The sequence below is a fragment of the Symphalangus syndactylus genome, chromosome 13 (assembly GCF_028878055.3).
Source record: "Symphalangus syndactylus isolate Jambi chromosome 13, NHGRI_mSymSyn1-v2.1_pri, whole genome shotgun sequence".
NCBI lineage: Eukaryota > Metazoa > Chordata > Mammalia > Primates > Hylobatidae > Symphalangus > Symphalangus syndactylus.
The window spans coordinates 27442937-27563168 of NC_072435.2; the positions used below are offsets into that span (position 1 = coordinate 27442937).

A 120232-nucleotide genomic window follows, 5' to 3' on the forward strand; every position below is an offset into this window, starting at 1 on the left:
TCTATAATGCTTTGGAATATCCTGCCAGATTAGAGTGGCTTTGTTCACCTGAAGGTTTGGGCCACACCAGATAGTCTAACGGTGTGATTTGTACTGAAGGTTTTGAGCCACACCATATCAGCTAGATTTCTAGAGGGGCTGGATACTAAAAGTCAACCATGAAGATGGTCAACATATCTGTGTGATGGAGCCCCCCAAAAAATCTCTGGACATCGAGGCTCAGTTGAGTTCCCTGGAGGTAATACACTGTGAATACTGTCACATCTCAGAGATGTTAGTGCTCTCCACAATGTCATTGGGAAAAGAAAACTGGAAGCTTTGCACTTTGAGTTCTCCATGCCTTTGCCTCATTGACCTCTTCCCTTGCCAGATTTTCATCTGTATCCTTTTGCTGTAATAAACCACAACCGTGAGCATCCTAGCAAATGACTGAACCTTAAGGATGATCTTTCGGACTCTCCTGGAATCTCAACTGATGTCACAATGGAGGGTCATCTTGGGAAGCCCTAAACTCTGTACAGGAACTGTTATTATTTCCACTTTAAAGTAGAATAACATGAGTCACAGAGATGTTAGGTCACTAGAAACTGGCAAAGCCAGGATTACCCATTATATAGACAGAAATCCAGGAAATACATGTGGGAACGCATATTAAGGGTGGGTATGGAATAATGGTGAAAGGAATATAAGGTTAGATCAGGCTGAATTTATTAATATGGACCCACTAAACAGAAATATTGGGTTTTAACATTGCAGCTAGGGGAATTAGAAAGGGCTCTAATGATTCATTTGGTTGATTGGTTGAAAACAGTACCATGAAGTGGCCTACTCTATGTGAAGCTGAAATGCCAGAACAGATCACTGGTTAAGAATCCAGCTCTGCAAAGCAGAATGCAGACTGGAGGTGTTCAACTAAAGATAATAGATTCCAGATTCCAAACCCCTCAAGAGCAGACTTTATGATTCAAAGCAGATAGCAAATCCCACGCAGCAGATGAGCATGTCAGATCTGTGCTCTGGAAGCCAGTCCCACACTGCTGCAGCCAGGCCTCAGATTTCAGCTCCAAATTCCAGAATCTAGGCTCCAGAAGCCAAGCTCCAGGTTCTGTACTCCCACACTCTAGAATTCAGGAAAATGTCTAGAATGGTGGTTCTCAAACATTTTCTATCTCAGGACACATTTACGCTCTTAAGAATTATTGGGGTGGGGTCAGGTGCTGTGGCTCACGCCTGTAATACCAGTACTTTGGGAGGCCGAGGCAGGCAGATCACGAGGTCAGGAGATCGAGACCATCCTGGCCAACATGGTGAAATCCTGTTTCTGCTAAAAATACAAAAAAATTAGCTGAGTGTGTGGCACATGCCAGTAATCCCAGCTACTCGGGAGGATGAGGCAGGATAATCACTTGAACCTGGGAGGCGGAGATTGCAGTGAGCTGAGATCATGCCACTGCACTCCTGCCTGGTGATAGAGCAAGACTCCATCTCAAAAAAAGAAAAAAAGAATTAATGGGCCAGGCACGGTGGCTCACACCTGCAATCCCAGCACTTTGGGAGGCCAAAGCAGGTGGATCACCTGAGGTCAGGAGTTTGAGACCAGCCTGGCCAACACGGTGAAGCCCCATCTCTACTAAAAATACAAAATTAGCCAGGCGTGGTGGCAGGCACCTGTAATCCCAGCTACTCAGGAGGCTGAGGTAGGAGAATCACCTTAACCCGGAAGGCAAAGGTTGCAGTGAGCCAACATTGTGCCACTGCACTCCAGCCTGGGTAACAAGAGCAAAACTCAATGGAAAAAAAAAAAAAGAATTACTGAGGGCCTTCCATGGGTTTTTGTTTATATTAACTATATCTATTGATACTCACCACAGTAGATACTAAAACTGAGAAATCTTTAAAATATTCAGTTATTAATTTATTTTTAAATAACAATAATATGTGTTAGCATAACATATTTTAATGAAAAATAGCTATATTTTAAGACAAAAAACTAGTGAGAAAAAATGTTATACACTTTTGCAAGTCTCTTAAATGTCTGGCTTAATAGAAGACAGCTGGACTCTCATATCTGCTTCAGGGTTTAATTTGCTACAATATCACATCATGTAGGCTCTGGAAAATTCCACCTTGTGCTTGTGAGAGAATAAGAGTGAGAAAGGTGCCAGCCATGGTGGTTCACACCTGTAATCCCAGCACTTTATGAGGCCGAGGCGGGTGGATCACCTGAGGTCAGGAGTTTGAGACCAGCCTGGCCAACATGGTGATGGAGATGGAGTCTCGCTCTGCCTCCCAGGTCGCTGGAGTGCACTGGAGAGGTCTTGGCTCACCACAACCTCCTCCTCCCAGGTTCAAGCACTTCTGTGTCTCAGTCTTCCAAGTAGCTGAGATTACAGGCATGCGCCACTGTGCCTGGCTAATTCTTGTACTTTTAGTGGAGACGGGTTTTCACCATGTTGGCCAGGCTGGTCTTGAACTCCCGACCTCAGGTGATCCACCTGCTTCAGCCTCCCAAAGTGCTGGGATTACAGGTGTGAGTGCCCGGCTAATTGTTTTAATTTTTAGCTCCCACAAATAAATGAGAACCTGTGAAGTTTATCTTCTGTGCCTGACTTATTGCACTTAACATCATAACCTCCAGTTCCATCCATGTTGCAAATGACAGGCTCTCATTCTTTTTGATGGCTGAATACTGTTCCACTGTGTATATGTACCACATTTTCTGTATCCATTCATCTGTTGATGGACACTTAGGTTGTTTCCAAATCTTAGCTATTGGGAATAGTGCTGCAATAAACATCATTCTTGGCAATACCACAGCCAGCTTTCCTGCAATGGGAGGTGAGGTGTTCCATGATGACTTTTTACAAACAATCTCAGCCTGGGCAACATATCAAGACCCCATCTCCACAAAAAAAAACCTTAAAAATTAGCCAGGCATGGTGGCACACACTTGTAGTCCCAGCTACTCGGGAGGCTGATACCAGAGGATCGCTTAAACCCAGGAGTTTGAGGTAGCAGTGAGCTGTGATTGCACCATTGCACTCCAGCCTGGGCAACAGAGCAAGACTCCAACTCTAAAAAATAAAAACTAAAAGAAGCTGACAGGATCACAGGGAGAGGGGAGCAGAAACACAGACATGGGGAAAGTGAGCAGGAGTCACGGGAGGGAGAAAACACACGTCTCCCCAGCTCCCTCCTCCCTCAGACCCTCCAGCCCCTCCTCCTTCAGACCCAGGAGTCCAGGACCCCAGCCCCTCCTCCCTCAGACCCAGGAGTCCCAGATCCCAGCCTCTCCTCTCTCAGACCCAGGAGTCCAGGCACCAGCTTCTCCTCCCTCAGACCCAGGAGTCTGGGCCTCCACCTCCCTCCTCCCTCAGACTCCCCAGCCCCTCCTCCTTTAGACCCAGGAGTCCAGACCCCAGCCCCTCCTCCCTTGGACCCAGGAGTCCGAGTCCCCATCCCCTTCCTCCCTCAGACCCCCCAGCTCTTCTTCCTTGAGACCCAGGAGTCCTGGACCCCAGCCACTCCTCCCTCAGTCCCGGGAGTCCCGGACCCCAGCCTCTCCTCTCTCAGACCCAGGAGTCCAGGAACCAGCCTCTCCCTCCTCAGACCCGGGAGTCCAGGCCCCCAGCCCCTCCTCCCTCAGACCCAGGAGCAAACCTCCTATGAACAAACGCACAGTTGATGCCACCTATCGGTAAGGCCCTCCCAGGACAAAAGAAGAGAAGATGTGGGTTTTTCTGCCTCCTCCTCTCCAGCTTCCCCCAGCACAGCCCAGGAAATAAAGTCTCAGATGAGAACTCGTCTGCGTGTGACATTCTCTTTGCTTGACGTCAGACTCTCATACCAGGGTCTCACACATCCATTTCCTCTCCCTGGGCCTCAGTTCCCCCATCTGTAAAACAGGGGTCTTGATAAACGGGTCACAGGGATTCAGAAAAAGATACCACATCTGGGAGATCAAAACAGTGGCTTCTGGCTGGACGTGGTGGCTCATGCCTGTAATCCTAACACTTTGGGAGGCCAAGGTGGGTGAATCACTTGAGGTCAGGAGTTCAAGACCAGCCTGACCAACACTGTGAAACTCCATCTCTACTAAAAATACAAAAATTAGCCGGCTGTGGTGGTGGGTGCCTGTAATTCCAGCTACTCAGGAGGCTGAGGCAGGAGAATTGCTTGAACCCAGGAGGCGGAGGTTGCAGTAAGCCAAGATCATGCCATTGCACTCCAGCCTGGACAAGAAGAGGGAGACTCCGTCTCAAAAAAAAAAAACAAAAAACAAACAAACAAAAAAACAGAAAACAAAACAAAACAAAAAACACAGTGGCTTCTTCCAGTGCCAAATCTGCTGCTGCCCAACTGTGTCATCTGAGAAAGACCCCACATAACCACCCCTCCCCAGCGTTCAGTTCCCAAGGGCAATAGGACAGACTGATAATGGCCCAGCACTCACTCAGTGCCAGGCACAGATTTCAAGCATGAACACCTCAAAACACTCCTACAGAAGAGGGAGGAGCAATTATTACCCCCACTTTATATATGAGGCAGCTGAGGCACAGAGAGGCTAAGTGACTTGCCTGAGGGTGCACAGTATTATGGGACAGAGGCGGAACTCAAACCCGGGCCACCTGGCTCCAGTGGCCACACCCGAATCACGTGCTGTGTTAACCGGTCTTGCAAGCGTTAGCCTGACTTTATGATTTGCACACCTGCTCCATGGGTATGACCTCATCCAACTCCTGCGAGGTCCCTCCCATTTCCACCTCACCCTAACCGAAGACCCCTTCACAGATGAGCACCTGACACCCAGAGAGCTGACGCTTCTCACAAGGGGCACCAGGACCCTGAGAACCATTCTCTTGATTCCACTTCTGCAGCCTGGGTGACCTTCACCAATGGCCCCGCACTCCCGTCTGTTCATGTGTAAAATGAATGAATCGTCATAATTTACTACATGCTCTGAGCTCCTAACACAAACTAAGTCGCTACTCCTCGAAAAACTCTATGAGGGGATCCTCTGATTTTCAGGATAAGAAACAGACACGGAGAAGAAAAGACACTTACCAGGGTCTCCCAAAATAGTAAGTAGTGGAACAGAGATCTGCGCCTATGCTGTCTGGATCCAGACCCAGCGCCCTGAAACAGCAGCTTGTCTGGTTCCAGAAGGAACGGAGGCCGTGGTGAGACTGAGTTAGAAGAGGGCCAGCACCTCATGGGGAGGCCCTTCGGGCACCACGAGTCCAGCCCGCTCCCGAGGTGGGCAGTCTGCAGTCCCCCTGAGAAGGGGGTTTGAGGGGAGGCTTGTTCCAGCGGGGGAATCTCAAAGGGCTTCGAACCGCAGGCTGAGAAGCCGGGACCTTGCCCAGGGGTGACGGGGAGCTGCAAGGGAAGGCTGTGAGCAGGGGAGGAGCGGGGTGAGCTCCAAGTGCAGAGAGACCCTCTGGGGCCACGTGGTGACCGACAGGAGGCTGTGCCCTCGGATGGGAGGGGCGAGGGCCCAGAGAGAGAGGAGGACGTCTGAGCTGGAGCCAGGCCAAGGGGACAGAGAGGAGGGGACGGGACAGAGAGAGGCAGGGGCCGAAGGGACAAGGCTGGGGACCGATGGGCTGTAGGGAATAAGGGGAGAGATGGGGCAAGGTCAGTGCCAAGGGCATCTGGCCGAATAACTGGGTGGTCTGTGACGCTGCCCCTGAGATGGAGAACGTGGAAGAACAGGGAAGGAGGGTTTGGGGAAATAGAGCAATGAGTTGGGACTCGGTAAGTGAAAGGGGCCTAGGGACATTTGTGCAGGGGGCGCCCAGGAGCAGGTGGCTGCCCAAGCCGGAGTTCAGGGTCAGATGGAGGAGATCTGCGTGATTGGTGGATGAACCACGGGAGCTGATGAAAAACTCCCAGGGAATGTTATCAGGAGGAGGAGCGGGGCAAAAGTGGGACTCAGGCCGCGGTGGGCGGGACCCAGGCCGCGGTGGAGGTGAAGGACGTCCGCGGACACGTCCAGGAGGACATCGATCGCGCGGGCCTGAGCCAGCCACAGTGGGCGGGGGCGGGACGCTGACGTCACAGGGTGGGGGCGGGGCTGAGGGAAGCCGCTGGCTGCGCGCCCTCCAGGGAGCAGTGCGAGGACTGGGTGCGCGCCTGGGTTCCGCGCGGCGGGAGCGCCCTCAGTGTCCCCGTCTGTATCAGGGGTACTTCATCAGTACCTGCCTAGGCTGGTTAGGAGGAGGAGCACGTGCGATCGTGACGCAAAGCGCTTAGCACAGACCTGGCACCGAGGAAGTCCCAGGGGCTCGGCTCCTTCCCCTCGTCACCACCGCGCCCCAACAGAGGGAGGCAGCTGCAGGGGTGGCGGCGAACGGGCCCACCGGGCGTTCCGGAGTCGGAACACTGATTCCTCTCCCGCGTGGCCTCTCGCTTCTGCAGGAGCCTTGCTTGTGCTGCCTCCTGTCTGGGCCTCAGTTTCCTCCGTATTCGGCAGGAAGCCGTGAGGTTATTAATATAAACACCTCACAGGGCTGCCCGGAGCCTGAGTGAGATCCTACGAAGAGGGCACTTGGCACGGGGGAGTGGCCTGCAGCCGCATTCCATAAACAGGGCTGCTCAGCTGAAGCGGTGGCCCAGGGTGAGGCCCACAGACTTTGAGCATCAATTTGTGGGGAGGGAGGCAAAGGGACATAGGAGTTCTAGAATAGCTTCCAACCTGGGGATCTATTATGTCTGCCGGTCTGGGCTTGTAGAATGTCTGGAGACCCAACGTTCTAGAATTCATGAGGTTTCTGGGGACTCCAGAGTGCCCAATGTTCTAAGGTTCTAGAGTGTTTGGAGCTCTGCGGTTCTAGGCTATTCTAAAATCTTACATTCCAGAGTGTCCTCCACTGCCAGAATGTCTTAGGGCCTGTGCTTTTAGAATCTGAAAGTCTGAGATTCTAGAAATTCCAGGGGCCTATAGTTCTAGAATGGCTGAATCCCATGCGACTCCTTCCCATAAAGATGATGACTTTCCACACACACGTGGGGAGAGACCACGCTTACAACATGTCCCATCCTTCACTGGGTGACCTGAGTGAGGTCAGTCCCTCCTGTCTCGGGACCTCCTCATTAATTAAGCCAAAATAGACTCTAGACAATTGCTTGGGGCCCTCTGGGGTTCTGAGACATTGGAAGCCAGCCTCAAATACCCAAAGCCTTGGGTCATCTCAGTGACGATCTCCAGCCTCTGGAATGCAGAATCCAGATTTCAAGCTCTAGAATCCAGAAATAAGACTACAGGACCAGAATAGAGACCCTAGGTTCCCAGACTCTAAATTCAGACTCTAGAGTCACGATTCTAGCAATCTCAGAATCGTGAAAGCCAGGTCCCTGTCTCTCAATTCAGCCTTTTAAAAATTTATTTACTTATTTATTTATTTAGATTTTTTGTAGAGATGAGGTATTGCTATGTTGCCTAGGCTGGTCTCAAACCCTTCAGTTCCAGCAATCCTCCTACCTCGGCCTCCCAAAGGCATGAGTCACTGGGCCCAGCCACAGTCCAGCTTTTAAATGCAAAACACAGATTTGAAACTCCAGACTTCATGTTCCAAAGTCTACCCCTGAAAGCTCAGAGCCTAGATCCACCCTGTAGAATCCAGACCCCAAGCCTGGCATGGTGGCTCACGCCTGTAATCCCAGCATTTTGGGAGGCCAAGGAGGGTGTATCACTTGAGATGAGGAGTTCAACACCAGCCTGGCCAACATGGTGAAACCCTGTCTCTACTAAAAATATAAAAATTAGCTGGGCATGGTGGCAGGAGCCTGTAATCCCAGCTACTCAGGAGGCTGAGGCAGGAGAATCAATTGAGCCCAGGAAGTGGAGGTTGCAGTGATCTGAGATCGTGCTATTGCACTCCAGCCTGGGTGACAAGAGCGAAACTTCATCTCAAAAAAAGAAAAAAAAAAAAAGAATCCAGACCCCACAATCCAAATTCCGAAGTCTACCATTTGTAGTCTAGGCCCCAGGCTTCTCATAGCAGGTGCAAAGGTTTCCAGCCTCGAGTGCCAGATTCCAGACACCAGATTCCAGGCTCCTATTCTGGTCTCTAGATTCTAATGCCCCAAGATCCAGAATCCAGGTTCAAGATCTGTCACTCAAAGGCCCGACTCCAGGATCCAGATTCCAGACCCCAGGCCCAAGAATTCAGACTTTGAAATCCATATTCCAGACTGCAGGTCATTAATCTCCAACTCAAGATCCTCAAATCTGGAACCCAAGACCCAGATCCAGAACCAGATCTGGATCCAGAACCCAGGATCCAGAACTCTGCCCCAAGCCCAAGAACAGTGACTTTAGGATCCAGTTTCCACACTCCAGACCCCAAATTCCAGACTCTGTCTTTTGATCTCCTCCTAATTTCTGTTTTTGTCCTCTTGTCCCCTCCCCCTTGAGGAACTGCTCCTGATGGAGAATTCCTCCTTGTGGACTCAGACAACAGCTTCAACCTAATAAATGCTCATTAGGCCAAGTCTCCCACCCCACCAGCCACCAAGGCGTCTCTGCCTGTAAACCTGACTCTCAGCCACCTCCCACCCCACCCTACACCACCACACCCCCAGACCCAGCTGGGACTGGGAGCTTATAAATTCAGGCATCCTGGTGCCTGCTCCCTTCTGGCACCCAAGCTGCCCTAGATGCTGCTGGAGGATCTGGAGGAGGTGAGAGCTTTGAGACAAGACTGGAGGGAGGGGCAAAGGGGAGATTCACTGCGCCCTGGTTTCAAGGGGAAACGTCAACCACGCTTGGAGAACTGAGTGTCAAGGGCATGGGTAGATCCATGTGTCCTTTACCAATGCCCCAAATTGAACCTGAACCAAGAAAATGTCCTGGAATGGCCAGAAGGAGCTGCAGTGGTGGGGAGGGAGGGGGATGGAGTGGATCAGGAGGACGTCCCTGAAGCACTTGTACCAGAGCCAAGAACGTGGTCAGGAGTGATCACGGGTTCAAGTCAGTTCAGCACAACCTCCCAGAGGCCTCCTGTGTACCAGGCCCCAGGCGGGGCAGTGCTGAGGACACAGAAAGAACCTGCCCTGAGCCCCATCTTCAAGGCCCCCAGATGGAGAAAAGAACAGGCCAGACCTCAGCAAGTATGGGGCATCTGCACTGTAATGGAGACAGAATGGGTGCTGTGGGATTCAGGGGAGACACCTGTTAGGTGTTGGGGCCTCCCAGAAAAGGTGGGGGCAGAGTCTCAGAGGACAAAGACGAATTTGGAAGATATGGGGAAGAAGGATTTTTATTCACTCCCAAAGCTTCCTGAGGCCTCCCGTGGGCCGGGCCCTGCAGTACTGGAGACCCAGAGTGGAGTCAGACCAGCTCCTCGGGAAGCTGCCAGTCTAGCAGGGGAGGCAGACACCACTGAGGGTCAGGAGAGGTCAGAGAAGGCCTCAAGGAGGAAGCGGGGCTGGAAGGGAATGGCGTTGGATATGTGGTGGGAGGAACAGCCTGAGCATGAAATGGCAGGAGGGAAAATGGCAGCACTGGCTGCGTCTAGGACAAGGTCACAGGAGACCCAGGGAGAGGGGCTGGAAGGGAAGAAGCCACTTTTGTCCTTGAAAGTGAGGCTGGGGCAACTCATGCCTGTAATCCCAGCACTTTGGGAGGCCAATGTGGGTGTATCACTTGAGGCCAGGAGTTCAAGACCAGCCTAGTCAACATGGTGAAACTCCATCTCTACTAAAATTACAAAAATTAGCTGGGCGTGGTGGCACACACCTGTAATCCCAACTACTTGGGAGGCTGAGGCAGGAGAATCACTTGAACCCAGGAGGCAGAGGTTGCAGTGAGCGGAGATCACACACCACTCCACTTCAACCTAGGCTACAGAGCCAGATTCCATCTCAAAAAAAAAAAAAGAAAAGAAAGAAAGAAAAAAAAAAGAAAGTGAGGCTGAAGAGCTGGACTTTATCCTGGTGGTGCTGAGGACCCATGGAGGGTGGTGAGCAGGCGAGGGGCACAGTCAGCTCCAGATATAGAAAGACCCTTTGGGGTCATAGGTGGAGGGCAGGCTGGTGGAGGGGACTGGACTGGAGGGGGACCCAAAAGGTCAGATAAGAGGTTGAGATAGGCCAGGCATGGTGGCTCATGCCTATAATCCCAGCACTTTGGGAGGCTGAGGCAGGTGGATCACAAGGTCAGGAGATTGAGACCATCCTGGCTAACATGGTGAAACCCTGTCTGTACTAAAAAAAAAAAAAAATACAAAAAATTAGCCGGGCGTGGTGGCGGGCACCTGTAGTCCCAGCTACTCGGGAGGCTGAGGTGGGAGAATGGCGTGAACCCAGGAGGCGGAGCTTGCAGTGAGCCGACATCGTGCCACTGCACTCCAGCCTGGGCGACAGAGTGAGACTCCCTCTCAAAAAAAAAAAAAAAAAAAAAAAAAAAAAAAACGAGGTTGGGAAAGTGGTCCTTGGTAATGGGGAGAGATCCAGGGGCTGGTAGCATGGTGCTGGAGGCTGACAGGTGGAGGAGGGGGGCGGGGTCTGTCCCAGTGCCTAGAGGAAAAGTAAACCTTCCAGAGATGGGGGACCCAGGTGGAAGCGCAGAGTGGGGTTGGGGGAAGGGGATGCCGGTGGTCAGAAGAAATTTATTAACAGTGGGTGGGATAAGTCTGCCTCTGGAGGGATCCTGGTGGAGGCAGAAGGGTCCTGCCTCACCTGGATTCTCTCACTCCCTCCCCAGACTGCAGCCGAACCCTGGTCCCTCCTCCACGATGTGGCTTCTCCTCACTCTCTCCTTCCTGTTGGCATCCACAGGTGAGGTGGCCCCAGGAGGGAGCCAGGTCTGTGGGAGCAGGTGCCCCCTTCCCAAGCATGCCTGGGCCCAGTGATCTGCCAGCCCCTACCTCACCCAGAGACCACTAAAGATCCTTCCATCACCCTCCACCTCCATCTGCGCCAATGTCCCTAAGCCCTTACCATCAGGGCCTGGTGCTGCTGCTCTGGAGTCGCTATGCTGCCTGGGGCCGCTGCTCTGGAGTCGCTATGCTGCCTGGGGCCTCTCGCTTTCCATGACAAGAAACACGGTCCTGGGGTTACGCAAACCTGAGCTGAGTCCTGGGGCAACCGCTTCCTTGCTGTGTGTCCTTGAGGGAACTGCTTCACCTCTCTGGGCTTCGAATGCCTTCTCTATAAGACAGTACCTGCTTGAGACAATAACAGTGAGGTCTCAATAGCATAACAGAGGTAATATACATAGCAAGCATTAGACAAGTGCTGAAAGGCCAAGAGCACAGACAGACTCCAGCTTGAGTCCCACGCCTGCCATTCCCTGTCTCTTACATGGTCTTTGAGGGGATTAAATATGGTTGTGTGTGAGGCAGAAGCATAAGCCTGATGCAGGTAGTGCCCATTCAGGTGTGCAAGCCATGCACGGTGCTTAGAGCTTACATACAATGTCTATGTGTGCTGGGCACCACCGACCTCATTTGACAAGGGAAGGGGCTGTGGCTCAGAGGGACAGCCACAACATCAAGGTCACCCTGGGTGGCAGGCAAACTCCAGACTGAACTCAGCTGCCACACACCAAGAAATTAATTGTAACCTGATGCCTCTCTTCTGGAGAAATTGGTGGGGGTAGACTTTCATTAACGTTCTGCCACAAATGACCCTCACTCCTGGGGGCCCCTCAGACCCCCACGCCTCCAGCCTCCCCTCCGGCTCTCTCTGTGCACTCACCTACCTGCCTCCCGCCTGCTGGCTGCGCCCAGCTGGGGCCTCCACCTTCCTCTGGCTTGGACTGGCCAGGTGCAGCCTCGGTGCCCAGCTGTTCAGCCTGTACCCTCCGCCCTTCGGAGGACGACCTCACCCTTCGTTTGTTAAGCCCCTTGTCCACCACATCCGCATTCCCCTGGTCTCACAGGGACCTTTGGCCCAGTTCCTGTGATGGGCAGAGTGTGGGCATTTGGTCTGGCTGTGCAAATCCTGCCCCTGTGTGTGTGGGGGTGTGCATGGCTTCAACCTTGAGGGGATGCATCCACATTGCCCAGTGGAGAGGGTCCTGGTCCTGTGACCTTGAATGTCTCTAATCATGTTCTTAAGCATAATGCCATTCTCTCTGTGTGTGTGTGTGTGTGTGTGTGTGTGTGTACATGCGCGTGTGCAGTGGGTATACAAGGCTCTGTATGTTCACATCCTCTCCACATGCATGAACCAGATCCCCATATGTGAAACCCAATCAGTGACTCCGCAGATCTGGCTTGGGGGCTGATCTAGAGATGGATAAACACGTCCTGTCCTGGCTGCCTCTGGCTGCAGCTGCATGTCTTTGACCTTGAAGGCCCAGCACCGTGTCTGGGTGCTGCCCCAGACAGCAAGTCCACATCCTAGTGTTGGCCTTCTGGATTAGTGTCTGCAGCTCTAACTCTACAGAATGTCTTGTGGGTGAATCACGGTTTTAACCTTAACCTTTTTTTTTTTTTTTTTTGTGGGGGGGGGATGGAGTCTCGCTCTGTCGCCCAAGCTGGAGTTTAGTGGTGCAATCTCGGCTCACTGCAACCTCCGCCTCCCAGGTTCAAGAGACGGGATCTCAATATGTTGGCCAGGCTGGTCTCAAACTCCTGACCTCAGGTGATCCTCCCACCTCGGCCTTGACCTCCCAAAGTGCTGGGATTGCAGGCGTAACCCACCGCACCTGGCCAACCTTGACTATTTATTATATGTAGGTCTGTGCAGATGTCTGACTTACTTTCGCTATCTTCAGGATGGACCTGAACTTTTACATGTATGTCCCTATGACTAAATCCAGGTGTCATTTGTAAAAAACAACTAACATTTATTAAGTAGCTACAAGGGCTGTGTATCACTCACCATACATACACACATGCACACACACACATACACATTCCTACCTCATCCTTACAACGATCCTCGTTTTACAGATGAGGAAACAGAGGCACAGAGAGGTCAAATAACTTACTCAAAGTTTCACAGCTAGTACATTCAAACCCAGGCTTAAGGACCCTTCTTTGTCCAGACCCTGTATGCAAGTGTCTGTGACACTGGATGCCAAGACTCACACTAGAGATGTTGAATTTAGGTCTAAACAATATCCAATTCTGTGTGTGTGTGTGTATTCATGTCTTAACCATCCATATTCATATATACATATAAACATCTGTGCTGTGATTCTTTTTTTTTTTTTTTTTTTTTTGAGATGGAGTTTCACTCTTGTCACCCAAGCTGGAGTGCAATGGAGCAACCTCGGCTCACTGCAACCTCTGCCTCCCAGGTTCAAGCGATTTTCCTGCCTCAGCCTCCAGAGTAGCTGGGATTACAGGTGCCCACCACCATGCCCAGCTAATTTTTTGCATTTTTGTTAGAGACAGGATTTCACCATATTGGCCAGGCTGGTCTCGAACTCTTGACCTCAGGTGATCCACCCACCTTGGCCTCCTAAAGTGCTGGGATTACAGGCATGAGCCACCGTGCCCGGATTGTGCTGTGATTCTTGAAGCTGCAATCCATGTGCATGCAAGTGAATTTCAGCTTCCAGTCCTGTCCATAGCAGCACCTAAGTTTGGAAGCTGGATGTGCATGTATGCATGTCCATGACATTGTATGGCCACATCTGGGACTCATACTGCACACTGAATTTGGCTGACATGTCCAGACTCTGGGGCCAAGGCTGTGTCACACATACTGAGTGGCCACATCCGTTTGATGTCTGTGACAATTTGGTGACCGTGAATGACCGGTTTGAAGTGACCACCTGTCTGAACCTGCATCCAGTGCCCCTGTCTCCACCCCCAACCACAGAGGACTTCTTGCCCTCTGGTCTGTTCCCCTTCCTCTCTCTCCCAGAGTCTTACAGCAAATGGGGTGGGGGCTAGAGTTCTGGAGAAAACAGGCAGCGGTTGTAAATAAACAACAAGGCAGACAGAGCGTGGTGGCTCACACCTGTAATCCCAGCACTTTGGGAGGCTGAGGCGGGCAGAGCATTGGAGGTCAGAAGTTTGAGACCACCCTGGCTAACATGGTGAGACCTCGTCTCTACTAAAAATACAAAAATGAGCCAGGTGTGGTGGCGGGCACTTCAACTACTTGGGAGGCTGAGGCAGGAGGATCACTTGAACCCAGGAGGCGGAAGTTGCAGTGAGCCGAGATCATGCCACTGCACTCCAGCCTGGGCAAAAGAGGGAGATTCCGTCTCAAAAAAACAAAACAAAACAAAACAAACAACAACAACAACAAAACAAAAAACAGGGCAGGGTGTCTTGAAAAGTGAAGGGAAAGGCATAAGCATATAGTAGATAGGACAGGGTGCAAGGAAGGTGTAGGAGGCAATGCAAACGTCCCGGTCCTCAGGCATCCTCTACCCCTTCTCCTAGCAGCCCAGGATGGTGACAAGTTGCTGGAAGGTGACGAGTGTGCACCCCACTCCCAGCCATGGCAAGTGGCCCTCTACGAGCGTGGACGCTTTAACTGTGGCGCTTCCCTCATCTCCCCACACTGGGTGCTGTCTGCGGCCCACTGCCAAAGCCGGTATGAAGGCAGGGTTCAGGGTCCTGAGGGAGCCTGGTGGGGGGAAGAGCTTCTAGGTTTGGGGGAAGACGGAGGCAGACGCCAGAACTCCTGGGTTCTGAAAGACAAGGAAGCTGGATGTCAAGCCCCTCAGTGAGCGGGGAGTGTGTGTTTCAAAGCCTTCCATCTCTGCAGGAGGAAGGAGACTAGTTCCAGCTTTTGAGCCTCAGTTCTAGGGATGTGAGCATCCTGGATTCGGGCACAGACCAGGAGGGGGCTGGGAGTAGTTGGAGGGGATCGAGTTCTAGGAGCGTGCCTGACTTCAGACTCGTTTGTCCATGACGAGCAGGGGCTGGAACCATTGGCTTCGGGGTCTTGGGAAAAGGTAAAGGGATGTTGAGATTTCTAAAGGGTCGGGGAACCTCAGGCTGCCCACTCTTTGATCCTTCTGTCCTCCACTTGCGGGTAACCACTGGCCCGCACTCCACTGGCGGGAAAACCACTCACCCGCACAGCTTCATGAGAGTGCGCCTGGGAGAGCACAACCTGCGCAAGCGCGATGGCCCAGAGCAACTACGGACCGCGTCTCGGGTCATCCCACACCCGCGCTACGAAGCGCGCAGCCACCGCCACGACATCATGTTGCTGCGTCTAGTCCAGCCCGCACGCCTGACCCCCCAGGTGCGCCCCGCGGTGCTACCCACGCGTTGCCCCCACCAGGGGGAGGCCTGTGTGGTGTCTGGCTGGGGCCTGGTGTCCCACAACGAGCCTGGGACCACCGGGAGCCCCCAGTCACAAGGTGCGTGAAAGGATGGAGCTGGATGCGAGGCCTCAAGGAATCCTATGCTCCGGGGCTCTTGGGCGGAGGGGACAAGGGCCAGAATTTATGGATCTGCTCCAAGTCCACTGTCTTCCCCAGTGAGTCTCCCAGATACGTTGCATTGTGCCAACATCAGCATTATCTCGGACACATCTTGTGACAAGAGCTACCCAGGGCGCCTGACGAACACCATGGTGTGTGCAGGCGCGGAGGGCAGAGGCGCAGAATCCTGTGAGGTCAGAGCCCAGAGGGGCCATCAGGCAGAAGAAGAGGGATGGGGATAGGTGTGGGAGTCCGGATGGGGTTGGATTTTCTTTGCTTTGGGCCAGAGAAGATGCTAGGGTTAGGCTTGGAGATGGAGTAGGAAGAGAAGTTAGAATAGGGGTGAGGTTGGAGTTGGGGTTATAGGTGGGGATTGCGTTGTTTGAGGTGGATAATGTGATAGTTGGTTTGAGATGGCATGGGTTGGAGTTGAGAATGCGTCACCTGTTTAACGCCAAGATAACAAGGCGCTGATCCAAGTTTCTCTGTAGGAATTTCTGGTTTGATTTTGGGTGGGAAATATGTCAGGGTTGAATTGGGATGAGGTAGATTTTGTTTGGAATGCAGAAGACATGAAGATTGAGATTGGATTTTGAAATGGGCATGGGTTTGGTTTGATTTTGAATGGTGAGGATGTGGGCTGAGTTGGATTTAACTTAGTTCAGTTGCACTGGAGTCGCATGGGGGTGAGATTGGACATAGGTTGGGTGAGTTGTATTGAGCTGTGTTGAATTGGGGTTGGGGTTGGTTGGCTCTGTGTGGGACAAACTGGGCTGTATTGAGTTGAGTTGGGTTGGGGTTCCCTGGGATGGGGATGGATTGGGTTTGGGGTGAGATTGCAAATGGTGATTAGGGTAAGGATGAATCCAGGAGGTTTCACTCAACCTGAGACCTCCTCTTTTCCCCACAGGGTGACTCTGGGGGACCCCTGGTCTGTGGGGGCATCCTGCAGGGCATTGTGTCCTGGGGTGACGTCCCTTGTGACAACACCACCAAGCCTGGTGTCTATACCAAAGTCTGCCACTACTTGGAGTGGATCAGGGAAACCATGAAGAGGAACTGACTATTCTGGCCTATCTCCTGTGCCCCTGACTGAGCGGAAGCCCTCATAGCTGGCCAGCAGCCCCACCTGACATGGAACAGAACAGAGCCATCACCCAAGACCCTGTCCAAGGCCCAGATGTTCGCCAAGGACTTTCCCACCTGAGGACAAAGCTGGCGCTCAAGGTCACCTGTTTAACGCCAAGATAACAAAGCACTGATCCAAGATTCTCTGTAGGAATTTCTGTGACTTTTTTCTGGGGTCAAAGGGAAACCCAGAGACACTGTACACTGTTCCTTTTCACCCACCACCCCGATCCCTAGGTGAGGAGAAGCGGCTTGAAGCAGGGCTCCATTCATTCAACACACATGACCACCCGTGTGATCTTGAACAAGAGGCCCAATCTCACTTGGCCTTGGTTTCCTCATCTGTAAAATGAGACCATCTTATTGCTGATTTCAAAGGGCTGTTGTGAGGATTAAATGAGATGATTCGTCTGAACTGATTAAAATAGTCGGTCACTGAGTAAATACCCTCAATCTCTGGATCCCAGTCAAAGGACCTAACAGACACTAGATTACCAAGAATGGCTTTTTCTTTAAGATTTAGTTCTGGGCCAGGCACGGTGGCTCACACCTGTAATCCCAGCACTTTGGGAGGCCAAGGCGGGCGGCTCACTTGAGGTCAGGAGTTCAAGACCAGCCTGGCCAACATGGTGAAACCCCATCTCTACTAAAAATACAAAAAAAAATTTAGCTGGGCATGGTGGCACACGACTGTAATCCTAGCTATTTGGGAGGGTGATGTGGGAGGATCGCTTGAACTTAGGAGGCAGGAGTTGCAGGGAGCTGAGACTGCGCCACTGCACTCCAGCCTGGTGACAGAGCAAGACTCCATCTCAGAAAAAAAAAAAAAGATTTAGTTCTGGGCTTCCTGGTAGCCATGGCAAAAAGGCAAATACTGTCCTTTTCTTAGCCAGGTCCCTGATATACAGCAGAGGCTGGAACTCTGAGCTGCTTTGATTTTACCAAAAAGCCAAGATAATGTGTTGGAAGCCTATGGGTTTACCATTGAGGCTGCAGGAATCTAGTTCCTAATTATCTTCAGAGACCACAAAATGTGATGTTCAAGGTCGCTGAATGTTGAAGTACATGAACCTGGCTCGTGAGACCTAAATATTGTACTGGTGGAATGGGGGGAGGGTCATTGGAATCTGTGGTCAGCCTGATCTTGACCTGGGAGGGAAGGTTGTCCAGATCTCTGGGACTTTGGAGGACAGGACGTTGAGCACCCATAACTGGGAGCAAGAAGTGGGAGGCTCATTGGGACCCCAACATTGTTTGGGAGGGACATTGAATTTTGTAATGCTGAAGAACTTACCCTGGGAGACCCCTGAAACTTCACACTCCTGGATCTGGAGGCATTAGGAATGTGGTGATGTGTACCCCAAAATTTTATTATGAAAGGAACAGTAGCTTTGGGGACCTAGGTCCTGGGTCTGGGAGTGCAAGAACCAGGGCATTCTGAAGGCCAAGGCTTATATTTCAGGGGGAACTGGCAGCTGAGATGCTAGTGTCTTGGCTCCGAGTGGTGCAGGGAATCAGAGCCCTAACTGCTGGTATTTGAGGGCACCAGGTCTTGGGGTGCAGGGCCTTAATTGAGACTTAGGTATATGGGACTTTGTACCGGGGGTCACTTATTCTCCCGCCCTCCTGTTTCTGCTTCCCCTCAGTTCCCCCCTTGCCTCACTGGCTGTTTCCCAGAGCAAAGCCCCAGAGCCACAGGCCCTGCCCCACCTGGCTTCAACCCCAGGAATGCGTCCAGTGTGATCCAGGGCCTGCAGAACAGGTGCTGGCTCTCCCTCCCCATCCACAGCTCTGGGGATCGGAGGGGGGGGCGATTGTCCAGCCCCCAGGCAACAGGGGAAGGGCCTTGGCCAACATCTGGGTGCCAGCAGGGCAGGGGTGGGGCTCTGAGGGGTAAGGGCTTTTAAAAGGCTCCCCAGGGAGGTTCCCCAGCTCCTCCACCTGCTGGCCCCTGGACACCTCTGTCACCATGTGGTTCCTGGTTCTGTGCCTCGCCCTGTCCCTGGGGGGGACTGGTGAGACAGTGGGGGGATGTGGGAGGGGGAACGGGCCCTGATTCGCTTGCTGCCCTCAACCCCCTGATAAGACCTTCCCCTCCAATAACCCACCCTCGTCCCTCCAGCCCACGGTCTATCCTGGTCCGGGATGCCCCAGCTCTTATCTATCTTGCGCGGCCCCACCCTAAACTTCCACCCCAGCTCCTCCATGTTGTCGCAGTCCTCACTCCCACACTAGATTCCTGCTCCTCCCAGGAAGCCTCAGTACTTTCTCCTCTTCCCTAGCCAACGCCCTGTCCCACCGCTTTACCAAAGGGGCAGATTCTGGGCCATCTCTGTCACTCTCTGGAGGACCCCAACCCTCCCATGGGCTTCCCCCACCCCACAGGACTCTGATCATCCCCTCCTGCCCCCTAGTTCCCTGCGGCCACCTATTTGGCTCCTGAGTCTACAAATCCCACCACACTCCAGTGACTTTTTCCATCCAGCTGTCCGCTCTCAACTGTGTCCTCCAGACCCTGACATCTGGTCTCCCCAATCCTTCCAGGGTCCCCCAAATTTCACCAGACAACCCTGCTTCCCAAACTGGCATGTGGGATCCCCCATCTGGTATGGGGGGGTCTGCAAATGTCCCTTCCCACCCAGCACCCCCAGCTCTCCCAGGAAAAACACCCACACCCTCCCACCACATGCTCCTTTCTTTGGGGAAGTTCCATCCCGCCCCAGGCCCCAGCCCTTCTCCACCTGAATTGTTCCTGCACACCTCTGGTTTTCTGGAATCCCACCCCAAGGATTCTGAATGCCTTCTCAGCCAGCCCTTCTGCCCTGGCCTCCCCCAAGTCCACCAGTATGTGATTCTACAACCTCACATCAAGTGGGGTCCTGCATTGCATTCCCACAGCTGCTTGGTGCCTGTTTTCACCACTTCTCCAATCCTCTTCCTGGGATTGCCTCCAAGAGGACCCCACATCCCTCCAGTACCCTCAGACCATGAACCCCATCCCCATGAGAAATGAAGATCCCATCCCTCACCCTGTCCGAGAAGGACTGCCACTCACACCTCCCTTCTCCTGAGCCCCGTCCCAGTCCTGACCCCAACTGTGTTCTCAGGGCCCCAACCTCCCCTCGGATTGCCATTCCTGGTTCATAGGGAGGACCCCAAAACCTCCCAGAAGCCCATCCCTAGCCTTAACCATAGCCCTTTCTTTTACCCTTTAACCAGGAAGCCCTCAAATCTAACTGTCCCAGCCTAGCTGGCCCCTTCCAACCCTAATGTAGGGACCCCAAGTCACCCCCAAACTCTTCAGTCCAGATGCTCTTCTTGACCTCTCAGACCCGGTTCCCTAAAGCTGCATCCTTTCCTGAACCCCCAAAACTCAACCCAGGTCCTGTTTCTCTAGCCTGGGAACCCCTTAGCCCTCCAGATTCTTCCTCAGTGAGCCTCTGATCCTGTCTCACCCTTTGCGCCTTGATCCCTGGTTTCCAGAATCCCTTTCCACTCTCCTAACCCACCACCTCCCATCCCCCAGCCCCAGACCCCAACTGACCTGACGCCCAGATGCAGTGTCTGCTCCAGACTGTCTCATGTCTCCTACCCTGATCCCTGGAGGCTGCTCTACTGTCAGAGCACGAAATCTCCCCACCAGGTCCAGCCACCACTCCAAAACCCAGGAACAGTCCAGAGTCCCAGCCCTTCCCAACACCCCTTGCCCATGTCCCCAACCTCCAGCCCTGGTCCTCTACCCGCAATGTCCCTTCAGACCCACAGCCCAGCTCCCTCTCCTAGCCTTGTCCCTGGCCTCTCCTGCCAACCCTGCCCTTCCTGACTCAGCACCGCCTCCGCAGGTGCTGCGCCCCCGATTCAGACCCGGATTGTGGGAGGCTGGGAGTGTAAGCAGCATTCCCAGCCCTGGCAGGCGGCTCTGTACCATTTCAGCACCTTCCAGTGTGGAGGCATCCTGGTGCACCCCCAGTGGGTGCTCACAGCTGCCCATTGCATCAGCGAGTGAGTCCATGCTGCCACGGGATTGACAGGCCAGTGGCATTCCCCTTGGATAACCTCAGGCAAGACTGGGGGGCTGAGGCAGAGAGGAAGGCTCTGGCGCAGGTCGCATGGCAGAGCAGAGCTGGGCTGGACACCCCTCCCCAAGGCTGCCCGGGTCTCTTGGGATCTGGTTCTGCTTGTGTCTCTGTGTGACTGTGTTTTGGTCTCTATCTTCCTGTCCTCTGTCTCCTTGTCTCTGCATCTCCCCTGTCTCTGTCTCTGAGTCTGTGTCATCTCTGTCACTGTCTCACCCTCCATCTCTCTACCCATCTCTCTCTCTCTGGGTCTCTACCTCACCGCTTCCTCATCCCTACTAAACACACACCCAGATGGGCCTAGGGAGGCCCCAGAGTAAAGGAAGGGCTTTATCCCCAACTTATGTGCCTGGGAGGGGGTGCCTCTCCCTCTGTCCAGCCCCCCCACAGGATATGCCTCCAATCTGGAGAGACACAGGGAAGGGCTGGTTTCAGCGGGAGCTGGGTGGGGCAACTGAGGGAGAAGGAAGGAGGAGGCGGGGCGAGAAACGCGGGGGAGGGTGCTGGGGAGGGAAGGGGGCCTCGACCTTGGACTTCGGGCCAGGCCACCTGCCCCTGGGGAGCCGCACCACAGCCCCAGCTGCTGCAGCTGAGCCGCTCTCAGGCCTCCCCTCCTCCCCACCTGCCCCCACCCTCCCCACCCGCCCTCACCCTCCCCACCTGCCCCCACCCTCCCCCAGGGCCTCCCTCCCTTTTCTCTCCCACACTCCTCCTTCCTCTCTGCCTCTGTTTCTAGTTCTCGCTCTGACTTCCCGCGTCCTTTTTCATTTGTCTGCTTCACACTCCCTTCCGGGTTCTGTTCCCTCTTCCTCCCTCTTCCCTGGGCCTGTTTCTCGCTGTCCCTGTCTTTTATCCTTCTCACCAGCCTCTTTTTTGCTCACCCTGTTTCTCACTGCCCTCACCTCCGCCCTTCTCACCCCTCTGTCCTTTTGAGCTCTTTTTCGTTCTCTGTCTCCTCATTTGCCTTTTGCACTCTCAAACTCTTTCATCATCCCATTCGCTGTCTGTATTTCTCCATAACTGTATGTTTCTTCCTCTGTCTCCGCCCACCCACGTTTTTCTCTTTCCCGTTCCCTCTTTGGGGACCCTCCCCCATGCTCCCCTGCCCCATCCCCCTTTCCCTTTCCCATCTTCTCATCCCTCCATTCCCATCCTTCCCCAGCAATTACCAGCTCTGGCTGGGTCGCCACAACTTGTTTGACGACGAAAATACAGCCCAGTTTGTTCATGTCAGTGAGAGCTTCCCACACCCTGGCTTCAACATGAGCCTCCTGGAGAACCACACCAGCCAAGCAGATGAGGACTACAGCCACGACCTCATGCTGCTCCGCCTGACGGAGCCTGCCGATATCACAGACGCTGTGAAGGTCGCAGTGTTGCCCACCCAGGAACCTGAAGTGGGGAGCACCTGTTTGGCCTCCGGCTGGGGCAGCATCGAACCAGAGAATTGTATGTGGGGGCAGACTGTGCAGCCCAAGGCGGGGATGGGGACTCCTGCGTCCAAGGGAGAAAGGGCCAGGGAAGCAGAAAGGACTGCAGGAAGCAGGTGTAGCCCCATGCTGTGACACCTTGGAGCCCACCATCACACATCAGCGGGCCCCCTGAATCACCCTGGGAGCACAAGGTGGGAAGGGAGAGTGAGAAAGGTCTACATGGGCCGTAATCCTTTTTCTCCCGGGTTCGTAGTCTCATTTCCAGATGATCTCCAGTGTGTGTGCCTCAAAATCCTGCCTCATGATGAGTGCGAAAAAGCCCACTCCCAGAAGGTGACAGAGTTCATGCTGTGTGTCGGACACCTGGAAGGTGGCAAAGACACCTGTGTGGTGAGGCAGCCCTGCCCCCAGGGTCTGGAAGGGCTGGGGAGGGGACTCAGCCTCTGAACGGGCTTCTGAGAGCTAACCAGGCGTCTGCTTCACTGCTTCCCAGCTAGCTGTAGCCACTCGCCCTGTCAGTGCCCCAGCTCCCCCTCCTTCCCCCACCTGTCCAGGGACAACTGCATCTCACCCCCCACACCAGAGTTCACCGTTCCTCGTGGTAATGCGTAGTTACTGTCGAGTCAGAGAGTAGTCCTGGAGAGGTGGCCTCTGCGATGCGCCCGCAGGGGCAGTGTCCTGCAGATGGTCCTGCCCCTCCTCCCCCTGACCTGTCCGCAGGCACTGTCCTCCTGGACCCTGCCCCATGTGCAGGAGCTGGACCCTGAAGTCCCTTCCCCCTTGGCCAGGACTGGAGCCCCTGTCCCCTCTGTGGGAACCCCTGCCCACCTTCCTCTGGCAGTTGGCACTGGAGGCCCTGAGAGCTGGGGCTCCCCAGGCAGAATTTGGGCCCCGTAAACCTTTCTCACTCTCCCCTCCCACCTTGTGCTCCCAGGGTGATTCAGGGGGCCCGCTGATGTGTGATGGTGTGCTCCAAGGTGTCACATCATGGGGCTACGTCCCTTGTGGCACCCCCAATAAGCCTTCTGTCGCCGTCAGAGTGCTGTCTTATGTGAAGTGGATCGAGGACACCATAGCCAAAAACTCCTGAATGCCCAGCCCTGTCCCCTGCCCCCAGTAAAACCAAATGTGCATCCAATGTGTGTCACGTTCTGCCATCACCTATCTTTCCAGATGTGGTGCACCTGGACCCATTCGACTGAGGCTGGGGCCATCCCAGCTGTGTCAATCTCATGCCTGGAAGTCCGAGGTCACCAGCAGGTGGGGAAAGGAAGGGGCTGTGACAGGTGCAGACAAACAGGCAAGGAAAGGCTCAGATCCCAAAGGGCAAGTCAGGGACGCCAGAACAGTTCACTCACGCTAGGACGGACCCTGCCCTGGTGGGGAGGTGGGGGGCAACGGAGGGTCTGAGGCTGAGAGGTTAGCAAGTGCCCGTGTTTTATTGTGGCGGGGAAGCCAGAAAAGGTACAGAGGGATGTTATTGCAAGCCATGCCTTCCCAGGAAGGGGCCCGTTCCGCAGAAGGGTGGAGTTGCACCAAATGCTGGGCGGTGCTGTGTCCACCTGGGGACAAGGGTGGACATCGGAGCTGAGGCTGGAACTCCGGGAAGCAAGTTCCATGCAGACCACCCTGGCTGAGGGGGTGGAGAGTGGCTTCAGGGTGTGGCCTGGGAAGGCTGGGCACCAGGGGCAGGGCCACACAAACTAGCCACACTGCCGAGCTTAGCGGGACGCTGGACAAGTGTCTGCAGAACGGGAGGGGATGCTGGACTTATGGGGTGGGGGTACTGTGAGGACCCAGTGGGCAGGGACAAAGCCACAAAGGGCGGGCCCTAGAGCGAGGGTTGGAGTTTGCCACTGGTCCCCTCGGAGGGCGTGGCCTGATATCAGGGGGTGGGGCCTCAGGGGAGGTCGAATATCCGGGGCGTGGCCACGCTGAAGGGGTTGGCCTGGCATCTGGCCATGGCTACCGGTCAGTGTCCTGAAGAGCTCGGGTGCTATTCCTTGGAGGTGCTTGGGTCTCATCCTCGAGGGTGTATGAAATGGGAAGGCCCAGGGTGTGCTCAGAGTCTGTGTCTGAGTTCCGCTGTTTGGATGTCCGCCTCGCTGTGCCCTGCTACAAGGCCCACATGCGATAGCTCAGCCGCCGCGCATTCAAGCACTGCCCTCTGCTTCACATGCCCACTGGGCTTAGGTAGGACACAGCTCCTAGGAGATGGCTAGGTGGGCCGCTCTACTCCGAGTCCCACCCTAGGCCCCACCCGCTTCCCGAGGCCCCACCCGCTTCCCGAGGCCCCGCCCTCACCGGTGTGCAGCATCAAGTCGCTGGCGTCCCAGCACAGGTAGGAGGTCACCAGGTAGGACACCACCGGACTCGGGTGCACCGCCTTGCAGTTAACTGAAAAGAGCGTCAGGCTGAAGAGAAATCAGGAGCCCTGCAATGGGGTGGGGCCAGAGACAGAAGGCTGGACAGTGAGCCCTGTGACCCCCAGTAAGAAAAGGGGGACTGAGGCATCCTCTCCCACCCTCCGTGACAAGCAGACACACACACACACACACACACACACACACACGCCCTCACAACAGATAGAAAGATACCCGGAGAGAGGGGACAAAAAAAGAAGGGGAAACAGAGCGGGGGAGAGAGAGACATCCCACAGATAGAGTAGAACTGAGTCAGAGCTCCCCAGAGACATGCTAAGACAGAGGCCCCGAGGGGAGCAGCACGGAAGTCTAGATACACCTCCAGAAAGCCAGAGAGCAGGGCTGGGGTTAGGGAGGGCCCCCGCCCCCAAGCCAACACTTACCAATGCCGATGCAGAGGAAACTGAAGACAAAGTCGGCCATGTTCAGGCAGAGGACCACTGGCCGGGAGGAGAGGGCCGTGGGCGGAAGGAGGACTCGGCACAGTAACATGAAGCCCTATGCTCATATGGATGAGAACTGGGGAGAGGGGGACAGGGGCCCCAGAGTCACCCCCAGACACCCCTCTTGGTCGCCCTCCAAAGTCATCTCTGCTGATACCAACAAGCAGCCCAAAAGACACCCCCAAAGTCTGGCACATCCTCAAAATCTCCCCTACTCACCTCCCCAAAGTCACCTCCTAGAAACCCCAAAGTAACTCCACTCTCACTCACAAGGTCACCCCCAGGGACTCCTAAAGTCATCCCCCAGTCACACCGTTAGAGTTGTCCCAAATCACCCCTACTTAACCTCAAACCCAATTCTCAGACACTCTCATAATCCATCCCACAAACCCCCAAGGTCAACCCACAGAGGACCCCCCAAAGGTCACCCCACTCACATCCTCAAGGTTACCCCACAGAATCACCTCAATCATTTCTTTCTTTCTTTCTCTTTTTTTTTTTTTTTTTTTTGAGATGGAGTCTCACTCTGTTGCCCAGGCTGGAGTGCAGTGGTGTGATCTTGGCTCACTCCAACCTCTGCCTTCGGGCTCAAGCAATTCTCCTACCTCAGCCTCCCAATTAGCTGATACCACAGGCACCTGCTGCCATGCCCAGCTAATTTTTGTATTTTTAGTAGAGACATGGTTTCACCATGTTGGCCAGGCTGGTCTCAAACTCCTGACCTCAGGTGATCGGCTTCCCAAAGTGCTAGGATTACAGGCGTGAGCCACTGAGCCCAGCCTCAATCATTTCTAGAATCACCCCCACAGACACCCCTGGTCACCCTACTTGAACGCCTAAAATGTGTCTCATAAGAACTCATGTTAGTATCCTTAGTATCACTCCCAGACACCCTCAACAGCACCTTCAAAGTTATCCAAGACACCTCGGTCACCTCAGTCATCTCCAAAGTCATCCTACTTCTGCTCTAGTCTCTGCTAGTCACCCCCCAAGGTCCCCTAGTGGCCCCATTCACATGCCGAGAACCTCCTCAGACATCCTAATGTCATCTCTTGTTCATACCTGAGAGCCCCCACAAAACACACACAGATTTGCACACAAGAAAAACTTTCAAGTCGAATACTCTAAAACCAATGTGCCCAAAAGCTTAGTTCCAGTTTACAGTGGACATTTATCCAACTTAGACTTCCAGCAGAAGAGAGTTTCACCTGTTTCTGAGATGCTCCATCTCCTCCTTTTAGCCCTTTTTCTACTTTGTCGACTTTTCAACAGTGCAAAATTGTTTTAGCCAAATAGGCCAAGACCTCATCTGCTTTGTTTCTGGCAAACTGCACATCTCTAACACCCAACAAGAAAGAGAAAGGATCATCATATATACAGAACAGCAACAGCACTCTGGGAATTGAGGGAAATATCAGACCCCTTGGTTTTTTGTTTTTGTTTTGTTTTGTTCATAGAGATGGGGTCTCACTGTTACCCAGGCTAGTTTCAGATTACTGAGCTCAAGCAATCCTCCCTCCTTGGCCTCTCAAAGTGCTGGGATTACACGTGTGAGCCACCATGCCCAGCCAGTTCCCTTAGTTCTTTCTGCTCATTGAAGAGTCAAGAAGCAGAGGTCAGGGAGAAGGCACCAAGCCAGAAACCAAGACCTTGAATGGTGAATTTGGTCTGCCCAGAATAGCAGCCTGACATCTCTTGGGGACACTCTTCACCCAACTCACATAACTGTGGTTGAGGGATTCTCCTGACATATGCTGCCCTCTGGGCCACAGAAGTAATCATGTGATTCTGACTGAGCCAATCACAGTACCCCAGCCACAGATCCTGCAATTGGCCCAAAGATGGACACATGACCAAAGCCAACCAATCAAGCTCTGCCCCAAGACTTCATTAGGAAGCTGTCAGGGAAAAGCAGTCTCTCCTCAAGGATTACAAGCCTGAAGCTGCCTAAGCCTTGGACCTAGCCTCATGGGGAGAGTAAAACTAAGAAGGAAAACAGACAAGAGAAAGAGCATTGAGCTGACACTCAAGTACCTGGCTCTCGTCATCCCAGAGAGCAGCCCACTCTGTGATTTGGTCAGAATGAGTGGACATTTGCAGCTTACCTCCCCACCATGCATTTCACCTCCTGCCCATTCCCCATTCTCAGCCCCAGTTATAAGCCAATCAGCCAACTGTACTCCACTGGCCATGTAATTGGCTTGGGGTGCTCATGTGCCCCAGGCCACACAGGACTCTTGCAAGAACTGTTGATAACTTTTTTCCACTGGACTCGGCAGTTATTACCAACTGTGCCAAGTTGCTAACAGCTCTGCCAGTTTTTTGTCTGTCTGCTCTCAGATCCATTCCCTGCCCTGCCCTGTTAGGCACTGCAAGGACCACATTTCCCAGCCTCCTTTGCTAACCATCTTATCACTGTGTTTGGCTAATGGGAGGCACTGGCAGAAGACTGGTTCTGGGAGGAGAGGGCAAGCCAGGGTATTTATCAGCCTCTCTATCTCTGCATGTGGTGGGTCTTCAGTAGTAGTTGTATCTATTCTCTGATTCTAGCCACTTCTGAGCAATCCAACCATCAGCCTATGCCTTCCAGAGGGCTCCAGGTTCTGGACTGTAGTAATACCACCTCCTCCCTTTGTCCTTCTGGCCGAGTAGCAGCATCCTGTAGTTCCTAACCCCTGGTTTGCCTCACTATTTCCTATTGGCTTCTCAGCTCCTCTGTTACTCACGAACCAATTCCCTGTATTTACTTCCAGAATCTGGAATGATTTATTTTCCTAACTGGATTCTGACTTGCCACTACACAGAGCCTTGAGAATGAAGCCAATCCAAGTAGCCAAAAAACAGTAATATCTGATACTATCACTTGGGCCCCTGGATCCAGCCATGCCTGAAGGCATTCCTACCATTACCATTTTTCACTCAGGTGATCCCATAAAGGATCCCCTAGCTAGTTCAAGTTAGTTCACTCAAGCTAATACAACTAGTTTACTCAAGCTAGTTCAAGTTAGAGTTTGTGTCACTTGTGACCGGGCACGATGGCTCACACCTGTAATCCCAGCACTTTGGGAGGCCAAGGCAGGTGGATCGTCTGAGGTCAGGAGTTTGAGACCAGCCTGGCCAACATGGTGAAACCCTGTCTCTACTAAAAATACAAAAGTTAGCCGGGCATGGTGGTGGGCGCCTGTAATCCCTGCTACTCGGGAGGCTGAGGCAGGAGAATCGCTTGAACCCGGGGGGTGAAGGTTGCAGTGAACCGAGATCACGCCACTGCACTCCAGCCTGAGTGAAAGGGTGAAACTCCATCTCAAATTTAAAAAAGTAAAAAATTTAAAAAAAAAAAAGAGTTTGTGTCACTTGTGACCCAAAGACTCCTGACTAATTCAAGTCCCTTCCTTAGGACAGCAGGGAGCACAGAATTCAATGTTCCCTGCATACGAACTCCAAAATGACAATCAAAACCCAAAAATAAGCAATGAGAATTTAAAAAAACAGAACTGAATGTTCATCAAAAATCTGGAGGGAGAACCTCCCGAAGCCAAGAAGCAATTAATAAAGTCACAGAGACAAAGGTGAAGAAATTAAACTACCTAAAAATTCTAAGGCTGGGCACAGTGGCTCATGCCTGTAATCCCAGCTTTTTGGGAGGCTGGGGCGGGCAGATTGCTTGAGCTCACAAGTTCAAGACCAGCCTAGGCAACACGGAAAAACTCCACCTCTACCAAAAAATACAAAAATATAGCTGGGAATAGTAGCGCTCCCCTGTAGTCCCAACTACTTGGGAGGCAGAGGTGACAGGGTGGCTTGAACCTGGGAGACGGAGGTTGCAGTGAGCCGAGATCTCATGCCACTGCACTCCAGCCTGAGTGATAGAGCCAGACTTTGTCTCAGAAAATAAAACAATTCTAGATTTCTGTACCTTAAAAAATAATAATAAGGGCCAGGAGCGATGGCTTATGCCTGTAATCTCAGAACTTTGGGAGGCTGAGGCAGGTGGATCACCTGAGGTTAGGAGTTCAAGACCAGCCTGACCAACATGGTGAAACCCCATCTCTACTAAAAATACAAAAAAATTAGCCAGGCGTGGTGGCGCCAATAACCTACAATTCCCGGGTCAGTATCCAAGACCCTCCACCAGCCAGGAACAGTCACGGGGTCGGTATCCAAGAGCCTCCACCAGCCAGCAGCAATCGCCCAGTCAGTGTCCAAGACCCCTTGCCAATTATTCACAATCGCCAGGTCAGTATCCAAGAACCTACACCAGCTATCAGCAGTCAACAGATCAGTATCCCAGAAACACCAGCCATTACCTACAGCCACAATTTCAGTATGCGAGGTGCTTCACCAATTTTCCAAGCTCACTGCTTCAGTATCCAAGGCTCTCACCTCCTGACTAATCATCAATTATCCCCAGCAACAAAGATCATGGCCAAAACTACCTGTCAACAACCAAGACTGCCCATTTAAGTGTTCCAACCCCCAAGTTCCAAGCCCGGGCCATTGTCAATGTGCCCCCATCACTTACCTACAGCCCCGAGCCCACTATCAAAAGCATTGAATCAGTTACCTGGGAGTCCCAGGAGAGTCTGAAGGCAAGTGTGCTCAGCTCTGAACTCAACCAAAGTCCTCTAGACAAGATGCAAAACCTCTCATTGTGCAGCTCCATTGAGGTCAATTCTGGCAGGTATGAGACAGGGCCCAGGCCAGAGGCCAAGTTCTAAGCTAGACTTCTGGGGGAGGAGAAGCAGTGCTCTGACCTCTCCTGCCTGAATGAGTACAACTAGGATGCTTGGAAGGCCTGCCCTGCCCTCACCACTCATGGGACCCATCTCTCCACTTTATCCCAGGGACCCCTCCACCTGTCACAGAATGGTTTCTTCCTTCCCTGCAATGATCTTCACAGGTACTTTATGATTCTCACCACCACAGGGTGGTCCTCCCAGCCACGGGATGATCCTCACTGACTGAGATGGTCCTCACTGCCCCAGAGTAATCCTCACTGCCCCAGGATGCTCCTCACAGCACTGGGATGGTACTCATTGTCATAGGATAGTCCCCACTGCCCCAGGATAATCCTCACTGCCTGGGATAGTCTTCACAGCTCTAGAATGGTCCTCACTGCTCTGGGATGGTCCTCACTGCCCTGGGATACTCCTCACTGCTCTAGAATGATTCTCACTGCCCTGGGATAGTACTCACTGGTCCAGGATGGTCCTCACTGCCCTGGAATAATCCTCACTGCCCCAGGATTATCCTCACCACCCTGGGGTGGTCCTCATTGCCCAAGATGGCCCTTACTTCCCTGGGGTGATCCTCATTCCCTGGGATGGTCCTCCCTGCCTGGGATGGTCCTCCCTGCCTGAGATGGTCCTCCCTGCCTGAGATGGTCCTCACCGCCTGGGATGGTCGTCACTCTCTGGGATGGTCCTCACTCTCTGGGATGGTCCTCCCTGCCTTGGATGGTCCTCCCTGCCTGGGATGGTCCTTCCTGTCTGAGATGGTCCTCACTGCCTGGGATGGTCCTCACTGCCTGGGATGATCCTCCCTGCCTGGGATGGTCCTCACTGCCTAGGATGGTCCTCACTGCCTGGGATGGTCCTCCCTGCCTGAGATGGTCCTCCCTGCCTGGGATGGTCCTCCCTGCCTGAGATAGTCCTCCCTGCCTGAGATGGTCCTCACCGCCTGGGATGGTCGTCACTCTCTGGGATGGTCCTCCCTGCCTGGGATGGTCCTCCCTGCCCGGGATGGTCCTCCCTGCCCGGGATGGTCCTTCCTGTCTGAGATGGTCCTCACTGCCTGGGATGGTCCTCCCTGCCTGGGATGGTCCTCACTGCCTGACATGGTCCTCCCCGCCTGACATGGTTCTCCCCGCCTGAGATGGTCCTCCCCGCCTGGGATGGTCCTCCCCGCCTGGGATGGCCCTCCCCGCCTGGGATGATCCTCCCTGCCTGGGATGGTCCTCCCTGTCTGGGATGGTCCTCACTCCCTGGGATGGTCCTCACTCCCTGGGATGGTCCTCACTGCCTGGGATGATCCTCACTCCGTGGGATGGTCCTCACTCCCTGGGATGGTCCTCACTGCCTGGGATGTTCCTCACTCTGTGGGATGGTCCTCACTGCCTGGGATGGTCGTCACTCTCTGGGACGGTCCTCACTCTCTCAGATGGTCCTCACTGCCTAGGATGGTCTTCACTGCCTGGGATGGTCGTCACTCTCTGGGATGGTCCTCACTCTCTGGGACGGTCCTCACTCTCTCAGATGGTCCTCACTGCCTAGGATGGTCTTCACTGCCTGGGATGGTCCTCACTGCCTCAGAGGGTTCTCACTGCCCTAGGATTGTCCTCCCAGCCCTAGAGTGGTCCTCACTTCTGGGAATATTCCTCACTGCCCACCCCACTTCTCACTGCCCAAGAAGCTGCCCTCACCAACCTAGAGGTAGATCCTCAGTGCTGGAAGTATCAGTCTCAATGTCTCTTCTCTGGAGCCCAATTTAAATTTTCCTAAAATGAGAATAAGTAATTTGCAAGGGAGGAGCTTTGAGAATACTCCCACACCAACTGGTGACCCTTGTCCCCGTGCTCAGAGCCTGGGCCAATATTAGTGCTCCTGATTATCTTCCTTCCCCAGACTTGCTGGACCTTTCCTAGGCCTTCCTCCTCTTCTCCAGCATCACCAGCTTCTGCCTTTGCAGGGCCCTAATAAGCACCATCCTCTTTACCAGCTCCAACCCATCCATGCTGGATTTCTTCACCTTCATCACCAGCATCCTGACAGGAATGGCACTTCCCTCAGGAACCAAGGCGAGGAGTACCTCCTCCAGTGCCAATCATGAAACCCAATCCCATCCCCACCACACTCCAATCCATCGCCATCCTCACCATCATCCGCAATCCCAACCCCATATCCTTCCAAATCTCTAACCCATTCCAGTGAAAAACGTCACCTACCAGCCCAACCCTATCTCCAGCCCCAGCACCAGCCTCCACTTCAACTCCCATCTCCATCACCAACAAATCTCAAACTCATTCACATCCCTTTCCCTCATGTCTCTACTCCATCCCAATTCTACATTCTTTCCAATCACCAAACCATTCTCATTACCATCCCCAACCTCTTCAAACATCTCAACAACCAACTTAGCATCATGTCCAACCATCCTCAACGTATGTTTCAAATGCAACCCAATTCTATCACCTGTGAACTTCAATGCCAAACTCAATCTAATCCATTCCCAATTCCATCCTCTTACCCATATCCAATCCATTCTTATCCCCAACCATAACCTATCCTCATCCACAACCCACTCCCATCACAACCTACCCCCAACCACCACCCTTCCCCACCACAATTCACTCCAACCACAACCAACCCAAACCACAACCCATCCCATCCACAACCCACCCCCAACCATAATCTGTCCCCACAACAATCCACTTCCAACCATAACCCATCTCCATCCTCATCCCCAACCACACCCATCCCCACCCCAACCCACCCCCAACCAGACCATCCCTGTTCCAACCCATCCCCAACCACAAACCACCCCATTTCAACCCATCCTCACCCCAACCATAACCCACCCCCAACCACAACCCACCCCAACTACGACCCACCTTCAACCACAACCCATCCCAACTACAACCCATTCCCGACACCACTCTCAACCTCGTCCTCTATCACTCAAACTTTAACCTCTACCCAATACACAATCCTATCTCCCATTCTAACCTCATCCCAAATCCTGTCCCACCATCACCAGCAGCTCTGTGATTTTCTTCAAGCTACTTCATCTCTCCAAGCCACAGTTTTCTCACCTGTAGGATCAGGACAAAATTTGCTACCACATGGAAATGTACTGAGGATTGAATTAGAAATGTCAGTACTTGGCCGAGTGCGGTGGCTCACACCAGCACTATGGGAGGCGGAGGAGGCTGAGGTCAGGAGTTCAAGACCAGCTTGGCCAACATGGTGAAACTCCGTCTCTACCAAAAAATGCAAACATTAGCCGGGCGTGGTGGACTGTGCCTGTAGTCCCAGCTACTGAGGTGGCTGAGGTGGGAGAATCCCTTGAACCCAGAAAGCAGAGGTTGCAGTGAGCCAACATTGTGCCACTGAACTCCAGCCTGGGCAACAGAGTGAGACCCTGTCTCAAAAAAAAAAAAGAAAAAGAAAATGTCAGTACTCGATGGTAGCTATTTAACTGTGCACAAGTTCTTATCATGATAACCCTCCCATCCCCAGCCAAATAACTTAAAATTAATACTCAAATTACGATAGCTTAGTTTCCATGCATATGCCCAATCATACTTTAAGCGGGGGGGTTAATTTGGAGATTAGGGATATTGTGTTCCTGTCCCTTGTAGTAATTGATCACAACTTTTAGTTGCTTCAGGAAAACATTCTTGCAGAGTGATAATAAGGTCGAGAATAGAGAACATTCAACTTTCTATTTCCTTGTTAGTAAAAAGCATTTGGCCAGGCGTGGTGGCTCACGCCTGTAATCCCAGCACTTTGGGAGGCCAAGGTGGGTGGGTCACGAGGTCAGGAGTTCGAGACCAACCTGGCCAACATAGTAAAACCCGGTCTCTATTAAAAATACAAAAATTAGCCAGGCGTGGTGGCACACGCTTGTAGTCCCAGCTACTCGGGAGGTTGAGGCAGGAGAATCACTTGAACCTGGGAGGCAGAGGTTGTGGTGAGCCAAGATCACGCCACTGCACTCCAGCCGGGGCAACAGACTGAGACTCTGTCTCAAAAAAAAAAAAAAAAAAAAGCATTCATCCAGTTTATCTAGTAGCTCTTCCTAATTGTTTAAATATAAAGTACAAGATACAGAATATTGTGCAAAAAAACTATGAGTTTTTAAAAAAGTATAGAAAGCACCTTCGTTTTAAACCATCTATAACAGAACATTTTTCTGTAAGAAAACCGTTTCTGTCTATTCCTCTTTTTAATTAAACAGAAAATAACTTCTATATTATTTTTCAATAACATCAGACAAAACTACCCAGTACTCCACTGTCCAGGGGAAAAAGTCTTTTCCTATTCACAAATTATCTTTAATTCATGTCATTCCAATATATCCAGAATGACTAAATTCCTTGTCTATTTCTTCCGAAGCCCTAAATTAAAGACCCAATAGAATGAAAATAATCAATCCCAATCCCTAAGGGCTTGCTGTGTACCAGGAAATGTGCCAACCTCAGTAACTCCTCATGACGGCCCAAGGAGATGGGTCCTATGATTGTGCCCACTCTACAGATGAGGAAACTGAGGCTCAGAGATACGGCATGGCTGCCCTGAGTCCAGAGGTGGAGGCAGGGAAGATCCCTGCTGTTGGCCTCAAAACCCGTGGTTACAGACTTACCATTGCCTGGTTAAAGCCCAAGGCTTGCACTTTCAGTGTCCTCTAGCAGGACATGGTCAGAAGCCCATCTTCCTGCTTAGGAGCAAAGGTACAGGGTCTGGGAGGTTAAAGAAAGTGGGGAAATAATGAGCCAGAGCCAGGCAGCCACATGACTATGGGAAGTAGTCCTCACATACCTGCTTCTCAGCCTCCTAACACCTGTGCTCATGCAGGAACCAGCATCATGCTGGGTATCCTGTTCTACCTGCTGCAGGCCCACAAGCACCTGCAGGAAGGCATGACCTACCAGCTGGCACTCAGCTTCTACCTGACCTGGGCCAGTGTCTTCCTCTTCCTGATTACTGGTATGGGAGAGGATGAGGTTGGGTTTGGGCATGGGTTCAGGGATGCAGACAGGAATCTTGTGGGATAGCATTTGGGACAGGGCTGGGGTTGTGGACAGGGCTAGATAGGAAGTGACTGAAGTGGGAGGCGGGATTGGGGATGCACATGGGGCTGGATAATGGGGATGGGACCGGGTTGGAGTTTGGGTATGGGTTAGGGACAGTGTAGGGGATGAAGGTGAGTTTCGGTTTAGGAATGGGTTTGGGAATAGGTTAGGGGATGGGATGGAATTGGTGATGGGTTTAAGAATAGGTTTGGGGATGGGGTTTGATGCAGAGCAGGGCATGCAATTGGGCCTGCGGACAGGACTGTGACTGTGATTGGGCGGATGAACTCTGTGTCTCATCTCCTGTGCCCTCTTCCTCTCCACAAGGCTTCTTGTCCTATCTGAATTACATGTACTTCTGGTCTATCCTGGCGCTGCAGTCCATCCGGACCTAAGACATGCGAATGATCCCACCGCTGGCCTGCTCCCACAGCTCTCTGCCAAGTGTCTGACTACCCTGCTCTCTGGCCCCTAATCCCATGAAGACTCATCTTTTTTCAGTCCCTTCTGACCCATCTCAATCCAGATTAATAATCTATCTTTTAAAATAATCTGTATTTTCTGCCCAGAATATTCTTTAATTTAGCTCCGAGCCTTGGAAGCATTGGTGGAACTGAAACCCCTCTCTGGGGCCATCTTTGGGCCCTCTGGGGTAGAGGGATAGGGAAGGGAATGGATTCCTAAGTAAGGGACTCAAGGCACAAGGTCAACAAAGAGGCCGAGCCAATGGTCCCTGGCATACAGATAGTGCTTAATCAGTGTTTGCCGAATATCTCATTCTCCCCAAGCCCTTTTAGCTTCATCCTTTATTTTTGCAGTCCTTAATAATTTACCCTTCCAGAAGCAAATTCCCCCTGCACCCACACTTCACCTCCTGACCTTACCAGTAGCTCCTACCACCACCCCGTCTTTCTTTTCCCCAGAGTCCCCCAGCACAAGGCTGTGTAATGGCCCTTTGAAGATGGTTTGGGGCTAACAGAGAGCCATTTCCTGGACAGGGCAGAGTTGAAAGCCAAGTACAAAGTCGTATCATTGTCCTACAGGGCCTTGGCCTGGGGCTGCCACCTATCTCCCTCTCATACAGTGGCTAAGCTGCCTGGTTTTGAGTCTAGGCTCTGTCACTTAGTAGCTCTGTGACCAGAGACAAGGTGTGGAACCCATGTGTAAAATGAGGATAATAATAGTACTTTAATCTAGGTAGGATTTAGCACAATGCCTGGCCCATAGTGTGTGCTCTTTCTGTACTATTGCAATAATCCTCCCCCTTGTCTCCTGCAAAAGGCTCCCAAATTTATTCATTTACTTACTTAATTTTGAGATAGGGTCTCTCTCTGTCACGCAGGCTGGAGTACAGTGCTGCAACAGCTCATTGCAGCCTCAACCTCCTGGGCTCAAGCAATCCTCCCAACTCAGCCTCCTGACTAGCTGGCTCCACAGGCATGTGACACCATGCCTGGCTAATTTTAAAATTTTTTTCTAGAGATGGGGTCTATGTTGCTCAGTCTGGTCTCAAACTTCCGGGCTCAAGTCATTCTCCTGCCTCGGCCTCCCAAAGTGCTGGGATTATAGGATTAAACCACCACTCCTCGCTGCAAATTTCGTCTTTAAACACAGATGGAGCTGCAACTATATGCCAGACACTGGATGCATAGCACTGATCAAACTAGACACGAATCCTTATCCTTATGGAACTGACATTCAGCAAGGCAGCAAAACATGTCCATAAACAAGTAGTAGGGCTGGGCATGGTGGCTCACACCTGTAATCCCAGCACTTTGTGAGGCTGAGGTGGGTAGATGGCTTGAGCCCAGGAGTTCAAGACCAGCCTAGGTAACAAGGCGAAACCCTGTCTCTACAAAAAACACAAAAATTATCTGGGCGTGGTGGTGTCCTCTTGTAGTCTTAGCTACATGAAGGCTGAGGCGGGTGGACTGATTGAGCCTGAGAAGTCGAGGCTGCAGTGAGCCATGATGATGCCACTGCATTCCAGCCTGGGTGACAGAGTGAGACGCTGTCTCAAAAAATAAAATAAAATAAAGCAGACAATAGTTAGAGGTGAATGTTACGACGAAAAATATAGGAGGGTAGGTGAGATGGGATTGGGAACAAGGGAGCCTCACAGTCATATAAAGTGGAGGCAAGGAGGTCAGGAGACTCCATTTCAGGATGACATCTGAGCAGAGACAGGACCAAGGGAGGCAGAAAGCCATGTAGATGGGGGAAAAGAGTTCCAGGCAGAGAGGACAGTACATGCAAAGTCCCTGAAGTAGAAACGTCCTTGGCAGGTTCCAGGAGCACCAGGCAGGCCAAAGGAGAGGAAAGAGATGCAGGCTGAGAGGGGACAGGGGCCAGATCACTAAGGGCTGCGTGGGTCACAGTGAGGACTTTGCCTTTATGCTAAAGTGAGGCAGCAGCCAGTGACATAAATGTCTCTCATTTCCTTAAGAGAGGAATGTAGGTCTCTTCCTTTTACTTCAGACAACAAGGTTCATGAAAGGAGTCTCCTCACTAGAAAGAAGAAAACAACCCAAATGACCAGGGACCTGCTAAACAAAGTGTGTTTAATTCACACAAAGGAGCCCTTTGCCATTGTTTAGTGAATGAGATAATTCCGTATGTACCCATGTGGGGAAAAAACTTACGGGACAAATTAGAGTGGAAAGAAGTATCTTTATCCATTGTGTGTGTGTGTGTGTGTGTGTGTGTGTAGTCCACACCAGGCCAGGCGTGGTGGCTCACACCTGTAATCCCAGAGCTTTGGGAGGTTTGAGGCAGGCGGATCACTTGAGGTCAGGAGTTCGACACCAGCCTGGCCAACATGGTGAAACCTTGTCTCTACTAAACATACAAAAAAATTAGCTGGGCGTGGTGATGGGCACCTGTAATCCCAGCTACTCGGGAGGCTGAGGCACGAGAACTGCTTGAACTCGGGAGGCAGAGGGTGAAGTGAGCTGAGATCACACGACTGCACTCCAGCCTGGGCAACAGAGCAAGACTCCATCTGAAAAAATAAAACATAAATAAAGTCCACACCAAATTGTTGACAGTGAAACTCCTAGAAAGTGAGTTTGGAGTAGAGAAGTTTCATTTTTTTATTTTCAAAATAATCATATAAGTGGAAAGACTGTATAATCGTATCAGCGGAAACACACTCCTCAGATCTCCAACCCTACCAAGAATGCAGGCCCCCAGGCCTTAGACCATCAAAACTGGGTGTGAGCCCCAAAGGCCTCCCTCAGCCCCAGGAGTCCCAGCTCCCAACCCCCTCTTCTCCCAAACACGGGAATTACGACCCCAGCCCCTTCTCCCACAGGCCCCGGAGTCCAGGCCCCCAGCTCCTCCTTCCTCAGACCCAGGAGTCCAGACACCCAGCCCCTCCTCCCTCGGACCCAGGAGTCCAGGCCCCAGCCCCTCCTCCCTCGGACCCAGGAGTCCAGGCCCCCAGCCCCTCCTCCCTCGGACCCAGGAGTCCAGGCCCCCAGCCCCTCCTCCCTCGGACCCAGGAGTCCAGGCCCAGCCCCTCCGCCCTCAGACCCAGGCGTCCAGGCCCCGCCCTCCTCCCTCAGCCCCAGGCGTCCAGGCCCCGCCCTCCTCCCTCAGCCCCAGGAGTCCAGACGCCCAGCCCCTCCTCCCTCAGACCCAGGAGTCCAGACCCCGCCCTCCTCCCTCAGACCCAGGAGTCTTGGCCGCCGTCCCCGGCTTCTCCAGACCCAGGGTCCCTCCTTCCGGCCCTTGCGTCACTGTTCTAGCCCGGCCTCTCACCGTGTAGGCTCCGCCTCTAATTCTGCGCCACGTGGGCGCTTTCCCAGGACGGCTCCCTGTCAGTCTCCGCACTGGCCCCGCCTCCAGCCCCATGGCGGGGACTTAATTTGGCTCCGGCCCTTCGGCTTGGGCCCCGCCTCTGCAGCCTCAGCTGAAGCCCCTGCCGCGCAAATAGTCCCAGCGGATTCTCTCTCGAGTCGGGCCGCCCTCGGGGTCCTTTCTCTTCACGGCGCATCTTTGGTGCTGTCTTCAGAATTGCCGGACGCAGGTGACAAAACAATCGTTTCCATCATATCCTGGCCCCTTTTTGTCCGTCCCAGAGACAGCGCCTTCTCGCTTGTTCAGGAAGATTCTAGCGGAAGCAGGCGGTATTCCTTTCCTTAAGCATGAAATGGGGTTTCCCAAACAGGCGTGTGTATTGGACGCCTCGGGCGGAGCGCGGGCTGGCGCCGAGGACCGGCCTTGCGAGCGGCGCGCGCTATAAAGGGGCGCTTGCTGCAACCCGCTCCCGCTTTGGAGAGAGAAATGCTGGGGTAAGGTTTTAAGTTGTGGTTTTTCCCGGCTGTGTGGCGGGGCTCTGGGGTGAAGGACGCACGTGTCCTGAAGGTCTCGAGGCTGCAATGAGACCGGTCGTGTAGTCGCGTGGAAAGGGTCAGGGCGTTTGCAGGGACCCAGAGAGCGCGCTCCGGGACGAGTCTGGGAGTTTTCTGCGGGGATGGTGGTAGCTGTTTGGGGCGCTTGGGAGGTGGCGACTCCTACAGCTGGCGCGAACAGGGATGCTGGGGCGGACCCCCCTCCGTCTGCCCCTCTGCGGAGCTCGCCCCTTGTGCTGCCCGCACGCCGCGGGCCTCCGCCATCTTGTCCGTTTGGTTAGGGGAGAGAGGTGGGCGGGCTGGGAGGCGACATTGAGTTCCTTCCGAATGTTTCCATCCTCGTGCTACCTACAGACGCTTCTTTAGGAATTCGCTCTTGCTTTTAAAATTCTGGACGGCTGGCATTTTTGTGCAACCTAGAACAAAGACTAGGGGACGGGAGAGGAGAGGGTTTTGGGGGGTTCCATAGGGACACGGATAGGATATCGAGTTACCAAAGAAGTGAGAGTGAGGTTTCTAGGTGAGTTGCCGGGTTTGAGAACCATGTAGGAATGGATATAGAAGGAAGCAAACGAGTCCTTTGCTTATTTGCGGGAGTCATTCTGACCGTTCATGCCACGTGAGAGGGTTTTGTTAACGTTAGTTATTCGCTTAGGTCCGTTAAGGTCTTGAACATCGGTTTCCTGACTTAAGCGGGGCCCATGCTCCTGCCGAGGAGGCTCAGCATGGAAGCAGCTAGCCGATTTCCTATCTCCCACCACGACACAGCAAGGAGCTCTACTTGACTTTCCTCCTTCATGCAACCACCTAGAAAAGCGTTGAGTTTGCCCATGTCACAAGTGAAAGTATTTTTCTCATGCATTCATCATTGGCACGTCCTCTTTTGGCAATGTTAAAATCTACCAACAAATGGGAAAGTTGAACATTTGCACCATCTTGCCACATTCAAAAACCTTGTGCTTAGTGTTTTGAAAGTAAGTTTCATGGCCGGGCGCGGTGGCTCATGCCTGTTATCCCAGCACTTTGGGAGGCCGAGGTGGGTGGGTCGCTTGACCCTAGGAGTTTAAGACCAGCCTGAGCAACATGGCAAAACCCCATCTCTACAAAAAATAGTAAAGTGAGCCAAGCGTGGTGGTGCGGGCCTGTAGTCCCAGCTACTTATGAAGGAAGTGGGAGGATCCCCTAAGCCTAGGAAGTGGAAGATGCCGTTAGCCAAGATCGCGCCACTGCACTCCAGCCTGGGCAACAGAGCAGACTCTTAGGAAAGAAAGGTTCATATTTCACTCAAATATGTGTACCTACAGTAACATCTTTCTACTTAATGTTATTAGCATTGTCACCCTTAATGACATTAATTCCTTTATACTGCAATTTAACAATCTGTTTTCTGCCTGTTTTTCCTCAGTCATCTTCGAAATGTCTTTTACAGCTGCTATGTTCAAACCTGACTCAGTCGAGGGTCTCTGCTCATTATTTATTATTTACAAGTTGGCTTTGTTTCTTCCTAGAATAGCCCCCTTCCTTCTCCTTTCTCTCAATAACTTCTTCCAGGGGATTTGTGTCTTGGCAGCTTTCTCTGTTTATGGGTTATGTGCAGGTGTAGCCAGTGCTAAAGAAACCTGCAAACAGTGGGGGATGAACACCGGGGACATCTTCATGTAGTGCATTTGGGGTCCTACCCATCCCAAGAGGACAGTGCCCCGAGGACCTGTGACATTGGGGAGGTTAGGGCATCTTGGTGTCTCCATGAGCAAAACTGGTCATTCCTACTTTCTAGGTGGGTTTTACGTTTCCTACTCTTTTTTTTTTTTTTTTTTTTTTTTTTTTTTTTTTGAGACAAGTCTTGCTCTGTCGCCCAGGTTGGAGTGGAGTGGCACGACTTGGCTCACTGCAGCCTCTGCCTCCTGGGTTCAAGCAATTCTCCTGCCTCAGCCGCCCGAGTAGCTGAGATTACAGGCATGCGCCACCACGCCTGGCTAATTTTGTATTTTTAGTAGAGACGGGGTTTCACCATATTGGCCAGGCTGGTCTCGAACTCCTGACTTCGTGATCTGCCCACCTCGACTTCCCAAGGTGCTGAGGTTACATTTGTGAGCCACCATGCCAGCCGTGTTTCCTATTCTTTAAGCTCTGTTAGCTTGGCCTCTGTCCCTGAAGGTAACTGGCCTCAGGACCTGGTTGCAGAGGGGCTGGGGCTCCCATGATGTCCAGCACTGGGCTCCGATCACCCCTGAGGACACAGTGCACCCCAGGACCTTTGACACCTGGGGGTCTGAGGGGCCCCAGTTTTAATGGCTCGTGGACTTGCAGACTATTTCCTCCCCCACCCTCATTGTGTCTTTCTGTGTTACAGGAGCAGCTTCCAGCCTAGGACCACCCACCATGCCCATCCAGGTAAGAACCCTTGCTCCTGCTCCTTGACTCACCTGGGTTTAAAATATCTCACTGTCTAGGTTGACTTCATACCGAATCTCTGGGAACTAATTTATGTGCCAATGATTGTGCTCAGTGCTTACATACAAAAACCATCTCAGGCCGGGCGCAGTGGCTTACGCCTGTAATTCCAGCATTTTGGGAGGCCGAGGTAGGTGGATTACCTGAGGTCAGGTGTTCGAGACCAGCCCAGCCAACATGGTGAAACCCTGTCTCTACTAAAAATACAAAAAATTAGCCAGGCGTGGTGGCACATGCCTGTAATCCCAGCTATTCAGGAAGCTGAGGCAGGAGAATCACTTGAACCCGGGAAGCAGAGGTTGCAGTGAGCCAAGATTGTGCCATTGCACTCCAGCCTGGACAACAAGAGTGAAACTCCCTCTCCAAAAAAAAAAAAAAAAACACCCATCTCACAGCTGTGGAAAACTAGGCAGGCAGGACTGGGTCCAAATCCCAGCTCTGCTGTTTACAGGCTTGGAGACATTCACCAGGCCATCACTCTTCTGCGCCTCACTGCTATGTCTGTGGAGCAGGCACCGAGCAGATGGCCCGGGACAGTAGCGTTTCCTGCCTTCCAAAGGTGGGGCTTGAATAAGAAGAGGAATGCGTGGACTGGAGGGAACAAGCATTTGTGTTTCAGGGGAAAGAACTAATCAGACATGTCATAACTCAGCAGTGGAAAAGAGACGGTGACTCCCAGGTGGTCCTGTCACATTACATCATGGGTTTTGTAGGCTGAATGCAATGTGTCTTTAAGCACAGCTTAGCCTGCAGTGAACCATTTATATATAAACTGATACAATTCAAGGAACTCCTATTTTTACAACAAAAATAACAGGCTTTATCAGGAGAATTGTTTCAAAGAGCAAAATCAGACAAGCGTGAGTGTGTGTTATCAGAAAAGAGACAGGTGTTCTCAGCTCTGGAAAGATTTTCATTTGCTCCTTAGATGTCAGGAGCTGGAACTGTGGCTGCAGTGAAATAGAACTGAAAGTGTGTTCTCTGGGTTCTTGGAGGTTTCAGCTGTTTCTGGCAAGGAAACTGGCTTTTGGGCAGGGTTGGCTGGGATTGCAGTTCCCCTGAGTATCTTTCTGAGAGTCCTGTGCTTTTTTTTTTTTTTGAGACAAAGTCTTGCCATGTCGCCTGGTCTGGAGTGCAGTGGTGCGATCTTGGCTCATGGCAAGCTCCATCTCCCGGGTTCACGCCATTCTCCTGCCTCAGCCTCCCGAGTAGCTGGGACTACAGGCGCCCGCCACCATGCCCGGCTAATTTTTTTTTTTTTTTTTTTTTTTTTGTATATTTAGTAGAAATGGGGTTTCACTGTGTTAGCCAGGATGGTCTTGATCTCCTGACCTCGTGATCCACCCGCCTTAGCCTCCCAAAGTGCTGGTATTACAAGCATGAGCCACCGTGCCTGGCCGGGTCCTGTGCTCTTAATCCAAGATCCTCTGTAGGGTAGTGAATGGAGCTGAGTGTTTGTCATGGCTGGCTTAGAGGGGATTCCTGGGGACATAAGGAGTGGGGTCGGTGCCAGTTGGGTAGGGGTGTGTGAGAGGTGAGAAGACAGCTGGTGCGGGATAGGGAAGACAGAAGGGACATGTAGCATCTGTGGATTCTGGGCCAGCGCCTTCCTTAGGACTGTCCAGATAGAAAGTTCCTCGCCTTGTCCAATCTGGCAGCCACTGGCCACGGGTGGCTCTTGGACACCTGGAATGTGGCTAGTTTGTGGCTGGGGGCTGGGTTTTTAATTTTTCTTGATTAGTTTAAATAAGGGCCCCCTCTTCGTACAAAGCATATTTCTATGCAAAATGGAACTTTCGGTGTTTCTGTGGTTGTTAAACAGCAGCTCGCACTGAGCGAGCACCCGCAGTGTTAGTGCTTTTGCGAAGAATAAACTGAACTTATCCTGCCAGGGTCCCAGTGAGAGGCAGCTGCCCCTTCCCTATGTCACAGAAGGTTCTGGTGAAGTCAGAGCAGCTTAGAAGAGCTGGGCTGGGGGCAGCAGAGGCGATTGAGGGGTATCCCGTTAGGGCACGGGAAGCCCAAGCAGAAGGGTTTGGCCCCGTCCTCTCACTGAACCCCACAGATGTGCCTGTCTGCAGGCATCTCTAGTCCCGTTTTCCAGAGAAACACTGCTGCTGGGGGGCGGGGAGGGGTGAGGTCAGTGCGCCTAGATCATACAAGGAGCCACACCCAGGCTGAGCTGGAAGTGGGGGGGGGGGGGCAGCCTGGCACCCCCAGGGACCAAGTGTCATTCAGTTTGTTGCCTGATCTCTCAGCACTCTTCTGTGATGTCCCCCTCAGGACAGCAGGTGGTCCTGGGACCCACATCAGGAGGGGGTGCGGGCACTGGGGCCTCCATGATGTCCAGCACTGGGCTCTGACTGCCACTGAGGACACGGTGCCCCCCGGGACCTTTGACACCCGGGGGTCTGAGGGGCCCTGGCTCTGGGGAGGGCTGGTGGGTATCTTGGCTGCCCTGCACCACACAGACCTTCTCCCCTCCCCTGTGCCCTCCTGCCTCCAGGTGCTGAAGGGCCTGACCATCACTCAGTAAGAACAGAGGAGGCTGCCTGTTACTCGTGGCGATGGTGAGAAGGCGGACGTAGACAGGTACCCAGCAAGTGCTGTGCCAGGCGCTGCCCTAAGCACTGGGCTCATTAACCTTCTTAGCAACTGTCTTGGGGGACGGAGGTGGGATGGGGGCTGGGGCTGGGTTGCAGTGAGATGTCCAGTGTGAGGGTTCTTGAAAGGGCTGCACTTGGCGACCCCGTGATGTCCAGCACTGGGCTCCGACTGCCCCTGAGGACACGGTGCACCCCGGGACCTTTGACACCTGGGGATCTGAGGGGCCCCACTCCAGGAGGTGATGGTGGGGGTGTGGCCGTTTCCCCCATTTAGTGCCTTTTCTGTGTCCTTCCCCTGACAGCATCCCTCCAGACTCTGCTGTTTCCTGCCTAGGTGTGGCTGCAGCCATGGCTAGGAAAGTGCTGGCACCCACCCACCTGGGCCGGAGCTGGTTCTGCTCCTGCTACAGGGACACTGAGCTCCTGGCTATCTCGGCGCTTCGGGCAAGAACTGCAACAGGCTTTTCTGGGTCCTGCAGGTGTACGGCCAGGCCCCTGCCTCGTGCCTCAGCTCTCGAGAGCTGCTGCTGCGGGGTGACCTGATCCAACCTGACAAGGTGCCATCTTCAGCTACCACTGCAAGGCCCTGAGGGCAACAGCAGCACGGCACTGCCCACCCGGCTGCTGATGGCCTGGTGCCAGCTGGGAGTCCTCCTGGCACTTCGAGGCCACTGAGCTGCCTTTCCAGCCCCGGCCCACCATGGACAGGGTATCCAGCTTCCTCCTCAACCTTGTCCTCTGCCCCTGAGCCAGTGACGCCCAAGGACATGCCTGTTACCCAGGTCCTGTACCAGCGCCAGCTGGTCAAGGGCATGACAGTGCTGGAGGCCGTCCTGGAGATCCAGGCCATCACTGACAGCAGGCTGCTCTCCATGGTGCCAAGGCCCACCAGGCTCATGCTGGGACCCAACCCAGGGCACAAGGACTTGGCTGCTGAGCCACACACCCAGGAGAAGGTGGATAAGTGGGCTACCAAGGGCTTCCTGCAGGCTAGGGGAGGAGCCACCCCCGCTTCCCTATTGTGACCAGGCCTGTGGGGAAGAGCTGTCCATATGCCACCGTGAGACCTGGGCCTGGCTCTCAAGGACAGACACCACCTGGCCTGGTGCTCCAGGGGTGAAGCAGGCCAGAATCCTGGGGGAGCTGCTCCTGGTTTGAGCTGCAGTCGGGAAGTGTGGGACATGGTAGGGGAGGCAAAAAGCCTTGGGCACTACCCTCCCCGTGGAGCCGTTCGGCGTTCCTCGAGCTAGCCACACCCTGACACCATGTTCAAGGACCCCGGAAGAGAAGTGTCTGCCCCCAACCTCCCCTGTGGGTGTCACTGGCCAGACATCATGAGGGGAGCAGGCCTCGTGAGTGGATACTTACCATGAGTCCGTGGGGGCCGTGATCCCCCAGGCATCATGTGCCATGTTACATTTCTGCCCGGACAGCAGGGTAGGTGGGTACCATGTGTGCCCACCCCTCCACCACATGGGGCCCCAAAGCACTGCAGGCCAAGCAGGGTGACCCCACGCCCTTGACATAAAAGCATATTGAAGTGTTTACTCCGTTTTTGTAAGGATTGGTTTGTTTTATGTTTTTGAGACTGTTTTGCTTTTGATGCCCAGGCTGGAGTGCAGTGGCACAATCTCAGCTCACTGCAACCTCCCGCTCCTGGGTCCAGGTGATTCTCCTGCCTCAGCCTCCCGAGTAGCTGGGATTACAGGCACCTGCCACCACGCTTGGCTAGTTTTGTATTTTCAGTAGAGATGAGATTTCACCATGTTGGCCATGCTGGTCTCGAACTTATGACCTCAGGTGATCCACCCGCCTCGGCCTCCCAAAGTGCTGGGATTACAGGTGTGAGCCACCATGCCTGGCCTGTCGTGGGTTTCTCTTAAGGTCTCTTGCTGTGCCTTCTCTCTGAAAGCATGCATTGGCTGTGTGCTGTGGGCAGGCAGTCCCTTCTGATGGGTCTGGTTTTGCTGCGTGTGGCTTCTGTATGGTCTGAGTTCTGGGTCTGGGTTTAGGGTGTGTTGGGGTCAGAATCACAGGTGACAGCTCTGAGGACTCACTGAGCCCTGGCAGTTCTGGCTTCACAGCTGAGGTTTTGGGCACAGGGGCCCCTGTTAAACAGTGGACATATCACTCCAAACTGTGGTGCTTAATCGTCTGTGGGCTCAGCTGCTGAGCTGGGTCCAGGGGGATCCACCAAGGCCTCTGCCCACTAGCAGGCTGCCGGGAAAGGGTGGGCTCTTGCCACCAGGTGGGAGTCGGTCACAGCCACAGGTAACCCCACCTGGCACTTGGGGTCTCCATGAGCCTGCAGGGAAGCAGCCAGGCTCCCTACCAGAGCCAGAAAGTGTGAGGGGCGTATATTCCTCAGCCTTCCCAGGGTCATGGCTCCTGGCATCCATCTGGGGTGGCCCGTGACCACCCAGCTCCTCTAGGGAATGCCGGGAAGGGCAGTGAGGCGGGTCTGGGGACTCCCCAGGGATCAGTCTGCATGAGAGGCTGCCCTCAGGACCCTGGGAAGAAATGGGCTAGGGCAGTATGCAGGTGGCCCTTGTGGCTGCTGCATGAGTGTGGGGGAGTAGCTGTCATCAGCATCTGATAAATGATTGTAGTGGTGGATGTGTGGCCCGTGTGATGGTTGGGACCTGAACATTTTATTTAACCTAAACTTAAATAGCCACACATGGTCATGGCTACTGTATTGGCCAGCGTCTCCACATCACTCGCAGCAGTTACAGTGCACAGCCAAGAGTCATCGGTTTTCCCTGCTCTCTGCCTGTCCCCAGGAAGTTAATTTTGGGAGTTGTGGAGTCCACTGGGTTAGAGTCGTGGTTATCAGGGCCTGTCACTTGCCCAGAGGCGCACAGCTTCGGAAACCAGGCTTTGAATCATGCACCTTTCTCAGGTCTGCTGCCAGATCCCCCTGACTCTACCTGAGTTCATGGTTGCATTGAGAGCTAGTGGGGGCGGGGGGGGGGGGGGGGTCACCAAATAACCAGACTTGAGGGTCCAACTCCTGTGAGCCCGGTCTCCACAGGGCACATGGTCCACATTGAGGCTCACTGAGCAAGGTCTTGTCACACAAGCTGCAAGTGGAGGTACATACAGAGTCCACCATGTCCTCAGCCAGCCCACGTGCTTCCAATGCTTATATGAAAAGGTGTATAAACATGCCACCTGGGTGTGGTGGCTCACACCTTTAATCCCAGTGCTTTGGGAGGCCAGGGCAGGAGGATTGCTTGAGGCCAGGAATTTGAGACCAGCCTGGCCAACATACCAAGAAAACAAAATTAACCAGGCATTGCGCACACCTGTAGGAGCTGAAACAGGAGGGTCACTTGAGACAGTTCAAAGCTGCAGTGAGCTATGCTCATGCCACTACTCCAGCCTGGGCCCCAAAGACCTTGTCTCTACCAAAAAAAGGAGCCATGCAGGCATGCCTGCTTGTTCAGACGTGGGCACATTTGTGCTTGAATGTATGTCACAGACATGTTTTTACCAGCATGGACGTACAGACCACCTGTGCACGCGTCTAAGTGCAGAAACTGTTCACACGTGACACGCATGCATGCACACTCATGCCACCATCACACAGACGTGCACATGCACACACCGGTTTCCAGGCCAGACTCCACCCAGCCCTCGTTCCCCATGCACCCAGGCGCACAGTAAGTCACAGAAGCCAGAGCAGCTAGTGAGCACACATGTTGGGGTCCAGTGTCAGCTGGGGGTAGGGAAGCCCTGGTTTCTGGTTCACACGGGGCCCCCCAAGGCCCTCAAGCACCCTGGTCTCCAGGCCAGCAGGCCCAGCCCCAAGCTGAGTGCCACCAGCACAGCTACAGCTCCAGCCAGCAGGGGCACCACTGGAGCTGCAGGGAGAACATGCGGGGTGTGAGTGCCAGGACTTGGCGACCCTCCACTCCCACCCCGACACAGAAGACTGTCACCTGGGGGGGTGGCAGCCTCATAGGGGCCATGGCAGGGGACCCCATGGGCCGGAGGCCGGGCCGGGGCAGTCAGCCGGTAGAAGTGGCCTAGTGGACAGGGGGCCGGGCACCCGGGGAGGCTGAGAGGCAGGGGCAGGTGGGCGGAGTCATTGCGGTAGAAGAGGGAGATGGTGACATTCCTGGAGAGAGAGGACATGGTGGCGCCTCCTCCCTCCCATCATTGATCTTAAAGCCTGGAGAAACGGGCTTCTGACTCCCACCTGTCATCCTCCCAGCACCATCCCATGCAGCTCCCCGCCTGGCCACGCCCTCTGCCTGGCACATCACCCCTTGCTTTGAGAGTTCTGTCCTGCCCATCTCCCTGGGCACCAAACCATTCTCACCCTCCATCTTCGTTGGGATCCCCCAGGTGCCTCCGGAACTCAAAGCCGAGGCAGGCAGCATATGGCGGGGTGTGTCCATCATAGAGGCCCAGGGCCCCCTGGAGGGCCAGCAGGGTGCTGTCATGCTGCAGGTGGACCCGAGGGCTGAGACGGCACTTCTCTCTGGAGGCCTCCTTTCTCCTGAACACTAGACTTGTGCATCCAGATGTCCCCCAGGCTTCTTAGAACCAACCCCCCAAACCTGCTGCTTCCTCTCACCCTGAACGCAGTACCAACGGTTACAGGCGGCCACTTAATAAAGATTGCTCAATAGGTGCAAAATATGATTGGACTAAGCAGCCTGTCTCCTCTGGAAGGACAGACTGCTTAGTCCAATCATATTTTCTTAATGAAAACAAGTAAGGAATTATATTTAATTCATAAATTCTTCCTCCCATAACACCATCACCTACCTCTTTCCAGACTAATGATACAGCCCAAGAGTAGGGTTTGGAGATACAGGTTACCCCAGGCAGTGGGCTGGGGTCCATTGGGACCACAGGCTCATCCTCACCTAAATCGCTGTCACCCTCATCCCTGTGCCTCAGTGCCACGTGGCACTGCTTCCCAAGGACTCACAGCTGAGTACATGACCATCTTGAGGGGCAGCCCCAGGCGCTGGACCCGGGAGAAGTTGGCAAGGATAGCATTCAGCAGGATCCCTGAGGAAGGGGTAAAAAGAGCTTAGAATCTCCCAGAGGAAGGCACCCCAGTCTCCCGGCCCCACACCTCACCCCCTGTCAGCTGGGCCTTCTCTGCTGCCCGGGGTGGGCCCACGTGGGCTCCAATATCCAAAGCCGAGATCTGGGCAAGAGTCCGCAGGACATCTGGGGAGGCCCAGGCTGGTAGTGGAAGACCGTGGGCTTGCTGTGGGGAGACAGGACAGACGGACCATCGTGAGCCCTCGAGTTTGCCTCTGGCCCCGCAGGCCTGTGCTGCCCCCCTGCTCTTCTGAGTCCCCCATGGGCTGGATCTGGATCTGGCTGGGAAATCGTGCTGTGGACAACAGTGATATATATTTTTTTTTTTTTTCAGACGGAGCCTTGCTCCATAACCCAGGCTGGAGTGCAGTAGCGCAGTCTTGGCTCACTGCATCCCTTGCCTCCCGGGTTCGGGTGATTCTCCTGCCTCAGCCTCCCAAGTAGCTGTGATTACAAGTGCGTGCCACGGTGCCCGGCTAATTTTTTTTATTTTTAGTAGAGACGGGGTTTTACCATGTTGGTCAGACTGGCCTCGAACTCCTGACCGCAGGTGATCCGCCCACCTCGGCCTCCCAAAGTGGTGGGATTACAGGTGTGAGCCACCACGCCCAGCCAACAGCGATTATTAGTTAATAATAGACGTCGTCATTACACAGCCCAGAAGGCTTTATCTGAAACCCCTGGGGCCAGAGGTGTTGCACAGCTCAGACATTCTGGACTTTAGAAAGGTCTGATGGTGCTGACACCACACAGCATGGAACACACACAGTAAGGGCTGGGGCAGCCCCCTTAGTCACACACATCGCTGCTCCCACCCTGCGATTTGGAACATTCCCGTGAGCTGGAGTGAGCAAAGACTAGCAAGAGTACTAGCTGGGTATGGTGGCTCGCGCCTGTAATCCCAGTGCTTGGGGAGGCGAAAGGATTGTTTGAGCCCAGGAGTTCCTGGGCAACATAGTGAGACCCCATCTCTGCAAAAAAAAAAAAAAAAAAATTTTTTTTAATTAGCCAGTCATGGTGGTGTGCACCTGCCTGCATCAGCTACTTGGGAGGCTGAAGCAGGAGAATTCCTATAGCCAGGGAGATGGAGGCTGCAGTGAGCTATGATAATGCCACTGCACTCCAGCCTGGGTGACAGAGTGAGACCCTGTATCAAAAAAAAAAAAAAAAAAGGCATCGCATCATTTCAGGTCAGCTCCCGCTGCCCTGGTTTTGGGTTTTCTGATTACAGGACTGTGGGGAGGAATTGCCAAATGTGTAGCCTCAAACCCTGGCGAGGCCCTCACTGTACACCAGGCACTATTGTAAGTGCAGTGCATGGATTAACCCATTTGAATCCTCACAGCGTCCTCGGGAGGTGTTGATACCAGTGTTGCCATCCCCACTGTGCAGATGGGAAAACTGAGTCACAGAGGGTTAACCAAATGCCTGAGCGGACACGGCTAGCGAGTAGCAAGCTGGGATTAGAAATAGGTGTCCTTAAACCCTTGGCTGGGAAGGGGCAGGGCTCACCTGGCACATGAGGGTGTCCAGAACCTTCCATGCCCTGCGCAGTGGCTCTCCAACCAGCGACAGTCCCGTGAAGTTCTCCAGGCGAGTCAGGAAGCCCTGGATGCGCGTGGGGCTGGGTGAGCCCAGGCCCATCCCCTGCGCCCCGCCCCCCACCGCCCCCCTGCTCACCGTCCAGCCCTCCAGGGCCTCCCGGTACTCGGCGGCCTCGGTGGCCTCCCGCAGCAGCTCGTGGTATCGGGGACAGCTGCGCATGGGGAACCTCAGCAGCTGGGGAAAACTGAGGCTCAGAGAGGACAGCCGTGTGCCTTGGGTCTCACAGCGGGTTGGGGGAACCCGGGATCTCGGCCCCTGCATCTGTCGCAGTTTCTCCCAGATCCAGAAGAGCAGTGTGGGCCCCGGGGCTCACCCTGGTCTGGACAGACCGGCTCGAGGACAGCCTTGCTTCTCGGAGCCAGCTGAGGCGGCCAGACCCAGAGCTGTCTCTCTCTCCACCCGCTCCCTCCCTCGCCACACCTGGGTCCAGCCCCCTGACCTTGTCCTCAGCCACAGGCACCGTGTGCACCGGGATCGGCCTCCAGTGGGCCTCGGGGCTCCCGGGAGCAGCCTCGGGAAACAGCCCGGCAAGGTTGGCCTGGGCGCTCTCCAGCGTGCGGTCAAAGTCCGTGCTGCGGATGTACACCTGGAGCGGGGTGGAGAGAGGGCACGCGGGGGGGTCGTGGTTGGGGACAGAGGTCAGCTGTCGTGGCAAATCGGAAGCCTCAGGTTCAGTTTGGAGTAGGGGTCAGACATTGAGAATCATGTGGCCTTCGAAGTTGGAAGTTGGGATCAAGGGTCCAGACGCTAATGTCAGGAGCAGCTGGGCTGGACGTCCCAAGCTGGACAGCCATGTTGGATTTAGGGGGTCGGTTGAGTCAATGAGGGTCAAAAAGGAAGATCAGAATCGGTGGAGGCTGGAGGTTAGAGGTCAAATTTAGGAGGGCAGCTTGAAGGACTTGGAGTCAGAGTTCAATACATGTTCTTCGGAAGTCAGGAGGACTGTGTAACTGGGGGATGTCAGAAGACAGGAAGAGACAGAAAATGTAAGTCAGAATTGATAAAGTGTAGAGGTTAAAGGTTAGAGGTCAGGAGGGCAAGTTACGTCAACAAGGGTCAAAGATCGAAATCAAGTTTGGGGTGAAATGTCAGAGGCCAGAGGTCTGATTGGAGTCAGTGGGACTCAGAAAACAGAGATGGCGGCCAGAAAATAAAGTCAGTTGATGGAGGTCAGAGGTCGAGATGTGACAGGTTGAGATGGGGTCAGAAGTCCGTGTGGGTTAGTCAGTGTATCGGGGGTCAGAGATTAGAGATAGAGGGCAAGTCAGGTTGATGGAGGTCAAAGGCCAGAGTGGAGGCCCAAAGAGAGCATTGTAGTCAGTGGAGGTCAAAGGTGGGAGGTCAGGGGGCCAGGTGGGGTCACTATGGCAGTACCTCCTCCCGCCGGTACTCCGGACTCAAGAAGGCCTCATAGCGGCTCCTCAGGAAGCGGCCCAGCTCCAGCTGCTGACGGACCCCCTCCTGGGGACAGAACAGCCTCAGCCTACCCCTCCCCACCCCTCCCTCCCTTGCCCTCACTGCCTACCCACTTCTCACCCTGGTCAGCTGGCCCAGGCCTCGTGGCCACAGGGTGGAGGCCACCTCCTTGTGTGGGTCCATGGGGTAGGAGGCCAGTGGGGCCCGGTCGCCATGGCGGAATACCTGCGGACAGGACTGGTCAGGGCTAGCCCTGAGGGAGCTGAGGGCAGGCCGGGGTGGGGGCGCCTCACCAGAGCCACGAACACCAGGGGTCCTTCTGGCAGGGCCCGGGGTGGCAGCTCCACCAGCAGCAGCAGCAAGAGAGGTCCAGCAGGGTGGCCCCAAAACTCCAGGCCGGCCATTTCCACCTGGCCCAGACGCTGAGCTCAGCCCACTGTCTGGGCCGCAGCCACGCCTGTCCCAGCCCTGCACTCAGCACCCCCATTATAGCAGGCCCTGGCACGCTCCCCCAGGGGACGCAGATCCCGTTCCCAAGTGCCTCCACCAGCCTTGGATTAACCCGTTTCATCTTCATTTCATCTTCACCGCTGCCCCAGGAGACACTGATGTGCTTATCACCATCCCCATTGTGCTGATGGGGAAACTGAGGCACAGAAGGGTTCCCTAACTTGCCTGAGAAAACACTGAGATTTCTCAGACAAAGCTGCGATTTGAACCCAGGTGCCCAGGTGCCTTTAACCTGGATGCAGACTTGGACAGAGACCCCCAACCCACATTGTTTGTCTCAACAACAGCCTTGACCCCCTGAGTTGCAGAGGCTGACAGTAATAACCATGTGCTTGATTTTCTGTACTCTGATGCTTTGACACCAGGGGCCGCCCCTCCCAGAGTTACCAGTTCCTGGAAATAGGGACTGGCCCAAGCGCATGCCTCTCCTGTACAAACCAGCCAACCCAGAGCCCACACCCCAACCACCCAGGCCACCATCCACCTGCCCTGGTCTCCCGGGGCAGGGTACTGGACACCTCAGGACAGCCCCTGTGCCCCAGAGCCTGCTGAAATGGCTCAACCAGCCACTCTTTACCCCACCTTATCCCACAGAAAACACAAGGAAGCTGCTTGCTCATGGTCTGCCTCGTGGGCACCCCTGGTGCGTCCCCATGTGGCCCATGTGGCATGCCCCCTCCTCTGGGAAAGCTGTGAGTATAATAAGTCATCTTTCTTTCTTTTTTCTTTTCCTTTTTTTTTTTTTTTTTTTGAGATGTAGTCTTACTCTGTTGCCCAGGCTGGAGTGCAGTGACACGATCTCAGCTTGCTGCAACCTCCACCTCCCAGGTTCAAGCGATCCTCCTGCCTCAGCCCCCCTAGTAGCTGGGATTACAGGCACGCGCCACCATGCCCGGCTAATTTTTGTATATATATATAGTGGAGACGGGGGTTTCACCCTGTTGGCCAGGCTGGTCTTGAACTCCTGACCTCAGGTGATCCACTCGCCTTGGAGTGCTGGGATTATAGGCGTCAGCCACCACGCCCAGCCAACAAGTCATCTTTCAATGGCAATCTGCTGCTGCTCAGGCGGCCTCACCATCCCACAATGCTAATAAAATTTACACTTCGAAGTACCACCTGGGGCTGGCTGGCTCTCCTGCCTCACTGTGCACAGTCAGCCTCCAGTCCTGTCCTGGGTGGTGGTTGTTGTTGTTGTTGTTGTTTTGTTGTTGTTGTTTCAGACAGGGTTTTGCTGTGTTTCCCAGACTGGTCTTAAACTCCTGGGCTCAAGCAATCCTCCCACCTTGGCTTCCCAAAGTGCTGGGATTACAGGCGTGAGCCCCTGCACCAGATAGAAAAGTTTTGTGAATCTCGCTCTCTCCTCGTACTTGAAATAGGGTAGAGGCCCCTGGAATAAAGAAGTAGAAGAGCTGGAGGCTTAAGCCAGACCAGGAGCTGGCAGCTCACACCTGTAATCCCAGCACTTTGGGAGGCCAAGGTGGGAGGATTGCTTGAGGCCAGGAGTTCAAGACCAGCCTGGCCAATGTGGTGAGACCCCCGCCACCCCGCCCCACTCCATCTCTATAAAAAATAAACAAAAATTAGCCAGGCATGGTATGGTGGCGTGTGCCTGTAGTCCCAGCTACTCAAGAGACTGAGATGGGAGGATCACATGAGTCCAGGAATTTGAGGCTTCAGTGAGCTATAACCGTGCCTTTGCACTACAGCCTGGACAACAGAGCAAGATCCTGTCTCTAAAAAAAAAAAATAGAAAAGAGAAAAAAACCCTGAAGCAAAATTAAGAAACTAGAAAGCACATTCTAGCCCCTGGAGATGTCAGCACTTTAATATCTACTGATGTATTGGCTGCTGTGACAAGTTACCACTCAGTGGCTTAAAACGACACACATTTATCCCCTTACAGTTCTGGAGGTTGGAAGTCTAAAATCAGTATAACTGGACCAGGCATGGTGGCTGACACCTGTAATCCTGTCACTTCGGGAGGCCAAGGTGGGCAGATCACTTGAATCCAGGAGTTTGAGACCAGCTTGGGCAACATGGTGAAACCCCGTCTCTATTAAAAATACCAAAAAACTAGCCAGGTGTAGTGGCGCATGCCTGTAGTCCCAGCCACTCGTCGGCTGAGCCCGAAGTCGAGGCTGCAGTGAGCCCTGATTCTGTCACTCCACTCCATCCTGGACAACAGAGTGAAACCTCATGTTTAAATGCAGTTTTTCATATATGTACTTCTTACCAAAATGAGATCATATGGAGCCTGCAATTTTGTAACCTGCGTCTTTCAGGTAACCTCCTCTTCTCCGTGACAGTAGTGCTTTCATCTTGTCTGATACCCACTCCCTATTCAAATGTCCCTCCATTTCTCCCCAAAGAGACTTTGTTTTATTTTGTTTTTTGAGACAGGCTCTCACTCTGTCACACAGGCTGGCGTGCAGTGGTACGATCTCGGCTCACTGCAACCTCTGCCTCCTGGGTTCTGATGATTCTCGTGCCTGAGCCTCCTGAGTAGCTGGGACTATAGGTGCACACCACTGCACCGGGCTAATTTTTGTATTTTTAGTAGAGACAGGGTTTCGCCACGCTGCCGAGGCTGGTCTCAAACTTCTGGCTTCAGGCGATCCTCCTGCCTCGGCCTCCCACCCAAAAAGCCTTTATAACTTGTTTTGTCCAAACCAAAACCCGGTCCAGGATCACCCATCAAAGCTGGTCTTGTGTCTCTTAACGGATTTTTTCAAATATAGCAAGGCCACTTGCTTTTGTTTTGCACTGTGGCATGGATTTGTTGGAGAGATGGTACCGCTTGCTCTGCAGAATGTGTTGCCTTCTGGAATGTTCTGGGTAGTGCCGTGAGGTATCGTTTTTACAACCAATTCTTGTTATTCATAGTAGCGATGTTGTATAACTGTGACCACTGAATCAACAAATAAGGACCCATTGCTTCATTAATAAAAGTATATATTTTTCTATTTAGTTATTTATTTTTATTATTATTATCATTATTATTTTGAGATGGAGTCTCGCTCTGTTGCCCAGGCTGGAGTGCAGTGGAACAATCTCAGCTCAATGTAACCGCCTCTGCCCGGGGCTCAGGTGTTGCTTGTGCTTCAGCCTCCCAAGTAGCTGGGACTGCAGGCATGCACCACCACGCCCGGCTAATTTTTCTGTTTTTTTTTTTAGTAGAGATGGGGTTTCGCCATGTTGGCCAGGCTAGTCTCAAACTCCTGACCTCAGGTGATCCTCCCGCCCCAGCCTCCCAAAGTGCTGGGATTACAGGTGTGAGCCACCATGCCTGGCCTATATTTATATATATTTAAAGAGATGGGGTCTTACTATGTTGCCGAGGCTGGTCTTAAATTCCTGGGCGCAAGCGATTCTACTGTCTCACTTTCCCAAAGTGTTGGGATTATAAGCATAAGCCGCCGCACCCAACCCTATATATATGTGTGTGTGTGTGTGTGTGTGTGTATGTGTGTATATACAACTGTGAACACCTATTGGGGAAATATGTGTGTGTGTGTATATATATATACAACTGTGAACACCTATTGGGGAAATGTGTGTGTGTGTGTATATATATACACAACTGTGAACACCTATTGGGGAAATATGTGTGTGTGTGTGTGTGTGTATACAACTGTGAACACCTATTGGGGAAATATGTGTGTGTGTGTATATATATATACAACTGTGAACACCTATTGGGGAAATATGTGTGTGTGTGTATATATATATACAACTGTGAACACCTATTGGGGAAATATGTGTGTGTGTGTATATATATACACAACTGTGAACACCTATTGGGGAAATATGTGTGTGTGTGTGTGTGTGTATACAACTGTGAACACCTATTGGGGAAATGTGTGTGTGTGTGTGTGTGTATATACAACTGTGAACACCTATTGGGGAAATATGTGTGTGTGTGTGTGTATATACAACTGTGAACACCTATTGGGGAAATATGTGTGTGTGTGTATATATATATACAACTGTGAACACCTATTGGGGAAATGTGTGTGTGTGTGTATATATATATACAACTGTGAACACCTATTGGGGAAATGTGTGTGTGTGTGTATATATATATACAACTGTGAACACCTATTGGGGAAATGTGTGTGTGTGTGTATATATATACAACTGTGAACACCTATTGGGGAAATATGTGTGTGTGTGTGTGTGTCCCCAATAAGTGTTCACAGTTGTACAACATAACTACCAAAAATAGCAAGACTATATCCGCCACAAATAATGCAAATAGCTGCCTGAATAGCAGATTGTATAGTCTCCTTTTTTGTGGTAGTGATAGATAGGTAAATAGGTATCTCACACATGTATCACATGTATTTTATTTTAGTTTTTTTAGTTGTAGTTGTGGAGACAGGATCTCACTCTGTCACCCAGGCTGGAGTGCAGTGCCTTGATCTTGGCTCATGGCAACCTCCACCCCCTGGGCTCAAGTGATCCTCCCATCTGGAGGAGGAAATTTTGCCTGGGCCTCCTCAACTGTTCACCTGGCCTGCAGGCTCCTGTTTTGAGATATTTCTATACCCAGAACTGACCTGGCCCCTCCCCTGCTCTCAACCCTCCCATGGCTCCCCAGCACCCTCTGGGGCAAAACCCAAACGCCTCAGTATGGTGTTCGAGGTTGAGACTCACCAATCTCACATGTCCCGATGTCACATTCAGACACCACACGTGGCAGGCCACACCAGGGTCTGTCTCTGCCCTATGCCCCTGCCTGTCCCCTCTATCAGAATGCCCTTTCCCCGTTGCCATGGCCACCATTCTGGTCTCTCCGACAACCCCCTCTCAGGGTTCCAGTGGCTTCTCCCCTCTCTGGCTCAGAGGCCCAGGAAAGAGAGAGAAGACCAAGCAAGGGGTGGCTGGAGTCCCAAGGCCATGAACTTTCAGGAAGTGAGGAGGGGTCTGGCAGGGAAGGGAGGCCTGGGGCGGGGCAGAGGGCAGGGAGGGGAAGGGTCCTGACCTCTGATCTCCTCCCCCCAAGAATGTGACCCTGGCCATGGCCGTGTTCACCATCCTGACCTTCATCTATTTCTTCAACAAGGTGAGCGGGAGGAGGGCAGAGGTGGGGGCTGAGTCTCTGTCTCCCTGGCCCAGTTTTGTCATCTTGGTCTCTTTCTCTCCCATGTCTCTGTATATCTCCCTGTTTTCCTCTCTCAGGCTCAGCAGTGAGAAGACGCAGTAACTCCCCACCCAATGGCCCTGCCTCTCCGGCTACCATCGCTCTGAGGCCAAATAAATGTAACTGAATCCGCACATCCTGCTCCCCCGACCCACTGCCCCTGCGCCTGGCCTCGGGCCTACACCACACCTGGGGGCTCCGTGTTTCAGGAGGGAGTGGGGTGGGGGTCCGGACTCCAGGGTTTGAGGTAGAAGAGTGGTGAGGGCCCACACTCTCAGATTTGAGACTAGGAGCTGAGAATCTGAGCTGGGTTTTGAGGGGTGAGTAGGAGTCTGTGTGGGGCCATTCCAAGAAGAGGAAGAACATTTCAACCTGATGTAAGGGCACAGGGGGAAGAAGAAGCAGGGCAGATTGAGCACCCGGCACCAACACAGGCTGCTGTGTACTTCGGATTTGTTATTTCCCTTGATCCCCTGATTTCTTCTCCATCAGACAAAGGCGAAAATTTGTGTCCAGTGGGCCCCAGAAAACCACAGCCAGGGCAGCCTGAGATCCAAAATGTGAATGCACTTTGTCAGCTGCAGTGCGTCTGTAGTTATCATCGTCATCTTCATCACTGTCATGCTGTATCAATACATCTTCCTCTTTATTTTTATTTTTTATTTTTTTCTTTTTGAGATGAGATCTCACTCTGTTGCCCAGGCTAGAGTGCAGTGGTATGATCATAGCTCACTGCAACCCTGAACTCCTGGGCTCAAGCAATCCTCCTGCCTCGGCCTCCTGAGTAGCTGGGACTGTAGGTGTTCACCACCATGCCCAGCTAACTTTTTAATTTTTTTAGAGACAAGGTCTCACTATGTTGCCCAAGCTGGTCTCTAACTCATGGCCTCAAGCAATCCATCTACCTCACCTTCCCAAAGTGTCGGAATTACAGGTGTGAGCCACTGTGCTCAACCTCTTTTCTCTTCTTAACAAACTCCTATTTAACCTTCAACACCCACCAGCAATGTCCCTTCCTATAAAAGTGTGCAGACCCGCCCCCATAGGCAGTTCACTAGCAGCCCCCTTGCTTAGTGCCCTTCCCCCACCCCCTGCCTCTATCTCCAGCATCCTCAGGTCAATGCCCTAGGGGACACTTCCACCTTCAGTTGCATTTCACCTACCTTCTCATCTAGTCAAAAGCAATTTCATTTCAGCTCAATGTCGGAAAAGGCAGCTCTGGAGTAGGGTTGACTGTACATGCTAGATTTTCTTGAAAAAGCCCAACAAATTTCCTTCCATCCCTCCCCTGCCCCCTCCCCTCCCTTCCCCTTTCCCCTCCCTTCCCCTCCCTTACCCTTTCCCCTCCCCTCCCCTCCCCCCCTCCCCTCCCCTCCTTCCCTTCCATCCTTTCTTTCCTTCCTTCCTTCCCGGAGTTTTGCTCTTGTTGCCCAGGCTGGAGTGCAATGGTGCAATCTCGGCTCACTGCAACCTCTGCCTCCCGGGTTCAAGCAGTTCTCCTGCCTCAGCCTCCCGAGTAGCTGGGATTACAGACATGCGCCACCACACCCAGCTAATTTTGTATTTTTAGTAGAGATGGGGTTTCTCCATGTTGGTCAGGCTGGTCTCGAACTCCCAGCATCAGGTGATCCACCCGTCTTGGCCTCCCAAAGTACTGGCATTACAGGCATGAGCCACTGTGCCCGGCCTCACAGATTTCTATTTTATTTTATTTTATTTTATTTTATTTTATATGGAGTCTCGCTCTGTTAAACTCAGGCTGGAGTGCAATAGTGCTATCTCGGCCCACTGCAACTTCCACCTCCCAGGTTCAAGCAGTTATCGTGCCTCAGCCTCCCAAGTAGCTGGGACTACAGGCACCCGCCACCACGCCTGGCTAAGTTTTGTATTTTTAGTAGAGACAGGATTTCACTATGTTGGCCAGGCTGGTCTTGAACTCCTGACTTAGTGATCTGCCCGCCTCAGTCTCTCAAAGTGCTGGGATTACAGGGGTGAGCCACCGCGCTTGGCCACAAATTTCAGTAATAAACATTCATAGTCACACTGTAATTTTATCTCAGATTAATAGAATTTTTGTGGATCACCAACATTTTAGGCTAATGTTTTAGCGTCAATGGCAATAGCGCCCTCCTGAAGTTCTCAAAAGCTTCCCGATTTGGAGGCTGGCTTTACTTTCGAGTTGTTGGCTGCAAAACTCCAAACAACCACATAGTGGCGGTGTTGCACTATTTTCTCAGCCAGAAATTGGTTGCCTTAAGGGTTGACTGCAAGAAATAAACGTTCGTTTTGGCAAAACCACAATTTGTTTGTTTGTTTGTTTGTTTTTGAGACAGAGTCTCGCTCAAAACCACAATTTTTTGAGACCTGGATGGGGGGTCCTGGCTGCTTCCTCCCTCCTCTCTGCCTGGGCTTCCTCCCCCACTGGACCCTCACCCCAGCCTTCTATCTCTCTCCTCCAGTCCTCAGAGGGGTCCTCCTGGACCCAGAGCTGACCCTGTCCCTTTCTCCTCACAGCCCTCCAGTGGCCCTGCGCCCCCACCCAAGATAAGAATCCCAGGCCCTCCGCTGAGCGTTGGAGGCTGCATGTAACCTGACCCCTCCAGGCTTTATATATATATATATCACCCACCTCCCATGCCCGCCCTGGTGTAATCTTGGCCACAGCAAACTCGAAAATAGTCCCAAATGCAGCACCATGCGTTTGCACTGCTGGGTCCCAGCCTGGAATGCCCTCTTCCATGTCTTTGTTTGTTTGAGACGGAGTTTCGCTCTTTCACCCAGGCTGGAGTGCAGTGGCACGATCTTGGCTCACTGCAACCTCCGCCTCCCAGGTTCCAACGATTCTCCTGCCTCAGCCTCCCGAGTAGCTGGGATTACAGGTGCCCGTCACCACACCCAGCTTGATTTTTGTATTTTTAGTAGAGATGGGGTTTCACCATGTCGGCCAGGCTGGTCTTGAACTCCTGACCTCAGGTGATCTGCCCGCCTTGGCCTCCCAAAGTGCTGGGATGATAGGCAGTAGCCACTGCACCCGGCCTCCCATGTCTGTTTTGTGTCATTTCCCTACCTTGAATGCTAAGCAAAATTGGTCTCTCCTGTCTGCTGCCCCGACTTTGCCTCTCCTCCTTCCTGGCTGTGACAGGGAGCTTCAGGGTGGGGTCTCTCTGAGCAGCATCTGACCCCTGGTGAGCCCCCAGCTGGGGCTTGGCTGTCAATGTTTGGGAAAGACTTTTTTTCATTGTTGTTAGCTACCATTTATTAAGCACCTCTTGTTTGCTAAGCCACCATGCAAGTTACTGTGCAGTGTGTTTTACGAGGTCATCTCTACACCCAGTCCTGTGTTGAGAGCAGGGTGGGGGTGGGGAGTGCCATGGAGGGAACAACAACAACAAAAAAGACACCATTCCCACCCTGAAGGAGTTGACAGTATGTATAAGAACATAACATCAAGCCTTACATTTGTGCAACAGTTCACAGTTTTCTTTTTCTTTTCTTTCTTTTTTTTTTTTTTTTTTTGAGACAGGACCTCACTCTGTAACACAGGCTGGAGTGCAGTGGCACGGATCATGGCTCACAGCAGCCTCTACCTCCTGGGTTCAAGGGATCCTCCCACCTCAGCCTCGCTAGCAGCTGGGACCACAGGTGCACGCCACTATGCTTGGCTAATTTTTTTTATTTTTATTTTTAGTAGAGATGAGGTCTTTCTATGTTGCCCAGGCTGGTCTTGAACTCCTGGTCTCAAACAATCCCCCCAGCATGGTCTCCCAAAGTGTTGGGATTACAGGCATGAGCCACAGCACCCCCATCACCACTAACGAATATTGACAACAAAGCTGGTCTTTGCGGTTTCACCCCAATTTCCATCCGCACCCCCGGGTTTGAACTGCTCAGTGCTGCCTTTCTCAGTCCTCTGGGAGCTATCAAGGTTGTATTTTCTTTTCTAATTTTTTTTTTTAAGATGGAATCTCTCTCTGTCTCCCAGGCTGGAGTGCAGTGGCGCGATCTCAGCTCACTGCAACCTGCACCTCTTGGTTCAAGTGATTCTTCTCTCAGCCTCCTGAGTAGCTGGGATTACAGGTGCCATCACACCTGGGTAATTTTTTTGGTATTTTGGTATTTCTTTTTTTCTTTTCTTTTCTTTTCTTTTCTTTTTCTTTTTTTTTTTTTTTTTGAAATGGAGTCTTGCTTTGTCACCCAGGCTGGAGTGCAGTGACGAGATCTTGGATCACTGCAACCTCCACCTCCCGAGTTAAGCGATTCTCCTGCCTCAGCCTCCCAAGTAGCTGGGATTACAGGTGCACGCCACCACACTCGGTTAATTTTCGTATTTTAGTAGAGACAGGGTTTCGCCATGTTGGCCAGGCTGGTCTCGATCTCCTTAACTCAGATGATCCATCTGCTTTGGCCTCCCAAAGTGCTGGGATTACAGGCTTGAGCCACCATGCTCGCGTTTTTTTTTTTTTTTTTTTTTCTTTTGTATTTCTAGTAGAGACGGGGTTTCACCATGTTGGCCAGGCTGGTCTCAAACTCCTGACCTCAAGTGATCCGCCTGCCTCGGCCTCCCAAAGTGCTGGGATAATAGGCGTGAACAACCATGCCCGGCCCAAGGTTGTATTTTCTTTTTTTCTTTTTATTTTTTATTTTGAGACAGAGTCTCGCTCTGTCGCCCAGGCTAGAGTGCAGTGGCGCAATCTCCGCTCACTGCAACCTCCAGCTTCCAGTTTCACGCCATTCTCCTGCCTCAGCCTCCTGAGTAGCTGGGACCACAGGCGCCTGCCGCCACGCCCGGCTAATTTTTTTTTTAATATTTTTACTAGAGACGGGGTTTCACCGTGTTAGCCAGGATGGTCTCGATCTCCTGACCTCGTGATCCGCCCGCCTCGGCCTCCCAAAGTGCTGGGATTACAGGCGTGAGCCACCACGCCCGGCCCCAAGGTTGTATTTTCACAACCACAGATAGACGGGTCTCAGCCCAGCTGCCCGCAGAAATCCCTGGGGAGGTTTTGAAATTCCCAGAGCCGAGCTCCACCCTGGACCACTTAAACCGCAAGGTCTGGGGATGGGGCCCGGGCATCGATTTTATTTTAAAAGCTCTCCCTAGAGATTCTGCTGTGCAGCCAGGGTCGAGCCCTCATTGTAATGCGTTCCCAGAAGACGGAGAGGTCGATTTTCCTCTTCTTGGAGCTGAGTGCATTTCAGAGGGAGCTCCGTGGATACATCGAAGACTCAAAACATGGGGCCAAATTTACCTTTCAGTTTGGATACATTCAGGAGCTTGAAAATGAAGGAAGGCGAAGCGCATCGTTCCCCAGGGCAGAGGGCCTGGTGCGCATGGTCAGAAGGCACTTGCATATTTCACAACAGACTCCTTCAGGAACCAGAAAAGCCGGTGGCCTGCTCCTGTCCCTCATTCTGTCCCACATGCGAGGACCAGCAAGCTCTGTTTGCACACAACTATTTGGCTTCAGCACTGGCTGTCCCAAATATCAGGAGGGCCACAGCCCAGAAATGTGGCAGGTGGCCGCGGCCTGGGTCAGCAGGCAGCCGCTGGCATCGAAGGTCAGGGAGGCCAGGCTGGGGTCTGGGTGGCAGAAGGCGCCACCCAGGGGCCAGCCAGAGCGCGTCCAGGTGAGGGTCAGCGGCAGGAGGGCGGTGAAGATGGCGTTGGCTGTGGCCTGGTGGCCAAACCAGATGGTGGACAGCGGGGGAGGCGGGAGGGGCCCTGCGGCCCAGATCACCAGGCTGTGGCTGGCCATGTCCAGGAGGTACGAGGTGATAGCAGCCAGGGAGGAGAGGAGGAGGAAGGCAGGCACAGGGCTGCAAGGGGTGCCACCCGCCGTGTCTCCAGAGGGTCCTCCGTGGCTGGACGATGCTATTGGGACCCACAGGCCTCCAGGTTAGCCCGTCCCACTGCCATTCCCACAACCTGGCCAGGTCCCTCGCCTCGGGGATGGCCCCATCAGCCGCCCAGACCCTGACACCATCCTCTCCCCATTCTTTCTCTTCCTACTGACTCTGCCCCGTCGCCTCCCCTCTATCCCTGTTACGATGGCCCAGATTGGGCCTCCTCCTCCTCCTGGCCTCCCTGCCTCCAGTCTCCCTGCTCCAGTCTACCCTCACTTGGCTTCAGAGCTGACCTGCCTCTCCTCGGCTCATAACCTTCCCATGGTTCCCCAGTGCCCCTGGACAAAGTCCCCCTCCACCAAACAGCTAGCCCTTCTCTCCTGCCTCACTCCCTTAAACTCTGCTGCCCTCCTTCATCCTCCAGGAAACCTGCATTCTTCAGCCTCAAAGCCCCACGAGGTGGCTACCCTGCACAGTTGTGCCCCTCAGGTTCAGAGAGAGGGATTCACTTGCTCCACGTCCCACTGCAAAGCAGAGACCAAGCCTGGACTCAAACTCACATCCGTGAGACTTCAGAGGCTCGATGTCAGCTCAGGGGATTCACACCCAGATCCTGCTCTGTCTGTGGGCCTCAGCGTATGCCTCCGCTCCCTCACTCTGTCTGTGGGCCTCAGCCTATGCCTCCGGTCCCTTGTGTCCGGAATTCACTGGCAGATGGGGAGCAGGTGTCTTTAAGGGCTTCTGAGCAGGAGCTGGTGGCCTGGTCTTCCCCAGAAGACCCAAAGAGGGACTGTGTGGGCAGCTCCCCAGTGGAGAGAAGAGGAAGTGGGAGCTGAGTCCTGGCTGGAGATCAGAGAGGCTGCCAAGCAGGGTCTGAACATGGACCTCAGTTTTCTCCTCTGAAAGCGGAAGGACTCATTTATTCCCCCAAGGGCTGTCTTCCCATTGCTCCCAGGATAAGGTCCCAGCCCCTCTGCCTGGCATTTGCAGCCCTGCTGGTTGTGGCCCCGCCCCCTTCACCAGCCTCTTAGCTTACCACTTCCCTTCTTTCTGCTCTGCGGTTCCTAGAACAAGCCACACAGTTTCACACACTTGTGCACACACGCAGCCTTTGTCCTTGCTGTTTCTTTATCCTAGAGTAGCTTGCTTTATCCCATCTCTGCAGACAGCAAACTCCTACTCATCCTTCAAAACCCTACTGGGTGCCATCTTCCCTGGAACCCCTTCTCTAACCACCAATCACCCCATCAGGCTGGGTCCGGTATCACCTTCCTTGTATAAAGGGTCTCTGAGAAAGAGTTAGTTCAGCCTGCACCAAGGGTGGGAACTAAGTATCTACTATGTACAGAGCAGTGTGTTATCTCGTTTACATGCACCATTTTCATTAATTCCAAGAACACTGTGAGGAAGATACTATTGCTGTCCTCACTTTGTCAAGGGGAAAACTGAGGCATAGAACAGGGTCAAGTAACCGGGCCACAACTGAGAAAGAGATCCACGTGGACCGACTCCAGGATCTGAAGTCTTAAGTGTTGCATTATCCTGCCCAGACACATATTGAGTGAATGAATGAATGAATGATCCTTGCACAATCAAACCCCACGAGGCCCCAGGACATGTCTGTAAATGAATGAGTGAATGAATGTATTTCCATTTCCATCTGGCAAACTCCTACTCATACATCAATTCCCAATTCAAATGTCACCTCCTCCAGGAAGCCCTCTTTGACTTTCCAGGTAGAGTCCTCCTACAACCTCTTTCCCTCCCCTGACCCCCTTGATCCCCCTAGGCTGGAAATGAATGTGCCCTATGTGTGTCATGAACAGCCTGGGAGTCCCCCAAGGGCTGATTCATATCTGAGTCCCCAGTATCACCCAGCTCAGGGGGAGGCCTGCAGGGAGCTTCCAGACATATATGCATAGGGAGCTGATGATCTGGAGACAGACCAGGAGGAAGAAGGGCTAAAGCCCAAAGATAAGAGACGCAGAACCTCAGGCTGGTTCTCCAGAGTAGAGACGGCCAGGACTGCTGAGAGAGCACTATACTAGGAGTCCACAGATGGCCCACCCTCTGGCCTTCACCTTACTTCAGCCCCCTGTGCCACCTAATTCCTCACACAGCTTTCTGAGCCCAGTTTTCTCAGGTGGAGGCCAAGGCTCCTTCAGCAATTCGGGAGTGAGTAACACGGCACGGCACGCCGCAGACATCACCATACTGGATCCTCCCAACGGGCTCCCTCAGGCCTCCTCCCTGTTCCTCAGTACACCCAGCACTCTCCCACCTCTCAGCCTTTGCACCTACCTGGAGTACCCTTCCTTATGGAACCCCCTGGCTGCCTCATGTCATTCAGGTCTCTGCTCAAAGGCAGCTTTTTTTTGAGACAGAGTCTCGCTCTGTCACAGGCTGGAGTGCAATGGCGCAATCTCGGCTCACTGCAGCCTCCACCTCCCGGGTTCAAGCGATTCTCCTGTCTCAGCTTCCTGAGTAGCTGGGATTACAGGCGTGCACCACCATGCCCAGCTAATTTTTTTTTTTTTTGTATTTTTAGTAGAGATGGGGTTTCACCATGTTGGCCAGGCTGGTCTTAAACTCCTGGCCTCAGGTGATCCACCCGCCTCGGCCTCCCAAAGTATTGGGATTACGGGCGTGAGCCACTGCACTTGGCCAAAGGTGGCCTTTTCTGAGAAGCCTTCCATGACCACCCTGTGTAAAGTGGCAGCTCCTCAGCACCTGCTCGCCCCTTAACCCTCCTTTTCTCCCCTTCAGAGCACTTCTGATCCTGCATTGTTTGAAATTTCTGTATAGTGTTGTCTGTCTGCATCCCTGCCTCCTCCCGATGCTTTAACATAGCGACTTTGTGAGAGCAGGCCAGGTGCAGGGGCACACGCCTATAATCCCAGCACTTTGGGAGGCAGGTGGATCACCTGGGGTCAGGAGTTTGAGACCAGCCTGGCCAATATGGTGAAACCCCATCTCTATGAAAAATACAAAAATTAGCGAGGCATGGTGGCACACACCTGTAATCCCAGCTACTTGGGGGCCTGAGGCAGGAGAATCACTTGAACCCAGGAGATGGAGGTTGCAGTCAGCCAAGATTATGCCACTGCACTCCAGCCTGGGTGACAGAGAGAGACTCCATCTCAAAAAATAATACTAAAAATAAATAAATAAGTAAATAAATAAATAAATAAATAAAATAGGTGTAATTAGTTTCCTCTTGCTGCTGTAACAAATTACCTTAAATTTAGTAGTGGTCAGAAGTCCTAAATAGGTCTTTCTGGCTCTAAAGGAGAATCTGTTTCTTTTCTTTTCCTAGGTTCTAAAAGACACCCACATTTCCTGGCTCAAGGCCCTGCCCACATTTTCAAGGCTCGAGGTCCCTTCCAGTATCTTCTTTTTTTCTTTTTTGAAATGGAGTCTCACTCTGTTGCCCAGGCTGGAGTGCAGTGGCATGATCTCGGCTCACTGCAACCTCCACTTCCTGGGTTCAAGTGATTCTCCTGCCTCAGCCTCCCAAGTAGGTGGGATTACAGGTGTGCACCACCACGCCCAGCTAATTTTTGTATTTTTAGTGGAGACAGGGTTTCACCATGTTGGCCAAGCTGGTCTCGAACTCCTGACCTCAGGTGATCCGCCCACCTCAGCCTCCCAAAGTGCTGGGATTACAGGCATTAGCCACTGCACCCAGCCCCTTCCTGCATCTTCAAAGCCATCTAGATAGGATCTTCAGATCTTTCCCTCACTCTCACCTGTGTGCCTCCCTCTTCTACTTAAAGCAACTTTGTCCAATCTGTGGCCCACAGGCTGCAGGTGGCCCAGGAAAAATTAGTAAAGCTTCTTAAAACATTATGAGATATTTTTGTAATTTTTTTTAGCTCATCAGCTATTGTGTTAATGTATTTTATGTGTGGCCCAAGACATTTCTTCTTCCAATGTGGCACAGCGAAGTCAAAAGATTGGACACCCCTGACTTAAGCCCTGTGATTATGTTAGGCCTGCTTAGATAACCCAGGCTAATCTCCCTATGTTAAGAAAGCAACCTTAATTCCATTGGTAACTTTAATTTCCCTTTGCCATGTGGTATGACACAGTCACAGGTTCTGGGGATTAGGATGTGGACATTTTGGGGCCATTAATCCACCTACCACAAAGGGCATAGGGACCCTCCCTCACTCCCACCCATCCATTCAGTCAACGATGTTTATTGAGCACTGACTCGCAACCGGAAACTGTTTCAGGTACAAACTGGATGGAAAATCCCTGCTCTTATTTTATGTATTTATTTTTTTGACACAGTGTCTCCATCATCCAGGCAGGAGTGCAGTGGCATGATCATGGCTCCCTGCAACATCTGTCTCCCGGGTTCAAGCAATTCTCCTGCCTCAGCCTCCCGAGTAGCTGGGATTACAGGTGTGTGCCACCACACCTGGCTAATTTTTATATTTTTAGTAGAGATGGGGTTTCACCATGTTGGCCAGGCTGGTCTTGAACTCCTGACCCCAGGTGATCCATCCACCTCGGCCTCCCAAAGTGCTGGGATTACAGGCGTGAGCCACCGCACCTAGCCTCTGAGGCATTTTTGAGATCAGGGTCTGGGCCTGACTCCTCTGGGGGTCCCCAGAACCTACAACCAATGGGAGTCACACAGGGGCCCCCATTTTCAAAGGAGTGAATCACTGACACTTAATAAACCCAGATCAATCAGCGCGAGACTGTATATGTGCAAAGGGGCATCGTTCAGCACTGGGCACATCCCAGGCACGGTGGACACAGCAGCAAAGGGAACAGACAAAAATCCCCCACCATGTTGGGGAGACATTAGGTGCGGCTGTCACTCCCCCGCCTTTTCCTTTTATTCCACGTGAACAAGAACGGAAACCAGGAAACCCACACCACATCTGGTGGTGTGTGGGGAAGGACCTGGGCTCTGGACTCCCACGGTTCTACATTCCAATCTCGGCCCTGACATTCATGTCCTGGCTGGGACCTTGGTCCCCAGGAGCTGCTGTGTCCCAGCAGAGCTGCCGTGAGCATTGGAGATTACGGGATTGCCCGTCAACAGGAGCAGAACCTACAACTCTGCAGCCACGTGGGAGGGTTTCGGGAGCACAGGGCTGGGAAGGTGTCAGGAGGTGAGGATTCCCATGACAGCTATTTTCCGACACTTGATGACAGTCTGTCTGTCTCCTACGGCTGGGAACATCTCAAACCAGGCCACGATGGGGGCGCCGCCTCCCCTCCCGTATTGCCTGAGAGAAACAGAGGTAGTGATTAAGAGCGCGTAATTACCTCTCCTGCCTGGGAGGTGAATGTCTTTCTGTGGAATCATTCCGTTCAGAACTGTCTGCCCCCAGGCTGCGAGCTCTATGAGGGCAGAGACTCCATTCTTTTCAGGCACGTTTAAATCCCCAGGGTGGCAGAGATTTGCACCTACTATGAGCTCAGCCAACACTTGTAGGGACAGGGTATAGGAAGGAGGCAGAGGCTGTAGGCTCTGAGGGATAGACAGCCCTGCCCTGAAATGTCAGTTTCTCCCCTGCAATGTTAGCCTCTCCCGCTGAATGTTAGCACCCTTATTTGAATGTTAGCCCCTCCTCCTAAATGTCAATTTCTCCCCTGCAATGTTAGCTCCTGCCCCTGAAATGTCCATTTCTCTCCTGCGATGTTAGCTCCTCCCTTCTGAAGTGTCAATTTCTTTCCTGTGATGTTAGCTCCTCCCCTCTTAAATGTCAATTTCTTTCCTGTGATGTTAGCTCCTCCCCTCTTAAATGTCAATTTCTTTCCCGCGATGTTAGCTACTCCCCTCTGAAATGTCAATTTCTCTCCTGTGATGTTAGCCCCTCCTCATTGTTAGCTCCTCCCCCTAGAAGGTCCATTTCTCCCTAGAGATTGCCAGTTCCTCCCCTTGGCATGTTACCCCCTCCCTCATAAAGGTTGGCCCCTCCTTTATTGCCTGAGAGAAACAGAGGTAGTGATTAAGAGCATGCAATTACCCTAATATGTTAGAAACAGAGGTAGTGATTAACAGTGTGTAATTGTACTAAAAATATTAGCCCCTCCTCCTGAAATGTTAGCTCCTCCTCCCTGGAATATTAGCTCCTCCCCCTGGGATGTTAGTCCCTCCCCTCTGTCAATTTTTTTCCCTAGAAGGTCAGTTTCTCCCTTTGGAATTTTAGCCCCGTCTCCTAAAGTTATCCACTCCCCCTAAATGCTAGCCCCGCTCCCTTAAATGTTAGCCCCTCCCCCTGGCACGTCAGTGCTACCCCCTAGAATGCTAGTCCTTCAAAGGTAGGTATCTTTGTCTTCTCTGACTTTCTCCCACGCCAAAAACAGTGACCTTCACCAGACAGGCGCTCGGTAAACATAACTGGATGGGTTAATGGAGTCAGACCGGTCAAGTTCCCATCCTACACTTACTTGCTTTGTGACCTTCTTTTTTTTTTTTTAAGACGGAGGCTCACTGTGTCTCCCAGGCTGGAGTGCAGTGGCACGATCTCGACTCACTGCAGCCTCAGCCTCCCGGGTTCAAGCAATTCTCGTGCCTCGGCCTCCAGAGTAGCTGGCATTACAGGCATGCACCACTACACCCGGCCGATGCTTGTATTTTTAGCAGAGACGGGGGTTTCATCATGTTGGCCAGGCTGGTCTCGAACTCCTGACCTCAGGTGATCCGCCCGCCTCAGCCTTCCAAAGTGCTGGGATTACAGGCGTGAGCCACCGTACCCAGCCAGCTGTGTGACCTTCGGTAAATGACTTTACCTCTCTGAGCCTCGAGTTTCCTCCTCTGTACAACGGGAATAATCGCAGCACCGCCCTCAGTGTTGTGATGCTGACTTTGGGAGTTCACACGTTTAGAAAGCTCTGGACAGGGCCTGGTACTTAGGTCACGATCAATACCTGTGAGCTGTCATTATTTAAGGGATGAAGGCGTGAATCGCAGTCTTCAGCTGTCTTAGCAATTCTATTGGATACGGATTTTTAGTCCCTGTTTGACAGAGTATAATCCGGAGGCTTAACTCACCTTCCACGACTCTCTCTCGCCGAGGCTGCCCAGGAAAATGCCAGATCCTTTCAAGTACGGGGCCGTGCCCAGCTCCCGCGCGCTCCCCGAGACTCAAACCCACCTCCACCACCGCGCCTGGCTCTGCCCCAGCAAAGACCACGTCTCCCCAGGGAGGATCCTGCAGCCGACTCTAAAAACCGCAGAGCCTCCTTGGAAGAATGCTGAACCGCATTCATTAGAAAATCAATGCAAATTAAAAACCTCCGCGGGATCCCACTTTTCTCCTCTGAGAAGGCAAAGATCAAAGAGGCTGACTTGGCGGTTGCTGCGTTGGCGAAGCCGTGGGAAACAGGCTTGCAGAGCGCTCGCGGCGGCGTCTGAGACATCGAACACGCCCTCTAACCCGGCAGTTCCCCAGGAGGAATTTATGCAACAGAGGATGATACTGATCACAGCAAACACATAGCACCTCCTCGGTGCCAGGCACGGAGCCAAGCGCCCCACCCACGGCAACGCAAGTCATCCTCACAGCGACCCTCTCAGGGAGCTACTGCCGTTATCCCCATTTTACATTGGTGGAAACTGAGGCACGGAGAGTGGAAGCAACTTGTGTCCCATTGTGCTCTTCTGCCTTCCTGAAGCATTCACAAAAGTACACAAACAAAAATGTAAAAGAATATTATTGTTGGTTTTGTGTGTGTGTACCTGTGTGCACACATGAGAGAGAGAGAGACGGAACATGGAAAAGAGTATTTTTCCTTCCAAAGAACCAGCTTCTTACTATTGTCCACAATTTTTTACTTTAAATTAATTCCCTCTAATCTCTATGAATGCTTCCTTTCAACTTTTAGTGCACTATTTTAGAGTTGTTTTTTCTCTTCCTGAATTCTTTGCGTTGCTAATTTCTTCTCGGACTTTCTCTCTCTCTCTCTCTTCTAATTACAATTAAATTAAAGGCTGGGTGCAGTGGCTCACACCTGTAATTTCAACACTTTGGGAGGCCAAGGTGGGAGGATGGCTTGAGCTCAGGTGTTTGAGATCAGCCTTGGTAACACAGCAAGACCCCATCTCTACCAATAAATTAAATAAATATATAAAACAAATCGCTGGGCATGGTGGAGATACTGGGAAGGCTGAGGTGGGAGGATCACTTAAGCCTGGAAGGTTGAGACTACAGTGAGCGATGGTGCCACCATACTCCAGTCTGGGTGACAGAGTGAGACCCTGTCTCAAATGAACAACAACAACAACAACAAAACAAATAAATAAGCTATAGATTTTCTTCTGAGCACAGCTTTGGCCTCATCTCATAAGATTTTTTAAAAATATTTATTTATTTATTTATTTTTGAGACAGAGTCTTGCTCTGTCACCCAGGCTGGAGTGCAGTGGCACGATCTCAGCTCACTGTAACTTCTGCCTCCAGGGTTCAAGCGATTCTCCTCCCTCAGCCTCCCGAGTAGCTGGGACTACAGGCGTGCACCATGACGCCCAGCGAATTTTTGTATTTTTAGTAGAGATGGGGGTTCATCATGTTGGCCAGGCTGGTCTCGAACTCCTGACCAGAGGTGATCTGCCTGCCTCGGCCTCCCAAAGTGCTGGGATTACAGGTATGAGCCATCAAGCCTGGCCATAAGTTTTTATATGTAGTGTGCTTTAAATGAAGTAGAACTTCAGTTTTAATTATCAGTTGAACCAAGATGTTATTTAGAAGGGTGTTTTGTAATGTCCAAGGCAATTGAAGCATTTTTTTCATCTTTTGTTATTAAATTCTAAATTTGAATATGGTCTGTATTACTTCTGCTTTGGGGAATCAACCTGTTTTATTTGTGACCTAATGCATAGTCTTCTTCTTTTTTTTTTTTGGCAAGGAGAGGCAGAGAATAACATTGCAGGATCCTGCTTTTTAAAAAATGCTCCATGCCAAGGGCAGTGGTTCACATGTGTTGTAATCTCAACACTTTGGGAGGCTGAAGCAGGAGGATTGCTTGAGGCCAGGAATTCAAGACCAGTCTGGGCAACATAGCAAGATTCTGTCTCTACAAAAAAAAATTTAACGAGGGCATGATAGCACATGCCTGTCATCCCAGCTATTTGGGAGGCCAAGGCAGGGGGATTGCTGGAGCCCAGGAATTCAAGGCTGCAGGGAGCTATGACCATGCCACTCTACTCCCGCCTGGCCAACAAAGCAAGACCCTGACTCAAAAAAAAAATTGCTCTAAAGTTTATTATTGAAACAGTTAGGAAATTTGAATATGGCCTGTTTATTAGATAACACCAATGGTAAAGCTCTCGAGGGAGATAATAATATTATAATTTTACAGGGAAAATGCCCTTGTTCTTAGAAGATATAGGCTAAAGAATTAATAGGTAAAATATCGTGACCTCCTACCTGCGCCGACTTTAACACAGTTTAACATTTTTGGGAGTTACCTCTGAGCATTGTGCCCCTTGCAGCACAGTGGATATGCCGAGGGCTCCCTCCCTGGGTTTCCCAGACCTCATGTCCCCGTCTTGGTCTGCTCATCATACTGGATGTACTACAGTGCATGGACAGATGGAGAGAGAGACCGACCAAATGTGAGGATGGACAAATATTAGCACTGATATATTTCATTGAAATATATTGGCCAGGGTGGGGAGACTCGTGCCTGTAATCCCAGCACTTTGGGAGGCCGAGGCGGGTGGATCACCTGAGGCCAGGAGTTCGAGACCAGCCTAGCCAGCATAGAGAAACCCCATCTCTACTAAAAATACAAAAAAAAAAAAAAAAAAATTAGCCAGATGAGGTGGCACATGCCTGTAATCCCAGCTACTCGGGAGGCTGAGGCAGGAGAATCACTTGAACCTGGGAGGCAGAGGTTGCAGTGAGCTGAGATGGCACCACTACATTCCTGTCTGAATGACAGAGGGATACTCCATCTCAAAAAACAAAACAAAACAAAAGAAAAGTTATCCTTAAAGGAGATGGAGGACTGACTGAGAGGGCAAGAAGGTGGGAGGGGAGCCCTGAGGTGGCCACGTTGTTTTATGGCTGGGTTGCCTGATTGTTCACTTGGTGATAAATCAAACGAATTACCCCAGTTCTATTTTCTTTTTGTATTGTTCAGAATATTTTATTGAATAATTTTCAAAGTTTCAAAAATATCATTGCATCAAATTCAAAGCAACTCATCAGTGGGGATTAGGGAACTACTTTTGTGCACAGTATATACGTATAAGGGAATACTTAGCCACCATCATTGAAAAGTCATGTGTTAGACATCTTACGTATTTCCATCCCAAAGGTATACTCTTTGGAAAATACTCACGTTGTAGAATCATAGCTATGGCATGTTCTATTTGTGTTGAAAGTTCTTATGCACTGGGTGCGGTGGCTCACGCCTATAATCCCAGGCACTTTGGGAAGCCAAGGAGGGCGGATCACCTGAGGTCAGGAGTTCAAGACCAGCCTGGTCAACATGGTGAAACCCTGTCTCTACAAAAATACAAAAATTAGCCAGACATGATGACGGGTGTCTGTAATCCCAGCTACTCAGGAGGCTGAGGCAGGAGAATCACTTGAACCCCGGGAGGCGGAGGCTGCGGTGAGCCGAGATCTCACTGCTGCACTCCAGCCTAGGCAACAGAGCAAGACTCTGTCTCAAAAAAAAAAAGAAAGAAAGAAAGTGCTTACGCATGGGTTGGATATCTGGGAGGATACACAAAAAACTGATAACAGTTTTCTCGTGAGGAAAAAGTAACAATGGAGGATTTGGAATGAAAGGAAGAACTATTTCTCATCATTTTCAAGTTTTTTTTTTTTTAAATACTACTTTTCCCAGTTTGTTTATTTTTAATCAGGTCCACTAATCAACAGAATAGGTAGGTCTCTCTCTCTCTCTCTCTCTCTCTGTCTGTGTGTGTGTGTGTGAGAGAGAGAGAGAGAGAGAGAGATCGAGAGAGAGAGACTACTATGTCACCCAGGCTGCAGTGCAGTGGCACGATCTCACCTCATTGCAACCTCCACAGCCCAAGCTTAAGTGATCCTCCTATCTCAGCCTCCCAAGTAGCCAGTACTACAGGCATGTGTCACCATGCCAATCTCTTGTAGAGACGGGGTATCACCATGTTGCCCAGGCTGGTCTCGAATGCTGGGCTCAAGCAATCCTCCCCGCTCAGCCTCCCAAAGGAGTTAATTTCTTTTAAGGTGCGTCTGTGTTTCCTGGCACTCAGTCACTGTGTCATTTAATCTTCTCATCCAGAAGATGGAAACGCTTGCTTCTATTTTATAGACTTGGGGCAACCGAGGCTCTGAGAGGTGGAGTTCTCAGGGCAAGTCAGAGCTGCTGCTTTTTTTTTTTTTGAGATAGAGTCTCAGTCACACAGCCTGGAGTGCAGTGATGAGATCTTGCCTCACTGCAACCTCTGTCTCCCAGGTTCAAGCGAGTCTCCTGTCTCAGTCTCCCGAGTAGCTGGGATTACAGGTGTCTGCCACCATGCCCGGCTAACTTTTGTATGTTTACTAGAGACATAGCTCTTATCATCCTGCAGGCTGGCTTTTCATATGATGGTTGGGGAGAGTTCCAAGAGTGAGGGAAGTATGAGGTAGAGGCTCAGAACTTTGCACAAGGTGACTAGCATTCAAGCTACCGCTCAAAAAGCAAGTCACGAGCCTGGCTTAGATTCAAGGTGTGAGGAAAGAGACTCCACCCCTTAATGGGAAAATCTGAAAAGTGACATTGCTAAGGAGCACGTATGCAGGAAGGTGTGCAGAACGGGGGCCATTTGTGTAATCTGCCACAGCAGCCCTGATGGAAAGCTACCGTGTCCCCAGGGAGTCCTTAGCCAGCCCTGAGATGCTTACACCCTGGGCTGTGAAAGGGGAGGTTTCAAATCCTAGCTCACTGAAGCCGCTGTTATTTTGTGTCTCTGCTGCAACAGCTGAATCTACCCCTTAACTATTAACTATGTGCCAACCTCTGGAACTTGTGTGAAGTGACTTAATAAATTTCCTTATTGTTAAAGCCAGTTGGAGTCAGGTTTTCTGTTACTTAAAACACTCCAAAACCAAACTGGTGCATGTGAAGAATACTCCTTTCTGGGGATTGAAGTCCTAGTGGTCCCTGGTCACAACAGGCCATTGCCTTGGCTCTAGGTGGAGCCAAAAGAAAAATGTCATGCAATCCAGAAGCTGTCACACCACTTGCTCATGATTCAAAGAAGTAGTTCTGCCCAGGTGTGCTGGCCCATGCCTGTAGTTCCAGCACTTTGGGAGGCTGAAGCGGGCAGATCACGCAAGGTCAGGATTTTATGACCAGCCTGGCCAACATGGAGAAACCCCATCTCTACTAAAAATACAAAATTAGCCTGGCATGGTGGCACATGCCAGCTACGCAGGAGGCTGAGGTGAGAGGACCACTTGAGCCTGGGAGATTGAGGTGGCAGTGAGCTGTGATCACACCACTGCACTCAAGCCTGAGCAACAGAGCAAGACCCTATCAGAAAAAAAAAAAAAAAAAAAAAAAAAAAGGTTATATTTTTAAGCCTCTAAACGTGGAGGGTTTTTGTTACACAGCAAGAGCTTACTGATACATCTGCATTCCGGACAATAGAAAGGGGGAAATGGGGAAATGGAGGGCAGGCCCCTTCCATTTAAGGGCACTTCGAGGAAGTTACATTGATTGCCGCCTCTTACATCCTATTGGTCAGAAAGCAGTCACATGGTTGTACCTACATGCAAAGGGTACTGGGAAATGTAGTCTTTCCTTTTTTTCTAGTTAACCACGCGCCTCATTAGAACACAGGAGTTTTACTACCAAAAAAGCGGAGGCCAGGTGCTGTGGCTCACACCTGTAATCCCAGTAGTTTGGGGAGCCGAGGCTGGAGGATCACTTGAACTCAGGAGTTTAAGACCACCCTGGGCAACATGATGAAACCCTGTGTCTACAAATTACCCAGGTAACACATGCCTATAGTCCTAGGTTCTAGGCGGGGTGAGGAGAGGTGGGGGATGGGGCATGGGGGGTGCTGAGGCAGGAGAATGGCTTGAGCCCTGAAGGTCAAGGCTGCAGTGAACCGAGATTTTGCCACTGGGCTCCAGCCTGGGTGACAAAATCAGACCCTGTCTTTAAAAAAGGAAAAAAAAAAAGAAAGAAAAAGAAAAAGAAAGGGGAGAAAGGGCCAGGTGCAGTGGCTCACACCTGTAATCCTAGCCCTTTGGGAGGCCGAGGCAGGCGGATCACAAGGTCAGGAGATTGAGACCATCCTGGCCAACATCGTTAAACCCCGTCTCTACTAAAATTATCTGGGCGTGGTGGCACGTGCCTGTAATCCCAGCTACTCGGGAGGCTGAGGCAGAATTGCTTGAACCAGAAAGTCGGAGGTTGCAGTGAGCCGAGATCGCGCCACTGCATTCCACCCTGGCGACAGAGCAAGACTCTAGCTCAAAAAAAAAAAAAAAAAAAAAAAAAAAAAAAAAAAAAAAAAGGGAAGAATGGACACTGTGGAATAAGTAGCTGTCTCTACCACAGAGCTTTAGATCTGGGGTTGCTGGAAGACTTCCTGCGGGATTTGGCAGGGTTTTAGAAGCCAGTCAAGGTAAGAGGCCACAAGCAAACTAAGAAGGACGGCTTCCAGCTTCCAGCTGAAGGCTTCCATCATTCCCCGGGGGCGTTGCCGCGGGGATGGGATGACTGAGAAACTCCTCCTCTCCAAACGCCCTGGCCATGGCAGAAGTCAAAGACTGGAAAAACTTTTCTTGGAAATCTCTGCCAACGAAGACGTAGAGGAAGGGGTTGAGGCTGCTATTGACACAGCCCAAGGCAAAGCTAGCCTGGAGGATGAACAGCATCCGGGGGTGGTAGATTTCCTTGAGCATCACCCGTCGCCACAGATGGACCAACAGCACCACGTTAAACGGGGACCAGAAGATAAAGAAAGCGCTCACCAGCACCAGCAGCAGCCTCTTGGGACGGTTGGCGTGGACCCAGCCCTTCCGCAAGAGCTTGGCCCGGATGAGGTGGGCGCAGGTGCCTAAGATTGTTAAGGGCCCCAGGAAGCCCAGCAGGAAGTGGCCAATAGTTCCTACAATGTGTCCCTCCACGACCCCTTCATTCCAAATCTGGGCAGTCTCATTGTCCGAGTTGAACGCCAAGTAGCAGTGCGTACAGCCATTCCATTTTCTGGTTGTCCGGAATTTCAGGTGCGAAGCGCACAAGGCGGCGGCCAGGAGCCACACCCCGAAGGCCAGCCAGCTCGCCCGCTGCACAGTGCGGTGGTTCAGGGCCCAGACAGGGTAGAGGACAGAGATGCAACGGTCCACAGAGATGAGGACCAGGAGGCAGTTACTGGCAAAGTAGCTGAGGAACACAAAGGTGATGTAGAGTTTGCAGGCCCACTCTCCGAGGAGCCACTGCCTGGAGACAACATAGTACATGGCAATGGGCAGAGACAGCGAGAGCATGAAATCGGCAAGGGCCAGGTGGAAGAAGCAGACGGTGGAGACCGTGCGGGCCATACGGAAGACAGTCATCCACAGCACCAGCCCGTTGCCCAGCACTCCGACGACAAAGGACGCAGACAGGACAGCCACAGTGAGCGGACGGAGGGATCCCACCTCCTCAGACAGGCATCCGGAAGAGTTCATCTTCCTGGAAGAAGAGTGATCACGTGTCAGCGCCCCAGGTTGTCTGTCACTGCGGCCCCTGGTCCCCTCCAAGACCCCATTCATGATTTCTCCATTCCATAATTTTTATGGAATGCTTATTATTATTATTCTTTTAGAGACAGCGTCATGCTCTGTCACCCAGGCTGGAGTGCAAAGGTACAATCACAGCTCACTGCAGCCTCCACCTCCTAGGCTCAAGAGAACCTCCCCCCTCAGCCTCCTAGAGTAGCTGGGACTACAGGCACTTACCACTATGCCCAGCTAATTTTTTTACCATTTTTTTTTTTTTTGACACAGAGTCTTCCTCTCTCTGTCACCCAGGCTGTAGTGCAATGGGATGATCTTGGCTCACTGCAACCTCCACCTCTCAGGTTCAAGCAATTCTCCTGCCTCAGCCTCCCAAGTAGCTGGAACTACAGGCACACGCCACCATGCCTGGCTAATTTTTGTGTTTTTAGTAGAGACGGGGTTTTACCATGTTGGCCAGGCTGGTCTCGAACTCCTGACCTCGTGACCCGTCCACCAGCCTCCCAAAGTGCTGGGATTATAGGTGTGAGCCACTCTGCCAGGCCTTAAATTCTTTTTTGTAGAGATGGGGTTTTGCTGTGTTGCCCAGGCTGGTCTTGAACTCCTGGCTTCAAGTGATCCTCCCACCTCAGCCTCCCGAAGTGCTGGGATTACAAGTGTGAGCCATCGAGCCCAGCCCAAATGCTTTTTATGACACAATAACATTGTTCTTTTTTTTTTTTTTTTTTTTTTTTTTGAGACGGAGTCTCCTTATGTCACCCAGGCTGAAGTGCAATGGCACGATCTCGGCTCACTGGACACAATGATATTGTTCTAAGTACTGGACATAACTCATGTAACAAAACAAGCCCTCATGGAACTTACATCCCCGTGGGAGCTGTCAGGTGTAATACGTATAATAAATTAGCTCATGATATACTGCTTTAGAAGACTACAAGTGTTATGGAAAAATAATAAATGAAACAGAGGGGCCAGGTGTGGTGGCTCATGCTTCTAATCACAACACTTTGGGAGGCTGAGGCAGAAGGATTGCTTGAAGCCAGGAGTTCCAAACCAAAGTGGGCAACATAGTGAGACCATCTCTACAAAAAATAAATAATTAAAAGTTTTTGTGGCCGGGCACAGTGGCTCACGCCTGTAATCCCAGCACTTTGGGAGGCTGAAGTAGGTGGATCACCTGAGGTCAGGAGTTCAAGATCAGCCTGCCCAGCATGGCGAAACCCCGTCTCTACTAAAAATACAAAAACCATTAGCTGGGCATGGTGGCAGCCACCTGTAATCCCAGCTACTCCTGAGGCTGAAGAATCACTTAAACTTGGGAGGCGGAGCTTGCAGTGAGCCAAGATCGCGCCACTACACTCCAGCCTGGGCAACGAGAGCGAAACTCCGTCTCAAAAAATAAATAAATAAATAAATAAATAAATAAATAAAATAAAATTTAAAAATTAGCCGTGAGATGGGCGTGGTGGCTCATTCCTGTAATCCCAGCACTTTGGGAGGCTGAGACGGGTGGATCACTTAAGTTCAGGAGTTCGAGACCAGCCTGGCCAACATGGCAAAAGCCTGTCTCTACTAAAAATACAAAAATTAGCCAGGCTTGGTGGTGCATGCCTGTAATCCCAGCTACTCTGAAGGCTGAGGCAGGAGAGTCCCTTGAACCCAGGAGGCAGAGAGTGCAGTGAGCTGAGATCGTGCCACTGCACTCCAGCCCAGGCAACAGAGCAAGACTCTGTCTCAAAAAAAATAAAAATAAAAATGAGTCAGGCATGGTGGCACGTGTCTGTAGTCCCAGCAAATCGGGAGACTGAGACATGAGGGTCACTTGAGCCCTGGAATTCGAGGCTGCAATGAGCCATGGTCACGCCATTTCACTTCAGCCTGGGTGACAAAGCGAGACCCTGTCTCAATAAAGATAAACTAAAAATAATGAGATGGAGGTTCTTTTAACTTTGGGTAATGTCAGAGTAACTTTGTCAGATAAATAGTCCCACAGACAAAAAAAAATTAAAATCTGGACAAAATATTAAAAATTACTCCACTATTTGAAAAAATTGGCAGCAGAAAAGTCTGTCAATCCAGAATTTTATATTCTGTGAAAATATCTTTCAAAAATGAAAGTGAAATAAGGGCATTTTCAGATAAACCAGATCTGAGACAATATATGGCCTACAGACCACAGGAACTGCTTAAGGAAGTAAGTCCTCTAGGCTGAAAGGAGTTAATATCAAATGGTGACACATATCGACGGGAAGAAATGAAGATCATGAAATGTTTTCTTTAGAAAAAGATCAAGGTAAGGCCAAGCACAGTGGTTCACATCTGTAATCCCAGCACACTGGGAGGCCGAGGTGAGCAGACCACTTAAAGTCAGGAGACCAGCCTGGCCAACACGGCAAAACCCCGTCACTAATAAAAATTAAAAAAATTAGCCGGACGCGGTGGCACACACCTGTGATCCCAGGCATTCGGGAGGCTGAGGCAGGAGAATTGCTTGAATCTGGGAAGTTGGAGGTTGTGGTGAGCCGAGATCAGGCCACTGCACTCCAGCCTGGGTGACAGAGTGAGTCTGTGTCACCAAAAAAAAAAAAAAAAAATCAAGATAAGGACAATTGGGAATGTGAGGGATGAGCAGAAAGGGGCCACTGGTACATTAAACAGGGTGGTCAGGGAAGACCCCAATAAGAATGTCACATTTCTCCAGGCTTGATGGCTCACACCTGTAATTCCAGCACTTTGGGAGGCTGAGGAGTGCGGATCATGAAGTCAGGAGTTCGAGACCGGCCTGGCCAACGTGGTGAAACCCCATCTCCACAAAAGAGACAAAGAATTAGCTGGGCGTGGAGGCGCCCACCTGTAATCCCAGCTACTCAGAGGGCTGAGGCAGGAGAATCACTTGAACCCGGGAGGCGGAGGTTGCAGTGAGCCGAGATCGTGCATTGCACTCCAGCCTGGGTGACAGGGTGAGACTCCATGTCAAAAAAAAAAGAATATAACATTTGAGCAAAGATTTGGAGGAGATAACAAAGTAATGAGGCACACACGTATCTGGAGGAAGAGCCCTTCAGGCAGAACCAGCAGCTTGTGCAAAAGTCCTGAGGCAGGACAGTGCCTGGAATGCTCAAGGAACAGCAGGGAGGCCGGTGTGGCTGGAGCCACATGGGCAATGGGAAGAGAGGTGAGAGGTGAAGGCAGAGAGGGAAGCGGGCAGATGGAGCAGGACCCTGTGAGTCATAGTGCAGACTCTCCTGGCCTTTCCTGTGAGTGAGATGGGAGTTACAAGAGACTGTTGAGCAGAGGAGGAACAATATCTGACTTAGGTCTTAACAATCACTGTGACTTTAAGGTTGAGACTAGACTGAGAGGGGTGGGATGGAAGCAGGAGGCTAGGAGGAGGCTGCTGCAGTAACCCAGGTGGGCAGTGATGGGGATGGGGACCAGGATGATGTCAGAGGAAGTGGTGGGAAGCAGACTGCAGGGTCAAGGTGGAGCTGGCTAGATTTGCTGCTGGGCTGGATGTGTGAGGTGAGAGGGAGAGCAGTGTCGGGGTGACTGCAGGACTTTTGAACCGATGGAAGCTGGAGTTGCTGTGCACTGGGATAGGGGAGACGGCAGGAGAGCAGGTTTGGAGTAAGACCAGGAGCTCGGGGTTGGTCACTTCACCTTTGAAATGCATGTAAGGCATCCCAAGGAAACTTTACTAAGGCAGCTGGATACTGGCAATGAGATTACAGGAGCGGGGGCTGGCACAGTGGCTCACGTCTGTAATCCCAGCACTTTGGAAGGCTGAGGCAGGTGGATCACCTGAGGTCAGGAGTTCGAGACCAGCCTGGCCAACATGGCAAAACCCCGTCTCTACTAAAAATACAAAAATTAGCTTGGTGTGGTTGTGGGTGCCTGTAATCCCAGCTACTCGGGAGGCTGAGGCAGGAGAATTCGTTGAACCTAGGAGATGGAGGTTGCAGTGAGGCAAGATCACACCACAGCACTCCAGGCTAGGTCACGGAGTAAGATTCAAAAAAAAAAAAAGAAAGAAAGAAAAAGATTACAGGAGGGGTTCCTGGCTGGATAAAGGCATGTGGGAGTCATTAGAATTTAGACGCCAGCAGGGTGCAGTGGCTCACCTCTGTAGTCCCAGCACTTTGGGAGGCAGAGGCGGGAAGATTGTGTGAGCCCAGGAGTTCAATACCAGCCTGGGCAACACGACAAGACCTTGTCTCTACAAAAAAAAAAAAAAAAAAAATTTAGATGCTATTTACGTCTTTGAGCCTGAGAATGTCCTCCAAGGGTGAGGTGCAGACAGAGAAGAGAGGTCTGGGGTTGAGGAAAGCTTGAGCTTACACAGCAGACAGGCATAGGTCGAAGCTCTAGTTGAGACACTGGATTATGACTGTGTGATCTTGGGCTCAGGGCTTTCTGCCCCTCATCCCTACCCCGAGCCTCAGTATGCTCATCTGAGATAGGGGTGTAGATCCTTGAATACCTCTCTCTCCTACTCCCTCAACACGCACACCCAATTCATCACAAAGGCCTGTCGATTTTGTCTCCAAAAAGCCTCTTGCCTCTGTCCACCATGTCCTGTCTCCATAGCCCCATCATCCAAGCACACAGCGCCCCAGCTTTTTTTTTTTTTCTTGAGACAAGATCTCGCTCTGTTGCCTGAGCTGGAGTGCAGTGGTATAATCTTGGTTCACTGCAACCTCTGCCTCTCGGATTCAAGCAATTGTCCTGCCTCAGCCTCCTAAGTAGAGTAGTTGGGATACACCTCAGGGACATGCCTGGCTAATTTTTGTATTTTTAGTAGAGACGGGGTTTCACCATGTTGGCCAGGCTGGTCTTGAACTTCTGACCTCAGGTGATTCACGCACCTCGGCCTCCCAAAGTGCAGGGAGTACAGGCGTGAGCCACCGTGCCTGGCCCCCAGCTTTATATTCATCTCCTACCAGCCACTCACCACCCTACAGCCAGAGTGATCCTTTAAAACCCCAAACCGTGTAACCCCAGCACTGTGGGAGACCCTGGCAGGAGAATTACTTGAGGCCAGAGCTTCAAGACCAGTCTAGGCGGCAAGGCGAAACCCTGTCTCTACAAAATACAAATAAATTGGCCAAACAGGGTGGCTTGCATTGTAGTTCCAGCTACCCGGAGGCTGAGGCACGAGGATCACTTGAGCTCAGGAGGACGAGGCTGCAGTGAACCATGACTGTGCCACTGCACTCCAGCCTGGGCAACAGAGTGAGACCCTGTCTCAGAAAAATACAGTTCAAACTGGAAAATTACACTGTGGCTCTTCATTGCTTGTGGGATAAATATGAGTCTCCCCAACACCGCTGGTGAGAGCTGGGGCACCTGCCAGCCTCTCCAGACTTCTCTTGCACCTCCCCGCTCTTTGTGCACCACATCCCGGCTTCCCTACCTTTGTCTCCATTGCCAAGATTCTCATCTCCCTCCCACCCCAGGGCCTTTGCATGTGCTGCCCCTCTGCCTGGAACACCCTTTCTTTCCTCTGCTTTTTTTTTTTTTTTAACTCCTTCCTGAGATTTCAGTGCAAATTTCACTTTCTACCGAAAGCTTTTCCCAGCCACCTTGATGAATCAGGCCCTCCTATAGGAGCTTCTCTCCTATGAAGACATGGTTACAGGCTGGGCGTGGTGGGTCACGCCTGTAATCCCAGGACTTTGGGAGGTCGTGGTGGGAGGATTGCCTGAGGTCAGGAGTTCAAGACCAGCCTGGCCAACATGGTGAAATCCCGTCTCTACTAAAAATGCAAAAATTAGCCGGGTATGGTGGCACACACCTGTAATCCCAGCTACTTGGGAGGCTGAGGCAGGAGATATTGCTTGAACCTGGGAGGCAGAGGTTGGAATGAGCCATGATCGCGCCACTGCACTCCAGCCTGGGTGACAGAGCAAGACTCTGATCTCCCCTCAACCAAAAAGAAAAAAAAAAAAAAGATCTGGTTACAGGCAGCAGCAATTAGACCGAGTTTGTTGGATCATTTGGTGATCACCCATCTGCATTATTCATCTCCGAGTTCCCTAGAGGCGAGGGTGGTGTGTGACTTCCTCGCTGGCCCCTGGAACACAGCAGGCACTTGATAAATAATCGATGAGTGATCATTAAGGAGGACAACCTCTCCTTTGTCATCTGAGGATGGATTCATTCATTTAGTGTAAAATTATGCATTGAGCCCAAATTGTACACCAGACACTAGCCTAAGCGCTGGGGATACCGCAGTGATGAAGACAGTCAGATACCTCTGACCAGGCACAGTTCACACATATGGCATGAGAACATTCCTCACCCAGAGGAGGTGGCCCAGAACTTTCAGCCCCTTTTTGCCACCTCTTTTTTTTTTTTTTTTTTTTTTTTAGACAGAGTCTCGCTCTATTGCCTAGGCTGGAGTGCAGTGGCACGATCTCAGCTCACTGCAATCTCCGCCTCCCAGGTTCAAGTGATTCTCCTGCCTCAGCCTCCTGAGTAATTGAGATTACAGTCACCTGCCACCACACCCGGCTAGTTTTTGTATTTTTAGTAGAGATGGGGTTCACCATGTTGGCCAGGCTGGTCTCCAACTCTTGACCTCAGGTGATCCACCTGCCTCGGCCTCCCAAACTGCTGGGATTTCAGGGATGAGCCACCACACCCAGCCCACCAACTCCTTTTCGTATACCCTGGAAATTGCCCTTCAACTCTCCTAGTCCCCAAGCTCCTACCTCCTGGCTCCCTGAGACCCTCCCAACAAATCCCAGTCCCCTGTCACCTTGTGCTGTGTCCGAGGGTGAGACAAGGTGAGGGGGCTTTCTCTGCTCCGTCTTCAGTCCCAGGCAGCCGCCAGCCTTGAGCCCACGTTAAAGGTAGGTGGCTAATGGCAGGAAGCTAGCTGTGAGTTTTGGAGCAGATACATGTCCAGGAAAGAATCTTGAGCAAGAGCTTCAGAGATCACTATCAGTCCGGGAAATGTCACCAGATGTGGGCCCTAATAATAGGCTCCAGGGGCTGCAGGCTTGGGGGATAAGGAGGAGGCGGGTGCCAGGGAGATCTTTCCACAAGGCCATTCCAATTCTCTTCTGCCCTCTTTGTGTTAATGAAATTTGTTAAGAGATACAAAACACTTAAAACTTCTTGCGGCCGGGCTCGGTGGCTCACGCCTGTGATCCCAGCACTTTGGGAGGCCAAGGCGGGTGGATTACCTGAGGTCAGGAGTTCAAGACCAGCCTGGCCAACATGGCGAAACCCTGTCTCTACTAAAAATACAAAAATTAGCCAGACGTCAGGGTGGGTACCTATAATCCCAGCTACTTGGGAGGCTGAGGCAGGAGAATCGCTTAAACCTGAGAAGCGGAGGTTGCAGAGAGTCGAGATTGAGCTACCGCACTCCAGCCTGGGCGACAGTGAGAATAATAAAAAACAAAAACAAAACAAAAACAGAACAAAACAAAAAAAACTTTTTGGCAGATAGTAGGCGCTCAAGCATTGGTAGCTCTCTATTGTTAATACTGCTCTCATTAATATTACTATTATTATTATCATTATTATTATTACTTATTTTTTGAGACGGAGTCTTGCTCTGTCACCCAGGCTGGAGTGCAGTGGCGCCATCTTGGCTCACTGCAAGCTCCACCTCCCGGGATCATGCTATTTTCCTGCCTCAGCCTCCGGAGTAGCTCAGACTACAGGTGCCCACCACCACGTCCGGCTAATTTCACCGTGTTAGCCAGGATGGTCTCGATCTCCTGACCCCATGATCCACCCTCCTCGGCCTCCCAAAGTGCTGGGATTACAGGTGTGAGCCACCGTGCCCGGCCACTGCTCTCATTATTAATACTGCTAAAGTCCTGCTTCAATTAACACCAGGAATAAATTCTGAGAGACACGTCCTTACGCAATTTCTTCATTGTGCAAACATCAAGGAGTGTACTTACACAAACCTAGGTGGGAGAGCCTGCTACACACCTGTGCTGGATTATCTAGCCCAGGGTTCTAGGCCATAGCCCAAACGGGACCATCTGTTTATTTTTTGAGATGGAGTCTTGCTCTGTCACCCACGCTGATGTGCAATGGCACAATCTCAGCTCACTGCAACCTCCGCCTCCCAGGTTCAAGCGCTTTTCCTGCCTCAGCCTCCTGAGTAGCTGGGATTACAGGCATGCACCACCACAATTGGATAATTTTTGTGTTTTTAGTAGAGATGGCTTTTCACTCTGTTGGCCATGCTGGTCTCAAACACCGGACCTCCAGTGATCTGTCCACCTCGGCCTCACAAAGTGCTGTAATTCCACCTACTGGGAAGGCTAAGGCAAAAGAATCACTTCAACCCAGGAGGCAGACATTGCAGTGAGCCGAGATCACACCATTACACTCCTGCCTGGGTGACAGAGCAAGACTCCATCTCAGAAAAAGAAAAAACGTAAGACACAAACACACACATCAGCCTAGGCCTACGCAGGGTCAGGATCATCACCGTCACTGTCTTCCACCTCCACGTTTTATCCCACTGGCAGGTCTTCCGGGGCAATAACGCCCTTGGAGCTGTCATCTCCTAGGATAACAATGCTTTCTTCTGGACGCCTCCTGAAGGAGCTGCCTGAGGCTGTTCGACAGTTAATTTTTCCCTTTCTTTTTTTTTTTTTCCTTTTGAGGCAAGGTCCCACTCTGTTACCCAGGCCTGAGTGCAGTGGCACAGTCTCAGCTCACTGCAGCTTATGCCTCTCAGGCTCAAATGATCCTCCCACCTCAGCCTCCTGAGTAACAGGAACTAAGGCACGCACCACCACACTGGGCTAATTTTTAAATTTTTTTCTTTTTTGCAGAGACTAGGTCTCACTATATTGCCCAGGCTGGTCTCGAACTCCTAGACTCAAGCAGTTAACTTTTCTTTATAAGTCAAAGGAGTACACTCTAAAATAACAAAAAAATCTATAGTATAATAAATAATGGCCGGCCACGGTGGCTCACACCTGTTTCCCAGCACTTTGTGAGGCCAAGGTGGGTGGATCACCTGAGGTCAGGAGTTCGAGACCAGCGTGGCCAACAAGGTGAAACCCCATCTCTACTAAAAATACAAAAATTATTTGGGCGTGGTTGCACGCACCTGTAATCCCAGCTACTCAGGAGGCTGAGGCGGGAGAATCACTTGAACTGGGGAGGCAGAGGTTGCAGTGAGCAAAGATCGCACCACTGCACTCCAGCCTGGGTGACAGAGGGAGACTCGACCTCAAAAAACAAACAAAGAGACAAACAAAGAAACAAAAAAAACCCTATAGTATAGTGAATATATACACCAGTAACATAGTTATTTTTTAATTTTTTTTTTCTTTTTTGTAGAGACAGGGTCTCACTATGTTGCATGGGCTGGTCTTGAACTTCTGGCCTCGATTCATTGTCCTTCTTCAGCCTCCCAAAGTGCTGGGATTATAGCTGTGAGCCACCATGTCCTGCCTGTTGCCGTGGACAAGTATGACATACTGTACACAATTGTATGTGCTATGCTTTTTATACGACTGGTGGTCAAGTTGGTCTGTGTACACCAGCATCAGCACAAACATTAGAGTAACGCCTTGAGCTACTCCATTATGACAGCTACAACATCACTGGGCAACTGCAGTCTTTCAGCTCCATTATAATCGGTGGGGCCGCTGTCGGACGTGCAGTCTGTCATTGACAGAAACCTCGTTATGCTGTGCATGGCTTTATTCCCTCAGAAGAATACTGTGGCCTCAGCGGTAACATTTCACTGACTCAAAGACACATCATGTGAACAGGTGTCACCAGAAAGACAAGACACTGCCTAAAAAATACGGTCCAATGCTTTTTAAATTTTCTTTTTATTTTTCTTTTTTGAGTCAGAGTCTTGCTCTGTCACCCAGGCTGGAGTGCAATGGTGCGACCTCGCCTCACTGCAACCTCTGCCTCCCAGGTTCAAGCAATTCTCCTGCCTCAGCCTCCCGAGTAGCTGGGATTATAGGCATGTGCCACCACGCCCGGCTAATTTTGTATTTTTAGTAGAGATGGGGTTTCTCCATGTTGGTCAGGCTGGTCTCGAACTCCCGACCTTAGGTAATCCGCCCGCCTTCGCCTCCCAAAGTGCTGGGATTACAGGCTTGAGTCACCCTGCCCGGCCCAGGAGTTAATTTTTTTTAAGGTGCCTCTGTGCTTCCTGGCACTCAGTCACTATGTCATTTAATCCTCTCCTCATCCAGAAGATGAAAACATTTGTTCCTATTTTATAGATTTGGGGGCAAATGAGTCTCTGAGAGGTGAAGTTCTCACAGCAAGTCATAGCTGCTTCTTTTTTTTTTTTCTTTTCCTTCTTTTTTTTTTTTCTTTTCCTTCTTTTTTTTTTTTGAGAAAGAGTCTCTGTCACCCAACCTGCAGTACAGTGACGAGTTCTTGGCTCACTGCAATGTCTGTCTCCCAGGTTCAAGCGATTCTCCTTCCTCAGTCTCTGGAGTAGCCGAGACTACAGGTGCCTGCCACCACGTCTGGCTAATTTTTGTATGTTTCGTAGAAACGGGGTTTCACCATGTTGGCCAGGCTGGTCTCGAACTCCTGACCTCAAGTGACCCGCCTACTTCAGCCTCCCAGAGTGATGGGACTACAGGCATGAGCCACCGCACCTGGGCAGATTTACTTCTTTGAATCATGGGCAAGTGGTGTGACAGCTTCTGGATTGCATGACATTTTTCTTTTGCCTCCACCTAGAGCCAAGGGAATGGTCTGTTGTGACCAGGGACCACTAGGACTTCAATCCCCAGAAAGGAGTTTTCTTCACATGCACCAGTTTGTTTTTGGGGGGGTTTTAAGTAACAGAAAACCTGATACCAATTGGCTTCAACAATACGGAAATTTATTAAGTCACTTTACACAAGTTCCAGAGGTTGGCACATAATTAATAGTTAAGGGGTAGATTCAGCTGTCGCAGCAGAGACACAAAATAACAGTGGCTTCAGTGAGCTGGGATTTGAAACCTCCCCTTTCACAGCCCAGGGTGTAAGCATCTCAGGGCTGGCCTAGGGACTCCCTGGGGACACGGTAACTTTCCATCAGGGCTGCTGTGGCAGATTACACAAATGGCCCCCGTTCTGCACACCTTCCTGCATACATGCTCCTTAGCAATGTCACTTTTCAGATTTTCCCATCAAGGGGTGGAGTCTCTTTCCTCACACCTTGAATCTAAGCCAGGCTCGTGACTTGCTTTTTGACCAGTAGCTTGAGTGCTAGTCACCTTGTGCAAAGTTTTGAGCCTCTACCTCCTACTTCCCTCACTCTTGGAACCCTCCCCAACCATCACATGAAAAAGCGAGCCTGCAGCATGATAAGAGCTATGTGGATTAGCCAATCCCATCACCCCCAAGCCAGCCACCCTCCCAGAAGCAGAATCACTTAGGTGACCCACAGATGCATAAAGAAACCCAGATGCAAGATGAGAAAACTACTCAGCTGAGCCCAGCCCAAATTGCTGATCCACAGAAATCATGAAAGGTTATGAAGCTGGGTGTGGTGGCTCACGTCTATAATCCCAACACTTTGGGAGGCTGAGGCAGGAGGATTGCTTGAGGCAGGAGTTTGAGACCAGCCTGGGCAACATAGCAAGACTCTATCTCTACAAAAACTTTTTTTAAAAAATCAGCCAGGCGGGCTGGATGCAGGGGCTCACACCTGTAATCCCAGCACTTTGGGAGGCTGAGGCTGGCAGATCACGAGGTCATAAGATCGAGACCATCCTGGCTAACACAGTGAAATCCCGTCTCTACTAAAAAGAAAAAGCAAAAAATTAGCCAGGCATCATGGCCGGTGCCTGTAGTCCCAGCTACTCAGGAGGCTGAGGCAGGAGAATGGCGTGAACCCAGGAGGCGGAGCTTGCAGTGAGCTGAGATAGCGCCACTGCACTCCAGCCTGGGCAACAAAGCAAGATTCTGTCTCAAGAAAAAAAAAAAGAAAAAGAAAATTAGCCAGGCAGTGGGGTATGCCTGTAATCCCAGCTACTCAGGAGGCTGAGGTGAGAGGACTACTTGATCCTGGGAGACTGAGGTGGCAGTGAGCTATGATCACACCACTGCGCTCCAACCTGGGCAACAGAACAAGACCCTATAAAAAAAATGGTTATGTTTTTAAGCCTCTAAACTTTGAGGGTGTTTGTTGCACAACAAGAGCTAACTGGTATGTCTGCATTCTGGACAATAGAAAGGGGGAAATGGGGAAATGGAGGACAGGCCCCTTCCATTTAAGGGCTCTTCAAGGAAGTTACATTGATTGCTGCCACTTACATTTTATTGGCCACAAAGCAGTCACATGGCTGTACTACATGCAAAGGATTCTGGGAAATGTAGTCTTTTTTTTCTTTTCGAGTTAAGCATGTTCCTCGTTTGAAACAAACAGGAGTCTTACTACAAGGAAAGGGGAGGCCAGGCGCTGTGGCTCACACCTGTAATCCCAGCATTTTGGGGGGCCGAGGCTGGAGGATCATTTGAACTCAGGAGTTTGAGACCATCCTGGGCAAAATGATGAAACCCCGTCTCTACAAATTAGCCAGGCTTGGTGGCACATGCCTGTAGTCCCAGCTATTTGGGGGCGGGGGGCGGGGGTGCTGAGGCAGGAGGATGGCTTGAGCCCTGGAGGTCAAGGCTGCAGTGAGCCGAGATTGTGCCGCTACACTCCAGCCTGGGTGACAAAATGAGACTCTGTCTCCAAAAAATAAAAAAGGAAAAAGATAAAAAGAAAGGGAAGAATGGACACTGGGGAATAAGTAGCTGTCTCTACGCCAGAGCTTTAGATGAGGGGTTGCTGGAAGACTTCCTGAAAGAAGAGGCAGGATTGGGCAGGGTTTTAGAAGCCAGTCAAGGTAAGAGGCCACAAGCAAACTAAGAAGGACGGCTTCCAGCTTCCAGCTGAAGGCTTCCATCATTCCCTGGGGGCGTTGCCGCGGGGATGGGATGACTGAGAAACTCCTCTCCAAACGCCCTGGCCAGGGCAGAAGGCAAAGACTGGAAAAACTTTTCTTGGAAATCTCTGCCAACGAAGACGTAGAGGAAGGGGTTGAGGCAGTTGTTGACACAGCCCAAAGCAAAGCTAGCCTGGAGGATGAGCAGCATCCGGGGGTGGTAGATTTCCTTGAGCATCACCCGTTGCCACACATGGACCAACAGCATCACGTTAAACGGGGCCCAGCAGATAAAGAAAGCGCTCACCAGCACCAGCAGCAGCCTCTTGGGACGGTTGGCGTGGACCCAGCCCTCCCGCAAGAGCTTAGCTCGGATGAGGTGGGCGCAGGTGCCTAAGATTGCTAAGGGCCCCAGGAAGCCCAGCAGGAAGTGGCCAATGGTCCCTACAATGTGTCCCTCCACGACCCCTTCATTCCAAATCTGGGCAGTCTCATTGTCCGAGTTGAACGCCAAGTAGCAGTGCGTACAGCCATTCCATTTTCTGGTTGTCCGGAATTTCAGGTGCGAAGCGCACAAGGCGGTGGCCAGGAGCCACACCCCGAAGGCCAGCCAGCTCGCCCGCTGCACAGTGCGGTGGTTCAGGGCCCAGACAGGGTAGAGGACAGAGATGCACCGGTCCACAGAGATGAGGACCAGGAGGCAGTTACTGGCGGAGAAGGTGAGGAACACAAAACCGGTGTAGAGTTTGCAGGCCCACTCTCCGAGGAGCCACTGCCTGGAGGTAATATAGTACACGAGGATGGGCAGAGACAGCGAGAGCATGAAATCGGCAAGGGCCAGGTGGAAGAAGCAGACGGTGGAGACCGTGCGGGCCATACGGAAGACAGTCATCCACAGCACCAGCCCGTTGCCCAGCACTCCGACGACAAAGGACGCAGACAGGACAGCCATGGTCAGAGGGCGGAGGGACCCCACCTCTTCAGACAGGCACCCAGAAGCACTCATCTTCCTGGAACAGGAATGACCATGTGTCAGGGCCCCAGGTTGCCTGTCACCGCACCCTTTAGTCCCCTCTGAGACCCCACTGATGATTTATTTCTCCATTTGATACATTTTATGGAATGATTATTATTATTACTCTTTTAGAGACAGGGTCACATTCTGTTACCCAGGCTGGAGTGCAATGGTACAATCACAGCTCACTGCAGCCTCCACCACCTAGGCTCAAGAGATCCTCCCACCTCAGCTTCCTGGAGTAGCTGGGACTACAGGCACTTACAACCATGCCCGGCTAATTTTTTTTTTTTTTTTTTTTTTTTTTTTTGAGATGCAGTCTTGCTCTGTCTCCCAGGCTGGAGTGCAGTGGCCTGATCTCGGCTCACTGCAACCTCCACCTCCCAGGTTCAAGCGATTCTCCTGCCTCAGCCTCCCAAGTAGCTGGAACTACAGGCACACGCCACCACGCCTCGCTAATCTTTGCGTTTTTAGTAGAGACGGGGTTTTATGATTTTGGCCAGGCTGGTCTCCAACTCCTGACTTCGTGATCCACCCGCCTCAGCCTCCAAAATGCTAGGATTACAGGTGTGAACCATTGTGCCTGGCCTTAATTTTCTTTTCCGTAGAGATACGGTCTTGCTGTGTTGCCCAGGCTGGTCTTCAACTCCTGGCTTCAAGTGATCCTCCCACCTTGGCCTCCCAGAGTGCTGGGATTACAAGTGTGAGCCATTGAGCACAGCCTGAATGCTTTTTATGACCCAATAATACTGTTCTTTTTTCTTTCTTTCTTTTTTTTTTTTTTTTTTTTTGAGACACAGTCTTGCTGTGTTACCCAGGCTGGAGTGCAATGGCACAATCTTAGCTCACTGGACACAATAATATTTTTCTAAGTACTGGACATAACTCATGTAACAAAACAAGCCCTCATGGAACTTACATCCCCGTGGGAGATGTCAGGTGTAATACGTATAATAAATTAATTCATGATATACTGCTTTAGAAGATTACAAGTGTTATGGAAAAATAATAAATAAAGTGGAGGGGGCCAGGTGTGGAGGCTCATGCCTGTAATCACAACAGTTTGTGAGGCTGAAGCAGAAGGACTGGATGAAGTTAGGAGTTCCAGTCCAAGGTGGCCAACATAGTGAGACCCAGTCTCTACAAAAAATAAATAATTAAAAAAATTTTTGGCCGGGTGCAGTGGCTCACGCCCGTAGAATCCCAGCACTTTGGGAGGCCAAGGCAGGCAGATCACCTGAGGTCAGCAGTTCGAGACCAGCCTGCTCAACATGGCGAAACCCTGTCTCTACTAAAAATACAAAAATTAGCTGGGCATGGTGGCACACACCTGTAATCCCAGGTATTTGGGAGGCTGAGAATCACTTGAACCTGGGACGTTGGAGGTTGTGGTGAGCCGAGATCAGGCCACTGCATTCCAGCCTGGGCGACAGAGTGAGACTCCATCTCCAAAAAAAAAAAAAAAAAATCAAGTTAAGGAGAATTGAGAATGTGAGGGACAAGACAGAAAGCAGAAAGGGGCCGCTGATACATTAAATGGGGTGGTCAGGGAAGACCTCAATAAGAATATAACATTTGGCCAGGCTCGGTGGCTCATGCCTGTAATCCCAACACTTTGGGAGGCCAAGGCGGGAGGATCACCTGAGCTCAAGAGGTCAAGACCATCCTGGCCAACATGGTGAAACCCCGTCTCTACTAAAAACATAAAAAAATTAGCTGGGCGTGGTAGCACACACATCTAATCCCAGCTACTGAGGAGGCTAGGGCAGGAGAATCACTTTAACACGGGACGCAGAGGTTGCAGTGAGCTGAGATCACGCCATTGCACTACAGCATGGGCGACCGGGTGAGACTGTTTCAAAAAAAAAAAAAACAAACAAACAAAGAATGTAACATTTGAGCAAAGATTTGGAGGAGATGACAAAGTGAGGCACATACGTATCTGGAGGAAGAGCCCTTCAGGCAGAACCAGCAGCTTGTGCAAAAGTCCTGAGGCAGGACAGTGCCTGGAATGCTCAAGGAACAGCAGGGAGGCCAGTGTGGCTGGAGCCACGTGGGCAATGGGAAGAGAGGTGAGAGGTGAAGGCAGAGAGGGAAGCGGGCAGATGGAGCAGGACCCTGTGAGTCATAGTGCAGACTCTCCTGGCCTTTCCTGTGAGTGAGATGGGAGTTACAAGAGACTGGGCCGGGCGCAGTGGCTCACGCTTGTAATCCCAGCACTTTGGGAGGCCGAGGCGGGCGGATCATGAGGTCAAGAGATCGAGACCACGGTGAAACCCCGTCTCTACTAAAAATACAAAAAATTAGCCAGGCGTGGTGGCGGGCGCCTGTAGTCCCAGCTACTGGGAGAGGCTGAGGCAGGAGAATGGCGTGAACCCTGGAGGCGGAGCTTGCAGTCAGCCGAGATTGCGCCACTGCACTCCAGCCTGGGTGACAGAGCGAGACTCTGTCTCAAAAAAAAAAAAAAAAAAAAAAAAAAAAAAGAGACTGTTGAGCAGAGGAGGAACAATATCTGACTTAGGTCTTAACAATCACTGTGACTTTAAGGTTGAGACTAGACTGAGAGGGGTGAGATGGAAGCAGGAGGCTAGGAGGAGGCTGCCGCAGTAACCCAGGTGGGCAGTGATGGGGATGGGGACCAGGGTGATGTCAGAGGAAGTGGTGGGAAGCAGACTGCAGGGTCAAGGTGGAGCTGGCTAGATTTGCTGCTGGGCTAGATGTGTGAGGTGAGAGGGAGAGCAGTGTCGGGGTGACTGCAGGACTTTTGAACCGATGGAAGCTGAAGTTCCTGTGCACTGGGATAGGGGAGACGGCAGGAGAGCAGGTTTGGGGTAAGACCAGGAGCTCAGGTTTGGGGTAAGACCAGGAGCTCGAGGTTGGTCACTTCACCTTTGAAATGCATGTAAGGAATCCCGGGGAAACTTCACTTAGGCAGCTGGATACTGGCAGCGAGATTACAGGAGGGGGGCCCAGCACGGTGGCTCACGCCTGTAATCCCAGCACTTTGGAAGGCCGAGGTGGGTGGATCACCTGAGGTCAGGAGTTCGAGACCAGCCTGGCCAACACGGCAAAACCCTGTCTCTACTAAAAATACAAAAATTAGCTGGGTGTGGTTGCGGGTGCCTGTAATCCTAGCTACTCGGGAGACTGAGGCAGGAGAATCGCTTGAACCCAGGAGATGGAGGTTGCAGTGAGGCAAGATCACACCACAGCACTCCAGCCTGGGTGACAGAGTGAGGCTCTGTCTCAAAAAAAAAATTACAGAGGGGTTCCTGGCTGGATACGGGCATGTGGGAGTCATTAGAATTTAGATGCCAGCAGGGTGCAGTGGCTCACTTTTCTAGTCCCAGCACTTTGGGAGACAGAGGCGGGAAGATTGTGAGAGCCCAGGAGTTCCAGATCAGCCTAGACAACATGACAAGACCTTGTCTCTACCAAAAAATACAAAAATAATTTAGATGCTATTTACGTCTTTGAGCCTGAGAATGTCCTCCAAGGGTGAGGTGCAGACAGAGAAGAGAGGTCTGGGGTTGAGGAAAGCTTGAGCTTACACAGCAGACAGGCATAGGTCGAAGCTCTAGTTGAGACACTGGATTATGACTGTGTGATCTCGGGCTCAGGGCTTTCTGCCCCTCATCCCTACCCCGAGCCTCAGTATGCTCATCTGAGATAGGGGATCCTTGAATACCTCTCTCTCCTACTCCCTCAACACGCACACCCAATTCATCACAAAGGCCTGTCGATTTTGTCTCCAAAAAGCCTCTTGCCTCTGTCCACCATGTCCTGTCTCCATAGCCCCATCATCCAAGCACACAGCGCCCCAGCTTTTTTTTTTTTTTTTTCTTGAGACAGGATCTCGCTCTGTTGCCTGAGCTGGAGTGCAGTGGTATAATCTTGGTTCACTGCAACCTCTGCCTCTCGGATTCAAGCAATTCTCCTGCCTCAGCCTCCTAAGTAGTGTAGATGGGACACACCTCAGGGACATGCCTGGCTAATTTTTGTATTTTTAGTAGAGACGGGGTTTCACCATGTTGGCCAGGCTGGTCTTGAACTCCTGACCTCAGGTGATTCACGCACCTCGGCCTCCCAAAGTGCAGGGAGTACAGGCGTGAGCCAGCGTGCCTGGCCCCCAGCTTTATATTCATCTCCTACCAGCCACTCACCACCCTACAGCCAGAGTGATCCTTTGAAACCCCAAACCGTGTGACCCCAGCGCTGTGGGAGACCCTGGCAGGAGAATTACTTGAGGCCAGAGCTTCAAGACCAGTCTAGGCGGCAAGGCGAAACCCTGTCTCTACAAAATACAAATAAATTGGCCAAACAGGGTGGCTTGCATTGTAGTTCCAGCTACCCGGAGGTTGAGGCACGAGGATCACTTGAGCTCAGGAGGACGAGGCTGCAGTGAACCATGATTGTGCCACTGCACTCCAGCCTGGGCAACAGAGTGAGACCCTGTCTCAGAAAAATACAGTTCAAACTGGAAAATTACACTGTGGCTCTTCATTGCTTGTGGGATAAATATGAGTCTCCCCAACACCGCTGGTGAGAGCTGGGGCACCTGCCAGCCTCTCCAGACTTCTCTTGCACCTCCCCCCTCTTTGTGCACCACATCCCGGCTTCCCTACCTTTGTCTCCATTGCCAAGATTCTCATCTCCCTCCCACCCCAGGGCCTTTGCATGTGCTGCCCCTCTGCCTGGAACACCCTTTCTTTCCTCTGCTTTTTTTTTTTTTTTTTTTAACTCATTCCTGTGATCTCAGTACAAATTTCACTTTCTCCCCAAAGCTTTTCCTGGCCCTTTTCAATCAGACCCTCCTATAGGAGCTTCTCTCCCATGAAGAGATGGTTACAGGCTGTGAACGGTGGCTCACGCCTGTAATACCAGTACTTTGGGAGGCTAAGGTGGGAGGATCGCATGAGGTCGGGAGTTTGAGACCAGCCTGGCCAACATGGTGAGACCCCATCTCTAGTAAAATACAAAAATTAGCTGGATGTGGTGGTGCACACCTGTAATCTCAGCTACTAGGGAGGCTGAGCCAGGAGAATCGCTTGAACCCGGGAGGCGGAGTTTGGAGAGAACTATGATCATGCCACTGCACTCCAGCCTGGGTGATAGAGCAAGACTCTGTTCTCCCCCCGTTCCCCCCGAGCCCCCACAAAAAAAGATCTGGTTACAGGCAGCAGCAATTAGACCGTGTTTGTTGGATCATTTGGTGATCACCCATCTGCATTATTCATCTCCGAGTTCCCTAGAGGCGAGGCTAGTGTGTGGCTTCCTCGCTGGCCCCTAGAACACAGCAGGCACTTGATAAATAATCGATGAGTGATCCATTAAGGAGGACAATCTCTCCTTTGTCATCTGAGGATGGATTCATTCATTTAGTGTAAAATTATGCATTGAGTCCAAATTGTACGCCCGAAACTAGCCTAAGTGCTGGGGATACCGCAGTGATGAAGACAGTCAAATACCTCTGACCAGGCACAGTTCACACATATGGCATGAGAACATTCCTCACCCAGAGGAGGTGGCCCAGAACTTTCAGCTCCTTTTTGACACCTTTTTTTTTTTTTTTTGAGATGGAGTCTCACTCTATTGCCTAGGCTGGAGTGCAATGGCACGATCTCAGCTCACTGCAACCTCTGCCTCCTGGGTTCAAGCAATTCTCCTGCCTCAGCCTCCTAAGTAGCTGGGATTGCAGGCAGCTGCCACCACACCTGGCTGGTTTTTGTATTTTTAGTAGAGATGGGGATTCACCGTCTTGGCCAGGCTGGTCTCGAACTCTTGACCTCAGGTGATTCACCTGCCTCGGCCTCCCTAAGTGCTGGGATTACAGGGGTGAGCCACTGTGCCCAGCCCACTACCTCCTTTTTGCATACCCTGGAGAGTGCCCTTCAACTCTCCTAGTCCCCAAGCTCCTACCTCCTGGCTCCCTGAGACACCCCCCCCAACAAATCCCAGTCCCCTGTCACCTTGTGCTGTGTCCAAGGGTGAGACAAGGTGAGGGGGCTCTTTCTGTCTCCATCATCAGTCCCAGGTGGCCGCTAGCCTCAAGCCCACGTGAAGGGTAGAGGGCTAATGGCAGGAAGCTAGCTGTGAGTTTTGGAGCAGATACATGTCCAGGAAAGAATCTTGAGCAAGAACCTCAGAGATCACTATCGGTCCGGGAAATGTCACCAGATGTGGGCCCTAATAGGCCCCAGGGGCTGCAGGCTTGGGGGATAAGGAGGAGGCGGGTGCCAGGGAGATGTTTCCACAAGGCCATTCCAATTCTCCTCTTCCCTCCTTGTGCTAATGAAATTTGTTACGAGATACAAAACACTTAAAACTTCTTGCGGCCGGGCTCGGTGGCTCACGCCTGTGATCCCAGCCCTTTGGGAGGCCAAGGCGGGTGGATTACCTGAGACAAGGAGTTCAAGACCAGCCTGGCCAACATGGCGAAACCCTGTCTCTACTAAAAATACAAAAATTAGCCAGACGTCATGGTGGGTGCCTATAATCTCAGCTACTTCGGAGGCCGAGGTAGGAGAATTGCTTGAACCTCAGAGGTGGAGGTTGCAGCCAGTCGAGATTGAGCTACTGCACTCCAGCCTGGGTGACAGAGTGAGATTCATCAAAAACAAAAACAGAACAAAACAAAAAAAAAACTTCGTGGCGCATAGTAGGTTCTCAAGCATTGTTAGCTCTCATTATTAATACTGCTATAGTCCTGCTTCAGTTAACATCAGGAATAAATTCTGAGACATGCGTCCTTAGGTGATTTCATCATTGTACAGATACCATAGAGCGTGCTTACACAAACCTAGGTGGGAGAGTCTGCTACTCACCTGTGCCAGATGAACTAGCACAGGGGTCTAGGCCATAGCCCAAATGGGACCATCTATGTATTTTTTGAGACGGAGTCCCACTCTGTCACCCACACTGATGTGCAATGGCACAATCTCAACTCACTGCAACCTCTGCCTTCCAGGTTCAAGCGATTCTTCTGCCTCAGCCTCCTGAGTAGCTGCGATTACAGGCATGCACCACCACAATTGGATAATTTTTGTATTTTTAGTAGAGATGGCTTTTCACTATGTTGGCCATGCTGGTCTCAAACCCCTGACCTCCAGTGATCCGTCCACCTCGGCCTCACAAAGTGCTGTAATTCCACCTACTGGGAAGGCTAAGGCAAAAGAATCACTTCAACCCAGGAGGCAGAGAGTGCAGTGAGCCGAGATCACACCATTACACTCCTGCCTGGGTGACAGAGCAAGACTCCATCTCAGAAAAAGAAAAAACGTAAGACACAAACACACACATCAGCCTAGGCCTACGCAGGGTCAGGATCATCACCGTCACTGTCTTCCACCTCCACGTTTTATCCCACTGGCAGGTCTTCCGGGGCAATAATGCCCTTGGAGCTGTCATCTCCTAGGATAACAATGCTTTCTTCTGGACGCCTCCTGAAGGAGCTGCCTGAGGCTGTTCGACAGTTAATTTTTCCCTTTCCTTTTTTTTTTTCCTTTTGAGGCAAGGTCCCACTCTGTTACCCAGGCCTGAGTGCAGTGGCACAGTCTCAGCTCACTGCAGCTTATGCCTCTCAGGCTCAAACGATCCTCCCACCTCAGCCTCCTGAGTAGCAGGAACTAAGGCATGCACCACCACACTGGGCTAATTTTTAAATTTTTTTCTTTTTTGGAGAGACTAGGTCTCACTATATTGCCCAGGCTGGTCTCGAACTCCTAGACTCAAGCAGTTAACTTTTCTTTATAAGTCAAAGGAGTACACTCTAAAATAACGACAAAAACTATAGTACAGTGAATAAAGGCCGGCCGCAGTGGCTCACACCTGTTTCCCAGCAATTTGGGAGGCCAAGGTGGGTGGATCACTTGAGGTCAGGAGTTCAAGACCAGTGTGGCCAACATGGTGAAACCCCATCTCTACTAAAAATACAAAAAGTATTCAGGCATGGTGGTGCATGCCTATAATCCCAGCTACTCAGGAGGCTGACGCAGGAGAATCACTTGAACTGGGGAGGCAGAGGTTGCAGTAAGCAAAGATCGCACCACTGCACTCCAGCCTGGGTGACAGAATGAGACTTCGTCTCAAAAAACAAACAAACAAACTATATATACTATGTATACTATGTATATATATGTATGTATACTATGTATATATATGTATGTATACTATGTATATATGTATGTATACTATGTATATATATGTATGTATACTATGTATATATATGTATGTATACTATATATATGTATGTATACTATATATATGTATGTATACTATGTATATATATGTATGTATACTATGTATATATGTATGTATACTATGTATATATATGTATGTATACTATATATACTATGTATATATAGTATGTATACTATATATACTATGTATATATATGTATGTATACTATATATACTATGTATATATATGTATGTATACTATATATATGTATGTATACTATATATATGTATGTATACTATGTATATATATGTATGTATACTATGTATATATATGTATGTATACTATGTATATATGTATGTATACTATGTATATATATGTATGTATACTATATATACTATGTATATATAGTATGTATACTATATATACTATGTATATATATGTATGTATACTATATATACTATGTATATATAGTATGTATACTATATATACTATGTATATATAGTATGTATACTATATATACTATGTATATATATGTATGTATACTATATATACTATGTATATATATGTATGTATACTATATATACTATGTATATATATGTATGTATACTATATATACTATGTATATATAGTAAATACATACACCAGTAACATAGTTGTTTATTGACTTTTTTTCTTTTTTATAGAGACAGGGTCTCACTATGTTGCATCGGCTGGTCCATTATGACAGCCACAACATCACCGGGCGATTGCAGACTTAACTCCATTATAATCGGTGGGGCCGCTGTCGGACGTGCAGTCTCTCATTGACAGAAACCTCGTTATGCTGCGCATGGCTTTATTCCCTCAGGAGAATGATGTGGCCTCAGCGGTAACATTTCACTGACTCAAAGACACATCATGTCTACAGGTGTCACCAGAAAGACAAGATGTTGTAACCAAGCGAGTTTGAGAGAAATGCCACACTTTGAGACAAATTATGGAGTCCTTTATTAGCCAGCGACCGAGAGGCAGCTAGCGCTTAGAATTCTCTCCGCCCCGAAGAAGGGGCTAGATTCTCTTTTATACTATGGTCTAAATAGGGGAGGGGGAGTTTAACTGAAGCAGTTTTACAGAAGCAGAACAGGCAAAAAGTTAAAAAATTAATTGGTTAAAGAAGCAGTTACAAAAAATAAACAGTTCCAGGTGCCGGGGCTTAAACTATCACTAGGAGAGAAATGCAGGGGCTTTTAGGTACCTTCCACCGAGCACATTCCCAGGAGCTGCTGGTACAGCCTGCCTCAATATCTTGTCAGCAGGTGCATTCCTGGTTGTGCTTGGAGTCAGCTTGCACTAGTTATTCCCTTAAGGGGGATAAAGGGGGCTGCAAGTGAAGAAGCCAAAATGGAGTCTGTCGGCTCTCTCTGCTAGGAGAGTCACTCAGGTTAAAGCAAGGTAAAGTATCACAAAGACACCGCCTAAGAAATACAATCCAATGCTTATTTTATTTTATTTTATTTTATTTTATTATTTTATTTTATTTTTTGAGTTGGAGTCTCACTCTGTCGCCCAGGCTGGAGCGCAATGGTGCGATCTCGGCTCACTGCAACCTCCACCTCCCAGATTTAAACGATTCTCCTGCCTCAGCCTCCTGAGTACCTGGGATTACAGGTGGGTGTCACCTCGCCCAGCTAATTTTTGTATTTTTAGTAGGGACAAGGTTTCACCATATTGGCCAGGCTTGTCTCAAACTCCTGACCTCAGGTGATCCACCGGAGGCCGAGGCAGGCGGATCACTTGAGGTCAGGAGTTCGAGACCAGCCTTGCCAACATGGTGAAATCCCATCTTTACTAAAAATACAAAAATTAGCCGGGCATGGTGGCGCACACCTGTAGCCCCAGCTACTCGGGAGGCTGAGGCAGGAGAATCACTTAAACCCGGGAGGCAGAGGTTTGCAGTGAGTTGAGATCACACCACTGCACTCCCACCTGGGCAACAGAGTGTAACTCTGTCTCAATAAATAAATAAATAAATAAATAAATAAATAAATAAATAAATAAATAAATATTTCAGAATCAATTTCCAAAAGAAAGGACTCCTTTAAAAGAAATACAGTTACCAGGCATTGTGGCTCATTCCTGTAATTTTAGCACCTTGGGAGGCCAAGACAGGCAGATCATTTGAGCTGAGGAGTTCAAAACCAGCCTGGACAACATGGTGAAACCCTGTCTCTACTAAAAATACAAAAAAAAAAAAAAAATTAGCCAGGTGTGGTGGCGGATGCCCGTAATCCCAGCTACTTGGGAGGGTGAGGTAGGAGAGAGCTCCACTGTTGTGGGATGAAGGAAGATTCACGAAAAACAGGTAAAGGAGTGGGCAGGGCTGTGTGCCAATAAATATTTATGGACATTGAATTTTGAATTTCATATCATTTCCGTGTGTCGTGAACATTATTATCCTTCTTTTGATTTTGCTTAACCATTAGCTCACAGACTGCCCCCAAAACAGGCAGTGAGCCAGATTTGGCCTGGGCGGTGGGTCATAGTTTGTGAAATCCAAGTAGACGTCAACCTGGTGTTGCTTTAAAGAGTGCATGTGAAGGCTGGGTGCAGTGACTCACGCTTATAATCCCAGCGCTTTGGGAGGCTGAGGCCAGCGGATCACGTGAGGTCAGGAGTTAGATACTACCCTGGCCAGCACGGTGAACCCCATGTCTACTAAAAATACAAAAAATTAGCCAGGTGTGGTGGCAAGTGCCTGTAGTCCCAGCTACCTGAGAGGCTGAGGTAGGAGAATCACCTGAACCCAGGAGGCAGAGGTTGCAGTGAGCTGAGATTGCACCACTGCACTCCAGCCTGGGTGACACAGTGAGAGTCCATCTCAAAAAAAATAATAATTTAAAAAGTGAAACCAGTTCCTTTTCTAAGGGCAACACTGGGGAGAGCTGGTGAGATGACGGTTGTTCTCTGCAGGCTGTGCTCTGCCTGGATTTGGGGATTACCTCTCCCCATGGTGAAATTCTGAATGTATTTCTCCTGCTGCACCACAACGTTCAGCCTTTTTTGCTTTGTTTTGGTGGCCATTCTGGTATTATTTTTCTCCTAACTTTTATTTTAGATGCAGGGGGTACGTGGACCTGGAGAGAGAGAAAGAGAGAGAGAGAGATAGAATAGTTATATATATTTATAGATATATATTATACATAATAGTTATATATATTTAATAGATAGATATTATATATTTATATATAATAGTTATATATATTTATATATAATAGTTATATATATTTATATATAATAGCTATATATATTTATATATAATAGTTATATATATTTATATATAATAGCTATATATATTTATATATAATAGTTATATATATTTATATATAATAGCTATATATATTTATATATAATAGTTATATATATTTATATATAATAGTTATATATATTTATATATACAATATTTTTATATATTTATATATACAATATTTTTATATATTTATATATACAATATTTTTATATATTTTTATATATATGTTTGTGGGGCGGGGACAGGGGACAGAGTGTTGCTCCGTCACCCAGGCTGGAATGCAATGGTGCAATCTCAGCTCACTGCAACCTCCACCTCTGGGGTACAAGTAATTTTCCTGCCTCAGCCTCCCGAGTAGCTGGGACCACAGGCATACAACACCTCGCCCATCTGATATTTGTATTTTTAGTAGAGACGGGGTTTCACCATATAGACCAGGCTGGTCTCGAACTTCTGACCTCAGGTGATCCTCCCCCCTCGGCCTCCCAAAGTGCTGGGATTACAGGCATGAGCAACCACGCCTGGCCGACCTGGGTATATTACGTGATGCTGAGGTTTGGGTTACGAATGACCCTATCACCTAGGTACTGAGCATAGTCCCCTGTAGTTGGTTGTTCAACCCTCGCCGCCTCCCCCTTTCCCGTCTCTAGCAGTCCCCAGTGTCCATTGTTCCATATTTATATCATGAGTACTCAGTGTTAAGCTCTGACTTATAAGTGAGAACATGTGGTATTTGGTTTTCTGTTCCTGCATTAATTCCATGAGGATAATGGCCTCCAGCTGCATGCATGTTACCACAAAGCACAAGATTTCATCTTTTTTTTTTTGAGACGGCGTTTCTCTTTTGTCGCCCAGGCTGGAGTGCAATGGCAGGATCTCGGCCCACCGCAACCTCCGCCTCCCAAGTTCAAGCGAGTCTCCTGCCTCAGCCGGGCAAGTAGCTGGGATTACAGGCATGCACAGTCACACCCAAATAATTTTGTATTTATGGTAGAGATGGGGTTTCGCCATGTTGGCCAGGCTGGTCTCGAACTCCTGACCTCAGGTGATCCACCCACCTCAGCCTCGCAAAGTGCTGGGATTACAGGCGTGAGCCACCGTGCCCGGCCCCCAGCTTTATGTTCATCTCCTACCAGCCACTCACCACCGCTGCTCTGCCGGCTCTGAACCTTTTTTTAAATCATAGTACCTCACGATGGTTTATGGCATTATTACCCAACCAGTTCTTGGCAAATTTAAGTGTTTTTTTCCTCCCTAACTGTTTTGCATTATAAATAGTGCTGTAAATAACACCTTTGGGGATGAAAATTTTGTCCATGTTTAGGATTCTTTCTTTCTTTTCTTTTTTTTTTTAGACGGAGTCTCGCTCTGTGCCCAGGCTGGAGTGCAGTGGTGGCATCTTGGCTCACTGCAAGCTCTGCCTCCTGGGTTCACGCCATTCTCCTGCTTCAGCCTCCCGAGTAGTTGGGACTACAGGCGCCCGCCACCACGCCCGGCTAATTTTTTTGTATTTTTAGTAGAGATGGGGTTTCACCGTGATAGCCAGGATGGTCTCGATCTCCTGACCTCGTGATCCGCTCGCCTCGGCCTCCCAAAGTGCTAGGATCACAGGCGTGAGCCACCGCGCCCGGCCTAGGATTATTTCTTTGGTCTTGATTCCCACAAGTGGACCCCAAGAAAGAAAAGATCTTGTCTCTGTCACCCAGAAGGTCCTGACAACCCTACAACCGAGCAGGGGAGAGGCTGCCCTGGCCTCCCGCACCGCCCCGGGGATTCCCGTGAGATTGTTCCCTGGTTGTTGATGGACGGGGTTGGATTTTGATTTCTTGTGTGCGGGGAGCGTCTTCCTGCCATGATGGTTGGCCACTCCCTCTTCTTCCGATTCGCAAACGTCTCTCCGTGTCTTTTGCCCACGTGCCTACTGGAATCCAACTTTGTTCCTTTTCTGTGTGGTTTACATGATAAGATTATTGACGCTATTTCTGTCGCAGGGAATATAAGCTTTTTTCCAAGTCTATTTCTTGACTTATAATTTTAGTGTGAGTTTTGTTTTATACACAGAGATTTTGATTTAAACGCTGTCAGATCTGTCTCCTTAATATGAGAAAAAAGAGAAAAAATTAGTTAGCATTTTTAAATAACGGCATAATTTGCATACAGCACAATTCACCCTTTTTAGGTGCAGTTCTGAGGTTTTGGCAAATGCACACATCACATGACCACCCCGCAACCAAAACACAGAACAGTTCCATCACCGCGAATTCCCTCACACCCCGTTATGGCTCAAGTGGTTAAAATGTAAGAAAGCTAAAAGAATAGATGTGAATAGGCAATTCTTTTCTCTGGGTTGCTCTGTGTTTTATGATATTGACCCCTAATTTTTGTCTTTTTTTTCTTGAATAAAACCGAAAATGCTAAATGAGGGGGAAATTGCAGATCAAACTAAAATGGGTAGTTAAAGAGTCCCCTGCCATCACCGTTCTTCCCTCAGATAATGAGAATTGTTAACAAGTTCATATTTTTCTTTTTGTTTCTCTCTTTCTTTCCTTCTTTCTTTCTTTCTTTCTTTCTTTCTTTCTTTCTTTCTTTCTTTCTTTCTTTCTTTCTTTCTTTTTAGAGATGAGATCTTGCTATGTTGCCCAGGCTGGTCTCAAACTCTTGGGCTCAAGTGATCCTCCTGCCTCGGCCTCCCAACATGCTGGGATTACAGGCATGAGCCACTGCGCCTAGCCAAGTTCCACTCTTTTAGATTCCACATATAAGTGAGATTGTGCGGGATACATTTTTTTTTAACCTAGATATCACTTCACAGCTACAGAAAAGTTACAAAAACAACACAAAGAGGCTGGGCACGGTGGCTCACACCTGTAATCCCAGCACTTTGGGAGGCCAAGGTGGGCAGATCACCTCAGGTCAGGAGTTCGAGACCAGCCTGGCCAACATGGCAAAACCCCATCTCTATCCAAAATGCATAAAAATTAGCCAGGCATGGTGGCGTGTGCCTGTAATCCCCGCTACTTGGAAGGCTGAGGCAGGAGAATCACTTGAACCCAAGAGGCGAAGGTTGCAGGGAGCCAAGATCGCGCCACTGCACTCCAGCATGGGTGACAGAGGGAGGCTCCATCTCAAACACACACACACACACACACACACACACACAGCCCCTGGACCATGAAGCCTGGTGAGCACACTGAGGTGCTGTGAGGGTGGTGCCTGGAGAGGACCTGGCAGCTCCATGCCCTTCCCCATAACTCACCCCATGTATCTCTTTCATTCCTGAGTTCTATCCTTCATAATAAACCAGTAATAATAAGTAAAATGCTTGCCTGAATTCTGTGAGTTGTTCTAGTGATTTTTTTTTCTTTTTTCTTTTTCTTTTTTTTTTTTTTTTGAGACAAGGTCTCGCTCCGTCACCCAGGCTGGAGCATAGTTGCCTGATCATATAGCTCACTGCTATCTCAATCTCTTGGACTCAAGTGAGCCTCCTACCTCAGCCTCCTGAGTAGCTGGGACTGCAGGTGCATGTCCCCACACTTGGCTAATTTATTTTTATTTTTGGTAGAGATGGGGTCATGCTATGTTGCCCAAGCTGGTCTCCAACTCTTGGGCTCACGCGATCCCCTCTCCTTGGCCTCTCAAAGTGCTGAGATTACAAGTGTGAGCCACTGTGCCTAACCTGTAGCGAATTAGTGTATTTGAGTAGGTGTTTTATTCCATTTGCATTACTACAAAGGAATATCTGAGGCTGCGTCATTCATAAAGAAAAGAGGTGTATTTGGCTCACGGTTCTGCAGGCTGTACAAGCATGGCACCTGTATCTGTTCAGCTTCCAGTGAGGACTTCAGGGAGCCTTCCAATCATGGTGGAAGCCAAAGGGGGAGCCAGCACATGACACAATGAGAGACAGAACGAGAGAGAGAGGGAAGAGGTATCAGACTCTTTTTTTTTTTTCTTTTTGGTTGATGTGGGGTGGGAGACAGATTCTCACTCTGTCGCCCCAGCTGGAGTGCACATCATTGGCGCGACCTCGGCTCACTGCAACCTCCACCTCCCGGGCTCAAGCAATTCTCCTGCCTCAGCCTCCCGAGTAACTGGGATTATAGGCACGTGCCACCACATCTGACTAATTTGTGCATTTTAGTAGAGATGGGGTTTCACCTTCTTGGCCAGGCTGGTCTCGAGCTTCTAATCTCAGGTCATCCACCTGCCTCGGCCTCCCAAAGTGCTGGGATTAACAGGCGTGAGCCACTGTGCCGACCCAGAGTCTTTTAAACAGTCAGATCTTATATGAACTCACAGACTGGGAACTCTCATTACTGCAAGGACAGCACCAAGCCATTCACGAGGGATCTGCCCCCATGACCCAAACACCTCCCATCAGGCCCCACCTCCAACATTGGAGGTCGAATTTCTTTTTTTTTTTTTTTTTTTTTTGAGATGGAGTCTTGCTCTGTCACCCAGACTAGAGTGCAGTGGCGGCTCACTGCAAGCTCTGCCTCCCGGGTTCACGCCATTCTCCTGCTTCAGGCTCCTGAGTAGCTGGGACTACAGGCGCCCGCCACCACACCCGGCTAATTTTTTGTATTTTTAGTAGAGACGGGTTTCACCGTGTTGGCCGGGATGGTCTTGATCTCCTGCCCTCGTGATCCACTCGCCTCGGCCTCCCAAAGTGCTGGGATTACGGGCGTGAGCCACCGCGCCTGGCCGGAGGTCGCATTTCAACGTGAGATTTGTGGAGGAGACAAACATCCAAACAATTATCAGCTTTGGGAACCCCTGAACTGGTGATTGGCTGGGCGGAAATTAAGGTAGCGTGGACACCCTCCTGTAGCTGGCATCTGAGGTGGGGGCAGTTTTTTTTGCTTGTTTGTGTTTTTTGTTTTGTTTTGTTTTGAGATGGACTCTCACTCTGTTGCCCAGGCTGGAGTGCAGTGGCGCGATCTCGGCTCACTGCAACCTCCACCTCCCAGGTTCAAGCAATTCTCCTCCCTCAGCCTCCTGAGTAGCTGGGACTACAGGCATGTGCCACCACACCCAGCTAATTTTTGTATTTTTAGCAGAGACGGGGTTTCACCATATTGGCCAGGCTGGTTTCAAACTCCTGACCTCATGATCTGCCCGCCTTGGCCTCCCAAAGTGCTGGGATTACAGGTGTGAGTCACCACGCCCAGCCTGAGGTGGGAGCAGTTTTGTGGCCCAAGTCCATAACCTGCAGCATCTGACACTAACTCTGAGAAGTCAGTGTTGGAACTGAATTGAATGATTGGGCACCTAGTTGATGTTGGAGAACTGGGTAATTGGGGGAAGAACCTCTTGGGATCCCTTTAGGATGGAGCTCCTGGTTGGATACAGCTGTGTGAGACTCACAGCAGGGACTCAGGGAATGTTCACTGCAGAATGAATAAAGTGAGACCTAGAGAGCTGAGGAAACCTGCTCCAGTGACAAGACAGTGAGTCCCAGGGCTGGAATCCCATCATGTCTCCTCTCCCAACCAGCCTCCCCACAGGGAGCCCATGCCAGAGCTCAGACCCACCCACATGGCTGAGTATGTGGAGCAGGATGACAGGGCATTCCAGTCCTTGGGATGTTAGGTTTTGAAGGGAAGGAGAGGGTTAAAGAATGACACCACAGGCCGGGCACGGTGGCTCACACCTGTAATCCCAGCACTTTGGGAGGCCTAGATGGGTGGATTACCTGAGGTCAGGAGTTTGACACCAGCCTGGCCAACATGGTGAAACCCCAAGTCTATTAAAAATACAAAAATCAGCCGGGCATGGTGGCAGGCACCTGTAATCCCAGCTACTCGGGAGGCTGAGGCAGGGAAATTGCTTGAACCCGGGAGGCAGAGGTTGCAGTGAGCCAAGATCATGCCATTGCACTCCAGCCTGGGTGAAAGAGCAAAACTCCGTCTCCAAAAAACAAACAAACAAACACAAACAGAGAGAGGGAGAGAGAGACAGAGAGAGAGACAGGGGCTGAACAGCAACACAGGTATATTGCAAAAACCTGTGGAGACGGGGGACCAGCTTAGGGCCAGAGCCCACGGCCACTTATAGGCTGGGGTACTTAAAGGTATGGGTGGGAGGGGTCTGAGCAGTATGGCTTGCTGCCTGGCAGGATATCGATAATATGTGCAGTCAGGCGGTTTGGCCCTTTTTCCAGTGGGATGTGGTAAGATATTCCTTGGACCTTTGCCCAGCAGGATATGACAGGGATTTTTCCTTCAGTCAGGCCTTTGCACGGCAGGGTATGATAAGGATGTTTCTCACCGCCTGAACCCCCATGGAATATTTCACTTTGACCTGCGAAATGGCAGAAGGCTTCCAAAATGCTGCAGTTTGGACTAACACTGGGTAGGCAGCGAAAGAGCAGAAATGATGCTCTGTGTCTGGGCATCTTACGGTCACCACTCGGTGGGAATTGCTGAAGGTGCGGGGGTAGGGAGTGGACAGAGGCCACAGGAGAGGCTATTCTGGAACGCCTGCAAGTTGAATAGCTTTGCTGGCTCCTCCTGGCAGCCTCCTTCCATGGGGAAGGTGAGAACCTTGTACAGAATCTAACTGAGAGCCCCAGGAAGAGAGGGACCTGCCCTAGATGACAGGTTACAACAGGCAGAAGTGACACCAACCTCTGTCTGATTCCAGATCTTTCTCTGTTTCCCATATTTGCTGAGGAGAAGCCACAAGCTCAAGCGGCTCCTACTGTTGTCCCAGTGATGCTAGACAGGTGAGACCCCAAACTGGGACTTGGCCTGGGAGGGCTCGTGGCTTTGGCCAGGAAATAATTCAAGGGTGAGCTGGTGGTGTTAGACAGCAACTTCTTCTTTTGACCTGTCATCAGAAAGTACAGACAGCAACTTTTTTTTTTTTTTTTTGAGGCAGAGTCTTGCTCTGTTGCCCAGGCTGGAGTGCAGTGCTGCAATCTTGGCTCACTGCAACCTCCGCCTCCCAGGTTCAAACAATTCTGCCTCAGCCTCCTGAGTAGCTGGGATTACAGGTGCCCGCCACCATGCCTGGCTAATTTTTGTATTTTTAGTAGAGACAGAGTTTCACCATGTTGGCCAGGCTTGTCTCGAACTCCTGATGTCAAGTGATCCTCCTGCCTCAGCCTCCCAGTTGGGATTATAGGCGTGAGCCACCACGCCCAGCCAACAGCAACTTTTATTGAAGCCGCAGTGTACAGCAGCGACACGGGTACTGCTCCTTGCCTGAAAGGCTACCCCATAGGCAGTGTGCCCAGCAGCCATACTTTTACTCACTTTTAATTATATGCAAATTAAGGTACAGATTATCCACTAGTGACTAGAAAAAGGGTGGTAACTTCCAGGTCATCAAGTCACTGCCATGGAGAGGGGTGGTAACTTCCGGGTGTTGTCATGGCAACGGTAAACTGACACGCCCCCAATGGCACTGGTGGGCGTGTCTTATGGAGAAGCGCTTTCCCCTCTTCCCGGTTTCAGCTAGTCTTCAATTTGATCCTGATTGCAAGCCCCATTTCCAGAGTCTAGTCCCACCTCCTACTTCATCAGGCACTGGGGGAGAGAGAAAGGGGATTTACTGCTTAACGGTTACAGAGTTGCCGTTTGGGGGGGATGAAAAAGTTTTTAAATAGATTGTGGTGATGGTTACACAACGTTATGAATGTAATTAATGCAGCTGAATTATACATTTAAAAATGGTTCAATGGAAATTTTGTCACACATTAACATAATGTTAAAAATGAATAACGCAATATACCAACAACCGTTGAATTTTACTCTTTACGTGGGTGAATTGTATGGTATGTAAATTATATCTTAATAAAGTGATTTCTTTTCTTAAATTCAGTGTCTTACTCACATGTGGCCTGTGGCTACCATCCAGGCAGTCCAGGGCGGGGCTATTTTACTTCATGCTTGGGTTCCCAGCCCTGCCGCCCAGCTGGGCGGCCTTAGATAAGTAAAGTCATCTCTCTGAGTTCCTTTTCTTCCTCTGTAACATGGAGATAACAACAGCACCCACCTCAAGGTTGTTGAGGGTTTAAATGAGACCAAAGTGTCAGATTCTCAGCAGGATATCCGGCAAACATGGAGAACTCTTTTCTGTGAGCCACTGTGATTATTGGCCCTTTGAGAAAATGTCACCAAAGGATAAACTCCCAAAAGTGGAATCGGTAGGTCAGACGTTCAGTTAAGAACTGCTGGAAGATTTGTGTTGAAACAACCCCAGCGAGGCAGGTGTGGACACCCCCGGCCTCCTCTGGGCAGACAGCCTGTCCCTGCGTGGTGTGATTGGCACCCAGCTCTCTCTGTCTGGCTCTTCTGTGTCGACGACTGGCAGACGGGACAGCTCATTGCTGCTGTCACTCATGTGTCTCTAGTTATGGGAGAGGGTGGCACCTTTAGAAGCTCTGTGCTATGGTGGAGGAGAATGTGACAATGATGCTGTTAGATGAAATGCATGAGGGAGCCCAGGAATGGTGCACACTGCGGAACACGCACAGATGCGGGCGTGCATGGCGGGGCTCCACCTGTGCCTGGTACGTGAATGAATACGTGAAGAGAAATAAAAGGCAGAGAGAAAGTCCTCAAAAGAAAGACTTAGCTGGGCGTGGTGGCTCACGCCTGTAGTGCCAGCACTTTGGGAGGCCGAGGCAGGAGGATCACTTGAGCCCAGGAGTTTGAGACCAGCCTGGGCAATATGGTGAGCCCCCATCTCTACTGAAAGAAAGAAAGAAGGAAGGAAAGAAAGAAAGAAAGAAGAAAGAAAGAAAGAAAGAAAGAAAGAAAGAAAGAAAGAAAGAAAGAAAGAAAGAAGAAGGAAAGAAAGAAGAAAGAAAGAAAGAAAGAAAGAAAGAAAGAAAGAAAGAAAGAAAGAAAAAAGAAAGAAAGAAAGAAAGAAAGAAAGAGAGAGAGAGAGAGAGAGAGGGAGGGAGGGAGGAAGGAGGAAAGGAAGGAACTTGTTAACAATTCTCATTATCTGAGGGAAGAACAAGGATGGCAGGGGACTCTTTAACTACCAAGTTTAGTTTGATCTGCAATTTCTCCTCCCGAAATTTGGCATTTTCGGTTTTATTCAAGCAAAAAAGACAAAATAACTGGGGGTCAATCTTTTAAAACATAGAGCAACCCGGAGAAAAGAATTGTCTATTCACGTCTATTCTTTTAGCTTTCTTATGTTTTAACCACTTGAGCCATAACGGGGTGTGAGGGAATTTGCGGTGACGGAACTGTTCTGTGTTTTGGTTGCGGGGTGGTCATGTGATGTGTGCATTTGCCAAAACCTCAGAACTGCACCTAAAAAGGGTGAATTGTGCTGTATGCAAATTATGCCTTAATTTAAAAAATGCTAATTTTTTTCGTTTTTTCTCATATTAAGGAGACAGATTTGACAGCCTTTAAATTAAAATCTCTGTGTATAAAACAAAACTCACACTAAAATTATAAGTCAAGAAATAGACTTGGAAAAAAACTTATATCCCCTGTGACAGAAATAGCGTCAATAATCTTATCATGTAAACCACACAGAAAAGGAACAAAACTGGATTCCAGTAGGCACGTGGGCAAAAGACAAGGAGAGACATTTGCAAATCGGAAAGAGAGGGAGTGGCCATCATGGCAGGAAGACGCTCCCCGCACACAAGAAATCAAAATCCAACCCCGTCCATCAACAACCAGGAAACAATCTCACAGGAATCCCCGGGGCGGTGAGGGAGGCCCAGGGAGCCTCTCTCCTGCTTGGTTGTAGGGTTGTCAGGACCTTCTGGGTGACAGAGACAAGATCTTTTCTTTCTTGGGGTCCACTTGTGGGAATCGAGACCAAAGAAAAAATCCTAAACACGGACAAAAGCTTCATCCCTAAAGGTGTCATTTGCAGCACTATTTATTGTAAAAATCACCAAAATCAAAATAGAGGTACTAATATTTTTATCTTTATTTTATTTATTTATTTAATTTATTTTGAGACGGAGTCTCACTCTTGTGGCACAGGCTGGAGTGCAGTGGCATGATCTCGGCTCATTGCAACCTGCACCTCCCGGGTTCAAGCGATTCTCCTGCCTCAGCCTCCCAAGTAGCTGGGATTACAGGTGCGCAACACCACGTTCCGCTAATTTTTGTGTTTTCAGTACAAACAGACGGGGTTTTGCCATGTTGTCCAGGCTGGTCTCGAACTCCTGACCTCGTGATCCACCCGCCTCGGACTCCCAAAGTGCTGGGATTACAGGCGTGAGCCACCGTGCCCGTCCCTAGGTACTAGTATTTAGTTATTTATTTTCTTTTTTGAGACGGAGTCTCGCTCTGTCGCCCAGGCTGAAGTGCAGTGGCGCGATCTCGGCTCACTGCAAGCTCCACCTCCCGGGTTCACGCCATTCTCCTGCCTCAGCCTCCTGAGTAGCTGGGACTACAGGCGCCCACCACTATGCCTGGCTAATTTTTTGTATTTTTAGTAGAGACGGGGTTTCACCGTGTTAGCCAGGATGGTCTGGATCTCCTGACCTCATGATCCACCCACCTCGGCCGCCCAAACTGCTGGGATTACAGGCGTGAGCCACCGTGCCTGTCCCTAGGTACTAATATTTTTAAAACATTGACGAAGAGAGGCTTATCATGCTTGTATGCTTGATAACTATCACATGTGTGGTATGACGGCTCATGCCCGTAATCCCAGCATTTTGGGAAGCCGAGGAGGGAGGCTCAATTTGAACCCAGGAGTTTGAGACCAGCCTGGGCAACACGGCGAATCCCCATCTCAACAAAAAATATCAAATATTAGCCAGGCATGGTGGTATGTGCCTGTAGTCTCAGCTATTCTGGAGGCTGAGGTGGGAGGATCACTTGAGCCCAGAAGTTGGAGGCTGCACTGCAGTGAGCCAAGATCGCACCACTGCACTCCACTCTGGGTGACAGAGTGAGACCCCGTCTAAAAAACAAAAACAAAAACAAAAACCAACAACACCTATTACAAAAGACTCTATAAAAACCACAACCTGGCACAAAAGCCATCACAACCTGCCACCAAAAATATTTCAAGGACAACTCCCCCACAATTGCCTGTTCACCCTCAGACTGATGTCACCTTTATTATCGATCTTTGCAGCCAAGGATAATTATTTCAAAACAATATGTAATCCTCCTCTTCTTTCCCTTTAAAAACCTTCTTCTTCCTTTACCTCCCTTCTTACGCACATAGTTTACTATGACATGCATTTCCCACTGCAGTGATCTATTCCCAGATAACATATTTTCTTTTGGAAGCCTCTCTGTGTTTCTTAGTTAGTTTGACATTGCAATAGCAAAACACTTAGGGAAGGAAACAAACAAACAAACAAACAAACAAAACCTTAAATTTGCGCCAAGAAAGAATTGGGTAAGAATGCCATAAACTCTTCCCAGGGTACTACGATTTTAAAAGACTGAAGATGGTATGGCAGCAGGGGAAATGCTGCTAGAAATTAAGTATCCAAAACCGGGTTGCCCACTTGAATATACTAGTTAGGATATCAGCTTGGCAAGAAGCAGTGCCCAAATCCAGGCAGAGTAGAACCTGGGGAGAACAACCATCATCCCACCAGCTCTCCCCGGTGTCCGCCTTAGAGAAGGAACTGGCTTCAGTAAAGGAGACGCCACCTTTGAAAAACACATCGTAATTGATCAATTCTAAGAAGCCACTTTTCCCACATCTTGACGCCTCTGAAACCGGGAGGCATCTTCCAACGTCCGGCACCATATGACTGCTGTTTGAAAGGCATGAAGAAGGGGTGTCCACAGCCCAGAAGAAAATCCAGCAGACAAGAGTGGGGCGCTCGCAGCCCCTGGGAACCAACTGGGTGGGCCTGGGTGGGTCAGGGGGAATTGGTGGGGAATAAGTTGTGTTTGGTGTTTGCTCTGAAAACAGAAGTCAGCAATAAACTGCTTCCTCTAATTGCAAAGCTGGATCAAGAGCCCAATAGTAATGATTTTTAGTTCTTACATGCAATCTTTTGTTTTATTTTATTTTATTTTTGAGACAGGGTCTCCCTCCCGCCACTCTGTCATCCAGGCTGGAGTGCAATGGCGCCATCACGATTCACTGCAGCTTCAACCTCCCGGGCTCAAGTGATTCTCTCACCTCAGCCTCCTGAGTAGCTGGGACCACAGGTACACACCACCATGTCCAGCTAATTTTTGTATAACTTTTCCATAATAAACAACAAAAAAAAAGGATCTCAATTGTGGAACAATTTTAGGAATCCTTTATTTTACTTGTATTTTCCTTTATTGTTTGCAATAAATACACCCATAAAAGCTCTTTCAGTAAATAAGGAATAAAAATTCCAAGTGGTAAGGAAGCATTGTTGCATCTTATAGACGGTATATAGTTTTCTTTCTTTGTAACAACCATAAAAGTGGAGTTTCTTAGAGTCCATGAAATGCAGTATCTAAAACATTCTCCAGAAGGAATAATGCTAATAATAGCAACCGATGGGCCAGGCACGGTGGTTCATGCCTGTAATCCCAGCACTTTGGGAGGCCGAGGCATGTGGATTACCTGAGGTCAGGAGATCGAGACCAGCCTGGCCAACATGGTGAAATGCTGTTTCTATTACAAATACAAAAATTAGCTCATGTGGTGGCAGGCATCTGTAATCCCAGCTACTCGGGAGGCCAGGGCAGGAAAATTGCTTGAACCCAGGAGGCAGAGGTTGCAGTGAGCTGAGATCATACCGCTGGACTCCAGCCTGGGCAACAGGGTAAGACTCTGTCTAAAAAAAAAAGAAAAGCAGCTGATGATTTTTTTTTTAGCACCTACTGAGTCCCAAGTGCTATTCTCAGTGCTTTGTAAATATTAACTGATTTTGTTGAAATTATGGAAAGTGGAGGGAGAGAAGAGGGCAGAGGGCAAGCAGAAGAGAGATGGCCCCGTGTCCAGAGGCGGCCAAAGAGCTTCTTAGAAGCACACTCATATATCCATCTCCCACGGACTGTTTCTGCGAGTCCCCAGGACCTTCTTGGTAGCAAACGTCTTCGGGGACCACTAGTTCACAAGCACCAGAATTATCTGTGGGGAAAGGTTGATGTCAACTCTTGAGCTTAGGTATTCAAAGCTTAAGCATTACTGTCTGGCACAGTGGCTCATGCCCGTAATCCCAGCACTTTGGGAGGCCAAGGCAGGCAGATCACCTGAGGTCAGGAGTTGGAGACCAGCCTGGCCAACATGGCGAAACCCTATCTGTACTAAAAGTACAAAAATTACCTGGGCGTGGTGGCAGGTGCCTGTAATCCCACCTACTCAGGAGGCTGAGGCAGTAGAATAGCTTGAACCCAGGAGGCAGAGGTTGCAGTGAGCCGAGACTGCACCACTGCACTCCAGCCTGAGCAATAGAGTGAGACTCCGTCTCAAAAAAAAAAAAAAAAAAAAAAAAACTTTATAACGATACCACAGCAAGGGGAAATGGAATAGAACTATCTAGGAATAACCATTCTATATCTCACTGTAATAAAGCTAGTATAAATCTGAAACTGATTCTGATAAATTAAGATGTATATGGTAACACTCCAAAAAGCAAAACCAAAAAATAAAATGTGCAAAGAACTCAAGTAACCCAATTTTAAAATGGGCGAGGCCAGGCGTAATCCTAACACTTTAGGAGGCCAAGGTGGGAAGATCACTTGAGGTCAGCAGTTTGAGACCAGCCTGGCCAACATAGCAAAACCCCTTATCTACTAAAAAATACAAAACTTCTCTGGGCGTGATAGTGGGTGTCTGTAATCTCAGCTACTTGAGAGGCTGAGGCAGGAGAATCGCTAGAACCCGGGAGGTGGAGGTTGCAATGAGCCGGGATTCCACCACTGCACTCCAGCCTGGGTGACAGAGTGAGACTCCATCTTAAAAAATAAAATAAAACAACCAAACAAAAAAGGGGCAAATGATCTGAACAGACATTTCCCAGAGAAGATATATAAATGGGCTAAATGTCCAGGAAAATATTAACACCATTAATCATCACAGAAATGCAATTCAAAACCATGCAGCCTCCCAGGCTCAAGTGATCCTCCCACCTCTGCCTCCCAAGTAGCTGGGACCAGCAGTGCACACCACCATGTCATGGCCTCACTGCGCTGTCCAGGCTGGTCTCAAACTCCTGGGCTCAAGTGATGCTCCTGCCTTAGCCTCCCAAAGTGAAGCGTTTTAATTTTTAATCATAAATAGATATACAGCCTTATGAAATTATTTTCCCACATCAGTTGAAATCATTATATTTTCTTCCTTGGCCTATTGATATGGTGAATTATAGTGAAAGAATTTTTTTTAATTTTTGAACCATCTTCGCATTAGGAGGAGAAATCTTATTTGATCATGAAGAATTATGATATGCTGGATTTAAGAGGCAATTATTTGATTGGGATTTTTACATCTTCATTCACAAGCGAAATGAATCTATAATTTTCTTGCATCTGGTCCTTATCCGATTTTGGATTCAACATTGCATTAGCCTCTAAAAATGAATCAGGCAGTTATTACATAATTTTCCAGCGATTTTCTGGGATAATTCTTACAAGATAGGAATTAAACATTCTTTGAATGTTTGGTATCACTTGCTTAGAAAACCATCTGTGCCTGGGGCTTTTTTGGGGAGAGGGGAGATCTCTGAATGTAATTTCAAATTCTTTAATGGTCACTGGCTTATTCAGTCTCTAATTTTGTGTCATTTTAGCATTGTATATTTTGCTAGTAATTTAACCAGTTCATTCAGGTTTTTAATGTGAGCACATAGCCATAATATAGTTTAATTACTTTTTATATCTCTGTCCTGGCTATAATTATTCACCACTTTACAATTTGTATTTTATTTGCAGCCTGTTTCTTTGTTCTTAATCGGTTTGCCAAAAGTAAGTCTGTCTTAGTTGCTTTTTCAAAAATTAAAATAGGTTTTAGTTTTGTTAATCTTCTTTTCTTCCCCCATCCATTTCATCAATTTCTCCCCATATTATTTTTAATAATTTTCATACCATACCCCTGAAAAATGTGCAAACAAAAGCTACAGGCACCATCACGAATGCATCTTAGTAATAGAAGCTTGTCTTTAAACAGCACGTTGCATCGGTAGGGTGCAATGGATCACGCTTGTAATCCCAACACGTTGGAAGGCCAAGGCGGGTGGATCACTTGAGGTCAGAAGTTTGAGACCAGCCTGGTCAACATGGTGAAACTTCATCTGTACAAATACAAAAATTAGCCAGGTGTGGTGGCGTGTGCCTGCAGTCCCAACTACTTGGGAAGCTGAGGCAAGGAGAAGGGCTTGAACCCAGGAGGCGGAGGTTGCAGTGAGCCGAGATCATACCACTTCACTCCAGCCAGGGCAACAGAGCGAGACTCTGTTTCAAAAAAAAAAAAAAAAAAATAGCAAGTTGCATACAGTAAGATATGGTTGTGAGCTAAAATGCAGCCCTCAAAATTCATATTTTGGAGCCCTAACCCCCAGCACATCAGAACATGACTGTATTTGGAAACAGGATCTCTAAAGAGGTGGTGAAGGTTAAATAGGGCCATTAGGGTGGGCCCTAATCCAACTGGACTTCATCCTTATGGGAAGAGGATATATGGCCATACAGAGAGTCACCAGGGATGTGCACACAGAGAGGATCACATGAGGGCACAGCAAGAAGGCGGCCATCTGCAAGCCAAGAAAGGAGGCCTCAGAAGAAACCAACCGTGCCAACATCTTGATCTCAGGCTTCCAGCCTCCAGAACTGGGAGATAATCAATTCTGCTGTTTCAGTCCCCTAGCCTGTGGTACTTTATAAGGGCAGTTCGAGGCAACGTATACATGTGTTATTACTCCAAAGCCCAAAAAACAAGCAAAACTAAATAAGATGTTGTTTTGGTAAACATACACACATGCTAAAATAATAGTGAAAATCAAGCAATGGCGAAACACAATTCAGGATGGTAGGTACTGGTGAGGGGGATGGGAGAAGGCGTTTAACAGTAACGTCCTATTCTTTTTCTTGTCTTTTTTTCCTTGAGACAGGGTCTCCCTCTTGCCCAGGTTGGAGTGCAGTGGCATGATCACAGCTCACTGCAGCCTCGACTTCCTGGGCTCAAGCAATCCTCCCACCTCATCCTCCCAAGTAGCTGGGACTTCAGGCTCTTGCCACCATGCCAGGCTAATTTTTATATTTTCTTTAGAGACAATATCCCACTATGTTGCCCAGGCTGGTCTCAAACTCCTGAATTCAAGTGATCTTCCCGCCTCAGCTTCCCAAAGTACTGGGATTACAGGTGTGAGCCACCCCACCAGGCCAGGAGCATCTTTTGTTATTCATAATCAGCCCACGTCTGCTGAATCATCAATGGGTGTGAAATCAAGGGGGAAATTTTGATGAAAGGCAGATACTACCTGTCTTAAAGTATCTGCCCCTGGACTGCTTATTAGCTGCAAAGGAGTATTATACAGCTGGGGAATGGGACATCAGCTCGCTGGGTGACCAAAACTCACTTCACTAATGAGGCACAGGAGGACACTGACTATGTCCAGATGGGATACCTTCAAAGAAGTACACACCTCACCTCATTATTCTGGTGGAG

General features: G+C 50.6%; 7 protein-coding genes, 1 long non-coding RNA gene and 3 other non-coding genes across 19 annotated transcripts; 7 read left to right on the top strand and 4 right to left on the bottom strand.

Moving 5' to 3' along the window:
* The first annotated feature begins 10708 nt into the window (after positions 1 to 10708).
* Positions 10709 to 17561, top strand: KLK15 (kallikrein related peptidase 15). Of its 5 annotated transcripts, none has more exons than XM_055237931.2 (5): positions 10709 to 10782; positions 14355 to 14508; positions 15003 to 15286; positions 15407 to 15543; positions 16260 to 17561. In XM_055237931.2, the coding sequence occupies exons 1-5, from the start codon at positions 10740 to 10742 to the stop codon at positions 16410 to 16412; spliced, it is 771 nt and encodes a 256-aa protein (XP_055093906.1). In that variant the 5' UTR covers positions 10709 to 10739; the 3' UTR covers positions 16413 to 17561. The 5 variants fall into 5 exon arrangements, with proteins under 5 accessions (XP_055093906.1, XP_055093907.1, XP_055093908.1 ...); XM_055237932.2 differs by having other exon boundaries at positions 14358 to 14508; XM_055237933.2 differs by lacking the exon at positions 15407 to 15543 and having other exon boundaries at positions 14358 to 14508.
* Positions 17562 to 18407: 846 nt separating this feature from the next.
* KLK1 (kallikrein 1) lies at positions 18408 to 23124 on the top strand. The gene is made up of 5 exons (XM_055237930.1): positions 18408 to 18492; positions 20320 to 20479; positions 21716 to 22002; positions 22240 to 22376; positions 22921 to 23124. The coding sequence occupies exons 1-5, from the start codon at positions 18447 to 18449 to the stop codon at positions 23074 to 23076; spliced, it is 786 nt and encodes a 261-aa protein (XP_055093905.1). The 5' UTR covers positions 18408 to 18446; the 3' UTR covers positions 23077 to 23124.
* A 282-nt stretch (positions 23125 to 23406) lies between these two features.
* Positions 23407 to 38489, bottom strand: LOC129459922 (uncharacterized). The gene is made up of 4 exons (XR_010115253.1): positions 38408 to 38489; positions 24793 to 24928; positions 24291 to 24420; positions 23407 to 24101 (listed from the first exon to the last, which is right to left on the bottom strand). It is a non-coding gene; the product is annotated as an uncharacterized lncRNA (long non-coding RNA).
* On the top strand, positions 38469 to 45607 carry LOC129459921 (uncharacterized). 4 transcript variants are annotated; one of them, XR_010115252.1, is made up of 4 exons: positions 38469 to 38675; positions 41354 to 41394; positions 43961 to 44046; positions 44363 to 45607. XR_010115252.1 is itself a non-coding variant. In XM_055237252.2 (4 exons), exons 1-4 carry the CDS (start codon positions 38933 to 38935, stop codon positions 44601 to 44603), a joined length of 354 nt encoding a protein of 117 aa, XP_055093227.1. In that variant the 5' UTR covers positions 38803 to 38932; the 3' UTR covers positions 44604 to 45607. The 4 variants fall into 4 exon arrangements, 1 of the variants encoding a protein (XP_055093227.1); XM_055237252.2 differs by lacking the exon at positions 38469 to 38675 and adding an exon at positions 38803 to 38940 and having other exon boundaries at positions 43961 to 44024; XR_008650098.2 differs by lacking the exon at positions 38469 to 38675 and adding an exon at positions 38805 to 38940.
* On the top strand, positions 41193 to 41283 carry LOC129461353 (small nucleolar RNA SNORD88). The gene has a single exon (XR_008650505.1). It is a non-coding gene; the product is annotated as a small nucleolar RNA SNORD88 (small nucleolar RNA).
* Positions 43786 to 43876, top strand: LOC129461354 (small nucleolar RNA SNORD88). The gene has a single exon (XR_008650506.1). It is a non-coding gene; the product is annotated as a small nucleolar RNA SNORD88 (small nucleolar RNA).
* On the top strand, positions 44198 to 44288 carry LOC129461355 (small nucleolar RNA SNORD88). The gene has a single exon (XR_008650507.1). It is a non-coding gene; the product is annotated as a small nucleolar RNA SNORD88 (small nucleolar RNA).
* A 2142-nt stretch (positions 45608 to 47749) lies between the features above and the next one.
* On the bottom strand, positions 47750 to 52569 carry ACP4 (acid phosphatase 4). The gene is made up of 11 exons (XM_055238079.2): positions 52442 to 52569; positions 52269 to 52373; positions 52107 to 52193; positions 51172 to 51318; positions 50808 to 50906; positions 50640 to 50735; positions 49161 to 49293; positions 49006 to 49088; positions 48388 to 48512; positions 48005 to 48183; positions 47750 to 47926 (listed from the first exon to the last, which is right to left on the bottom strand). Exons 1-11 carry the CDS (start codon positions 52550 to 52552, stop codon positions 47811 to 47813), a joined length of 1281 nt encoding a protein of 426 aa, XP_055094054.1. The 5' UTR covers positions 52553 to 52569; the 3' UTR covers positions 47750 to 47810.
* Positions 52570 to 52741: 172 nt separating this feature from the next.
* SMIM47 (small integral membrane protein 47) lies at positions 52742 to 57938 on the top strand. 2 transcript variants are annotated; one of them, XM_063615693.1, is made up of 3 exons: positions 52742 to 53350; positions 57667 to 57726; positions 57780 to 57938. In XM_063615693.1, exons 1-3 carry the CDS (start codon positions 53078 to 53080, stop codon positions 57852 to 57854), a joined length of 408 nt encoding a protein of 135 aa, XP_063471763.1. In that variant the 5' UTR covers positions 52742 to 53077; the 3' UTR covers positions 57855 to 57938. The 2 variants fall into 2 exon arrangements, with proteins under 2 accessions (XP_063471763.1, XP_055094055.1); XM_055238080.2 differs by lacking the exon at positions 52742 to 53350 and adding an exon at positions 57462 to 57575 and having other exon boundaries at positions 57843 to 57938.
* A 19350-nt stretch (positions 57939 to 77288) lies between these two features.
* Positions 77289 to 78361, bottom strand: GPR32 (G protein-coupled receptor 32). Its single transcript, XM_055240294.1, is given in 2 exon segments — positions 77289 to 77324; positions 77327 to 78361. Coding segments are annotated over 2 exon segments (1071 nt in total).
* Positions 78362 to 91065: 12704 nt separating this feature from the next.
* Positions 91066 to 96831, bottom strand: LOC129459602 (probable G-protein coupled receptor 32). The gene is given in 3 exon segments (XM_063614903.1): positions 91066 to 91261; positions 91264 to 92290; positions 96779 to 96831. Coding segments are annotated over 3 exon segments (1116 nt in total). The 3' UTR covers positions 91066 to 91225.
* Positions 96832 to 120232: the final 23401 nt, after the last annotated feature.

Bases quoted from the DNA above. Each gene is read 5' to 3' on its own strand.
- KLK15 (XM_055237931.2), top strand. From the start codon at position 10,740: ATGTGGCTTCTCCTCACTCTCTCCTTCCTGTTGGCATCCACAG. The intron at 15,287-15,406 runs GTGCGTGAAAGG...TGTCTTCCCCAG, and splicing joins CGGGAGCCCCCAGTCACAAG to TGAGTCTCCCAGATACGTTG. The intron at 15,544-16,259 runs GTCAGAGCCCAG...TTTTCCCCACAG, and splicing joins GAGGCGCAGAATCCTGTGAG to GGTGACTCTGGGGGACCCCT.
- KLK1 (XM_055237930.1), top strand. From the start codon at position 18,447: ATGTGGTTCCTGGTTCTGTGCCTCGCCCTGTCCCTGGGGGGGACTG. The intron at 22,003-22,239 runs GTATGTGGGGGC...CCGGGTTCGTAG, and splicing joins CAGCATCGAACCAGAGAATT to TCTCATTTCCAGATGATCTC. The intron at 22,377-22,920 runs GTGAGGCAGCCC...TTGTGCTCCCAG, and splicing joins GTGGCAAAGACACCTGTGTG to GGTGATTCAGGGGGCCCGCT.
- ACP4 (XM_055238079.2), bottom strand. From the start codon at position 52,552: ATGGCCGGCCTGGAGTTTTGGGGCCACCCTGCTGGACCTCTCTTGCTG. The intron at 51,319-52,106 runs GTACTGCCATAG...ACCCCGCTCCAG, and splicing joins CGGAGTACCGGCGGGAGGAG to GTGTACATCCGCAGCACGGA. The intron at 48,184-48,387 runs GTGAGAATGGTT...CTCTCTCTCCAG, and splicing joins GATCCCAACGAAGATGGAGG to GAATGTCACCATCTCCCTCT.
- SMIM47 (XM_063615693.1), top strand. From the start codon at position 53,078: ATGCCTCTCCTGTACAAACCAGCCAACCCAGAGCCCACACCCCAACCA. The intron at 53,351-57,666 runs GTGAGTATAATA...CCTCCCCCCAAG, and splicing joins CCCCCTCCTCTGGGAAAGCT to AATGTGACCCTGGCCATGGC. The intron at 57,727-57,779 runs GTGAGCGGGAGG...TCCCTGGCCCAG, and splicing joins TCATCTATTTCTTCAACAAG to TTTTGTCATCTTGGTCTCTT.
- LOC129459921 (XM_055237252.2), top strand. The intron at 41,395-43,960 runs GTAAGAACCCTT...TCCTGCCTCCAG, and splicing joins CACCCACCATGCCCATCCAG to GTGCTGAAGGGCCTGACCAT. The intron at 44,025-44,362 runs GTGAGAAGGCGG...TTCCCCTGACAG, and splicing joins GCCTGTTACTCGTGGCGATG to CATCCCTCCAGACTCTGCTG.